The sequence below is a fragment of the Astatotilapia calliptera genome, chromosome 16 (genome assembly GCF_900246225.1).
Source record: "Astatotilapia calliptera chromosome 16, fAstCal1.2, whole genome shotgun sequence".
Taxonomy (NCBI): domain Eukaryota; kingdom Metazoa; phylum Chordata; class Actinopteri; order Cichliformes; family Cichlidae; genus Astatotilapia; species Astatotilapia calliptera.
The window spans coordinates 18,990,271-19,103,720 of record NC_039317.1 but is presented as its reverse complement, the minus strand read 5'-3'; the positions used below and the strand labels follow the sequence as shown (position 1 = coordinate 19,103,720).

The 113,450-nt window shown below is 39.6% G+C and overlaps 2 protein-coding genes and 1 long non-coding RNA gene across 6 annotated transcripts; all 3 read right to left on the bottom strand.

Annotated features, from left to right (window-relative positions):
- Positions 1 to 682: 682 nt before the first annotated feature.
- On the bottom strand, positions 683 to 19,804 carry atf2 (activating transcription factor 2). The gene is made up of 12 exons (XM_026144465.1): positions 19,725 to 19,804; positions 19,001 to 19,073; positions 17,564 to 17,660; positions 17,360 to 17,478; positions 17,143 to 17,268; positions 16,588 to 16,766; positions 14,571 to 14,685; positions 12,687 to 12,779; positions 9,655 to 9,885; positions 8,837 to 9,043; positions 6,537 to 6,642; positions 683 to 2,672 (listed from the first exon to the last, which is right to left on the bottom strand). The coding sequence occupies exons 2-12, from the start codon at positions 19,046 to 19,048 to the stop codon at positions 2,449 to 2,451; spliced, it is 1,545 nt and encodes a 514-aa protein (XP_026000250.1). The 5' UTR covers positions 19,049 to 19,073; positions 19,725 to 19,804; the 3' UTR covers positions 683 to 2,448.
- Positions 19,805 to 20,724: 920 nt separating this feature from the next.
- On the bottom strand, positions 20,725 to 23,296 carry atp5mc3a (ATP synthase membrane subunit c locus 3a). 3 transcript variants are annotated; one of them, XM_026144466.1, is made up of 5 exons: positions 23,211 to 23,296; positions 22,914 to 23,010; positions 22,074 to 22,148; positions 21,402 to 21,592; positions 20,725 to 21,298 (listed from the first exon to the last, which is right to left on the bottom strand). In XM_026144466.1, exons 2-5 carry the CDS (start codon positions 22,950 to 22,952, stop codon positions 21,184 to 21,186), a joined length of 420 nt encoding a protein of 139 aa, XP_026000251.1. In that variant the 5' UTR covers positions 22,953 to 23,010; positions 23,211 to 23,296; the 3' UTR covers positions 20,725 to 21,183. The 3 variants fall into 3 exon arrangements, with proteins under 3 accessions (XP_026000251.1, XP_026000253.1, XP_026000252.1); XM_026144468.1 differs by lacking the exon at positions 23,211 to 23,296 and adding an exon at positions 23,123 to 23,198; XM_026144467.1 differs by lacking the exon at positions 23,211 to 23,296 and adding an exon at positions 23,099 to 23,188.
- Positions 23,297 to 50,756: 27,460 nt separating this feature from the next.
- On the bottom strand, positions 50,757 to 105,734 carry LOC113008310 (uncharacterized). 2 transcript variants are annotated; one of them, XR_003270006.1, is made up of 4 exons: positions 105,499 to 105,734; positions 97,172 to 97,328; positions 95,030 to 95,152; positions 50,757 to 50,825 (listed from the first exon to the last, which is right to left on the bottom strand). It is a non-coding gene; the product is annotated as an uncharacterized LOC113008310 (long non-coding RNA). The 2 variants fall into 2 exon arrangements; XR_003270007.1 differs by lacking the exon at positions 97,172 to 97,328.
- Positions 105,735 to 113,450: the final 7,716 nt, after the last annotated feature.

Sequence of the window (113,450 nt, the reverse complement as noted above, 5' to 3'; positions counted from 1 at the left end):
GGCAAAATATATCCCAAAAAATAAAGAAAAATCACATTTGAATGGAAGGAGGAGGAGGACTTGCTGTGGAAGTGCTGCAAGTGAAGGATGTTGAAGCTGGACTCTAATCCTGCTTCCTGGAGGTTTTATGGCTCAGCACTGATGATGTCAATAAATTCTGCTCAAAGATACTGATTCTTGTGAAAGTACTATCAGCTAAACTCCACACAATAGGGGTGTTAGTGTTCCTAATGAACTGTCATTACTGTGAAAGGGAGATTTTGAAGTTGGGTACAGTTTTCACAGTCATGATTCTGTAAAGTTTAGTGGTTGCGAAGTTCTTTCATTTACTCATAGAGTAAAACATCTGCTAACCTGACCTGAACAAGAACATTAGATTTTAAAAAACACAAGAAACTACAGGGGTGGTGGTAAAATGTTTGAGCATGTATTGTTTAGTCACATATATATATATTTTTTTGCACGGACTCTGGATCACAAATACACCTGCAGATCTTCCACAAGGTGGCAGTCTACACCACAGTAAATGTTCGAGCTTATCACAGCTCTACACTGTGGTTTCATATCTGGGTTTGTCACATACCAAATTACAGATTCGTATAAGAAGCATATTAACGGAGTTTAATCCCACCTGTGCTTAATTCATGTGACATTAATCAGGCAAATTAATCAGAAGCAGAGATCGACTTTAAAGAGATATTAAAAGGTTTATTACAACAACTTATCAATTCAAATTTTATACAGAACTTTCACGTTACAAGTACACTTTCAACACAGTATCACACCCCCTTTTTTTTTTTTTTAGCAATTAAGCCAAAAAGTAAAACAAGTAACCAAAGTTTTCACAACTCAAGTTGTAATAACTCGTTTAATTATATTTATCTGAGACATTATCAAATAAACAGTTAAATTCTCGCAGAGAATTATTATCTCATGCAGATAGCACATAACAGTAAAATCATACTTTAGGAAAACAATGAGTTAGCTTCTTGTAAAACTACACAGTAGTAAGCCAGTACAGACTAAGAGAAAAAGGCAAACTGACTTCATGGTGTAATTTGACTTCTTACAATTATTTGAATGAAATGCTCACAATTCTTACAGACTTGTAGTAGTTTAATATACATGATGTGATTCCAGTTCACATCTCAATGCTTTCGTTTTACATGACGACCTATTGGAAGAAAAAATGCATATCCTAATAAGACTGTTAAGGTCAGTTTTTAAACTGCTTACAAAGTTAATTTAATCAAAAGGGCTCAGCTACTGAATCCGGACAATCCTATAAAAACAAAGTACATAATACCAAGAAAGATCACGTACAACGTATCGTTGATGTTATTTACAATGTTTTCTAAAAATGTCACCTAGAATTGCAACCATGAAAACAGCCTAATGTCATTACGTGCTCCGCATTAGACGCTAAAGCCATTAAGAGTCACTTATAAAGCAGAGACAGTATACAAAGCAGGAGATCTCCTCTACTGAGACCCTTAAAATCGGAAATTACGGCAATCAACTCAAACTAATCTGCATTAAAAATGTACTCAAGTCATTTATACAAAAACATTAATGGCACTGAATGAAGTCAACATCACCATGATTGAGTAATGGAAAATAAGGTACTGCAATCCTACAATCACTGCTTCAGGAACAATCAGACTACAGGTGGAATGTTAATGAAATAACACACGTTTCCTAATCGGCTCACCTCCAGAAGACTACCCTACAGGCAGAGGCGAGCTCACACATTCAAATTGCACAACTACAGCTGACCTCACTCACAGAAAATCAGTCAAAGTTCAAATCTGATTCAGACATTTACGTTTGTGTGATGCGACAGTACTTTAATCTACTTCTAAAGGAAAACAAAAACAGAGCTGCCTGTACTTAATGTACGGACTGTCTTTAAAGTAAACCCGTCATATCTCTCAAATATGTGCAAAATGGAACAAAGTAAAGTTACTTTTAAATAAAAAGTGTCAGTTCTACTTCATTGTAAAGATAGTGCTTACAAAACGTCGTGAAGACGAAACAAGAAAACAAACTGCAAAATGAGCCACGGCACGCTTTGGTACGGTCGCTAACGATTCGCTGATCAACCGCTGAAGCTGATAGCCTTTAAATTAAAAAGAAAAAAACCCATAAGATTAATAAATAAGTCACACAAATACAAAAAAAACTCCAAACACTTAAGAACCACGTGTTTTACATCTTACACCTAAAGTGCCTATTCTTTTGTCTTCATCGGTTCCAGAGAAAACATTGCATTTTTAAAAGCATTGCCTATAAATTACAAAATGGACAAAACATAAAAGAAATCAGGAATAAATTAAAAACAGTACGGTCCGAACTGAAGCTCAGAGAGAATCCCTTTGCTCTGCTCGTCAGAGAGACTGTAGAGGCGACGGCACTCCGGCGGTGACGCTCGGGCACAGTTTGGGACGATCAACTCCCTGAAGGCTGAGACTGGTTGGCGCCCCTCCGCGTTTGGCTCTCCTCTGTGCTCTGATTTGACGCGGTGGCGGCAGCGCCGGACGGGGCGGAGACGGCCGGGGTCGTGGAGGAGGAGCTGACCCCGTTGGAGGTGCTGACGGAGCTGTGCTGAATGGCCTCGCTCTGGGGGCTGCTCGGGACGGACATCTCCTCGCAGCTCTCATCTTTGTCGGTAACTGCAACGACGTCAGAAAAAAAAAACTGAAATAAAGGGGGTTTGAGGAGCAGCCGTTTTTATTTTACCGGATACTCTTCAGAAGGCTTGGGCTAGCTGTGTCACACAGGCCTAATCAGATGTAAAACAGCTATTTGCATGTAGCGTATGCAAACTGTTTCATTAATCCCCATAATGCTACTTCTGCACCCCTTCCTTTAATTAAAGCTCCAATGTCAATTTAAACCCACATCATAAGGGTACATTACATTCTGGGGCATGTGGCTGTGTTTCCCATCCCTAACTGCATTCTCATTTGTTTTTTGTTACCTTGCCAACTACTGCAGCGACAGATGATTACAGCACCTGATTTTAATGATGCTCACACTGGAGAGTAGGCAAGACTTGGAGTCGAAATGCCACCAGCTGTTAGGCAGTTGCATTGAATTAATTGGATCCTGATGGAAAAAAAAGACTCCACTCTCATGCTCTGTTTCATAAAGGAATAAGGAGCACAATGATAATTAATATTGCTAATGATATGAAGTCACTTGTGATGGCACTTTGTAATTAATGGCTGGGTTTCGTACTCGGGAACGTAAAATAGAAATTCCGTAGCAGGAAGACGCAATTAAAGAGCGATACAAATGTCTCCACATTAGAGGTTTCATCTGCCTTCTTGGCTGGACTTTGACCGCGTGATTTAGTGCGAGCGAATGTCAAAGAGCCATAAACTCCCTCGCTGCTTTACTGCGCAGAAGGTCAGCCTCGGAATAAATCAGCTTGGTGGTTTTTGTTTCATGTTCAAGTGAGCATTATTGCTCCTAACAACGGCAAGTGCTGGCTGCCCGATATTTCATAATGCTCTAAAATTCTGGTTCCCTGGACCGACAGGAGCTTCTTTCCGCTCTCTTGGTTCCTGAAGTGGGGTTCACTGTAGACAGATGGACAGCTTAGTGTGCCAAGTGAAAGCATGGCCTGGCTTGTTTGTGGGGCAGTCTGGGTAATTTCCTCCCACCTGCCATGTCTACGCTTGGGCAGGACGATGAAGGGTATTACAGGTTCTGGAGGGCCAGTGTGGCCTTATGGGGTATGTAACACTGAGAAAACGGAGCGCTTTACATGACTCACTCACAATTAAATAACGTGCTTTACTAATTAGCAAAATAGTTTATTTCAGTGATTCTCAACTGGGGTGCTCAAGCCCCAGGGGGTAATTCTGTTGGTGTCGGGGAATAAATGGAGGACTGTGGAGTAATCTGAAATAAACACAAATTAAAAGAAAATTACCCCTTTGTTAATGCTGCAGTTTTAAGTGTGAGAATGGCAGTTAGCAAGCGAGGAGAGATGTTCGCTATTAGTCGTGGATGGATGGACCGAAATATCTCAGCAGCACTTAGTAAACAGTTCAGTTTTAATACAAAAGCAGCTGCGAGAGAGAGCTAAAACCATCACAGGTTAAAGTTAGTAAATGTGACTGTCAAACACATGAAAAAGGACACAAAAATAACAAAAATAAAACTTCTTCAATTCAGGTTAGTTTACTTCTGTTTGTGTGTTTCAGCTCATCCATTTAGTTAAAACTACCACAGGAGGAAATAAAGTAACGGCTCTAGTCAGTCAAATATTGAAGAAAATTTGTTCAAATGAACATATCTAGGTCTTTAGCAGTGTATCATTAAGTATCACTATGTGATATATAGAGACTAACCACTTTATTAGGTACAACTTGGTAGTATAGCGCTGGACCCCAGTTTGTCTTCAGAGCTGCCTTGATGATTCAAGGCATAGATGCAATAAGGTGCTGGAAGAAATTTTGTGCTATACTGACATGACTGTACTCATCACATACAGTTATGAGTGCACTGACTTTATTGTCAAACAGCATGTCATTTTCAAGAACCCATTTTCAGATGATCTCAGCTTTGAGACATGGTTCACGGTAGAAGCAGTAATCAGAAGTTGTGTACCCTCTAATCATAAAGAGACAGACATAATCAGTGACCATGCTTGGGTAGGTTGTAGTGTTTAAACAATCCTCACTTGGTGCTAAGGGGCCCAGTGCGCCAAGAAAACATCCCTTACACCATTACACCAACAACCTAAACCTTTGATACAAGGCAGTATGGATCTATGCTGTCATCTTGTCTACACCATGTTCTGACCCTACCATCACAATTTATGAATGAATGGAGACTCATCAGACCAGCCAACATTTTTCCAGTCTTCTATTTTTCAATTTTAGTGAGCTGACAGGAGTGGTCTTCTGCTTCAAGGTTCAAAGTCATCAGAGATGCTCTTCTGCATAATTTAGTTATAAGATATGCAGAAGAGCTTTAGCTTTGGCATCAACGAAGGATTTTTGCCAGAGAACTGCCGCTCACTTCAGATTATTCTCTGTAAACCCTAGAGGTGGTTGTGTGTGAAAATCCCAGTAAGATTGGCAGTTTCTAAAATACTCAAACCAGCCTGTCAGCAAAGTAAATCCCCTTTCTCCCACATTCTGATACTCAGTTTGAACTTGAGCAGGTCATCTTGACCATGTCCACATGCATCGAGTTGCTGCTGTGTGATTGGCTGAAGAGACTGTTGCGCTAACAAGCTAATACAGTGGCTGTTGAGTGTAATTTTGTGTTGATGCTTTGTCCCACAACTAATGAAAAACTAGTTTAAATGAACACAAGGGTGTTATTTTTTTAAGGTGGATATCATAAACTATTGGGAATCTTTGTATTCTGCCATTCAATCAGAGTTCACCTTACTTCCTTTCACTCTCATAATAGTTGCCATTCCTTCTAGGATTTCTGAAACTCAAACACACCTGTTAGCATGAACCAAATTAATAAACTGTGGTATTAGAATAAAGTTCTATTTTTCCATAAAGTGTAACAAACGTGTTTGCTGACACCCTCAGCAACCATGTGAGAAAGATGACCCACTTTATCTGTGGATTCTGCTAAAAATGTCTGCACCAAATGAGACTTGGCTATGACAGCCCACTCTAGCCTGGAAACCATCAGTCCCATAATGCACATGACATGCGTCTGTGGGATGGTTAGCAATAAGAGATGCATAATGAACAGTGGAGCTTGGTGGCCACCCCACAATGAGAATGGTCTGCAGCACTGTCAAGCTTGCTGCTTTAATAGACTCATTTCAGTGGCAATCATTGTCAATACAAGTCAGCAGAGGTGTTCAGAGCAGTGGAGAAGTGACTTGGAGCCCATTTGCTCTGGCTGCATGCTGGCTCATCTGTGAAGGAAGGTGAGTTATGACCAAAAAATCAGACCGACAGAGCCCCGGTCTGGGGAAACAAAGAAAAATAGGTGATATGTTTCTAAATGAGACTTTGTGATGATGCTGTACAGTCTGGGTTGACAACAGCAATTTGAATAAATAAATAGGCTACAAATGGCACACTCTTCTTGCTTATTCAAATATCCACTAAAACGATTATTGTAAGCTAAAGATGTTCAAACAACAAATAAATGAATGCTTACATAAAAAGCATCCTTATCATCCTTTATAATTCAGTTCCTGGCACCTTTTTTTTCTCCTGAACATCCGTCAAGACGCACTCAGCAGACATTTAACTTCATCTAACAAATGTTTATGTTGGTATCAAATGAGGAGGAAGTGCGAATACCACCTGTGGCCTCTTCACGGGAATGGGACAACAACGCCAGTGAGAATTTGTCTCATACACCAGCACCCATAAATATCCAAACTTTTGCAAAGTTTGTCAAAAACTAACAGAAGAAAGGAAGCCAATATGTCAACGGCTCTTTTTTGTTTGGCCACACGTCCTTCTAGTGGTTAGCCGGAGCTCATTTTTAGACACGTTTCTCCAGAAGCCTCGGGCTGAGAATAATGGAGCATTACTCACTGTGATAGCCAGATTTCTTCTGCATGACGGTTACAGGGCAATCTTTATGAGCCAGAAGAAGCTGCTTCAGCCGAGCCACTTCGTTCCTCAGGTCGGTGACTTCAGTCTTGAGGAGTGAGGAGACACACAAGAGCGATCAGTGAAATGGCCACTGGAGCAAACAGCATGCCAGATATATAAACGACAGGTGCACACAGATCAAATCCTACGAAATGATTTTCCAAACTAGATAAAAGGTTAGCTGGTAATTGTGTAAATGCAAATATTATGATTATTATTTTTATTCCTGTTGTAAGCAATGAGCTAAATTGGGTAAATATGAGTTCCAGGTTTAGCAAAGCTACACAATATGCTACAGTGGGAATGTTACTGCAAAAAAATGAACCCCAAAATCTGCATATATACACTATAATAAATTCACATATGTATGAAGACACACCAAAAGCAACTTGAATGTGGCTGTGTGCCCTCTCTATATGAAAAACTCTATCGCTAATGAATTATTACTGGAAATGCAGAGTTGAATTTTAAAGACCTCGCCCACACGACCAGTCAAACTTCTAAAGACTCAGATGAGAACCGGTGAACACAGGGGGAAGGTAACAATACAACAAATGAATTCAGAATCAAGTATGCACTTTTTCATTTATGTATTTCCTGCACAATAATTATGAGCCTTCACTGGCTAGCGACCAGCGCATTTGTCAGAGGTGAGCTGTTCGGATTGTCAGAGCAACTTTGTAGATGTTGCTGAGATTTACGCTCTCGCGTCGTTACAGCTCCCGAGGGAGGTGAGGGTTTCTGCATGTCGTAAAAGAGAGCCACATTACGTTGAAGGTGACTTTAACTGGATTTAGAGCGGCCAGGGGCCCACAGAACACCCAATGGCAGATTTAAGCTCGGGCTCTTCTCCTTTAAAGGACTATGGGTGGCTTAATCTATTAGTCTAAAAGCAGCCAATTTATTTGATTCCATCTGTTTAGTCTAGCTGGTTTTGGCAGGGTTGAGCTATTGTAAGACAGATTTAAACACAGCTGGAAGGAGCGTATGTATCACATCCAGCCAACACTGTATTCAGTGTGCTTCCACCATGACCGATTTCATTTACAGGCAATAGAAAACAGGCACTATTTTCAAACATGCCCACTAGTTCACGACAGAGACAAACATGTGCCAAACATTCCAGCTCCAGTAACGCCAAACTGCGTCATTTTATGACATTGTATTTTAAACGGTTACTAAAATGGACTTTTGAGAGTGAAAAACTTATCTGGAACTTTGTGATTTAATCGAAATCGAGCAAATGGGCCTTCGGTGATGCTGGAAGCTCTGTGAGCTGCCTGGTCTGACACCTCATTAAAAAGCCAGTTAAGGATGATGTTAAAATAATTGTGCATCATTAGAGGCAGTTTTGCTGATCAGCTGGGCCATGTCAGCATGGGTTTAAAAAAAAGAAAGCAGCACCGCTGATTAATGCCCTCGTATGAAGCGTCCTTTCTTCTCAGCCACATGTTGTTCCGTTTTTTTTTGCAGTTAACAGATAAAACTCTTTGATTTCATAACCTTATTCACTCACCTATCCTTTCCTTTTCATCTGCCTTTATTTAAATAAAATCCTAAGTAGCGCCGCCTGACAAGTGCTGATAACTTCTTTTTGAACCAGACGATATTAACAACGTGAACCCATTTATTTTGCGCTGCTGTGTATTCCCTCCTCCACCCTGCACATCTTACTCTGCTTTCATAGAAAAATAAGACAGTGAGCAAATAAACACCACATCTCATTTAATTGTCTGGAACACCGATGTGCCGCACCCCCGGCTCACACTTATCAACAGAGACAGCAGATACATGAACTGTTTCGAACTTGTCAGCATCAGATCCTAATTGCTTCCAGCGAAATGAAGGTTCAAAAAGACACCTTTCCCTAGGAGATTTTTGAGGCCATTCAGTAAACTGCTGAGACAGAAGCGAAGACACGCTTGTGTGCGGCTGACATCTGGAGGATACATCTTTATTGACAGGGACACATCGATGTAAAGGGCTCACACACCGCTGCTGTCACACGGCAGCTCTTCTTAATCGGCTTTAATGACTTCATCACCGCAGAAGGGAAAAGTCTGTGTACGGACGCATACGCTAACATCGTACAATGACAAACAGACACCACAGAGTACGAACACGTACATACACAAAATGACACACTAATAGATCTGAGCGCACAACAAAGAGAGACAAAAGAGTGGTTTGTTTTGGGTCTTTTTTACATGCAGCAGATGAAAGAAATACGTAAAAAGCACCTGTAGGCGTGCGTTCATGGAGGTGAGGTCCTCAGCCTTCTTCTCGAGAGACTGGACCCACACCTTCCTCTTCTGCCTACAGCGAGAAGCTGCGGCCCTGTTCCGCTCCAGGAATTTACGCCTCTTTTCGTCGGGGTCTTCGCTCGTTGTTCTGCGCCGCCGACCCCCTGTGCTTGGTGGGTTTGGTGCAGGGGGCACCGGGGAAGCCTGTACAACAACAACAACAACAATACTAATAATGGAAAGTATAATTGGAAGTGGTCCTGCTACTGAGTGACCACTTTGCCATCACTCTTTGCCATTAAACACAACAGGAAAGGGAGATTATTCGTTTATATTCTGCCCAACTCTGTTTGAACAGCTGATTGTTGTGTCTGGTGGACACACTACACAATGACTTTTATAATGTTTATTTAGCACTAATTAGAAATGTCAATACAAACAGCTAATATTTGCATTGATATTTATGATGTATAATTGTATTGATATTTTATCTGCAAACAGCTAATATCAGTCGATATAATGGCCCTGCTGATGTACTGGCTTAAATTAAAAATAAATTGTTTATACAGGTAATCGCACACAATATTAAGATTTACCCTCACTCTCACTGTACCTGTTACCTGTATGAACTTCTGCAACATTTTAAAACCAAAGGACACGGCAGCCGTGATTAAATACTTTAATAAGCAACAAAAATGGATGATCTCTTTGCATTAGTCTACATTCAAATATAGCTGAAGATTTAAGACACACAAGAGTAGCTTCTTATATGAAATATTAATAAAACAATAAACTGTGAAGATATAAGTACTTACAGGTGTCTCTGTCGTGGAGGTGGCTGGCTGCTGCAGAGAATGTGGAGAAGGTGCCTCGGTTGTGGGCAGGTGAGGAGCCGGAGTAAGGATTGCGGTCGGGGCTGGAGTTGGGGTTGGAGTCGGGACAGGAGAAGCAGGGGCAGCGGTGTGTGTTACAGCGCTGCTTTGGATTTCACCACCATCTCCATTGGTTACCTGAGGAAGCTGCTGGCTTAATGTGGCTTTCAATTTCTGGAAACAGAATTTGGCAAAGCAGGTTAATAAAAACAAGTACCGGTTAGTACAAGAAGGAAAACATTATGTAAAAAGCAAGTGATGTAAAAAAGGAGGCCATATGGTCTGCTAAAGTGCACATTAAAAGGTGTGGCCATTAAAAAGTTGTATTTCTGAAAAATTCACTGTCTATCACAGTGTGATGTACAACAGAGCACAAAAACTACGGATTGTATACTTTTACTTTTACTGGGGAAAATGAAAGGTTACTCATGTGGACCAAAATTTTTATTCTACAACATATCAATAAACAAACTAAAATCTCTCATTTACAAAAGCATCCTGATATTTTGTCTTTGTAGACTTACAGGGTAGGTTCTCGTTCTTAAATGTGGCTGTATGCTAAGATGTTTTATAGTACAGGGTTATAGTTGGACACTTGGACCCTAGTCTCAGTTCTTATGTAATCTGGAACAAGTTTCCTTTCTTCTCAGCTTGCAGCTGTAATAATCTATACTATAACTAACCAGTCTGTCTGTCTGCACTGCTCACAAACCCCCCTCCACAGTCCCGCTGCACTATGCTGCCTCCACCGTGCGTCACTGTAGAGGCGTTGTTAGTCAGGTGACGGTGGCTTTAGAAATTTCCCTGATCTATACTTCACAATTTCAGGTCTACAGACAGTTTCTATGATTTCATGGCTTGGACATGAGCTGTGATACATTTCAAAGATCAACTTCAGGAAACAGGACTGGATCATGAAAAAAGATCTGAATACTTTCTAAGAACACTGCAGTAAGCTAATACAACACATAAAAACATTGAAATGTTATTTATCTTAAAAATAGCCATATTTGAACTAGTGGAATACTGTGTCAAGTTACAGCACAGACCTCAACTTGCTAAGCATGTGGTCAGGAAACATTTGGGCTTAGTGTCAATTGATGATATGAAGTAGCTACAATATTTCTATTGCTTGCTGTAAAGGTAGCTAACACATAAGCCAAGGTCTACAGCAGTATCAATGAATTTACTGGACCAGTGATTTCATGTTGGACCCATACATTGAGTGTATGTACAAACTGTATGAGTAGTAAAATAGGTAAAACAATGTAGTAAATAAGTAGTAATTAATATGGAATAATATAGTGAAACAGGGTATTAAAATGAATAACGTAAAGAAGAAAATTACTGTGAAAGGGTTTCAGAATGTTTATGACATCTTTAGAGCTATGCTTAAAATGTACTTGCATCCTAAGCTTTTCATTTCCCGCATTCTTAATTTTATTTTGCACATGTTGAAACGTGATCTGGATAAAACTATTAATAAAGGAGTCTTTTAACACTACCTCTAACCATGTTACACACAAACAATCCCTGCAATTCACAGGTCAATTCCTCTAGCATCAAAGACGCAAACAAACAAGGTGAAAGTGAATGAGCCTTTGGAAGCAATAACAGAGTGAGAGGGAATGCATTTACATGAGAAAACAGAGGACCACATTATTCTAGCAACTACCTTTGCCAGACCAATCTATCTACCAAATTAGTTTATCGTGTAATACCCTTCCAGAAGCTCTTCTGGCAGAAACAAGATATTATTCTCTTGGAATGGCCCACAGAAAGAGGGAAAAGCCAGTCAGATTCATATTTCATTTCTGCCATGGAAACCTCATCAGTGTAATAACCCTCCATCTCATGGGTGTTATTCAACCATCTGCTACTATATTACTTATCTTTATTTTGCAACTAATTAACAGCATAATCTTCTAAATTCAGCAAGTTAATTATCATTATTGTGGTCTTTGCAGCATCATCAGTCCTTGTAAAGTGCCGTCTCCGCGCCCCCCGAGAGCTAGGTGGGGGCGGGGAGCAGGCAGGTTGAGCTGGGGGTCTGTTTTCTTGACGCAGGCTCATTAGGTGTTTGCTGATGAGCTGAGTGCGGTGGGAGGCGCCGCGAGTAAGAGGGGGGATGCAGGTCAGGCAGGATTCTGCTGAACAAAAGGTTCCATGCAGGGTGAGGCCGACTTAATGTGCCTCGCTGAGCGTGTGCCAGGATGCCCCCAGCTGGCTCTCGCAGGTAGCCCCCCTCTGGTTGGCCCTTGTGACGGCGTGCTGAGCTCAACGCTGTCTCTGCGTTTGTCATCTCCATACCCCATGATCCCCGACAACTCCCTGCCCCTCCCTTTACTCCTTCCTCTTCCTCCTTCTCACGAGTCAGGATCAATCCTACCCTCCCAACACACACAAACACACACACCTCCTCTCTGCAGTTTAGCTGCTAATTTCCAAAGGCGGAGCATGCTGCGAACACTTACAGGTTCTGTGATCCGTGCTTCATCACATTGCCACTGATTTCCCACATAACACTTTGTATCTCTGCCCTTCAACTATCACTGTTAAAACAGGACAACAACGACCATGTTCTCCCTACAGAGAGATATCTGAAGCATTTTTGGTTTTTTGTAGATGGATTATGTTAAATTAGCGGGGCAGGCACAAGTGTTTTTATTCTGTTCCTGATTAATTTGAAAATTATTTTCTCAAATAATTGATTAATCATTTATTTATGTAACAAAATACTGAGTAAATCAGCCAATGGACACACTGCACATGGAATAATAAATCATCTGCACCATTTTTTTGATACCACAAACCCAGTTCTGCTCATCACTTATGAAGAAAGCAACCTTATTGTCTTATTGTTACTCATTAGACTCTCTCATTACCTTGGCTGTTATCACCTCTCTCAAATGGGGAATAACAGCTTCGGTGTGGAAACAACATTTGATGTAAATTAAAGAAGAGATAATAAATACCAGCTTTGCTTCTGACTGGGCCGGCTGAGGCTGTGGCGAGGGAGGTCCTGGGATTCCAGGGACGTTAGGCACTACGGTGACAGGTCTGACAAGCTGACAGCAGACACACAGACACAAATCAGCACAGAGAAAATTAGTCTTCGGCAGTAAAAAGGCACCCAGTGCTCCCCCCACAACGTAAACATACACACACATACACACACAGCCATGGCAGGCTCTCAGAGTTTCCTCATATCTCAGCCTCATTAGGTTGGATGGCCTGTTATTTTGTGGAGGCAGCGCCACATGGAGATGCAGTGTGCACGCTAATGAACCTCTGCCTGCCTGCGTGAGAGCATATGGACAGGGAAGCTGAAGAGAGGATGGAGAGACATGAGTCAGAAGGCCAGACTTGGGCCTCCTCTCGCAGCCGCTGACAATGAGACAGAGGGAGATGGGAAGAGCTGGGGGGAGGGGGTTTGATCGAGTGAAAGGGAGGCCCACTGGTGGCTCATGTTCTCCATCTACTTTTGCCCTCCTTTACTTGTCAAAGGCTTTCCATATCCCCACAGACCAGGAAGACAGAGGTTTTCCCTGCTGTGCCTCTATCAGGAGATAATCGACTGCTGCTCAGTGTTCCACATAGATAATCAGGACTACAGTGAACAATAAGACAGGCAACCACATGGGAGAGTTCAAGAAATACCAACAAGGCCTTCATTTACAACATATTTCTAGATGACACGCAGCCGCGCTGTTCGCAAAATAAACGAGTGGCATCATCTATGGCTTCCACTTTAAATTACGGGCGCTGATTTTGATTGTACAAGAAAAAACAGGAGTAAAACGTGCTGGACAGAAGCCCGCTGCACCTCATCCAAATCCTGTGTCTCTGCCACAAGTGAACTCTAAAGTCCATTATTTCAGTCAGCCTCTCCAGCTTTACACTGACTGCCAAATCTGAGGTGCCAACTTTGTAAACAGTCCCTCTGTCCAACTACAGCAAAAAAACCCCAAACAAACAAAAACAACAAACAAAAAAGAGGTTAATTTAATGTATCGCAATAGCTCAATATCAATGTCATCCGAGAGGGATTTGAATTGTAATCACTCGCGTTGCTGTCCATTAATGTTTGAAAGCAACAGTGGAATTCCTGTGTTTTCACGTTAAATGGAAAACAACATTTCATATGTAAACTGGTGATCAGTCGAGCATGAAATCAATCGACTCATTTGGTGAAAACAAATGCTTTCGTTCATTAGTTAATTCCTTCTTTTCCATGGAAACAGCAGTTGGCGACTGACAACCGGGCACATTACATCTGCCGCAGAAGCTCAAAAGCTGCACAACAGCTACTAAATAAACTTCACAACAAGATTATTTCAGTAATAAATAGCTCTGACTCCTCTATTTGTCCTGTAAATAATGGGTGCTGCGTGTTGATCCGTTTAATCAAATAAACACCAAAATATTCAGCTTCTACACAAAAGTGTTTTCACACATGAACTCCAGAAAATGTCAGGATAAACACCGTTTAAAAATTACTTTTTTAAATACAGCATACGGCATAAGATAATTTCCTTCAGCTGCATTCTCACTCCTTGAAATACTCTGTGTGGTTTCGGTGGGGGAGCTGCCTAACTGGAGCATGCAGGTAACAGGTACTAGACGACTACCTGCTAGCTGTGAATTCACAGAAATATTACCTGTGCTTCTCACATCAACACAAGACTTTGTATCACAGAGCTGGCAGGTTAAGGGTAAAGACTGGCTAACATTCACATTCACAAAAGCACTTCTGCCAGACGATATCAGGAAAAGTTCTGCCCCGTGCATGTGTGAAAGTAGCATAAAAGCACAATGAAACACAATGCTGACAGAATATTACTGGGCATAAAACTTACAGGAATTGTAGTTGGAATATGTACACTTGAGCTTGTAATAGATGCAGGTATAGCAACTGGCATGGTCTGGCCATTAGGCAGCTGTAAGAGCACAGGGAAGGTACCAGACACTGGGCTGAAAGAGGAAAGAGGAAATCACAGTGAGGCAAACAGTAAGCTTTGTGATTAACACAAAATGGAATATGTCACAAAATTAAAGACAGGAGCGACTACAAATATACGACATGATGTCATATTCAGGCAAACTGATGGAAATTAAGGTGTAATCAAGACAAAAAACAAACAAACAAACAGAAAAAGCACCCGTAAGAAAAAGAGTCAAACAATATCTTCAAAAGATCCAGTGTTACTGCTATATTATGACCTAATAAATGACATCAGTATTGCCCAGATATTGACTTCTGGTAACAAGTTGATTTCACTGTCAAGAAAACACACAGGGCTTCACTAAATCATCTGTGTCAGGATTTCAAATATTAAAGAATATCTACTATTAAAGGGAAAGGCCTCTTGAAGCCTTACTGTGAGTACGACAAGCATTTAGCACCTGATTCACTGACCGTCTATGCCAGCGAAAAAATCCTGTTTTAGCATTAAGTTTGTGACTGAAAGGTGTTTCCCTTTTAGAGAGAGAAATCTGAGAGGAGAGTATTTCAATGAATTATATAAACATGACTTATTGTGGTTTGTGGCATACACTATTTAACCCTGAAATAAGCATGCCCTTTTCAGTGCCTGACATAGCAAGGATAGTTGTGTATAGGAGAGTTAATTTAGGATAAATTGGCTTGGGGTGGGTCACTCAAAGCTTTGGGTGCAGGTGTCAAAGTTTTGGCTTTCTCCTGCACATCTTCACTGAGAGCTTAAGGTTCAGTGTCAAAGGCTGTGACTGAGACTCTGACTTTATTTATCTCCAAAGTTGGGAAATTACCTTGTTATAGCTCTCAAAGACTCAATAAAGTTCAATAAAATGAAGCTCGGAAAGTTTAGAATTTCCACAAAAAAGGGATCTCAGTTAAAAAGGAAATACAAAAAAAGTGATGAGCTCACAAAATTAAAGATGACACAATAAAGAGCTCAAATCTAAAATGAATGCAAATGAATCAGACTTCATCCTTGTATCAGAACATATTAAATCTCCTTCAGCCATCTTTCTTTTATCTGACTTTTTAAGCAGTTTCTGGAAAGAAACTCATAAAGTGCAAAGCCCACAACCTACAGCTCCTACTGTGTGCCTGTGACTCCCACTGCTCTTGGTACATCACACTGGTCATTATTAAAATGAAATAGCTGCATCTGTGTTCAAAGATGAACAACATGAACACTGTTAGCAGATCGCCTGCAGAACTTTCCATGCTAATTTGCCCTGCTTAGGAAATCATGTGCACAATAATGAAAGTAATGAAGGTGCTGCTATGTCAATTTCATCTGCTGGATGAAAAGCTGCAGTGTGGGTTTTTATAAACTGATTAACTAAAAAAAAATTAGTCTTTCAAGAGACAAAAGAGGTTGCATGGACTAACATGTGGGACATCGGCAGGAAGAAAACCATTCCACTCAGTATAATTGTGAGTGCAGTTAGCATTTTGCGACCGACTGAATGAAGTTTTCTTCGGTTAGCCTTGTGAAAAATAAATAAATAAATAATTCTAACTAGGTTTTGATTTTGGCTCTCTGCCAAAGACAATAATCAGAGGATACTGGAGGAAAATAAAGCACAAGACTTGCTGTGACGGTGATGATTATGTGAAAACCCCGTTCATGTTTTTTTCTCTAAGTCTCAGATTTTTCATCGATATTTGTATATTTGAGCAACACTGATTTTGTTCTTCAAAGACGGAACTTAGAGCCAAAAGAAAATGTTCCTGCAGAATGCAAATAAATCCCAAAACAAATAAGCACATGCCTCATGAAATATGAGCTCACCATGGCAAAACTGCACAAAAATGATTTGGAAAAGGAAACGATGATTTAATAGAACTAGGATCTTAAGAAACGGACACATTTGGTTACTTACACTATAGGCCTATTAGTAGATGGGACTTGGGTAATAACAGAGCTAGATGTTGGCGATGGGAGAGCTTGCTGTATTACAACATTAGCGTCTGAGGTTGCTAGGAGTACATTGGGAACTTGGAGGGATGCAGGATGGACTATAGTGGATGTTGGCAGTGAGGCTGGCTGCAAAGATAAATCCTGCAAACATCATAGAAGATCTTAGCTGAATGAAGTGTTTAACTGACACCAGATTACTTGAATGTTTCCTATAATAAGATGCTGTTACTCTTTCCTCAACATCAGGAATAAATAATATGAGCAATCAAGTAAAAGGTATTTGTCTGAATCCAACTAATATTTGTGTAGTACTGCTAATCTTTTCAGTTTTAGTGTATTAACAACAGAATAAGACAAGTTAAGAGTTCAAAATTAAATTATATTAAGCAGAAAGTCCCAATGCTTCACAAAGCGGATTTGCAAATTTCTGATCGCAGGAGTAGAGAACGCCCTTCATTAGAGCGTTTTAAATGCTCTATGGTTAGAAAAAATGCCAGAGGCAGCTTAAAGTGCCTACCTTGTCATCATTTGTAGTAGACTCAGGATGAGGCAGAGGGCTATCTCGATGTGTCTCTATCACTGTGGGCTCCTCAATTTTGTTGCGGATGATAGGTGTCGCAAGAGGTGACAAATCCAGGGGTAGCTGTGGAACAACAACAAGCCAAAAATGATCACAAGAATGAACACAGACAAGGCTCAGATGATCTGCTTACACATTTAACAGCGAGAACCACCTTTTTAATTTCATCTTCAGTGGCTTTTTTGAAGTCATGGTCAAAAGGACTGGCGAGTTCATTGAAGAGCCCGACCTCCTCGCAGTTCTTCAGGAAGCGAGTAGGCGTTGGGGTTTGGTCTGCAAGGGAGGAAACTCTTGAGCACAGAGATGGAAATGTAAAGCATCCATCACCTCTGAATATTCCATCTAACAGAGCACTCACCTGCAATGATAACAGTGTCATTCCGAGCAGGGCCAAACTTCAGGGTCATCTCATGTTTGTGTTTGTGGACAGCCAAGTGGTCTTCATTTGTGAATCTCTATGCAAGGTTTCAAAAAATACAGCAAGTGTGACTGAAAGAAGTCTCACTTAAACCTTAAAATTTTAATTCTGACCAATAATTTAGTCTTCTACGTCATGGCTGGATTCTAGCTTGACAGCTTTACGGCCTCTAATGTGTGGCTGTCGAAACTCATTATAAGCTTTAACTGCGAAAGCTGTTATATAATTGTGCCCAACCCGTTTATTTTTATGAGTATTGACTAAACAACAGAAACAAATCCTGCTGACCAAAACCACGAGCAACTGAGCAGCAACAAAGCAACTCTAATGTTACTATGAAAGCAGACCTGACTAAGTAAAAGGGACTCTAACAAACACTGGACATTGGACTTCATAAGGTTAATAGCACGATCTACGTATGTACTTATCAGAAAACTCACTGAGTACAGCAAATACACATCTAACACCTGTGATACACTAGACATGCCCTCAGAACTGTGAAAAGGATCTCAGGACTCTGAAGACCCATTTATATACATTAAGTCAAATTAAGCATCTCCAGATATTAGATGAGCAGTAAGTAAATAAATTAAGAAGCTTATTTTGATCTATTTAGTCACGTTAATTTTGCTTTGATGAGCCAAAATACTTTATTTTTCTAATGAGTATTTGTTTGTTTCCTATGCAGACAAGAGGGAATAATTACAAAGTAAAACTAAATTTGAAAAATGCAGATTATCATTGCTTATTGGTCAAATTGTCATTTAAATCACTGGCAATGGTATTTGCATACATTTCACAAGTGGAGCATCTTTTTTTAGATGACAGGTTGTGAGTCTTTTAGGAAAATTTCAATACTTTTTGAATTCAGTTCATCTGAATTTTATGTATTTTAGCACAAAAATGAAATAGTTAAGTGTAAATTTTGACCAAAACCTACACTTTAGTGGGTTTTAGATCATATAATACATAGAGTATGTCAAAATTACTTAAAAAAAATCACAACAAAAAACAGAGCACCTGATTACCAGCTAGGCATTGTGATTAAGTTCCTTAGAGCCCCAAATCAATGTATATGAGTAGGTGTTGGGAAGTGTACCCTATTGTTAATGTTTCCAGTATTGCTATGATGGGATAGGTTTTAAACTTAGTTATTTAAAACCATTTTTGCTTTAGTTTATAATGTGCTCATATGGCACTTTAAAAAAAAAATGTTTGGGTCTATATACTACGTCAATGAAAAAGTGACCAGTTTGCAATGTATATATCTATGTATATCAATGTATATATATATTTTTGGGGGGATGTGGAAATGTGGATCCAGTCATGTTCATCTGTACCGTGAGATTTATGAAACACCTGTGATCAAACACTTACCTGTCCACACCCAGGAGCAGTACATAGGAAAGGTTTATCATCACTCATATTAAGGAATTCCTGTTACCTCGCCCTGAAATAACAATAAATAAATAAAAGATATATATATATATATGTAAATAAATATCACACCTGCAGATATGCAATGATGTATAGTTCAAGAGCTGACGGTATACAAATGGGGCTATAGCAAATAATAATTAGTGAGAATAAATGTAGCTCATAAATGTGTAAATACAGGGTGGTTGGAGGATGCAGTGGTTATAAAGCAGAGCTGGAAATTTGGACAAAGCCTATGGATGCAGGGCGGCTGCTTTGGTTGTTTACACTCGTTGTCATCATAAAGAGGATTATCGCTTCACTTGTTTTGGCACAACAAGCGACTGAGCCACGCATCCAGGGCTACCATCATCTGACAGCTTCTGTGCTGTAAATATAGCAGCTCATTTTTAACAGACATCACACACATGAACATCTCACTATTACGTTACTACATATGTAGCGCTCATCTCTTCCAGTCGCTTCCACGGAATAGCCTGAGCCCTGCGTTAACATACTAGCGTCGCCATATTAGGAGCTAAATATCACTGTAAACAAAGGAGATGTCAGCGTTTGTTTCGAGGCTGTCTCGTCGTAACGGAGCACGAGTACCTCACGGTCCCAGTAATTATGTCTTTTACCGCAGCTTTTTACCCATTCGCTATCAGTTTATGTGGTCACTTACCCCCTCAGCCACAACCCTCGATTTCCAAAATCCCACGGTCGTACTAAAGCATCGCGAGAACAGCTATGACTCTTCCGTAAACGTCACATTCGGACCGACGAGCCACATACACTTTGCTCTTGTTGTCATTGACCTTCAAGTAGTTTTGGAAAAGAATTAGGAGCAGACATGTTTTAAGGCATATAAAATATCCTTGCTAACAAAAGTCATATTTCTGATGTTTCTCCTTCCAGAAAATTACTGATTTAGTTTTCAGTGTTTTCTGGAGGCTCCAACTTAATCCCTTTTATTATTTTTTATACATAAAACAATCTCTAATCATTTTGTTATTTTCATTACTATTATTTTTAATGTTGTAACCTTCCAAGATTTTTTTTAAGCGTTAAAAAAGTAACAGATCCGATATGTTATCTGACCAGAATCCTTTTGTCACTGCTGATGCTCAAGACTTTCAAGGTTTTAAACATGATTTCAGGCAATCTGTGAAAGGCTCCGGTCCCCCATGACCTGTTTTGGATGTGTGAGAAAAAGGGTGGATATAAACCATAAACCATCCCTAGTTAACTGCACTAGTTTACAATATACACTCCATTTTGAACTTATATATATATATATATATATATACACACACACACACACAATATAGATCACCATTTTATATTGTTATACATTTGGATCTATGCTGATCATTTTTTGTCATGACAAGTGACAAATATTACCTTATCATAGTAAAGGATTGTACAGCAACAGTTTGTGTGAGCCAAATCTTAAACTGAGATATTTAAAGATCACCCTTAACAATGAATGTTAAGCATTTCTGCTTGATAAGTGACTTAATGATTATCAACTCTGGCATTTTTTAAGACTGATTTTACCTCTTCAAATTTAAGCTCAGCCAGTGAAAGCAGCCAACAATAAAGGTGTAATGACTACAATCTGTCAGCTTTTGAAACCGGGGGCTTTCATCACAAGTCAAAAAATTCAAAACCCATTACTTAGCTCAATTAAAATCAGCTAGATTTATTCAGTGGCATTTACAAAAGCAAGCACTCACTTGCTGTCTGAATACAATATTACTTAAGTGCAGCTGAACCAAAAAGTCATTAAGGTGGACCCCAAAAAGCTTGCATGTTATAGTCTATGAAAACAAGGCTGAGTAATGGCAAGTCTAAGCACCTGCTTCACAGAAAAGATGACATTCATGAAGGCCAAGTGCTTTCTGTTGTGTTAGCATTTATAATCCAGACATAAAAGTTACTGCCATTGTTAAATAGTCAAACACATGTATTTTAATCACGTAATTTCTTACATTTGTACAATACATGTCTTGGCTTTTTTGACAGTGTCTAAAAGACTTGAAAATGTACATTTCCCATGACACCAACACGGAACAATTTTGGTAGCCACAATAAAATATGTAGTCACATCTGTAATGAAAATTTTGTCTGACAGCAGAGTTTTACATAGCGAACAGGATAAGGAAAGCCACCATCAAACAGAACAGTCCCATGGCTTCAGACAGGGCGAATCCCAGGATAGCGTATGAAAACAGCTGCTGCTTCAGAGATGGGTTCCTGCAAAGAAAGGAAGAAAATAAGATATCAGCACATTTACAGAACACACAAGGAATCAATTAGCGTTATAGTGAAGAATAAAGACACTAAAATTAAAACAAACCTAGCATAGCCAATGATGAGACTACCAAACACTGTCCCAATTCCAGCACCAGATCCAGCTACTCCGACTGTGGCAGCACCAGCACCAATGAACTTGGCAGCAGTGTCAATGTCCCTGCTGATAGCGCTTGTCTGGAAGCCTCTCAGTGTAGCCTGGCTCAGGGGGCTCTGAGGCAGCAGAGCAACACTGCTCTGTAACAAGAGAAGAGGCACTGTAAACACTGTCCTTTCGCTGCCCGCCTCAATGTAAACATCAGCTGACATTTAAAACAGTGTGGCAACAGATGACAGGAGTAATATAGGAGGCACAGTCTGAAATTTAGGGAAATTTTAAGCAGTTCTGTCACACCATTAATCAAAAAAAATTGCCATTTTACTGGCAAGTTTTAAACGTAAAGATAAACTACAGAGCAGAAATCCACACATAAAGGTTGAACTATTTATTGCATGTGTGTTTTAACTTGTATTTTATTTCTTTTAAAACTTTGATCTGTTGCTTTCAGACACTGCAGACTTGCATAGCTGGTCTTTATCTTTTATGGTAAGCACACGGAGTTTACGTATTATGAAATGTGCTATACAAAATTGACAGTGGTAATTTAGGTAATAATTTCCAACACTGCACTGTTAAGAAGGGCTGTAGAAGTTGCAGAAAGCCTGCATTTCTTCTTACCTCTGATTTGACATCAGGCCTGGACAGCACAGAGGCAGACAGAGGTCGGTAAAGAACCCGGGAACCAGCACGGACCTGCAACAACAACACCAAAAACACGAATAATGAGTCCAGATAAACAATTTACATGAATGTATGCTCAGTATCATACAACACATGTGCTTTAACAGTGGCAACTATTCCCCATTTGTGGATATGTTTGAAGGTGGATGACTCCTTGAATGTCACAGTGTAATTCATTGCAATGTGTGACCTGTGGCGCTTAGTGATGACTGCAAGTAGTATTAAAAGTTTACTGTTGAGCAATGATGTTGGCATATTACAATAAAAATCCAGTGCAAGTTAGCTAACACCCATTTGTGTTGTCATTCAAACTGGTTAGCCTCCAAAACCAGTATCATGACCTTGGATAAAGACACTCCAGGATATATGTACGTGCAAGCTGGCAGCCCAAACGGAAAATGTAACCATTTCTGTATTGTTTGCAAAGTGCGAGGTCTTGTGCACTCTGCGCCTTGTTCTGCTAATAGAAGGCCTAAATGACCTTAGCTAGCGGCCATAATGGGAGCTACGTGCTAAAGGCTAACGCAGGATTATAGATGCATTATTATTAACAATTTTAAAAATCGCATGCGTAAATTTCATGAACATTGCACCCATTCTGCTGCCATTAAAAAGGAATGTGAATTACTGGTTTAGCATTAGCCGGCTAAGCTCCCGGCCTAGTCTGATACCCTTGCAGGAAAGCTGCAGTCAAGTTCAACCAGAGGCCCACCGGCTTTATTTGCGACATTAAGAGAAGTCCGACTCAAAGAAACACACAGACGAAGAGAAACTCACCACAGCCGGCGTGGAGACGAACTTAGCGCAGGCGTACATTTTCTAGTTTAGGTAGTTTTAACCGGTTCGGTCAAATCTGGTTGAATCCCGGGTTTCTCTATGGAGGGAAGATCGGAGAGAATTAAGGTCAAACGGGTGTAAAAATGCCCAGTAGAGAAAATAACAGCATTCATAAGTGCATTCACATCCGTTCTGTATGTTATCCTCACTTGCCCACTGCAATGCGAAGCTTAAAGAGAGGATGAAAAGGGATTTATAAAGATACGTTTCTCATTCAAACTGCCATTACACACTTACCGACTGCAGAGGTCGAACCACAGTGGAAGAGTGCGCATGCGCGATGGGGTGTTCGTAAGATGCCCGGATGGTGACTGGGCAGGTCGTTTCAATTAAACTTTATTGAAAATCAGCCGGGAAGAAACTTTATCAATAAATGTTTTAAGTACGTTTTTTTAAATTTTAATGTGAGAAAAAAAGTTCAGATGGACATTTAAAAATGTTTTATACTATTGGAAATGGCCAGTTCTACTACATTCAATGTTAAGAAATCAGGTTTTTTTTAAAGTTAAAAAAAAAAACCCATTTATCTGCTTTTCCAATTCTTTCTTATCACCAATCACTGAGTCTGAAGCATTACTTGATACTTTTCTATATTTTTTAAACAGGTTTAGAAGAAGGATGTATTTCATTACTGAACAAAATCATGTAACTAATTAACTCAAATAATTAAGTGGCAATGCTAAGTTTTTGAGTAGGGATACTTAACATCAATTTATCCACTCTTAAATATTTATGTGTACCCACACACATCCTCAGTCCTGCTGTGAAAATGAGTGATTTTTTTTTAAGTGCAGATACATGATTAGTTTCTCTTTCTCTCGTGTAATATATTTGAATTTAACACGGCCAACACTGTGAGACCATTTTTCAGGTAGAGGTAGAATTCAACCCCACATTTCAGCATTAGTTTTTCTCTCATAACAAAACCTGCCCGCTGCTGTCCACCTCTATCACCTGTTGTGGTGTGAATTTAACACTCTGTCCAGGGGGACTGATGACTAGGGCCTATCTATGCTCCTCACAGGCTGATGTTGGAGCTGCAGGCTACCAGCACCAGGCAGATTTGTAATCGTGATGAATGACTCCACAGCAGCTGGTCTGTGATGGAAAGGTAATGAGCATGGGGAGCATGCCTTTGCTGCAAGCTGGCTTAAAGGAAGGAAAGTCCCACTGGCTCCTCAGATATGATCTTTTCAGTTTTACAATGAACATGAAACCACAGATTTCTGACCTCATAACCATTGAGTGGGATCAGTCAGTAGATCATATATGTACCAGAAACACAGAGGAAGACAGTGATAGATTTTATGCATTGAGAAACACATAACAGCTGCATGCTACTCCATTCTATTGTATTGTGTTGACTCTGTTGTGGTATAATTCGTTTTATTCTGTTATGTACTATTCCCTTCAGATCTACAATTGTACTGCTGTTTATTCTAACCCATTCAGTTTTATTTTGTTCTGTTCTATACTGTTGTATGCACTTCTTTTTAATGATATTCTGTTCTTAAATGTTCCATTCTGTTCTATTTTATATCTTTATATCTTTGTATTTGATCAGAATCTGTGACCTATGTTTATTTGAACTTTACATTGCAGAAGTGAAAGGTGTTTGGAAGCTTGCATTACAGACCAGAGCCAAGCATCTATGTCGCCACAGTGGATCTGCCACACCTCACTCTATCCCCAGCATCATCCACCTGTCACACCAATCTCCTTCTGCATGTCCTCCTTCATTACATCTCTAAACCTTCTCTGTGGTCTTCCTCTTGTTCTCCTGCCTAGCAGCTTCATCTTCAACACCCTTTGTACAAAGTATCCACTATCCCTCCTCTGCACATCATTTCCCCCTCTCCTCTCTAACTTTGTCTCGTAACTGCTCAACCTGAGCTTTTCCTCTGATATACTAATTTCTAATTTTTTTCCATGTTGGTCAATCCCAATGTAAATGCTAATATCTTTAACTTTAACACCTCCAACTTGCCCTCCTGTCTTTTTCTCATTGCCGCTGTCTCCAACCTGCACACTGATTGGCAATATCTCAAATTACAAACTTGTTATCTTGTTATTGAACCATTGTATGGTGAGTACAGCCTGAAACATGTACAGATTTTCTAACGAAGAACAAGGTCATTCTCATTGAGGTCCAGCAGAGGGAGCAATAGGGTCTGATGTGATCAGAGCCTTTGTTGCTGGGGTCATGGTAACAGCACAAAAGAGGAGAGACACCAACCCATTCCACAGTGACACTGTTATAAATTTCCTAGTGAATTAGTCATTAATTGTGACATAGCAACACTCCTGTGGGTAAAATACTTTTTATATATTTTTCTGATTCTATGTCTGGTTTGGACTAGAGCTCTTGCACAAAAGACAAATAGGTAAATGGCCTGCATTTGTATAGCGCTTTTCTAGTCCATAGGACCCCAAAGCGCTTTACACTACATTCAGTCATTCACCCATTCACACACACATTCACACACTGGCGATGGCAAGCTACATTGTACCCACAGCTGCCCTGCATGAATAGAGAGCTTTCTTGGCAAAATTACCATCTGACAGATTCAATTTACCCCGTTGCAACTGAATTGTGTTAATGCACAATGTAGAATGACAGAACACACTTTATGTCCAAGTGCTGCGCAGCAACTTATAGGTCAGAGCTAACCGTATGATAAAACACGAAGATTTACAATATATTAATTGCAAGACGGCACACATCAAAGTGGCCGTTAACTACCTGAGGTCAATGTCATACTGTCTAATTAACCGGGCAGCGGCTGTGTGGTCCTACATGGCTGTGGAGGGTGGAGAGAGCAGCCGATCCCACCCCCCCCCCCCCGACACCCTTTACCCACCTTTTACTTCCTCCCATTCAGAGGCACGCACGCACTCGCTGTCTGAGTTCTTGCATAGAACACTCTGAGACATTCCATTTGCATGCCCGCCCCATCAAGCTGGATGCACTCAGACTGGTAATAAAAGGCATTGACCCCCTTAACCTTTATGAATTACAATTTGTGCCTGCAGCACGTCCTGTCAGAGGCCTCAGAAAAGCAGGCACCTCAGCCGGGGTGTGTGCGTGTTGTTTTGCAGTTGTTAAGGAGAGGGGAAAAGGTTTTTACAGCTCCTCGTCGGAGCTTCTGACAAGCAGGGAGGAGGCGGTCTGACAGCAGAAGCAAGGTAGGGAGGGACTGCAGCGCTGCTGATGGCTCCATGCTAATCTCTATCGCTGGATCCTGCACTAAACTACTGAGGCTCCTTTCTTTGTCAAGAACAGGGAAACACAGCCTGCAGGGCTACAGTTCACTTGTGTTCTGCTCCTGGTGTTTTTACTCATATGTAAACCTTTTAAAATCTGTCTGTGGAGAGAAAAAAAGCAGTAAATTGTAGGATGGGAACACTTGTTGAATGGTTTAGATCACATAAACACATGTTCAATCTAACAAAGAGTTTCTTAACTTATTACTTACTTGTCTGCTTTAAGCTTACAAATATATGCTTGTTTTAAACTGGAAGTGGGTTAAAACAAGCAATCTGCAGACCTTTAATGATGGAAAAAAGCAATAGTACATTTCTCAATGTTTTCGGTTTTTATGCTGAGACTGTGATTGTACCAATTAGCTATCTGAGAATAATTCATTCAGTATTTTTATTTGTTTGTGTAGCCAAAATGTAAATTAAAGGGAACCAAGTATATAGCCCTATGTGTTCATCAACACATCAGTCTGATAAGCCTGTTTTATTCTTTCTGTGCCAATTAATAGTTAGCAGCAAGGTTCTCGAGTACTGAACAGGGCAGGTTTTAATGAAATCAAATACAGCATGAAATGAGGAGCTGGGGGGCTTGGTGGGTTGCAAAGTGGGTGACAGATGCAGCCGTGTTTTTATGCTCACCGTACACCCCTGTCACATGGCGCAACTGTGCATGTGCAGTTATGCACCTCTCAATTTTTCTAACCTGTATTGGCTTATGGTGATCTGCTTTTTATGAATGCACCTGGCCAGTACTTATAAAGGTTGGATGCTGTCTATCCTTGTGCTTCACGTTTTATTGCTAGCTGTGGAAACTGTTCTCTGTATGCTGTTGCTAAATGGTCATCTCTGTACATCCATAGACTTTCCCACTGGTTGACTTTTATCTACAAATCTCTCCTTGGGCTGGTTCCTTCTTATCTCTGTGTGTTTATATGTGTAAAAGCCGCAACCAACATAGCCTACGCTCTAGGGATGGGAATCAAGAACCGGTTCCTAGTAGTCCAATTCCTTGGAATCATTAGTCTGCCTACCTATTGATCCTGCTAATCATTTCTTGCACTTGCAGTATTATCAGCTGATTACAGTTTGTGTGTCAGAGGAGGAAAATAGTGATGGAGTCTAGAGCGTGGATATGGACATTTATTTTATTGCACAAAAGGACGAGAAGAATGGAAGTGGAAAACTGCATCAAGGACAGAAACAACTGCATTATGGGTGCTAACGAAACTTCGGTTCTTTACAAGCATCTGCCAAGACAGCATGCTAACGCTAAGCTAGCCAAGAACCAAGAGTAAAAGCTGAGTGAATCCAGCAGCCAGATCCTTAACTTCAACAGGTGACAAGCAGATGAGCAGTCAGGCTGCAGCCTTCCTTTCTACCTGTTCACATTTCTAAAGTAGAATTACTATGGAAATTGCTTTTTTGTGCTGGGGTTCATCTTTGCTTTGTGTGGTCAACTTTGTTTTCTACTAAGAGAAAGATCTTAGCTAAGTGTGTCCCCATTAGGGATTTGTGTTGGTTTGGGGTTCTAGCCTCAAGTTTATATTGTTAAATGGTGACTATGATTATGACTGTGTTTCAGAACATTTTACAGAGTAACATTAAAGTAATGTAACGAGTAGTATAACAAATTACTTTTTCATTGCTTTGCTTTTAAGAAAAGGGTTCTGTGTAACAATGACTTTTTGAATAACGACCACAATACTCCAACAAAACAAAGAAGGGAAATACCTCAACAAATATGCAGAAACATTTCACCTCCAACGTGCATTTAATTTGCATGAATGCTGCTTAGCAATGGTGGTGACTCTCAAAACAAAGCCAATGATGACCCAATAACAATAGATAAGAGAATCGACAAGTGATATTGTATCCCATCCCTACTGCACTCTCACAACATCATACAAATGCTTGTCCCGAGAATCAGAACAGAACAAACAAGAGTTGATATAGCAACAAAACAATTTAGGCACATAAACCAATCATTTTTGCTAAAATATTATTCGAATTCAAAGAAATATAAACACAAAGTCCTTAAAGAAATAAGTGCCTATAACTTCAGTTTTTTTCTAGTACTAACACAAAATTAGGTAGCTCTGGTGCTTGTAGTTTTGCTTCACAAATGAAAAAAATCCTGAGTGAAAGAAACTATTCTGGCTAAATGTATTCATGCAGTTTGGTCTATAATTATCAAACCACTTTCACATTTTCGAATGCTAAGAGCCAATATGTAGCAGGAAAAGTGGTCTCAGTTTATTAATCATTATATGTTCACGAGAAAAAATTTCCAAGCCCAGCAAAGCTAAAAAATGTGACTGCTCCATTTCTCGTGGGTGGCACACTTGGTAATTACTGCACTGATGATCATACGCTATCATAACACTTGCAGTTTTAGTCCCTAAGCAAACTGGAGAACAGGTGTGAAATCAGGTGGCGACTGAATCCAGGTCACAGCTCTGCAGAGCCGCAGGTTGTGAAAAATTTTAGCAGTTCTTTAACTCGTGTGGAAAGATTCTGAGAATCATATTCAGCGAGAGTACAGACAGCCTTCAAGCAGCGGCTCCAATAATCCAGAGCTGGAGTATGCAGGCAGTTTCCTGATACAGCTGAAAATCATCCCACAGAAATGAAGCAAGCATTCTTTATCTCGAAAAGATTTAAAGGACATTCACAGAAATCAATTTTTCTGCGAATCCATAATAACACTCATGTTTGCGCTGCTGCTGAGCAGAGCAGTTGGACGTGGTCTGGGAAATGCTGAAGGCTGCAGTATCATTAGTCTTCATCCTGACTTTTTAGCTAAGTCTGTAACACCCCTGCATCCACTGCATGCCCTGTTCTTACGAGCATTCCAGTGAACAGGGTGATTTTATTAAATTATTCCTTAGCAGAAGTACTCTATTGGCCAATATTGGCTGGATTTTAAATAAAGTTTAAAAACTGACATTTTGTTTTTCACAAAACACCAGCTTGAACCGAGCTTTAATCCCCTTTCCTCTCTCTGTTTAACATCAGGAAATTCAGTCAGCGACTGCGTGAACAGGAGCGTGGCTGACAGGGGCAGCCGTGCGATGATTGGTTTACGGATCTCTGCTTTCTGTAGTGACTTCAAGGTCACTAAGATTTACAATCAAATGGCTTATGACACTTTAGTAAAAACCAGCCAAAGCTGATGACAGGAAAAGAAACGAAGGCGATGGCGTTGGAGGAATCTGCTTGACCTCACAGTGTGGTCCATGACTGGATGTGCTGCCGTCTGTTTTTATTACAACAACCAACACAGATATGCACGTGAGCAGACAGAAGGTTGTTAAGGATGGCATATGGAGAATGAATTTGATAGACAGACACTATATGGTGCACACTGTATAGTAGATTATAAGAAAGGTGTATTTCAAGCTCGAGGAAAACTGCAGCTTCAGTCTACTACACAAAAGAGCAATTAAATATGATTTAAAGGCCAATCTGTAATGACAGTGTGCTGCCCCCTATTGAGATATTACTGCCCTACTACTTATAGTTTTAGACGGTGATTTAGTGTAGTGTTCTGTCTAGCTCGGTTTATTTCAGTCATCACTCTGAAATTTAATGGCTGGGTGTTGATTTAAAGTGCATTTAACTGCTAAATGTGTCTTTACCTGAGTGTGGCGATGCTTTGACAAAGCTTTGTACTCCTCATGAACAAAACAAGTCTCTATTTTAAAATAATGATGGGTTTATGATATGCAACTGACAAGCAGCCCTTTAACTAATGTGAATATTACCTCCAAATGACTAAACAATAAGTGGATGGGAGTTTTGTTTCAATCATCAGCAAAATTAGTGGATATGAGACTTATAATATGTTCGGCATAAACTGAAATTCCAGGCGTGTTTACTTAGCACTGACACGGAACGCTGTTGATTTTTATGGGAGGCATATGGCTGCTTTTTATTGTGCTCAATTAAATTGCTTTAAACTAGGATCAACTTTTTGGTGCGGCAATTCATTCGACAACGTCTCCTTACTTAGAGGTATTTACCGTGCGGCTGCTGCAAACGCCGCCCGCACAGTGCTCACATACTGTGGTGTCAAGTATGAGGCTGTCACAGCAATATTTACTGAAAGAGCCCTTCCTGCTTTTAATGGCCTGACCTACATCCCAGTTCAGAGAGCTAATAAAGGGCAGTCTGGTGTAGGTCCTGGTGCTGCACAATGTCACTCACAGATGCCCAACTCAGCAAGATCCGGAATGCTCAATTAGTTGCTTTTATAGGCCTCATTAATATGCATTAACTCTTTTTCCAGTGTACGTGCACAGCCAAACAGTTGCTCCTGGCCACATATTAACTAGGTAACAGATTTTTAAAACCCTTTTGAAAACATGTTACATTGTTGCACTATGAAAAGATATTATGGAGATCTAAAAAAAAAAGGAGGGGGGTTAGCCTAAACATGACTAAGTAAAATATCCTAATACATTGGTGGAAGCGCATTTATGAATTTTAGCTATTTTATTATAATTCACTAGTTCTCGGCTCTTCCTAATTTTCCAATACTAGATCTGACTCTTACCATAAACACTGATAATATACAACAGCTATTTAAAGACTAGTTGAAAACAATACAAAACACTACACAGCAGCTATAAGGAGCTTGATCTTTACATTTACATAGAATCCCAGCTCAGAGCCCCAGACAACAGATAGCTCATCACAGAACCCCACACAATCTGGTACCACTCCTCCCACACAATAAACCGATGTGGCACACAGCAAGCTGAATCAATCATGGCACTTTATTATCCTGTCACTAGTCTGCTTCCTGCAAGTGTGTTTACCCTGTCCATGGCCCTGTGATTGTGGCTGTTCAGTGTACATTAAGACAGACATAATTGAGATTGTGGGCGGCCGAAAGTACGGGGCTCAACCTGTTGTCGTTAATCTGTCATTTTGTCGAGAGTCACAGCAGCGGTGACCTATAGAAGGCTCCGTCTTGGAGGCACTGCTGATGGTGCTTTGTTGTTCATGGCAGAGGGCCTCACCTATTTTAACTTTATTGGTTTGCCACCAACGGAGAGCCCAAAGAAAGTGTGATCTATTGCCCAACCTCTGGCTTCAATTTCTCTGCTCTCGTCCTATCCATGCTCAGTACTTTATGTTCGCAGTAACTCTCTTAAAACTCATCACCTCTACATTACATAAAGGTATTCATGATTTGAGTTATTAAGGGTCAGACCTGTTTGATGAAAAATAAGTTGAAAAACGCAAAGGAGGAACAGTCACGGCCCATGTAATGAAAGCTTAATGCTGCTCTGTAATAGACTAAATTATTATAGGCAATCAATTTGAATTAATTGGTAACCCTTCAGATAGCTGCAGCCTCCCTTTAAATTCGATTACTGATGGTTCTGGTGAAATTTTGCCTTCACTTTGTATAAATTAGAGCTCTGGAAAAGCATTTACAATATAACAAGATATAAATGAATGCAATCGTACCGTTGGAAAAGGTACTTTTTACAATCGCACACCATATTAGAAATAATAGCTGAATCTTGCCTCAGCGGACTGTTATTAATTACCTGGCAAATAGAACCTGTCTGTTTTCAACCTGAGCTATAGCGGCGGCGAGAGATCACCAAAGAAAATTAAACAGCAATCAAACTACATTTCTTTCATCATAATTCTGATTGTCAGGATCACCTTCCCCGAGATGGCTCATAGCATAAAAAATCCTAGTTTTTATTAAGTGGCTCAATTTGCTGCCGTTCATATTTCATATTTATGCTGCATTACAACAGTGTCATACGTGTATCCTCCGTTCTTGTTATTTCTGGTATGCAGTGTGATTTAATAGATAAGGAAAGAGGGGAATGTTGCCATGAAACTGGATCTAATTGATAGTTTGAGATGATGTAGCATATAAACAGCAGTATCTGGCTTCTTCTGAGCAAAACAGCACAATATTTTTACGCCACACCTACACAGAAACAGCAGCTGCAACACGGAGCCCCTGGAATGGTTTTTTTTTTAAATCACATCATGCATTGCTCTTAACCAACCATGATTTTTTTTTACACTGCAAAAATTCACAAAGCAATTGGTTAAAACCTCAGAGAGGATGTAAGTATCTGGCTTGGTGTCTTCACAATGTTGCTTCCTTTATAGCGGGGGGTTATATCAGCCTGGAGACCCATAAGTTATGAAATGTCAGGATCCTATGCATTCTAATTGAGTGTGGAACAGTTAATGGCTGTGGAAATTCAGCCGCTTGACGTCTTATTCCCCTGTGCGCCGTTTCGCAGCCGAGCCCATGAGCCTCAATTAAATGACAAAATGGGCCCATTCTTGAAAATAACAACAATAAAAACACAAGCCTATAAGGCAATAATATCAGGTCTCACCTTGAATCAACAATGGCCACAGCTTGCAAATGGCTAAGAGCTGAAAGAGGAGGTCTTTACGAGATCATTTTAGCAGGAATATGGCGCTTGAGAGGTCTTTATTTATTAGTTAATCTACTGCTGATTATTTTCTGGATAAATCAATTAACTGTCTGGCGAATAAAATTTCAGACCATGGTACAAAAAGCCTAAAATCAGCATCTTTACATGTTCCTGTTGCATCTCAATAACAGTCCTCAAGCTGGAAATACTGAATGATGGAATGATTGGCCTTTCTTGATTATTAGATCAGTTACAGATCAAACAGACAGCTGATTCAGTGCACTACCACAATACTGTGCACCTAAACTACAAGAATAAAAAAATGATCTTAAACTTCAGGCTGACGTACAGCAGGTAAAACTCAGCCTGTCCTCGGTACCCACAGGATTTCTTTTTTTTATAAGTTTTTCCTCTAAGTCAGGCCTACTTTTTCCACCAAACTAGATCATGTCCCAAAACGTACCCCTCCCCAAAACTAAGCTACATACTGTATGTGCTACTGAATAAAACAAAACAAAAAATCTGAATCAATACTGCCTAAACCTTTTCCCATTTTCAGCAGATGTCTGCAATCTATAAATACACATGGAGCATGTCCTATTAAATCCCGTGATATGGTGAGGGTCTAAATATTGACCCAGTCCTGATTGGAGTCGATTTTTTTCACGCCCTTGCTTATTGTTTTTATAACTCTTTGACTTTAACCCCTTTACTGCTTCGCTGATTTCATGCAACAAACAATAGCTTTTCAATAATTCAATTTATAGCTCGCCATAAATAGAATTCAAAGGACAGTGCTGTTGCAAATGAACACAGACGATGCTCTTGGCTCCGGCAACACCCTGCGTGCCAGAGGAAGGAGAATATTTATTTTACGGTTCCCTCACATTCCCATTAAAACCAGGAAGCTACATTTCCAAGCATGTGGTGTAAATGTAATATACAGAGTTGAAAGAGACAGATGGTAGAGGGGAAATCTCACATGGCAACACCTTGCAATGGTACCAGTGCAGCTAGTGCCAATGAAGAAATCCTCCCCAAACCATCCAAGGCCAGATTAGATCCATTAATACATGTTCATGTGCATCTATCATGTTCCTGCTCACATACATGTCCGTGTGGGCTGTCTGATCCTGGCTGAATCATTAATGTAAATGCCAAAACAGTGAGAGGTGATGTCTGGGAAAGGATCTAAGACACAAGCACAGAAATGAATTACCATCCTATTTATTTATCCAGGCCTTTCTGTCAATCACAGCAATAATCAGAACTAACTCATTCAGATTTTGAGAAAATGGAGGATGCATTCCGTCCAATTTTCAATTTGGAAGTGGCAACTATGGCCATGATGAATGTCTGAATAGTCCATCTTCTTCCTCTCATTTCTCCTAACCTTTCCTGACAGCTTAGATATTGCCTACCTGGTAATTTGCTCTACAATAATTGTTACTGTGAGATTTTCCCCCAGCTTTTAACAAGGATTCTTAACACCCTCTGTAGGTGACAAAATGCAATTACAAACACAAGTGCCCCATCGTGACTGGTCATCAGCAGCTGCCACCTCCATTCTCCAGTCCCAACTGGTTCCATTAATGAAGGAGAAAAAAACCCCCCAAAAGACATGCAGGCAGAGTCGGCAAACATTTGCTGGGAATAAAACTTTAATTAAAAGATATGAAGCTGCTTTATTGATTAACAACATCAGTGATTAAAATGAGCGCCTGACATTTTTTTCCACCCTGGCTACTTTGTTTCCTCTCAGAGATCATTTATTGTTGCACGGTCCTCTTTATTGATAAGTGTGTTTGATGAATGCAGATGCGGCAGTTAGGAGAGCGGGCTCGCTGATGGAGCGATCATATTGTGCGAAACACCAGGCTCAGGCAAGAACAGCTGTTGCAGCTCCATCCACTGGGACGCCATGTTTCACCACCACCCCGAGTGCACATGCAGGCATGCTGCTGTAAAGCTGCAACCAAACGCATTCACAGCGCCCTAACAACTCTATGAATTTTATGACACATCACCAGCACTCTCTCGTCTCTGTCCGGCACTAAAGCCTTAATTATTGGACTAATTGCTACGGCTATATTCATCTCTCTCTGTAATCCTTTGGTGATTACATTTTGTGTTCAATACAGGCTTATCCTTTAATTAAAAGGATTATTAACCTTTAAAATGGAGACATGTGGGATTAAACCCTCAAACGCTGGTGTCAAAAGCTTTTTCTGTTTCTATTTTTTAAAGTGAGCCGAGAATGGGATGCATCATATCAATCATAATCAGGAGACTACAGGGCTGATCAGATGTCTCATGGCTCCACTACATGTTAGCCTTTTCAAGGAACTGACTTACAACAGCTATAAGCCATCATCTATATCTTCTTCCAATTAAAGTCCACAAAATGCTGACACATTACACCTGGTGGGTGAGCAATCAGTGTGAATAGATGGATAATGATAGAGATCTGACCACAGAGGATCTAATCGTGGTGAGAACAAGGCGAAAGGGTGAACGAGTCAATGGTAAAAAACTCATTAGAATACAGACAGTGAGATATTTGCCTCGGTAAGCTTCAGAGTCCTGAGCAAGCAAGAGTTCAAAGTTCAAAGTCAGCCTAAGTGGAGCCTGATTGAAAATCATTGGAAATCTTGGACAAATACGAGTACGCCTCAGACAGTGAAAGTGGTGCATCGGTTTGGTCGGGTTTGGATGACACCTCATTGATCAACACACAGCCCTCTTCATGAACACCTGCGTGAGAAACTGTAAGGAGGAACACATGCTCTGATTAGTGCATGAATACATAAATATAAAAGATGCTCTGTTGATAATGTCGGTGTCACGGCTGCTGCTTTGGTCACCCGATACGGCATCATTTTGTCTCATCGATACCCGCCTACATCAATAATGCGGCTGAACTATTTGGCACCAACGAGGCAAACGTGAACCACGACACTGAACCCCTCCTCGGCTGAGTCAAGCAGTTAGAATCAAGTGCTGTTTGCCCATGCCAAAGCCACGCTGCATTATCCAGAGCAAGTCTTCATTTGAATGTCCTAATTAGTTAATTAGTTGGTGGTTAAGGATGATATGAGCATCTCATCAATCTCTCTATCTCTAAAAATAAACACCCTGGGACGGCAGTGGTGAGTCATTAGAATGCTGATGACTGTGGGAAGTGTCTGTGAGGAGGAGAGGTCTGCTTGTGACACTCCATATTTCCACAAACCACCCGGCAACATAAAGAAGACTGAGGAGCTATTGCTGTGAGCATTGTATGGATGGCAAGTCAAGCATGACTTAATGAGTTTAGAGAAACTCTGAGGAGCTCAATTACGGTTTTTTCATGCGTAACTTTTGGGATCCATTTACTTGTTTATCATCGATGAAGGGAAATGAAAATTAGGCATGAGAAGAGAAAAAAGATTAAAACAAGTTTATTTTAAGAAAGCACCTGTTATGCCTTCAACTTCAGCTAGAAAGCAGCTTTTTTCGAAGTGACTGTTTCCGCCCTTTGTTTTCATAAAGTCCTTTTGAACAATTACTTTTGGCAAAGTAACAGCAGCCGTATGAAAAGAGAGTTAAGTTTGTTCTTCATTTCTGCAGCAGCATATATGAAAAAAAGAGGGTAGGGGAGGAGGAAAGAATAGGTTAAAAATAGTTAGCATATGGCAGCGTATGATTGAGTTTCCAGGGCTGTGAAAATTCACTCTAATTATTCAACAGTATCCCTCTGTCATCCTTCCCTATATGCACCCCTTTGCATGGAAGTACAAGTGACTTCAACTAATATACATAATTCTGCTACTTAATTGGCACAGATCGGGTGAAAGTGGGCTAGGAAAAATCCTTAGAGACTAATAGGGGCACATATCATTGGCTCCATCAGAACAGTAGTCCCATAGGTGATAGAAGTCAGCAAATATTTCATGAGCTGCAATATCAAAGTACCTCACCTCTGGAGTCCTGCGCGCTATCCTGCAACGAACACCTCTGAAACAGTTGTGCTGTCAGGTGTATTTATAGCAGGCGGCCCGATGACTGATGCTAATGCCATAGAAATTATGCAGTGCTCTGTTGCTGTCATAACAATATGTTACGCTTAAACAGTAAGGTTAACTAAACTAGTCATTTAAGTTATAAGTGGGCCACTGGCGTATGTTTGCATACACAGATATGGATTATGCCAAGTGCTGCGCTGACTCCAGCTGCTTTTCATAGACATTATGCTGGATTTAGCCTCATGTTGACTTAAATAATTTTGTGATGGATGGAAAAAAAATTGAGGATTACATTAAACTGTCGCTGGGAAAAAGTTAAAGGTTGCTCCTGTGCATAAAGTGGACAAGACCCATACAAAGGCGCATACAAAGAAGCAGACAGACAGCAATAATGAAGAGGCTCACTAGAAGGAGTGCAAAGAAATGTAAAATGTACTTAAAGATACAACATCAAAAACAAAGGCATTAAAATCCTAATGCAAGAAAATCTATGTACCATGATCATCCTATAGCTGGGCTGCTGCTGTGCAATAAAACAGCATGTGTTAAAAATGCCATAATGCATAATTTGCTGTAACAAGCTCACAACCCTGAATACGGTTAAATAACAGCCTCTCGTTTCACTGCATGTAACGAGCTTAACAGAGGAAACCTAAAATCACAAACACTTAAAACAGAGTGTTGCGATTGGCGAGGGCAGCCATTCGCAGGAGTCATTAGCACTCATAATTAGCTCTATAAGGTTTCTTAATAGATAGGGAATACGAGGATATTTTCCAGGAATGGGTGCACCCAAGGGTGTCAGCACTGTTCACTCAAGATGCTTCTGTATGTAATTACGGAATGAAAATGCCACAACAACATAAATTACACAAATTCGAGGTTTCAAAACAGCCCCGATGAACAGCCCAATAGTTCACTGCACAGTTCAGGTCATACATGACAACATACAAGGACAACTGTTGATTAAGAGCTTGATATTCACATCCCGTTAGGTGGTTCCATTATTTATATGGCATCCTGTGGTTATGCAGTCTTTAAGACTGTGACGGTATTTTTCATATAAGCAAAATTATGTCACAGCACTAACAGGACGTTTAGCATATTTTAGGATTTATCTGCCATCAGCTGTATAGAATATAACTCGAAATGTTATCTAGTACTTTTATCAATGTGTAGGATTATATTGTTTTTGACTTTTTCATAGTGTTTTCAGGTCTACAAGGTATAAGAGCAGTGGAGTTTCTCTGATAATTCAGAGAAAGATGTTTTAAGAATATTATCTTTGATTTGATTGAGAGGAAGAATTAAATTTTTTTAATTATCTCCAGTTTAGCTTTGTGTGCGTGTGCCTTAAAAGTGAAAACAGCCTCAGTAAATCTGTACATGAGCATAGAGTAGAAGTGCCTGCACAGAGTAAAGTGGACTCTAATTGAATAAATCATACTTAGGTTGTTGATGTCTTCAATTTTATGGCCCAGTGTTTTATAATGTTAATGTAGGTCAACAATACCAAGTAATACTTGCAATAACCTGTAGAAGTAAAAGCAAGCTGCAAACCTGAAATACCAAAATTCCTGTCCCTTGCCTTCACACTCTGCATATTCATGTGGAGACGTGTTTATAGAGATTAGTATTTGCCCAAAATACCTGAATAAATTTGTAATTTTATGAGGAATTTATTTCCATTATACTTCATGTTTACATGAATTTGTCAGGATGCAGTAACAGAAAAAAAATATTTCAGGTGGACTCTTCACCTACCAGATCTGCAGCATGGGAACATACACATTTTCAGGGGTCTGTTTAAAGCCACACTCTCAGGTAATTGTAATCAGTGCAATGAAACATGAACATACATGAGTGTTATTAATCTCCCAACACCTAAAATTAACAAAGACTGCCAAAAGACACTAAATGCTAAATGGTACAATAGCTCCATAACAAAAGGCTCACTATATCAAAACAAATTGTAGCCACTAAAGGAATCAATTTCTGACATTTCACCTCTATCTATAAAGAGTTCACTGACCCTGGCTCTTAAATTTACTGCTCTGTGCAGCCTCTATCAAAATGTTTGTCAGCAACGCGTTTTGCTGAAAGTTTTAGTGCAACACATTGCAAATCATGACATGTATGGATTTAATGGGCCCTTGAGCCATCCTTATATATGTCACGTTGTTCACACAGGATAAATATCTTAGCTCTCGGTCGGTGTAATAACAAAGGAGAAGATTTGCGGATGAGACCCCCATTGCTAATCTTAGATCTTTCCGAGTCTTTCTGAATGAATCGTGAAAGCTTGTGGATGTTAGTGGAGGCTTGTTAGCTGATTCTTGGAGTCATGCAAACAGATGCTTCTAAAAGAGTAACACACACTTGATTATGCAAGATGGTAAAGCTTTAAAATGTGAAAGGTTTGAGATTTAGTTCAGTGCATTGTTTGTGTTAAAAAGAATGTCAGTGGTGTGGTAGGACGCTAGCAAATAGAAAAACATCAGCTATAATCTCAGCTCTGTCTTTTCCACAAACTAACACAACCCACATGCGAGGTTTCTTTTGAGAATCACAGAGAAGTGAACTGCTCAAGCTGAGGATTCCCTCTAAAGCAGCAGAGATGACTTTTTCTATCGCGGTGAGAGGCTGTTCTGTTAGCCCAGGGAGAGGGATCATGAGTACAATATTGACTTTAAATTACAGCAATAGCTGCTGCTCATGCTGTCTCAGGACCACGCTGCGGATCAAACACAAAGATCAGGCCAGGATTAGGAGAAAGCCACTGACAAGCGCAGAGCCGCCTCTCTGCTGCCGCAGCGCACACGCTCACACGGCACCGCTCAAATCTCACACTAAGCTCTCACTCTCACCCTGCAACGTGTAACACGCAGACCTCGCTGTCATCTCATTTACATTTCAAAGCCAAAATTGATTGCAAACAAAATTATCTAAACACGAGGGGTGAGGGTGGCCGGTTGTGTGCCTTTGTCAGCACAGATCTATTCTGAGGACTAGAGGATGGCAGCATTTCCTCCCCGACTCTCACGACTGCTTACAGGATACAAACGTGTTCTTGCAATGCCTTCTAACTGGGCTTTTATTTTCCTTTTCCTGGCAGTTAAACACAAATAACAGCATGGATGATGTGCTGGGATCCATTGTCTGTGCTCAGGGAGGAGTGCAGGATATGACTAGTGTGATAAATGATCACACCTTGTGCCTGGCATGACAAAGGAACTGCAGCACAATCTGCATGTGCTCCATCCTTTTGCTATCATTAGGTGTAATTGGGACTCATGGCGAGGCATGTTCTTTTTTCTGCTGTGGAAGTATCAGGAATGGAGCTGCTACTCCTCTAATAGGTACAGAAAAAAGCTACAGAAGGGAGACACGTCCAGGCCACTGCTACAGCAGTAACACTGTGTCCTGATATCACACTTCTGGCCTAAATGGAAGCTCAGCGAGATCTGTGCATGTGTCAAATCCCCTTAACTCTAATGTCAAACCAAGTCTATTGTCATGTCAGACTACCCTTTTTGATGTTGACCTTCAAGGGTGTGCACACAGGGGCCGTTATTGGCATCTGTCTGAGGAAGCCAGAACATGTTCCCTCACTATAAAAACAGTACTGATTACAGTGCTGCTCATTAGCTATAATGGGGATACATGTGGAATTTACAGCATTGTGTAACAAGGTTAAAACAACCTCATGAATTCTAGTATTCACGCAACATTTTTTTCCCCCCCTGCAGTACTATTATTCATCATTAAGACAAGTATATCCAACTACACAGCTGAATATATATATAGTAGCAGGGACTAAAGTGGAATAGTAAATGTGGAGGGATAAGTGTGTGTGCATGTTGCCCCTGTTTGTCAATGAAATATTCAAAGACCCCCTATGCGCTCTTTAAATGCAGTTAGAGTACTTTCTGGCAGCAACAGAAACACAAAGTCTTTGTTTCATGACCTCAGTCTGTGTATCCTTTCCCCTCCTTTGAATCAAAGCCCCCACACCATCTTTAGCATTTAGAATTAATTGCACAGTTATCCTCAAATTAATTCCTAACTGTTTTACAACACACAGAGAGAAAAGGGCAAACCAATTATTATTCTGTTTTCACCTTACAGAGGGGGATATTATGCAAATCATCTTCTCTACATGAGAAGGAAAAGGGGCTTTATTTTCCTCAGCAGATGCTACCTAGACAGTCTAGCGTTCTGTGGGGGACAGGAAGTGGGGATGCTGTGAAGATCTGATCGCTCCACCTGGCTTCCTACTGACTCCATATCCAAGCAATAATAGAAAACACACTGATTAATTATTTATTTCAAGATATTGTTTTTTTTTCTGTATCTCATGCTCGACAACTAAGGTTAAAAGGAATGTTCCAAGTGCTGTCTGGAAGTATTTTACAACTTCTGTGCTTAAGAGGTAGAGGTGTTTCTTGATGGAAGACAAAGTCCCTTGGCTAGGCAGCCTTGCAAAAGGTTTTATTTGCTACTTTCCCAGGAAGTGAATACATACTAAGACAGAGCAGCGAGCCTGTGAGCCAGACGTCAAGATGTGGCTGACAGGATAGCCACGAGAAATGCTGGGTTTCAGAGAGGACAGGCGGCATCTCGCCTCCCTGGGCTGCTCTGCACTTCTGACCACAGCGAGTGTTTATTAATCTGAGACCTTGAGACCTCCGAGAAGTTGCTAAATAAAAACTAAAACAGAGACATGCAGCAAATCCAACTTCTTAACAGTCAAGAGCCATAATGCTTTGTGAGCTGATTTAAAACCATCTTCTTCTTCCAAGGTGGTACAAACAAAAGCTTTAATGAGCTGTAATGATGAGCTAAGGTCAAAGCACTTATCATCTTTACAAATCAGGAGAAGATGTGCGCATGGAAATAAGCTCCCATGAGTATCCATCATCACCTCAAAAAACTGCATGCAGTGGCACAGCTCCAGGTGCTCGAGCAAATTGGGCTTCCAATGTGGAATGGCTCAAACGTCGGCTCAATATTCATTACTCTCTCTGACTGTGATCTGCTGCAGTTCTGCGAGCGGGTGTGGGTAATTGTGTACCTCATTGTGCACGTGTTTGGACCAAACTTAATCATGATGTCAGGCTGTTAATAAAAGGTTATTAAAGGAACAAAGATCCAGGTTTTACATATGTTAGGCAGGGGAGGTCTCGGGAACTCCTGTCTCAGAGGTAAACATGGGCCCTCATGACAAATGATGCTCATGCTGAGATCAGATAGTTAACAAGAGATCCCCTTATTAACCAGGTCTGCATAGATAATTGGCACTTGAGCCTCACATTTTGAATCTGGCCTGAGTGGTGTCATTTATCAAGAACCTGAGCATGCTGTCAAGGCTCCATAATAAGCTGCAGTAACTGATGAATCAAGATTAAGCACTAGATTGAGAATGAAGGAGGAGAAAATGGGCTTCAGCCATGTTGCAGGGGGCTTTAGTCTAATATTCATAACATTAAAGTGGTGATATTCCTCACAGAGAGGGATTAATGCAGTTTGGAAATCTGGAGTGGAAAACAGCTTCAGCCCGACTGCAGCATAAAGAGTATCAGCACTGTGCATGGATCTGCAGTACCGATAAAGAATCCTCATATATTGTCATACAATAATGTCGCTATATTTTCTCTAGAAATTTCTTTTTTATGAGAAAATGTGTTGTCACATCAGGTTCCATGAAGATTTCCTGCTCTGCAAATTATTTTCTTTATACATATTTTACTATATAAATATAGTATGTTGGAGTTATATCTAAATTGTGCATTAATTATCCACCAATGTATTCCACAATTATCAATTCAAAGTGAAGCCATTGCTTGACTCTGCATCCCCGTGTCTGGAGCTGCTATGCTACTCTGTTACATGCGCTGCACACAAGCGATGACAGTATCTTAAACAAAGGCAGCTCTGTTGGAGAAACCATGTGATGAAACCATTTCTATTAACCCAGATTAACCCAAGCACCTTTTTCTGGATTATATTCTTGAGAAAATAACAATAACAATAATATATCAAGTACTCATGTTACTCATGTTTCACAACATATCTGGGGGTGCTATGCTGCTATTAACCAAAAAACAAATTTTTAAAATTGTTTAATATATATAATATTTATGACCCAAATGAGACGGTACTAGATCTAGCTGTTGCCTTAGTTTAAATAAATACTAAGTATCTCATTTTGAGCGAACCGTATTCGTCACACAATATCATTTTCATCAGCTAAACAACACAGGAGCTCGTTATGGCTATTACACCTGCACAAGTATATGAAGCATAATCATAGCATAACAATCTAGCCCTTCCCTATCATACCTTTTTAATGTGGTTATGACTGTGTGTCTGAGTGCACGTGTGTCTTACTGTTTATCTCACTGGTATATAAGTGCAGATAATTACAGATGATGGGCTGGTGATCAGCTGCAGGTATGGGAGCCACCTCAGGCCTTGCCCAGCCTTGCACCTCCACCACTCCCCTGTTCTGTCGGGCATGTTTGGCAGCGTCTTCTTTCCCTAAGTCTCCAGCTGTCCAGTGGGGTGCGCCAAGTCACAGCAGGAGTGCCTGCCTCTCCATCTATGGCCCATCTCTTTCTAGAAGTGTGAGGTGTGTGTATGTGTGTGTGTGTTTTTTTAGGGGGGGTGGAGGGGGTCCTTGCTGTACTCGCATTACTCACTAGCAGACGGAGCATGCTGCCAGCACCCAGCATGTCCGCCCACACGCCCCTGCCCTGCCGGTTAGACCTCACGGTTGGAGGAGATGATGGAGAGAATCTGGGATCCTGGAGGGGGGTGGTGGATCCAAAGGAATCTGAGAGACAGAGAAAGACAGACAGAAGCCCAGAAGCTTACCTTCATCCCACAGGCCGATCCTCGGACAGCCCGACCTTAAATGGTAGTCTGAATCTCTCCTTGTTGGGTTTCTTTGCGAGGGAGCAAAAGGGGTGTGAAATGACAGCTGACTTACTTGGTTCTGTATGATCACTTTCACGTATTTCTGTGCTACTGAGTCTACAGGCATCTTTCTTAGCACAAAAACTGTAAGATGGTATTCATGCTGAGAATGCATTTCTAATGAATTATTATTAGGAATACCATTAACACAGTGTAATCTTTTCATAGTTATTTATGGAGAAGATTTACCAAACGAGCAAAGTTTGAGAAGCACCACGTTCTGCTACATGTCTTGTCTGAGCGAGCCCTAACTTACAAAGCAAAGAGGACCACATTTTACATCCACGTTTTCAGTTAGACAGCAAGTCGCGTGTTAAGAAACCTGACTGATGTTAAACTGTAGCAGAATATTTGTAACAACTGGCTGGAAACAATTAAAAAAAAGTGTTTCGCATTATATTAATCATTAGCCCTGGGCAAAATTTTCAACAATAAATCCTCATCCAAATATAAATAAGTAGAACTCATTATAACCAGCTGGTATTACTTTCATGTGCCCACAGGGGGCTCTAGTGTACCACAGATTTTACTGCTCAGAATCTGTTAAGTGCAGCTCAGAGACCAAGGCAGTGATTGTGTTAAGGGTAGACCTTTTGAACTGCTACGCTATACAATCGATACAAGCATTAACCAAGCTTATGCACAAACCAGAATATTAGCATGCTGTAACAGTGCAAATTAAATCCAAAATGGGGTAAACAATAGTTAAAACAGAAAAAAAATAATCATAATGTAATATCATGCAATGTCAAAGAGGTGCAAAAAACTGAAATTTCTGAGTAGATACATACCTTTCCCCCGATCTTTTATATATAAATATATATATAGCTGTGTGTGTGCATGTGTGCGTGCATGTGTGTGCGTATGAAATTCCAAGGAGGTGAACAGTACTTGATGAGCTAGCTCTGGAGACCTCTGAATTTTAATGATGTTGGAGATGATATTGTGTGTCCTTCAGCTTGTTATACTGACACAAGCACTCCATAAATCATCATACCTAGCTATCGTAAAATCAATACCAAACTGCTACCTCAGCGCTAACCCGTAATAAGTTTTTCAGCCATCTAACAGCTTAAACTTTGCTGTAATGCCGTTCGACCTATAGGTTAAGATCAGAGCATGCTTAATTTGTTTTGTAATAGAGACTTTCTAATCCTTAATGAAGCGCCTATTAGGGAGGCTTTTGTTGGCACATTGGTGATCAGTTGGTGGAACAGCCACTGCAATTAAGTTTGAATCTTTGTCCTGGAGCAAAAAAAAAAAAAAAAGAAAAGAAAAGAAAAAAAGGAAAATAAAAAAGTGGGTGGAAAAAAAAGGAAAGCTTGAGCGGTCAATAAATGTTAATCCAGTCAGAACTCGTCTGTGCCTTTGAACAGGACTCACGCTGGGTTTTTTTCACATGCACTTGTTTCATCCTTTCCTAAGAGAGGCCATCCCTTAAGGATACTGCCACTGATCCTGAGACCAGACTACCACTCACTAATAAGAGCCCATGTGTAAGCAATATTGTCCACATTAAACACATTATTAGTGAGCTTTGTGTAAGACATAAGCCATAAATACATTCACTGAAATAAACCCAAGACCATAGTTCTTTATGGGAAAGGAGGACTAATGGGGCTGTCATTAGGTTAACAATAATAAAGTTAAAATAAATGTTTTATGGCACAACTTAGGAATTCATTGCTACTTTTATTTTTGCCTTGCACTGAAATTATCGTCACATGTTTCATCCAAAAGCCAAACAAAATGCAAATAAGTGGAGAAATCACAAAATGACAAGCCTCATGTAGCCTTCAGGGGTTGTTTTTCTTTTTTTTCAGAATGATAGCTATAACTGGGGCGGCATTTCTGAGACACACAACATATGTAAAAACCTTTGCACAAGAGAGAAGCCATTGCCACAATTTCTGAAGCGTAAACAGCTTATGAAAGTCAAATGGATATGTGGCATAATCTGACACGGTGAGTCGCCGCTTCAAAAACATCCCTAACAAACCACGAATCCAGACAACAGCGACCATGGTTGCATGTTTTTAAATGCTCCACAGGTGATCGAGTTATAATATCAGCCACCTGAAAGTCAACAAAATTAGCCAGGTATGTAACTAATGAAAGAGGATTAGAAACCCCAAAAAACAAAAAAACTAAATATATTTTTCACGACTGAACTTTCTCTTCATTCTCCAGTGGATATCGTATTTAAAGGCTAACAAGGGTCACCGTACGAAAATCTCAAGTCAGAAAGAAAAGTGACCTGACACCAATATCAGCTCATGACTCGTGTTTTGGGGTTTTGTTTTTTTTTTGTTTTTTTTACTTTTGGCAAGGGGAACACCAGCATGCCTGTGGTTTTTTAGGAACACTGAATTTGGCTGTGATTTACACACAGTAAGAGGTGGTAACCAATTGTTAGAGGGCTTTCTGGCTGACCCTGAAACATCTGTGTTCAGGGTCTGTTGCTTGTTACACAACAGATAAGACAGCAGTTAAAAGTATTTTCCTTAAATGGCAGCAAGAAATAATATGATTTTTAATGTCATTTTCAGTGAAGCTGACACATGTTAACATTATTTTAAAAAATAGAGAAAAAGTCTTTATGAAAAGCTCTACATACACACATATACTGAAGCGACTACATCATGCTGTCTGCTGTCTTGTCAAAAATAATTTTTCAAAGATTAATAATTGCTGGTAAATCTTTATGCCTGAAGGTGAATTTCCCCGTTCTTTGACGCTAACACTTTTTCTGATGCTAATGATATAAATCTCTCAGCCAGGACTGCCACAGTGAGTTTCCAGGCTTAAAGCACAGCTGTGTGTAACAAATGATTTTTGTTGTTTTGTATAGGGAATAGTGTACACTTATTTTCCAGTTTAAAATGATGGACTGATGTGATTGGACTATTTTTAGCCACTATCCTCAAACTCAGTTTAAGGATAAAAAAAAAACCAACTAAATATAAATCTGTAATTTATTTTAAAAAGGGTTCAGAGTTTTTTAATTAGCACTCTTTATAGGAAATTGTTATTAATAATATTTTTGTTTATTTCTTATATCTGTGGTTGTGCTTTCCCCGCTTTCTCCCCATTAATTCGCTTTTTTCAAACAGCTTATTTTTCCATAAGAGTTTACCATTTCAACCAAGATTAAATTAAAGATTTCCAATATTTGTGAAATTATTTCAATATAGTGGTTTACTGTGACAATGTGTTTAATTCAGCTTGCAAATGTGGATCTTAAAAAACATAGTTTATGTTTTAATTTGATGGCAGCTTTTCTTTTCTTTTCTTTTGAATTTTGATATTTACACACAATTTTTACCTTGAGGTAAATTTCCACTTTAAGAAAAGACAGTCGCTATATCCACTTATAGGGAAGGCGTAAATTAAAATTCAAGCACGTATGTAGCACTAAAATGCCCTCAAAATGTTTGTTTTTAAAAAAAAAATCAATAGTGAACAGCACACCATGCAGCTAGGTGCAGTTTATAATTCTGCAACATCCTCAGTTGCTCATGGAAATGGACCAAGCATCGTGAGCTTACGAAGATGTCGACATGGCGACTTTGCAGTCTTTTATTTGAATATTGGGGCAAATTGGAGTAGCCTGGTATCTTGCGTGTCTGTCAGCGGCCTCCCATGTGGCTCTGATGGGGCTGTTAGGGACTGGCAAGGCCAAAACAGGGCAGAGAGTGAGGGGGAGAGCAGGATTTACACTTAAGGCCAGAGCTGGGATCCGTCAGTGTGGGCGGATCGGGTCATCTTCAGCATGACCTGCCACCTCTGATGGAGCTCTGAAAAGTGCAATGTGACCCTGCTGCTGAGCAGCCATCTCTCACTGTCACAAGCCTGCGTCATCTGAAGAGAGAGCTTTTACTTTAATTTGGTAATGATCCTTTATTTTTTGGTGTGTGATTGTGTAACTTGTAAATCATGAGCTTTTGTACAATGTTGTGCAAGAAGTAAAACATGAGATCGCGATGATATCTCTAAGCTACAGCAAATGAAAACAAATATCTGTGCAAAAACCATATACAAGCAATGCCTTTTAATTAAATCCACACAGTAGCAGCCGTCGCTTCAGAAAACACAGATGTAGTTTTTCACAATTGTATGATCTGCCAAAAAGTCCAGCCTCGCCCTTTGTTGAGCATCACCAGAGGAAGAAACACGGATAATAAAGGTCTCTTTATGATGAGGCTCCTGCGTGCAGAGCCACAAAAAAAAACTTAAGAAAAAATATCTATCAAGAGGTGGGAATTACTTTGCCCTGTGCTGGGGTGGGAAAATGAAGCAGGCATTTCTGAGCTCGCTGGCAACATAACCTTCAGAAACATCCTATTTTTCATTAGAGTTGTGTCAGACAGCTATGCCTTTAATAACATTCATCCCCGTACCAAGGAGAGGATAACTCAAGCTTTAGGCACATAATGAATGGGAGAATGGGCCCTGGCGCTGTTAAGAACAGGAGGGCTTGCCAAACAGGCAGAGCTGCACTGCTGCACTCGTGGCAAGCCTTTCACAGCACGGCATCCTCCTGTATTAACGCCATGCAAATGAACAGTCAGATGCTTCCTGAGGTGGCTCTCTAATGTGGCCCTGTTAATTACTGTCATTAGAGCCGAGGTTAGAAGAAAGGACTAACAAGCCAACTTCCTCATGATCTGTGCATTTGAAAGTCATCTTCGGAGATAAAAATACGTCACAACCCTCTAGTAAGAAAATTGCAAATTGCTAAATTTGCTGACAGAGTGCGAAAAATTTCTGCTGACGCCGAGCAGCCTGCCGGTGATGGATGCATTCTTGACAGAGTCTTGGTGTTTAGACTTAAGAAATAATGAGTATCAATGTCCCAGCCGCGGAATATGCAAAGATGAAAGAGCGCTGTGTGGGTTTAATTAAGGGAAACAGAGGCAGGGTCTGCTTTCAAACAGAGTGACCCAACATGATCAGATTCTTATTGCTGTCATTTTGTGCTGAAATATGGCCAGGAAGGTACAGGCAGCGCTTTAAAAACTCCAACGTAATGTCATAGCAAGTCAGTCCAATACTATTAATGTAGTGCAAATGAAGCCCAGGGATATTTCAGTGCAGCACAACTTGGTTTCAGAAACACAGGTTAATGTGTTCAACATAACATCTGAATAAGGCGAGCGCCAGGCTCTCTGAATAAGGGCGGTTTTGTTTTAAGAACCGTTGAATTGGTTTTCACTGCATCATTACAACCGCAGGGGGTGTGGGCACTCATTGTTTCCACAGTCAAGTAAAGTATTTTGTTTTACAAATGCCTTCCAGCAATTCACACTCCCTACATCGGGTGGGAGGGAAAAAAATGTTTCTCATACTTCAGAGAGCAAACCAAAATATCCTCTATTATGTCTGTGATGCATCAAATCCCTGGTGTGGCCTTGAATTTAGTTTCTCCCCCCAAAACTGGAGGGTGACACGGTCAATATATTCAACACTCAAGGCCACTTCCAGGCTAATATAGAGGACTTTACTCTTCTCCTTCTTTGTTTTACTTTCTCGCTCTCATTCGCTCTTCTGTTTTTCAAACGTCTGCGCTGTTGAGGACAAATCAAAGGCTCTATTTTACTAATGTAACACTGAGCAGACTGTGAGGTGGATGTGGGGATAATGAGGGACTGCGGAGATGTGAAACAGGCAGGCTGAAATGGATAATTAGGACAGAAAGTTTCTGCAATGCCAATGACACTCTACAGGATATAGGATCATTAAGTTCTATATAAAATCACTGTACGGTGTATCTATATAAAATTGCTCGTCATAGTCATCCTTTTTATTACAACTTTTCATTTCATTGCAACCAGGCTCTGTTTAACTTAAGGTGCAGCCCTTACCTCTGTTTTAGAAAAATGTCAGAATGTAGGCACTTTAACTATCTTTATAACTACCTGTGAATATATTTAGCATAATTTCTGCTTTGACCTCCTGGACAAATACAAGGCTGCTTTTCATCCTTTTTTTTTTGGCACACCTGCCCGGTCTTAGTTATTTTGCAAAGCCATTAGTCTTGTTTTGAAATGTAAGTACAGGATGAAAGTTTTGCAGCGCTTGAATTTCAGGACATGCGGATGAAAAGGACATCCTCGCAGGTCCTGCAGTGCTCGTAATATGATATGAGGGTTTGGTGCAGGCAAACTGGATAATAAGCTGCAATAGCTTGTTAAAAGGTGTTTGAGGGAGATATCATATGTTGCTCTATTATGATTAGATTTCTCCTTGACAATATGAAAAGATCAAATCAATATCTACTGAAATTTTGATGATCCACAAGTCACTCCCACCTCCCCATTCCCCCCCAGTCCCTCCTTCCCCAGGCTCTATTGAGAGAACATGATCTGACATCACCACAGTAGCATCAGGCTTTTCTCTGCCACTGTGAAAATATGTAACTTCGATTAGCGCGATGCTTAACAAAATGACCCCCGTTTTGGGTTTGCTCCCAAATCTTGCTGTCTGGGTACTGATGACAGGACCAATTGTGTTCCTCTTTAAAGCAATTCAATTAGGAGTCATTAGTCCTCTGAGTGATTACCAGTGGCCTATCGATAGCAGGAAGGACACACTAATTAAAGGGCATTTAAATGTTTCTCGGTGTAGAGTAATGGGGAGAAACATAGCATTTAAAATGCAGTTTGTAGGAAAATATCCTTGCACAGCAAATGACCGACATAACATGTTCACTTTGCTCTCTGCAAATTCCCTTTATAGACACATATATGGTAATGGATCCCGTGGGAATACTAAAATGTGGTAATACAGCAGTCACCAAGAAGCTACTAGCCCTGCTGAAAAGCAGGTAAACATTCAGATGTGTGCTCATCCACTTTGGAAAAAAATTAAAATGACAGATAAATAGCAAACTGATGTAAAATGATGGCAGGTATTTATAGTGCATATGCCAAACTGAATATTCCTCTGCGAGGGAGGGGTGGATTATCTTTCATTTTTAATTGACTGTCAGTGCTGTGCATCTTTGAATTCATTGTATCAAAGATGGATAGGTACTTTCACTGCCTATCATGAAGTTAATTCCATTCTGAGATGAATTGGAGTGATAACGCTGAAGAAAGGTGACTTACTCGAAATCAGCTTCCCTTTTTCATAATACGCTGCTTTTATTCTTGTGGTTTTACAGGATGTGCTCTGAAAATCATCTGAAATTAAAACAGAGACAATCTGTGTATTAACAAGACGAATACAGAAATGTCTGCCTTTTAAATGCACTCTCAAAACTAGCTCATTGTACTCTGAGTGTCATTAAACAAATTAAGTGCTTCAGCATTGGCACAGGTCGCAGAATCATGCTTAATATACACATGCATTTCCATAGACTCATCAACTACAAAATAAGGACACTGCAGCTCCACAGTGTTGAGAGGACTGCTTTGTGTTAACATAGCGAGAAAGATATTGATTAAAGTATGATAAGAAAAAGCTCCAGTCCCAGGGCAGAGTCTCCACAGTTATGATTAAATAGGGTGCACAGAGATAGGACCTATATCTCACACACAAGCCAACCTTGTGCATCTATATACAGCATATGAGCTAATCCTAAAAATAGCTGTTTTCACATTAAAGAAAATAGCGTCTATTATAGCACCTTACTTTGGGTTCAACTTTGGGTCGTAACTTGTCTGTGGAATAAGACAACAACTGAAATGATGAAATCCAAACCCTTGAAAAGGTTTCTAAAAAGTTAGTATACTAACATACTACTCTGACATTTAAAATAACTGTTAATAAACTAGTGTTGTGTTACAGATTGTGAGCATCTGCATAATCATTAGCAACAGAGAGAAGAATTTCCAGGCATATTAAAGACTGCAGCAAAAGCATCACTCTGCTGTTCGGTTTCTGAAATGACCTCAATTCACAAAAATGTTTATGTTACCAAACTTTTCATTTAGTAGAGCTTGTATATGATCATTTATCTCAGACTGACATCTAATATTATATTACATATTTTGGAATGATATTTTCAGAGACCTATAAATGCCATCAGTACGATCTTCCTAAACGTTTGCATACATGCATATTTGTTGTGCTGAAATGGTTGAGGCTCAGCTTCATAATCAAAATATAATTATGTTCTACTATTATGTACAACACACCAATATACATCTAACACTGGTGTATAAAATCTTAAATTGAAGCAAAGAGTTTTAATAAATAAATATGAAAGTTTGGTTATTGTGATCTGATCAAGCCAACAAAGGTTGTGTCACCGCCTAAGAATAAACTCTTATAAGCTACTGCATGAGAACTGATACTGTATGTAAAACTCACACCAGTATGGTCCATCAAGTATCATCATACTGAATCTCCTGCAAAATCTTTTGCAGAGGATTAAAATATATTAAAATGTACCTGTAATTTGCACAAACTAATGACAGCAGGTGTGCTAAAAGAAACCGTTTGAAGTAAAAATGAAAAATAGCAACTAGAAACTCATGCTACCTGAAATACTTTGTTCAATCCTGGCAGGTTTGGGCTTTATATAGTGATGTGTATACTTTGCTACACAAGCCCTGATCTGTCATGCTGCTCAGTCCCTTTTATATTCTTCCCTGTTTTGGTGGGGATTACAGGAAAAACGGGGAAGAATTTAAGTGCTTTACTATGGATTTGGTCGACACTTTACATAATATCTCGAATCTGCAACCTGAATACAGCAAACAGTCTTCAACTACCAATGAGCAATGGAGAGAACAAGGTATAGTTTCCAGATTTCCTTTGTAATAACATAAAGCCTTGTTGTTATTTTGTGTAAAACATATTACTTATATCACTATAACATGAAAAAATGCATCCTAACTGCATTCCCTGGATTTAGCTACACAGCTGAAATAACTGTGAAAAATGTCCCCTTGGTCTGACTTTTATTCCTCACCTTATTCCCAATGTCATTCATTTGCCACTGAAGGTAACAAGCCTTTTCCACTCGGTGCTCTGTAACGGCAGACCTTTAATAGCCATTTCCCGGTGTGGCGAGGGGAGAGAGGGGGAACATGTTTATTTGTGTGTCTGCACATGCTTCTCCAGCGATTCTCTCTGCTCCACTCACCCAGCTGCTGGCTGGAGGAGTGATTCATGGGCCTGACAGATGCCTGGTGCAGCTGGATCTGTCCTTGATCATCCCAAAAGCCTGGACAGCACTGTCATTCACCATTGCCCAAATTATCTCTGTATTGACTGCAGAACCCTCTGTGACAGCACTGTAATGGCTAATTACCCAGGATGCTTTGGGTACTTTTAAACCCCAGAGTGTTCTCTTGCTGTCTTGCCATGCTGCTGCTAGCTTATCCTGTCGTTGTGAGGGCCACTGTTTTCTCTAACCCCACCTGAGCACCACAGCCCGAGGATCCCAATGCAAAATGCCAAGAGAAACGAAGAAATAATATCCTCTTTTCCCTAATATATGATATCAAAGTAACAGCAGTGTCAGTGAGAGACACGCACGCAGAGTTTCACAGAGGGAACAGAACATACAGTACTGTTTATGGTTTGTCTATTTCTCTATCCTTCTCTGCATGTCAGGGGAATTGCATTGTGAAACACACACAGTTAATTATCAAAATCTGTCTCAAGATGTTAGAAAAATTGCCTAGCTCTTCCTCAGCATGTAAATACCGAAAAAGATAAACATGAATAATTGCCAGAAGTTTTCATTACCAAGAAGTCGGCATACTAATCTACAATTCTAAACCCGCAATGTTACTTCAGACTTTGACTTGCACTTCAGGAGGAAGCTGACAGAGAGAAGTGAAAGGAAATGAATGGAGAGACAGAAAGAGAGAAGGAGAAGGTGAGGGAATAGAGGGTACAAAATCCCATCCTGACTGTTAGAGAAGATGATGAGGTCCCCTGAGAATGGACAGAGTAGAGAGGGAGCAGCTTTTCCTCACAAAGATTCTAGTAATTTGCCACATCCTGTCCGCACACCAGGCATGGAAGCCACTCTGTCCTTAATTACCAGGATAACAAACCCATCCCCTCCCTGCTCCTCATTGTCCTGTTCTCCTCACAGTACCCCCACTCCTTGGGCAACGCCATCACTTCCCAGGCTTCCTACGCTCTTCCTTCCAATCAGTATAAATGAATGGCCTTTGCTGCTGTTTGCCATGAGTGGATGGATGGACACCAAATAAAGTGACAAAAGCTGAAGGAACGACTGTCTGAGTTAGCAGCTCTGTGCTTGACTGGCAGACATTATAGTCACAGAAAGGCCTCACCGGGATAAAGGAGCAGTTTACAGGTAAATCATCCTAATAAACTGTCAATAATACTAAATCATTCCTTACATCATCACAGCAATATTTTTGCAACACTAAATCTATGCTCTCTTGCTTCAAGTGTCCAGAAATTATATTTAATAAACATTCAAATCTTTACTGTATGACACTGCAAACAGCGCAGCTTGTAAGGACATCACCGTCAGGAAACGACCAGCACATAGAGGCCGTGGCCTCTCCGTCTAGCCGTCGTCTGTCACCTCCAAGATGGCGCCGTGTCTGCTTCGGCTTTATTTGCATTGGCATTTTGCATACGTATGCGTTGCTGCATGAATCCTGCACTGTAAAAAAAAATCGTGATATAAAAGTATTTTACTGTCTATTTCACAGTTTTGTACTCTTCTTCTAGAATATCATTAAATTCACATATATAGACAGTGATTTTACATTTCAAATGTAAATTAACGTAAAATCACTGTAAATGTAATACAACATAATTTTCATGTTTTTTAAATGTATCTGTCTGTACATATGCTTATTTAGATTGTTAAAATACATTCACAAATGCATCATAATTTCACAAATATTTGTCCGTTATTTGAAAGATTGAACTTGAACTATTATTGTTATTCAGGGCAATCGTGGCTCAAGAGTTGGCAGTTCGCCTTGTAATCAGAAGGTTGCCGGTTTGAGCCCCGGCTTGGACACTCTCGGTCGTTGTGTCCTTGGGCAAGACACTTCACCTACCACCTACTGGTGACGGCCAAAGGGGAATTATAACATGGAATTGTAAAGCGCTTTGAGGGTCTCATAAAGCGCTATATGAATGCAATCCATTATTATTTAAGTTAACTGTGTATTTCTGTACATTTAAGTATTATTATTCATATTGCTGCATTCATTGACCTTTTTAATAGGTAATTTCATTGTTTAATCACATTAAATTGTTCCTAATTTAATGTTTAAAAGCACTTGAAAAAGGCAAAATCCCATGTAAGATTAGGGCAACAAACTGCATTGTCATTACTGAAAATAACCGTATTTTCATGGGAAAGTTGTTTTCTGTTATTTTCTGGTATTATTTTGTTGCCCCAGCTGCCGGAATATTACTGTTTGTTTAGGTTTTTTTTTTTACGGTGTGACTATGCAGCATCAAAACAAAGGGGGAGAACCAGGCGTGACACTACAGTCCTGCCTTGCTACATACAGATACATTCAGCTCAGAGGGAATGACAAGGCTGTATTAGTGCAGTGTTTGTACGCCTTTTCAGTGAACAGGCAGTGGGAGGGTCTGATATTCCTAGGGGTGAAGGGGTTAGAGGGGTGTGTGTGTCTGTGTTACCAGTCACCTGCTGCTAAATCCTATTAGCAAGGCCTGGGGGTTAAACCAACCATCACCATTAAAGGCCTGTCAGGGGAAAGCCCACAAATAATAGGGCTGATCGCTACAACTGACAAATAATTAGGTGCTTTGATAGAGGATAATCAATTAGAGATAATAGGAACAGGCTTGACATTCTGAGATGTACCAGAAAGAGGGAAATAGTAAGAAAGACAGCAAAAAAATGTTGATGAGAAATTAGATTTAAGGTTTTTATTAAAGACAATAAACCTTATTTTTAAAGAAGTACAGATCGAAATCTAAGAAAGAGTATTACATGGTCAATCAGTCAGCAATTATTTTCTAGACTAATTATTAATTTGATGTGTTCTTGAAAACAATAATAAATGGTCTGTAGCAGTATCCCGAAGCCCAAGGCACACTCATGTAACTGCCATGTTTGAACAGTCCCAGATATTAAATTTAGTGACCCATTAGACTGAGAAAAGAAGCAAATCCTCACAAACGAAAAGCTGCTGACATTTTTTACTTTGAAAGTTACTTACTGATTATCATAATAGTAGCAGATAATTTTTCTGTCACTTGGATAATCAACTAATTGTCACATTACTCACTCTAAAATGCTATTTTACTTAATTTTTTGCAAGATAATGATGTAAGCACCATAATACATACACCAAATCTTTACTACTGTTTGTGCCCAATGATCCGAAAAATAAACCCATTCCTTTCTTAACCTCTAGCTCTTCAAATATGTACATTCTAGATGCTAACAGGGGAAAATGGGCTGAGGTAAGATTTGGTTCAGCTAAAACCCAACTGGCTAAAATGTAGCTTTGCTTCTATCTTTCAGAAACTGCAACAGATTCTTGTACTTAGTTAAATAACACAGCTGTATTCAGACTGCATTTCTTTGAGCACAGAGCGAACGGTCTTCTTCACCAAGGACAACAGAGCGTGTGGTTCTAGGTCTCACCGCCTGTAGGTGAGGAGTACAAGTCAATATCCTAAAGCTGATATAGTTCAAGGATTAAAGCATCTGCCTAAATATTTCCACATGTTTGCTAACATAAGGGAAAAGGAGGTGAGAAAAAAACTGGCAAAGGTAGTGTTAAATGAGATGAGAAGTGACAGTTTACATTTCCAGCCACAATTAACACGTTGATGGCGTTTTTCGCCGGGCCCCTCACAGTGATAATGCCTGTTGTCAAATCTGTTTAGCACGCCAAATCTCCTGGAGCCTTCAGCTAGGCAGCAAGCTTTTGACAGATTGAAGGTTCAGAGATAGGCTATCATGACAGATGGAAGCTGGCATCGATGTTCAGCTCTCGCCAATCACAGGGGACCTGCCCCCCTTATTCTGCGGGGCGCAGCTCCGCAACCTTCCCCCCTCTGATGGGAGCAGGGGATGGCATTGTTAAGCAGTGCATCTGTGAGACTCAGTCTCCTCTGATGGAAGCATAAGGCAAAGAGCTCTCAAGCAAAAGACGGCCACTGCTGTAAGCGCATTTCAGATATGATGGGAGGCTAGCTCCAGGGAATTGTGGAAAAGAAAAACTTTGAAACATTTTGAGGAGCAGAAGAGGACCCAGGAGAGAAAAGAGCGACTGCAGCAAGCCTCAGCTATTCAGTAATGCCATCATTAAATTTGATTATTACCTAAATGCTGGCAAATGCTCTGCAGTCACACCACAGTGGAGTTTGACAGAAACATTTACTTGATCACTCTTTATATCTGATTAGTAGAATGACATTTTTCTCATGACCAACAGAATCACACCTGTTAAATACTCAATACTGAGAAGGGAAATCAATTTAGATAGCCTTGGCTTGTGTATAAAGTCCTCCTTAGAACTCATACTACAGTATGATTACCCTTAATGAGATCCATCTGAAACAGTGGCACAGGAGAAACTCATTAAACTGAGCTTGTTCTAATCAGACAGGCTTATATGGATTTTGCAGACATCAGAAATTGTTCTGAAAAAGAAAAATACACCAGGGCCTCTGAAACAGAAGAGGGGATCTGATAATTAAGTATCTGCCATGCGCTGATGATATCACGAGTGTTAATGATCACTTTAATGACAGTTCACGCAGCACCCAGTTGATTTACAATACACCTACTGCGAGGCACCACTGCGACAGCCACTGCAGCAAACAGACTCAAGTGAAAACAGTTTAGTATAGATTAAAACGACATAAGTTAGATCTAATAGGCGCTCTTAGGGAAAAGAATTAAATGCTTACTTGCACTAAAAAAATGTCCATAGGTAGACAAGTTTGAGATGCAGCGTTGTTGGTTTACTTGCTGGCAGGCAGCCCTCTAAGTTGTTTGGTCTCTCCCTCCCTGTTTAGGCGAACACATTGTTGATTCAGACCCATCATGTTGAGGCTTGAGGTCACCCTGTCTCAGGCTTGGCTAGTTAGCAGCAGCCCACCTGATGGCCCAGAGGAAATCACAGCAGCCGCACTCACAGGAGAGGGCCTGACAGCCAGGCCCCGCACCAGAGAGAGGGGTCCAGCTAAGGGGGTGGAGAGAGGTGGGTCAGTATGGGGGGAGGGAGAAAAAACAAGGAGAGGGTTCTGAAAAGGGGGGAGGTTGGGGGCTTCAAAGGCAGGGAGGGATGAGACATAGCTAAAGAGGGCGCAATAGTGATGGTCACGGCTGTATTAAGGCTGCTAAACGTACAGCATGAAAGAAAGGAAACAGGAGTTGATAAAGTGAGTGAGGCTACCTTACTGGGTGGTACACCGTAGAAGAAAAACAGAGCTGAGAAGAGAAGAAGACAGCTCTTGGGTTAAGTTGTATGAGAAGAAGAGGAAGGTCCAGTCTGTGTAAGAGAGTGATGGGGATCCTCATTCACAAAGATGGATGGCTCAAATTTGGGGGGGAGGGGGAGGGATTTCTTTCCAGCATTATATATGGATCTATACAGGGAGTTGGTCAAATGGTCTAGTTGTCTAGTTTTTCCAACATCTAACAGCAGTTTCTGTTCAAGCAGAAGCAAAACTGCACTGTGTAAATGAAGTGAGGCATCAGTGTAAGCTATCCTGGGGCAGTGATGCTGCTCTTGCAGAGAAAACGTTGGCTGTAAAATGCTGTGATGAACAGCAGACATTTCCAGTTCACAAGACTCCCAGTCTCTCCTGAGAGTCTGCTTCATCCCTATTATAGCCAATAATAGCCCATTGTAGTCAAATGCTCTTTCTCTTCACTGTGACTGAATGAGGACACATTATTTACCGAGAGGAGACAACGCTAATACACGGCTGCAGAAAACTGCTGACAGGAAGAGGGCAAAAATCATAGGTTTTCCCTCCTAGAGGACGTTGCACTTCTTTTATATTTATAGTTATGTTTAATAGCATCCCACAGTCTGTCAATACACCTCCAGACAACCTCCACAGTCGCTTTCTCATTGCCGGTTCAACTACAAGGTGTTGGATCTGAGGAGATCAATACTTTTTTTCCCTCCATTTCTACAATAGGAGTGCATTGACACTGATGAGGTCAATCAGTGACATATGAAAGTAAAGACATGTCTTCAAGGTGGTAAAACCTACATACCTTTTACGACCAGGTTAAAAAAAGAAAAGACAGGATTTTAAAGGTTAAAGATACAAAATACTTAGAAGGCCTATAATTTCAAATTCAATGATATACATATAGGAACATAACTTAAATGTGTGATTGCAGTTTGCACACATAATGAGCAGGGACAAATTAAAATGTAAAAAAAAAGAGAACTAATTAAATGAGTCCTTTAATACTCATTAAAAGATCATCTTAATTGATAAAACTCCTTTTTTGTCTGGAGCATGCCAGCAGGGCAATAACTGCAAAATGCAGATCAAATCTTCACTGTATTCATCACTCACTTTCTTTAGGTTTCCGTTTTGTGCTTATGTCTAAAGGCATCTGAGACAAATGCCTCACCATAAAGTCATACACCATTAATGCAGTCAGTGGTGCTGCAGCCTCAGAATCTTATTATCTTAGTTGGTTCAGCCTCATTAGCTGTTCTATGCATATTAATGGGTGGGAAATGGAAAACTATACCCCATTTAAGAACAAAACATGCTCAAAGTACTGGCTGCTTCTAGGTTATAGGACATAACTCACTCTGCAAATTGCTATCATCGGGCTCCTGGCAGAACCCTGCTGTTTTCTTTACCCAAAAGCCCCTTGTTCCCTCGCAGAGACAGAGTTTCATTAACCTGCACTGCATTCAGATGCCATTATGGCTCTAATTATGGCGCATGCTCTTATGAAGAACTGCCTGGGTTCTTGGAGACTTTTATGTCCAGCTGTCCTGTCACCAAGGCCAGGGTCATCTCCACTGCTGCCGAAGATACAGACAGAGACGATGTGCTAATCTCTGATGCATTGAAGCTGGCTTTGTAGACTTATGCAGGCTTATCTATCATGGTCACGACTGCATTAGACATAAGACCTTAAGTTTGTAGGCACTGAAGCACAAAGAAGAGCAAATTAAATTCTTCTCATCTACCTCCTCAGCTGTGTCCAGATTGCATCAGTCAAAAAAAAGAGGATCTCTTGAGGATAAAACTGGCACCTAGCAGTTCAGGGGTAAGTCTTTGTCTTATGTTTGCTCCCCATAATAAAAAGAAATTCTTGTTATATATTTTATCTATCTCCATTTAATTATTAGCAAAGCAACCAAACTGCAGCTTTTTGTCATTCTAGACTCAGCACATCTGCCAACACACCAATGGAGACCTTAGCTTGGGAAACAAATAAAACCTCTGTCCAGTGTCTCATTATCCATGAAACTATCTTCTTGGCTTCCTCGGTCTAATCAAAGAGAAAGGAAACACAGGAACAAGCTGAAAAATTCCAACATGAGGGAGCCTGAAATAGTTCCCTCAGCATTGAGCATTGCTCACTCACAGCAGATAGCAAAGGTAAGGAGATCCTTTGGCAGGTGCTTTGGGCTGTCAGAGCTGTAGATGAGCTCTGCTGCTGGATAACATCTTGCCAAATGCTCGAAGCTTGTCAGTTAACAGTCTGCCAGAAAAAAAAGGTGGACAGTTACTAACCTCTCAAAGAAAAGACAAAGGCCGAAGGTAAGTTTTGAACAATAAAAAGAAAGTTTAGACTTTCTTGAGAAAAATAATTAGCAGTATTTTACACTGATTAAATTCAAGATAAAATGGTTTGATGGTTTTAAAAGAAAAGATCCAAGGAGAGTTTTTAAAAGTTTTTCATCAATGTTTTTAACAATCTACAAGACATATGGAAGTTACAACCTTGTTTTGAAACACATTAAGACACTTTATAAAACATGATTGGCATATCTAACTGAAAATTTTATGAAGACAAAGTATAAAACATTGAAAAATATATGGTTATTTTGGATGTGACATCAAAAACTGATAAGAGTAGGTCTACATTCATCACCTATAATTTTAAAAGCATCCATAAGCATTCAAGAACTGACTCGATCGGCTGAAAGGATTTCAGCTGCTCAACATTTCAAGGCCTTATTGTGTTCGTCATTTTAATTCTAAGTATTTAAAAATAGTTGACATATCTGAACTGCTGGAAGGACAGTGGAGCAACCAGACTCTTTTATTATTGAGCCATGCTGATGTTAAGAGTGCAGAATGTGGTCTCGATTTGCTTAGCTGAACTAGCATCATCTGGAAAGGCACCAGAGTTGCTCCAAAACATGTAAATATCATTTGGCATTAAAGTTACCTTCACAGATTTATAAATTACTCATACCGTGTGCACTAACACTCCCCTACATTATCACGCATGCTGGATTTTGAACTGTGTGCTGATAGCAAGCCGGAAGGTCCCTCTCCTATTTTCAATTTTTGATTCGTCAGACCACAGGACAATTTGCACACCTCAGTCGATCTAAAATGAGCTCATATCCAGAGAAGGCATTTCTGGATCTTGTTTTAAAGTATATCTACAAAGTTTTAAAGTATATCTACAGAGGCGATGACAAGCTTTGTTTGCATTTACGCATTGCATAAATCGCTCAATCAAGACATGCTACATTTATTTTATTTCAAACAATGTTAGTATAAAAGGGTTCTCTGGAGACCTGTTAGTAACATAAGCCATAAGCCAATGATGCAGTTTGACAATCAAACACAAAGAAAATAAGCCCTAACACGTCAGTGATATGGAATTTAACAAGGAACATGAAGTCATACTTTTGCAAGTGCTGCTGTTCTTGATGAGAACCTATCGTGACCCAAAATGTATGCCACTTAATCACTATGATTTCATGACTAAAATAATGAATCTGACTTATTGATCTGTTTGTATCGAGCCTCATGGAGAAACTGATCTCAAGTGCTTGAGTGTTATATTTCGAGATTAACTGATAGATCTCTCCAGTAGCTCCAGCTTCTTAACTTCAATGATACTCTATTTAAGAGTGTCACTTTAAGAGCAAGGTTTTGTAAGAGGATATCTTTCTGTGGATTTGCATGACTAATAGACAATCAATCTGAATTAATGTGACTTTATGATTGAAAACACAGTTGAAGTCTATGCATTTGCAAAGTGCATCGCTAATTCCAATAAGCCCTTTTCCTATCTAAATAATTTTGCTTTAATTATAACAATGAGCCACAGTTAGATAAATAAATAACTTCACTGTCCTCCCTGGAATTGTGCTGATGCGGAGGCCTGCCTAGGCATTATAAACCTAATTAGCAGAAGATTACTATGCAGTGTGCAAGGCTGTGGTCCAGAAAGACATCATTAGGTCTTCTGATGGGGATATGCCTTCAGCACATTGATTGTTTTTCGCTCCAAGAACAATGCAGATTGCAGACTTTATAATTGGGCTTTCAGGTCACTTGTGACTTCACTTCTACTATGTGTGGCTGATGATCTCTATTCAAACAAAAGAAGCTGATAACAAAAACACATTCCCACCAAGCTCATGGAATTAGTAGAATGTCCATGGATTGTAAGGCACACCATAAAACTCAAAGAACAGCATAACTATTCAACAGAAACAGATGAAGTCAGATATTCTTAGCACAATGACACTGGTGCTGCTTGACTTAATTCAATCTTGAATGAAAAAAAAATGCATTTTTCAATCTATACCAATAATACTCAATATAAATATATTTTTATGTATTACCACTAGTTACCACATGATAGAATGTAAAGGTAACTTAGAGAAAAAAGGTGAATGTGAGCTGATCGTGTCAGCAGACCGAGAGGTCACTGGAGACAAAGAGATGATGTCCAAATCACTACCTCTCATTTAGTAAAGAGGGTGACTAAAGTTGACTAAAGAATTTTTGTACTCTCCAGCCCCCCTACTATTCAAAATTGAATAAGCGGAAGAGAATGGATGGATGGCGAATTGTTGAGATGTTTGTTTAAAAAGTTAATCCTCTGGAGGAATCCCGAAGTGTTTTGAGCTCACTAGTGGTCTAGGTCTGACCCAGATATTAAAACTCTTGCCGTTCCCAACTACCAAGAGCTTATGATTGGGTAGAATATAGACTGAGTGGCAAATGAAGAGATATGCTTCTAATCTAAGCTCTCTTTTTTAAACTCAGCTGTCAGCTGCAATGTGTAAATCACTGCCAATACTTCACTGCTGTCAAAGTTCATTTTACTTTTACTTCACAGGACCATGTGGTACTTGAAAACCTTCACTGCAACTGAGTCCCAGCTCAATGGAGGAAATTCACTATATTCTAAGAGACTATTATAGCTTCAAAACTGGTGTGGGTGATTTCAGTATGAAGTAAGCAAAACAAAATCTCCAAAAAATTGTTAAAGTCATTGAAATGGAAACCATATACTCTATGAATCCCAGAAGACAAAGCAAGGCAAGCAGAGGGATATATACTCAAATATGCAGTAAATAACTAAATAAATACATAGATAGTTGTTGAAAATTAAGTTTACCAAAATCCTTCCACAAGTATGTCTCAAAACTTAGCAGCAATCTTTGTACCACTTCTAGGCAGTTATTTTGACACCCCTATCTAAATGAATGGCAGCAAAACATAACTTTAATTACTGTAACATAAAGGTACATGCATAGAAACATTAGCCAAAATCCTTACAACATTTGCCCCAAATTTAAATCTAGAAAGCTGTTCCTCCACCAGATTGTGATTATGCTATACATGCCCTAATGTACTGAACACCATGATCAACAGTGAACAAATTTCATAGGACATCAATTTATGAATAAAGAAATACAGAGAATATATAATAGATAATATATGAATAAAAAAACAATAAAATAAAATGACACCAAAATTACTAAATACAAGTATGAAAATACCATGCAATCATAAATTTTTTGCAGTCTTTTCCAAGACTTCCTGTTCAATCTAATAGTCAATTTTTAAAAAGCTAACATCATTAGCCAGAATCACTCTTGTTCTCCACATAGACTATTTACTTACAAGCAACCAATGCTTGCTCATTGATTGCTTAATAGAATTCAGATTACAAGTAGAGTACAAACACTAGTACTCCAAATACACAATACTAAGTACATTCAAATGCAGTTTGACTGTAGTTTATTAAGGACATTTTGTTGTACACCAATCAGGCATAATATTATGACTTTATAATACTATTGTAAAGTTATAATACACTTTATAACACTATTATAATCAGGCATAATATTATGACCACTGACTGGTAAAGTGAGTAACACTGATATATTGTTTTTAATCATGGCACCTGTTAGTGGTTGGGCTATATCATGGATCAAGTGACCATTTTGTCCTCAAAGCTGTTGGGAGTAGGAAAAATGGGCAAGTGTAAGGATTTAAGCGAGTCTGATAAAACCCAGATTGTGATGGCTAGAGTGGAGACTGGACAATGTGGTTCGATCCAAGAAACGAGCTACTGTAGCTCAAATTGTCTAAAAAGTTCATGCTGGCTCGCAGTTTGTTGTGTATGGAGCTGTATGGGTGCAGACTAGTAAGGGTGTCCATGCTGACCCTGTCAACTGCCAAAAGTGCCAACAATGGGCATCTGAGCATCAGAACTGGACCACAGAGCAATAGAAGAAGGTGGCCTGTCTGATGAATCACATTTTCTTTTACATCACATGGATGGCTGGGTGTGTCGCTTACCTGAGGAACACCTGGTACCAGGATGAACTATGGAAAATTGGCAACCTGGGGGAGGCAGTGTGATACTTTGAGCACTGTTTTTCTGGGAAACCTTGGATCCTGCCATCCACATTGATGTTACTTTGATATGTATCACCTACCCAAGCATTCTTACAGACCATGTATGGTTTAAGGCATTAGGGAAACATTTTTTTTCCTGATGGCTGTGGCCTCTTTCAGCAGGATAATGTGCCCTGGTACAAAGCAAAATGGTTCAGAAATTGCTTGAGGAGCACAACAATGTTTGAGGTGTGACTTGGTTTCCCAATTTCCCAGGCCTTTATCCAACTTATATCTGTAAGACGTGCGCAACAAATAACTCTATCTATGGAGGCCCAACCTCGCAACTTAAAAGACCAACAAAAGCCATTGATAAGAAAAATTAGATGTTAGCAAAAGGAAATTCTTTTGCTAACATCTTGGTGCCAGATACAAAAGCACACATTCAGGGATCTGGTGGAGTCCATGCCTCGATGGGTAAGGACCAACGCAATATTAGGTAGCTGGTTATAGTGTTATGCCTGATCGGTGTAAGTATTGGTAAGAAAATTAGACTAGAAAGAAAAGCACTTACTCACATGCTTCTTTAAATATTATCAGTGAAACAAGAGCTGGCCCTGAGATTCAAGCTTGGTTTCAGGTTTAGAAATAGCCTCAGCCTCACCATAGGAATGATATTGTTACAGTCACGACTTCCCAGTCGCAACTCTCTAGATTTCTCCTTCATTAGTCACATAAGCACAGAGGTCCCCCAGAAGAACTATGTGATCCCCATGTGATGCCCTCTCCAGGTGCCGGTGATGCCAGACTTACATTTGTATATATTCATCCTGCTTTGATTTATGCACTTCCTTCCTGCTGTAGGTCAAAAAGGCAGTTTTAAAACCAAAAGTTTCAATGTCTGAGGCATCAAAATGAATGTCAGGATAACATAGTCATACTCAGATTTACACTTTAGGGTTTTAAGGTCATAAGAATGAAAAAATATAACTATAAATATTCTAATGCTCTCTTCTGCTTGAGTTGCGCTTTGTTTGCTTACTTTGCATTCCTCTATCTGTGTTCATAAGAGAGCATGTTTAATCAGCTTTGCTTGCTGCCCTCCTAGCTGGACTCACCCATCGTATGTCTGTCTCCTGCACCTCGTTCTCTCTGGCTGCCGTTTGTAACAGAACAGTACAGCCCCATTTGAGGTATGATAATCAGCTGATTAGCCAGCGAAGTCCTTCTCCCAGAGGCTCCTTTGTGTGCAAAATCCTCACACTCAATTGACATGTGGACATCATCAAGCTGATGAAATGCAATTGTAATGAACAAGTGAGGCAGAGCATCTGCAGTGGGACCCTGAACAAAAAGGACCCTTCCCTCCTGACATGCTAATGCTGAAAACTGCTCTCTGCCTGTACTTCCCGTGGGTCCCTCATGGAAATGTGAAGAGATGCATATTCAAACCAGTACCTTCTGAGGGGGATAGATTTACGAAGAGAGAGATGGGAGGAAAAAAAACTCAGTGTGGACTTGGCCAAATGCTAATTCTGAGACAGATTATATTGCATCACGCGCAGTAATGATCTGACAGTTCATTTGTGAGGAGAGTTCAGGATCTGAGGTTTAATGCTTGGGTGGACGCAGGTGCTGAGCCCCAGCTTCTCAAAGCTGTCAGAGGAAGGCAGGGGGCTGCTGTCAAATTATCCCAGTTAAAAAGGCTGAGGCGCCTGCAAATATGAAAGACATTTAAGAAATTAATGCATTCGTATTCAACACATATTGCAACAGTGTTTCATTAGAGGTGCTCTAGTCATATTAAAACTGACATCTGACCTTTCACATTTCTCTGAGGCACTCTGAAACATTCTTATTACATACATGCATAAGTCAAAGAGAAGGCAATTGTGATAACTAGCAATAATTAAACAAACTGACATCTTAGCACCATCATTTCCCTAATACTTCTCTTCTTTTTGCATTACGCTAAAGAATAATTATAAAAGCTGTATGTGTATTTAAGGGTGAAAACAGAAAGAATGGAGACGGTGTGCCTATCACACACACCATCATTTTCTCCTCATTGTTTTGTCTTATCAAGGAGATTTATTGTATTACCATTGCTTTTTTGTTACTGCATAATCTTGCCTTGATTATGATAAGCATGCATAATGGAGACAAATTCTATACAATTTCCCTGATCAACATTTTCTGCTTTCATGCATAAAACATTTATCATAAACAGACACAAGGAGGAAAGTCACGGGGGCTATCAAAGTCAGGATTTCATAAATTAAGTAAGAACATTTCTCAACATCATATTTCCAGCACACAGCAGCTTGCAAAGTTCCTCTGAGTAAATCAGACTTTTTCCAGTTTAAATCTTTTAGATATTTGCATGTTCAGTCTAGAACTGTGATATGAAATGCAAGTACAATTGGCAAAGGTCAAGTCAAGCTAACAGACTGATGATGCCATACATATTGTTCTATAAGGATAGATGTAGGTCATTACACTTATGGCCTCCAGCCGAGCCATTCCATGATGACAGGACCTCTGGGCTTGGACCTCAGAGACAGAGCAAATGGGCAGTCAGCAGGCCCCCTGCTTTCTGGGCCTTTTGGGTCGTTGAGGTGTCAAGGTAAGAGGGGGTCGTGGACCCTGAAATCCAGCCTCACACACTTCAACACCATTCCTAACCCGACGTAAGCACAACTAGACCCTAGGCTCTGAGGTGGACTCCCTCCCACCAGGTGTTCAGGATGGCATACATGTCTTCAGGGTATGGAGTGCTGCTGGCTGCCCGGGACTACACATGGTGCTGGGGGTCAAACATGGAGCCATGCTGGACCAGCTGTCGCTTTGCTGTTTGCCCCAGCTCTGAGCTAAGCCCGTTGGAGGGGGCCAGATGCGCAACTCAGTCACTCTTCTACAGCTCACTGCAAAATAGGTTTTGCTATCTGACCAGAGTGCTTTGGCATTATTTTGCCAAAATCATTGCAACAAATAATCAGACATATTTGTTATGATCATTGCCAACTTTGGTTCTCTGCATAACAGCACAGAGTGTGAACGCAGTTCCAGTATACCTCCAATAATTGACACGGTCACAGTTCTGTGTTCCCATTCAGCATACAAGGGCATCCATTAATTTGAAAAGGCTAAGCTACCATGCTCACACATGTACGCACCTAGATCACAGACTCCGCACTGCTTTGGAAGCAGCAGCACTCCATCTTCTGTCTAACTGCAGCTAAAAGCATGAAAGCAGCAGTGAGATTTCATTTGGCTAACTGACTGAAGGCACTGAGGGAGTAAAGCTCGCTGGAGAGATTTATACATCCAGTCTGACGCCTCCTGCTCCCTATAATAGAACAAAAGCTTGTTGTCTCTTCCAATTACAGATGTCAAAACGCTTATTTTGAGGGTTGTGATCTTTTCCCTTTTAATCTGCAAAGATAAAAGGTCTCAGCTTCATTAGCATGTGTTCTCTCCCCCTAGACTCAGATTCCCTGCAAGCAGCCAGCTCAGCCTAACAGACTATTACCCACTCTTGGGGCCATTAAGGTCTAACATTAATGATGTGTAATTAGCATATGATGACAAATAATAACAATGCACACCCATTCAATGTAATGGAGGGGGGGTAGGATAATAACATGGAATCCCACTGTTTCAAGCCTACATAAAGCTCACGATATCTATGTTTTATTGCCTACGCTGTTGTTCATAGGTATAATGGAGTGGTGTGTACTGCGTGTGCATAAATTATTCAAATTAATATGTTTATCGGGAAATATCACAATTACAATACATCAAAGTGCTTAATCTGCAAAAAGCCTGACCGTAGTTTAATTATACTCCGCGGCAAAAGAAGCAAATTTTGATCTAATTTTGAGAGCTTCAGCCTTGTTGTGTATGTGTGAAAAACAGAGATTTTTTTTTTTGCTAAACCTTTAAGTGCAATATGTACACAAACCTGTATAGCAGCCGAGTTAATGGGTCAAATAGGCAATTACTGAGTCTTTTTTTTAGCTCCTCCTACCTACTGTATATTCCTAATTTATCTATTAAAAATAATGACTGCAAGAACTCAAGTTAAACGGAGGGGTATTAGTAGACAAGTGATCAATTATACTGTAGAACAGAGGCAAAGCAATCAGAAGTGACAGACCGTCTTCAAACGGCTCTCCTCATCCATTAAACAGGCTGCCTGTTTGTGTCAGCTGTGGGTCTGGAAGAAAACCATACAATTAAAGAGACCCCGCATGTTTACCCACACACATTCATATGCAGCTCCAACATGGAGCATCTTGTATTGTGTTTTGCGTAATGCAGCACACGATGCATTTTTTATTTATTTTTTTAGTTTCCACATCTGTCACAAAACAACCCATCACCAATTATACTGAAGCACAAACACGGCCGCTTTTGAAATTTGTCGGTTACCTCCTGTAAAGAAGATGGTGGGGCATCTTGGAATCAAACTAATCAAAGCACCTCAAAAGTAGAAACTGAATGGATGTATTGACAAACGCAAAAGTGAGGTGCAGCCAAATTAAACAAGTGTGAGATGTTGCGAGACATCCTACTGTCTTTGTGCATTAAATGCGAATGGTGAAGTTTTAAAAATGGCCCTTTTATTTTGAAAAAAGCATCACCGAAAAGGCTTTCTATACAGCAAATGTTACTAGTGTTTCACTGGTCACTGATAACTGTAAAGCCAGGTAAAGATGAGCATTTGCAATATAATATCTACTGCAAGATTATGAAAAGTCTCACTGGAAAGGAAAAAATATTGAAATGGAGACCTGCATGAAGGAAAAGGATAAAAAGAAAAACACAGATTTCAGTTGTTTCAAATGGAATTTGCTGTCTGGGAACATACTTATTCTCTATTTTTCAAGCAAGCAAAGCAGGGCTATGCGAAGCCCTGTTTACAGCGCCCAGATCTCAAATTGACTTGCTAATGTTAACTTTTATTCCGTTGCCATGGGTTACCATGTCGTGTGATTTGACACCGAGCTACAGGCACTGCTGATTAGTAGCATCCAGTTCTGTCCATCTCTGTGCATCACTGAACCATCTGGTCATTTATTCACTAATAAGCCCCTAATGGCCCAAATATTCAGCAGCCTGTCATTGTGACATGGCAGAAAATGCCTACATCTTTCAACTTGCCTTGACATGCTGCTTGTTTCACATCAAAACTCGTCATTTACAGGAGAGAAACTCAGAGGGGTAAAAACTTGACCTAATCTGCAGTGTTAACACAGAGGCAAGGAGCTTTGTTATCTGCTAGACTGACTGAAAGGATGTTAATGCATTCATCCTTCTCCACCTCAAGATCTTCTTTTCTGCCACAGGGAGAAGGATATGAGCGCTGTCAATAGGAATTTGATTATGCGCACATTGATTCTACACTCAAAAAGGAAAGATTATGCGCAGCTCAGACCGTAAGATGCTGCGAGAGAATGTAACACGCGGCTCGCGGTTGTGCATTGTGTTCACGTCCGGCCTGTCATTTGTCGCCCAAAACATTGACTTTTTGCCATAAATATTTCCAGATGAACAAAGCCAGCTGGGATTGTAATTAGCGACATGCTACCATAAATTTAACCTTTCCCGGGACACTGGTGGCAACCAATTAACTAGCCATTGAATAAAAAATATCCTCAATTATCTGTCTCATTATGGCTATGTTGGCCTGCATGTGTAAAGAGCAAAGACAATGACCAACAAAAACAAGTTTCTGTTTTTTTAACGTTGACTTTATCTATTTACATTTAAGTAGTTAAAGTTAATGGGGAAAAAAATCAAATTCATTAGAGTTACAGCAAGAATAGCACAAATATGCAGTGATTGCTTTTGTGCGAGAAAACATGAAAGCACCGTAAAGTGTGATAAGCAAATAAGACACTTTAACACAAAATTCTAAATGAAATTCTAAAACAACCCTGTTCTCTATCATTGGTCTGATTGGAGTGTGAATGTGCTTCACGGTGACCGACTGGTTGCAGAACCTCTCTGTCAGCTTAACTAGCAGCCCAAGATGGTGTGAATGTATACTTAACTCCCTGTCACTTAGAAAGGCATGCACCCTGAGTCTCCATCAAGACGAGCTAAGTAAGATGGAAGACGAGCAGGCTTTGGCTGGAAAGGAGACGGGAAATGCCACCTTTGGTGAACTCGCCTGGGACCCAAATCTCTCAGACTTATTTGAATGTTGTGCTAAGGGTGAGAGGCTACAGAGCGTGTGTCTTTCACTTTCTATTGTAGAAATGTTAGGGTATGGCTGTTTGAGGGATTTACTTCATGCTGGAAGCACTCACAGGAAAATCCCTATTGTAGCTCATCTTTTCCCTGTTTAAATCTCCTACCATGCATTGGCATTGCAAACTACACCAGAAGGAGAGGAAATCAAATCATCTATGTCTTAAACCATCAGGCTTCATACAAAAATAAAGTTGAAACCATAGCCATCTGATAAAGGAAAGCAAGGGGAAAATGTTTTATGTATGCAGTACAGACTTGGACTAGAATGTGAAGCAGAGTATATGTTTTCAGTTCACTTTTTTTAAAAACCACTTATAATTAACCAAAGTATTTGAATACAAACAGTCCAGCCTGTCTGATGCCACTGCAGCTCTGTGGTCTAATTTATGTAAACTTGTTCCATTATATAGGCTGCTGAGAGCATCATTAAGGTTTGGCTTGGTTTTGGGAATCTTTTAAAAGCAAACCTACAATAAAGCACAGCCAGCTCATCTCATTTGCTCGGTGTGTTGGATGTGTATTCTAATGAATGGCTTACAACAATGTGACCTGCCAGTGCAAATAATTAACCTTAAGTGAAACCAATTACATACTTTTCTGCCATCGTGAAAGCCTCCAAAAGCAATCATGTATGGCTTTCCCCAGGAATGTTTTGCTGATAAAGAAACTAAGTAGAGGATTCGGGGCTATTCTGTAGCAACAAATGGACACTGAGAAGCCTCTTTATGCTCAGAGAGATATCTAAAGAGGAAGAAGATAAACAACAATTATACTGCTCTCCCTGTCAGCACAGCATGCCTTGGGTCAGTCCATTAGAGATCACTGTTTGGTGCACTCTTGTGCTGGAATAAGAAGTGCACCCGTTTGCGGCCAGGCTTTTGACTGGCAGTTGGGACCTGGAGACTGTGTGTGTTGTGAGCTGCCTGCGAATGCAGACGGGGGATATCCAGACATAAACTTCTGCTGTCAGCATGGGCAATCATGGCACTTCATTGTCCAGCAGCATCATTACAATATGGTTATCATCTGAGCTTGAGTCTGACACCTTCTCCAGGACCTCTCCAATCACCCCCATAGTAGGCTTCAGTACTAGGCAGTCAGGGCAAATCTCTGCTTTGTGCTTGTCTGCCTTAATAGACTGGATGTCACTTCTGCCTGTGGAATGTGCCCGGTCTTCAGCTGTCAGTCAGAGGCGCGGGTGTCAGGCCGGAGCGTGGCTGGAGCCGTCTGGATTAGAGGGTAGTTACCATAGCTGTCAGATTACTGACAGCCTGACACCCCCTCTCCCAACTTCCTTTTATTGTTTCTTTGTTTCTCTCAAACATCCTCCAGATGGGAGAATTACCAACCAGAAGAGAGAGGGAGAAGAGAGAGATAGGGAGCATGGGGGTGGGGTGTGGGGGTGTGGATACAAAAGCTGAGGCGGGTTTTAAAAGTTCTATGCCACGTTAGTTTTGTGATGAAGTAAAGCGTGCTTGGTAGATTCCCATAGAGAGAGAAGGAAGGAGAGAGAGGATGAAAGAGAGCATTACACCTATTCCCACCTCTCCTTGTTATCTTTGGTATTCATGTCAAGATAGGTGATTGTGTTGGTCATTAGTGCTCCTATACCCAACAGAGTGTCTTAGTTAGTACCTTTGAGGGAAGCTTCATCTTCACCGAATATTCACCTCTGTGACTGCACCTGCCTCATTCATCGGGAGATATGTTGGAAATGTTCTTTAATTTCTCTTCCTTTTTGAGACAAATGAACTGGCTCAATGTAGAGATGTAGACAGCCACGATAAAAATCACTTATAATACGATAACCTATAATGAATAATGGAATCCTTCATGGTTTCTGGAAGTATTTTAATGATTGAAGAAACTGTGGGTAGGCTACGGGTCAGCACCTGTCTTAAATTTTTTTTATTCCCTCTCATTTCACTGACCCTGAATGGGTGACACTGTCATTCTGCCTTTTCCAAATGAGCACTGGACTAACACCAGACTCCGTATTAGCAAGAGAGATGAAGACTACACCTCTCTATCTGGGGTCTGTTTAAACGAATAGCACAAAAGGGGGGATTTTTAAAAAAAATATGAAACATTTTACTCTACCGAGTTGTGAAAGAAAAGGCAAAGCATATAGAAAAACAAACTCCACTGTGAAATAACACACTCTAACCTGCTTGAACTTCCGACAGCCACAAGCGGTGAACTTCAGAAACAATTACATGGATGTAAAATGAAAAGAAATGAGGTCTTATGTTTGTAAAATACACTGATACACTGCTTCAGCCTCCGGCCGTCGGATTCTACCATAAAAATAACCAAAGGCAGATTACAGTTTGCCCTGACCTCCAATCTCCTCTAACAAGCCCGGCTACTAAAATCAGCTGTGCCGTCATGTACGGGTAAAGATAATGAGGGCGGCTGCCTGAGGAGAGACTGAATGCAAAACAATTATAGTTAGTTACAGGAGCACAGGTTAATATTCTCTCATGTCCCTCTTCTTACACATTCCCTTTTGTCTTACATCAATCTTAATGAAAGTTATGAGACCTGTCCTCAATGATAAGCAGCCACTCAGGCGTACTCTGTGTCAAGGCTCCCACATTATGCCTCCCTTTCAGCCTATGTTTTGCATAGCCTAAAGCATCTATTAAAATCCCCTTGTAAAATTCATAAAACAAAAATGTGGTGGGTCAAGTCTAGAGGGAGCCAAAGTAAGCTGCTTATTAGCAGGGAGTCGAAAACACAGATCCAATTACAGATCCTGAACAAGGAGCACTAAGAATCAGCATTGGGGAATAAGTATTTTCCTTTTCTCTCCCCTTCAATTGGCCTAGGTGCAGAGGAGAGAGAGAGAGGTATCAGAGAGCAAGATCCACGAATGGTAATTACAGTGGGAGTGTTTAGTGCATGAAGCCAGAGTTGGAGCCATTCAAGTACAAACTCATGTAAATCTTCACTTTGCTTCAAATAGTAAATTGGTCGGGTTTAAGAGGAATCCCAGATGGAGAGGAGGAGAGGGGCTGCGCCAAGAGGAGCCATGAGCTCCAGAGATATGTAAAGAATCTCTGTCTGGAATTTAAAGGGCTACAAATTAGACCTGACATTAGCCTTTTTCTTTTACAGAGCCAGCAGAATGTGAATGAAACAGAATAAATAACTATAAGACGGCTTTCCCCCCCTTCTTATAAGATGACATTAATCCTTTCATGTGCAATGACAGCTTACAGGGTTTGACCCTCTCCCCAGACAGCCATATAAAGCCAGGAGATTTCTTAACATCCCACCAAGAACAAGCTTCTGTTAATAAGAGATCCTGATAGAGGTCTCCACCCCACATTTTATACTCCAGTTTACACCAACCTACCCTGCTCAACGTGTTCAACAGATGGTTCTTATTAATAAAATCAACAATACTGTGATTTTTTAAAATTCCACTTAGCCTTTTAATTTGAATTTGAATTATTCTGTATCTGTAACAAGCAGACGGGACTTTTATATATTTTTTTCTTCCTGGGTAGTGAAGGCTGACGTGTCTCTCAAGCGTACAATAGCGTGAGCATTTGAGCCCTTTGAAAGAAAAAAGATCAAAGGCGGCAAGTCCTGCTGCTGCTGCTGGGTTTAAGCTGTAACCAGCACAGACCCTGCTCTCCACATCTCAAATAGCGCATAGTGGTGGGTGGCGAGCTGACTGATTGCCAGGAGTGTACTGTCAGCGTCACTCCCCTTCACAGAGGACCACGATGGGGGGACAGAGTGTGGGCAGTTGATGTGGACCCCCACACCACTAGCAGAGGTGTCCGGTGTCTCCTGTAATGACCTCAATAGCTAATGCGCTGCGCTCAGATTTCGACGGGGTAATTCATTTGCACAAATGGACAATCAATCACATTTTTGCACACAATAAATTCTGGCCCACGCTGAATGAATGCCGTATTTAGTTTTCGATACAATCCTGAAAAATAATTGGGTATTTTCAAAAAAAGAAATCAATAGGGCTACAGTGGAATTTCTATAAGTGATACTTAAAGAAGCAAGATGCCCTGCTGAGGCATATAATAGCCTCATTTGACAGTGAGATGGTTTAAAGGTGAGAGAAAAACATAATCTAAATTATTATCAACGGAAAAGGACGAGCTCAATCAACTTATAAAACTAACATTGCTAACAGCTTTAATTGTATTGCATTATTTATGGGTTACTATAGCCACAATACACTAAACCCAGGAATTGCACGAGGTAGCCGAGGTTAGGATGTCGTAAAGAAAATGATTATTATTATTTTTATATTTACAAGGCTCAGGGAAAAGTTGTCATGTTGTGGTTTTAGGTCTAGCTTGTGGCCTGTGTTGGCTTTCATCCCTGCCGTCTTCTCTATGTCCTTACTATGCTGTGAGTCTGTTCTGTGCTGTCTGATGTGATGCTATCTCACATTCTATTATATACAGACATCCATACAATATATTATATTACATCAGGATACACTGGAGTTATGTCTCCGGCTAAACTAAGTGCAAGGGTCTCACATCCTTAAATAAATGTTAACACAGTGATATGAGTTAACAGACACTCCTGTACAATTACCAGCCAGGGTTACACCGCTGACATTATCAGAAGGAAATCTACATTACAAATGGTACTCCTCTTGAAAACGGCAGCAAAGCGGCCACTTTATATTCCATCACCTTAGTTTTTTTTTCCTCCAGCCACCCCTTATCTCCCCGTTTTCCAATCAATTCCATCTGCTGCCAATGGACTGATACAAATACAATTTCTATTTACGCAACAGGATCAGACACAAAGCAAATAAAATCTGCAAGATATGCAGTCCAAAACAACATCTGGTTGTCGGAGTATGCAGATTAATTGGAAGTCTTTGTGTTGTGATTTCAGTTGAGTGCAGTTTGACTAACATCTTAACCTACTTAGTGCAATTAGTGCTTCATTAGAGAGGCTAACTAACTATTGCTTCTCTCCATAATGATGTGCAAGAGTGTAGACATAAAAGTACATAATCAATGGTTTCCAATTACTCCACAAGTGCAACCACTATTTCAAATAAACTGGATAATAATATAGAGCCATTACAAAGTCTAAGGTAGCAGAACCATTTAATTGCAGTGCAGTTCTTCTCAGCTCCAAGATTTTTTCACACTAATGAAGTGTCATACAAAAAAGGCTGTATTGATTTTTTCACCACACAGCCTCCACCACAAATATGTAATTATCCTTTTTATATCTGGCAGGGGATTAAGGTAATCTATAGTATCTAGCCTTTGCGCTTCCCTGACAGGGCTGTGTGTGGCTTTTACCCTTTTCAAAATATGCAGCTTTTTTGATGAATGAACTTTAGACAAAATGATGTTCTGTTCTATATTGTTTTGTCTAAAAACCTGTATTCTGAAGACATCATGCAGCATGTACAGCTGCCTGAGCTTTCAGTACACAATCATGGCATTTCAAGCCCTGTCATCCATAAGCCAGGCAGTTAGAGGTAACCATCAGCTAACGCACACATAGACAGATAGGCTCCACAATCAAACACAAACACACTAAAAGCAGAACGGGCTGCACACTATTACACACACACACACACACACGATTTCTTTGAAGATGTGTGTGAAGCTGTTAGTTCAATAGAATTCATCACAGCTGGTTAATAAGGTTAATTTAATCCAATAATGTGTCCATGAAAATCACTATTTCCTCTAGAGCATCACACAAAAAGCTCCCCACTGTTCACAGTGAACCACACAACGCATCCACACTTATCCTCGGGCTTCACACGATAACAACCCAGTCCATTTAACTTCAGGCTAGCAACTCTTCTCCTCTCTCTCCCTCTCTGTCTGTCTTTGCTGCATCTCCAAACCTGAGATGGACGAGCAACCTTAAGACTACCCCACGCTGGGCTGCCCTTCACGATAATAAAAAGCCATTACCTTGACCGCTGACACGAGGCCAAGTGTGAGGGTCAGAGTGATATTTATTGATGAAACTCTGAGCTCCCAATCTGCTGCACTCAGTGCGCATCATACAGCTGTCAGCACAGACAGGGATCAGGCAGCATGATGGCCCTCGACATGGCCCATCTATAATTTATGAACTACACAGAAAACAACCAGGAGACAACAGAGAAGCCCTGGCTGCCCAGGGATTACCCTCCAGCCCAGCTAAAGAGATCTGAACGAGAACCATCTAAGGGCCACTGTGGGCCACGCTGATATGGGGCAGCAGGTAAGCACAATAGCTGGTGTTCCATATTCAGAGAGGCCTCACCGGGATCCATCTCTCTGGAGGACAGTGTTGTGAATAATAGACAGTGTTTACAGTGGGGATGTAAAGTGAGTGCGCTGGTGCATCACACACCCCAGCACACTTCAGCTGAGCCCTGTAAATGAGCTAACAGAGGGGCAGAGGATGTAAAGTTTCACAGTTTATTCGACAAAAAGCTCTGGGATGGCCCAGTGCCACGGCAGAGCGTTCTCACTCCCGAGGCATAACATGTCGACGTTTTGTCACGTCCCGCGGCGTTCCTGGGGAACGCGAAAGGAGACCTTCGGCGTTCTTATGGTACGCGGCGGGTTATGGCTGAAATCCAGTTAATGACACTCCCGCGGTAATAGACGTTCCAGCCCTGTATTCCAGCCCTAAACCTAACCTTATCCCTAGCCCTAACCATAACCTTATTCCTGACCTTAACCAGGTCTTTAATGATGTTAAATAGCGTGTTTCTAAGCGATTTGAAGAAAAAGAGCGAACATGTGTAGATTCAGTCCAGACGGTTCTCATATGTCCTCTTTTTTCCGAGGTCGTCATTTAGGAACGTGGTGGGTAGCCGAAAACGTAATATGGTGACGATTTGTCACCTAGCGTAAAATGTTACGCTTTGGGAGTGAGAACGGGTTGGCCACGGACAGTCAAAGATGACCCTCACAAGGTGTTTAGTTCATTTTTCTCTTGATGATTATTATTTTGAATTATTATTATTATTGTCATTATTATTGCCGCTAATAAAACATAATCATAGATTAATATGCAGAGGGTTTTCTCCATGAATTGTTTCATAACTTTTTTCTTGATCATCAAACAGCAAAAGAAAGGAAAGCAAAGGGTGGAGAATGAAAGAAATATTGAGTTGCAACTGCTTTAAAAATTGATCAGTTTTTTTTTTTTAGTTGGAAGGTGGTATTCTGATATTAACAGGGGTATTTAGCAAATAAAAAAAATGTTAGTTAGTAATAAAACTGATGACAAAGTGGGAAAATTAAGCCTGAGCTAATTTAAACGATCTGTTAATTAAAAAAAACACAAACATTTTCTTTTTTACTTCTACAATAAAGTAAACACGGATTATAGTAGATGGATAGTATTTTTTTTTCTTCTTAGAAAGTTTTCCCGCTGGTTTATTTTGGTATTGTTATGCGTTTTTTCTTTCTCATTTTAAATCCCACTTGACAGTTCTTTGTTGAAAACTTTAATTGCAAATACACTCCTTGCCCATTTTTAACACCAGGGTATTCTGTCTCCATTCTTGAATTCCCACCCAGATCAAATGCAATCCTTCATCGGCCAATTTCACTGACACTTTCTTTTTATCTTCTGAATTCATCCTTACATGTGGCAGACAGACATATATTGTTTCTGATCAATAAATAACCATATAATTGAATACTGCTGCATCTCAAATGAAGCCCTCATTTACCAAGCTTCAGTAAACAGGCTAGATTCTTTGCCTATCTAACGCTGACATTTCAGAATTCAAACACATTCGGGGCAGTGTCAGTGCACAGTGCTTCTGTATCCCACTTAGGCTCTCTTTTCAATATGGAACTATCTCCACCCAATAAATTATTCTGGGCATCTCCAGAGTCATTACACATTTATTTTGATCTTGCATCATAATTCACAGCTTGGCGCACAATGCATTTTCTCAAAATGCATGGTAATTCCTTGGTGCAGAGCAAAGTTATGATTCATTTATACTGGAGTGACAGCATAATGCAGAGACGTCAAAATCCATTAAACTGTTCAATGTCTTGGGGTTTATTTTTAGATTCAATTGAGATTTAACTGATGGTGAAAAATACACAGTCAGGTGTGTTTACCTCACCTTTAGAGAGAATGTGTTATGGTTCCAATTAATTTGTTATTCCTGTCACTAAAGGCATTGTCTATGTCAAAACTGTCACAGCGCTTTGGGCTTTGTTTTCTGGAGAATGGCATTTAATTTCGCTGTATACTTTCATAACTATACTCATTTAAAAGGTGTGCATTTTATTTGGAGACACTTAAATTTGATTTGATTGCTCATCACAATGGCAGATTGCAAAATTGCTAGCTGTTACCTTGACCACTGAGCTATGATCATCCACAGTTTAAAAGACATTCAATTATCCTATGTGTGCCTCTAGAGATGAGTGCTGAGAGGAGGATCCTACAGTCTGAGTGGATGCTAAATTGCATGACTGTGGATATAATGCTAGCACTTAACATTGTTAGCTTTGTGAGCTTTGTTTCCAAAGTAAAACAGTGCATACGCCCATACTTTTCTGTGGCACTGCACACTGATATTTTTTAGTACAATGCATATTAATTCCCAATTAAGTCGGTATATCTGCAATAAAATACAATCAAATAAAAGCTTAGTTTAATTTTAACATTTAAGCGAATAAATGATTCACAATTTATTTTTGTACTATTTAAAAAATAGTAAATATATATAGTCAATTAAAACCGATATTTTGCTGTGTATCTGTGCACAGCTGCCCATGCAAATTCCACTGAACAGAGACTGTAAACTCCACATTTCTGCAGTACTTTATATCAAAGCCCAGAAGTGCACTGACTATAGCTAGCTGCTGTCTGATATGGGGAAAGGCAGGCAGGAGGGGATTTTTTTTTCTTCCTTCTACAAGGATTTTTTTGTGTGCAGTTATGGTCCATCATTATTAAATGTCTCTTGTTGGATGGGAGAGGCGCTTTATCAAAAACAGCCATTCATCAGGCGCTGTGCAAGACAGCTCACATCTGACCTCTGCGGCAATAATGCCGCATCAAGTAGGCCAACTACCTAGTTTAGCGGCAGAGCAGGGAGCAGGGGCCGGCTCCAAGATTAAGTGCGCTGTTTCAGGTTTTCATTCCCAGGGGTTCTGCTTGCTGATGTTGTATTGATTGCAAAAGTTTACCAGTAAGTATCACAAACAACAATAGCCAGGTCAACGATCGGTGATGCCTGAACTGCTATTCCCTGGCGGAGGACTACACGTTCAGGGCTAAAGCACTGCCATCATCATTGGCTGTGTGCAGGGTGCAGAGAAGGCTCTCTTGAGTTGGGGGAAGAGAAGTGCATTGGCTGTTCCTACTGACATTTAGGAAAGCGATATGTCAGTGTGAAATGAGCGTGCGTGAGATAATTATAAGCCTTTGCATTATAAAAGGCTGCATCGACAAACTGTCGGATTGGCCTTCCACAGAGGCACCTAGCCCTGTTAGGTACTCCTACATAGGTTACCACTTATCCCATTTAATGGTTTCGTAATTTATTTTAACATCAACTGGAAAGCCTTTCTATGCACAGATGTAGCAGATCCAAGCAAATGATTCAAAGTATCAGCCATTTCCAAACAGCTCTGTTCCTTTATTTACGATAGCATGTCCAAGAAAAGAACTGTTACCCCAAAACAGTATTTTTTAGAAGGAAACTGCACTGCTACAGTCATAACATAAGTGAAAGGACTGAGCAGTAAAGAAGACGATTCACCCTGAGGCCATCTCCAGCAGGCTGAATGATGGTGCATCCTTGGCCCTGCATGGGGGACAGCACACAACCCTCCATCACAGTGCCACCGGACCATTACCCAGGGACTGTAACGGCCAGCCGCTCCAACCGGGCCTCCTCCACTGCCCCATGAAGCTAATCATGTGATTTGATGCAATGACAGAGTAATGACACAGATTGGTGGTGTGTTCAGCTTCCCCTCTGCTGGAGGCAACAGAGGAGATGGTAAACACACGAGACTGCCTGAGCCACGACAAGAGATACCACGTTGCAGAGCAAGTTACAGAAGATATCCAAGTGCTCTCACAAGTGAAATCAAGATTAATGGTGCTGCTGAGGGATTCTTTTATGTCCTTCAGTAACTATATTTCACTTAATGAGGGACATTAGCTGTAATAAAACTACTCAGAAGTACAAGCCGTTAATTAATGCATCCACATTACCACTGAATGAAAATAACTGAGTTGTGGGACCCATTGGACCAAATATTAAAGGTGCAATCTGTGGAGTCATAATTTCCACTGCTCTGTGCCTATTCATCATTTCAGCCTTTAAGTAAGATGCCTGTACTAAAAATTCTAAACCAGTATTGTGAAACTTACTGCGCTGCAAATCATTCCTTATTAGACTCAGACTGGATTTAGGAAGGGTTTAAATTATCATATTGGTTTACCTTTTATTATTATGCATAGGTTGCTTTTAAGAGTGCATGAAGTTGAAAGTAAGTGAACAGCTAACGACCACTGCTGTTTGATTCCAGCTTCGTGCTACTGTTTCTGTTCCTGCACAAGGCATTCAAAAAATTACTTCCAGATCTTCGCTTAACTTAACAACACAGAAATACATCTCACTAACCTCCCTCTAAGAGCACCTTTATCTGGGCTATAATCCTGGCTGTAATGTGCCCTCGTTAGGAAAGCACTGCTGGCCCACACCAGTAGTAACACAGGGAAGGCCTCAGGCACCACTGGAATTAATTACAGACAAAAGCGATGGTGTTTGCAATTGTCATGCCAAATTTATCACTAGCCACTTAATGTGCCTCATCTGAACTGATCCACACTAGCTGAATTGCCCCAGGGCATCTATTCTTCATCTTCCAGGGGTGAGGTGGTGGTAGAGACCGTGTCTGTGTGTGTGTGTGTGTGCAGGGCAGTCTGCATCTGCTGGGGGCCTGCCTAAATCCTATGCTGGAGGCGGTGTGTGCTAACAATGCCCCCAGCAAATACAACATGTAGAAGTGTATAACAAATGTCAACACCCCCTAACCAGCCCCTCATTCTCTACCCACCCAGCTATGTCTCCAGAGGGAGGTTCAAAGCCAGTCTTGACATCTTTAATTCTGTAATTTTTGTGATGATAATCCTTGATGTGCTTGGATGTGCTGTCTGCAGTCATTTGCTCCCCACCAAAGTACATCTTTACACAGGCTTGTGGTGCACAAAAAAATACTGTCGATTAATAAAAGATTAAATCTGTGTGTGTTTTGTCAAAAAGTGGATGAAAAAAAAAACATTTTAGAGAAATAAGAAGACAACTAACAAATGTTTTCTGTTCAGCTTTCAGTCTATAAAATTTGATAAATTTCAACTGCGTTTGATGCAAAGTCATCACATCTTTTGTGTCAGTGCGTTGGTTTACTAAAAAACTCTTTACATTTGAGAAGCTGGAAGACATGATATTTTTGGTATTTTTACTTACTAATTACTAAATTATAAAAAGTAGATAAAGTTAAACATTTAATCTCTGTGTGGATGCTGAAAATTGTCACTGTAACTTAGGCTTATTAGAAAGTCAAACTGTTAAACTGTTAAGTTAAACCTCTGTCTCCTGTTCAGTGAAAAATTTTACAATGAATCCTGTGAAAATCTCAGCAGTAAACTACAGCGTTATTATTATTTTTTTTTTATCATTTAACTGCTTTCTTTAATCTTGTCATTTAGGTGGTTGCTTATATCAAAAGCACAAAGACTGTCCCAAAAGCGTACTTACACATAAGCCACCATTATCTTTCTGCTTGTGCAGCTGAAAACCTAATACCTTAGTTCAATAATAATGCAGAGGGGACAGCTCATTGGTAGCCCAGTGGTACAACAGAATAATGGCTCCAAAGGAGTGCTGCCTCTCTAAAACAAATGTGCAGGTGCTTCGGTTCAACTTGAAAAAATACACAAAAATATTGTATCCACAAGTGCATAATGCCTCATCAACACAAATCGGTTATCAATTAAAGCAAAAACCATCTCATTATATTAATGAATGGCCTCAGCTAGTAATAGCCTGTCTTATTGATGTTTGAACAAGGTAAGCACAAACCCCCTTACACAGCACCGGGATCCACAGCATCAGCAGCTGAGAGGAGATTTGCAAGGATGAAGAAAACAACAGGAAAAAAAAAAAAAAAAAAAAAAAAAAGAAACGCAAAGAGGAATTGAAGGGCACAACAGGGTGCTCTCAGAGGGACTGCATTTATTCCAGCAATTGTCATGCAAGCCTTGTTGTAAGTAATAATGTGGCCTTTAATGACGGAATGATGGACCTGCCAAACACTGCCTCTGCTATATACTGTCTGCATGTCCCCGCCGTCCGCTTCTCACATACCCATCTGGGACATATTAGCATATCCTCGTCAATTCACAGCCCGCTTTAACATAATCCATATTTGTTGGGTAAAGTCCAACAGCAAGCCTCCCATACAGCGGTCATAGGATGCTATGACACACTTCAGGAGCCCGGCCCACATAAAGCATGCTTGGGCAGCTAAGCAATTCAGAAATGCAAAATAGTAGGGCACACCATCCCCTGCCTTGTACCGAGAGGGACAAATCCCTTTTGGCCAGACATCTCCAGACTGTTACCTTGGTATTCCTCCACAACAGTACTTCTGATTTTTATTCTAAGTGTTCAGGAAAAAGGAGAAAAAGAACAAAAAGCAGCCTGCTGTCATGGCTGGCAGTGAGTGTGTAGAATACATTGGGTTGCTGAGGCATGTCAAAGTAAGTATGCTTCACCTATCAGAGAATAATGCCATATTTTGATACACATTTGCTTGGTAAATATTCTTATTTTTACTCTTTATAAAATGGATTTGACTGCAGAAAAGCACAGTTTAAAAAAACCTCCAAATAATCTGTAAAATAAATGTATTTAATTACATTTCTCTAGCAAGACCCTCAGCTTCTGCAATCGTGATATAGAACATTACTATATATAAGCATGCATATTAATGAATACATACCTGAGTGATAAATAATATAAGCAGTGTGAGACAAATGCAGTTGCAGTGCATTAGGTCACAGTAATGCCTATTATTTTTGGATCCATGGAGAAATAATTTACTTAGTGGCTCATCTCTTAGGAGCACAATAATCTTTATTGCTGAGAAGAAAAACACTTCTCAGAAGACCTGAAATTTATGTAAACACTGATTTTACTGAGTGAAGTCAGGAAATGGGTTTAAGCAAATGTAAACTTCAATTTTAATCAATACACCAGTCCAATCATGCTTTAAAATAAAATAAAAAGTAAAAGAGAAACTGAATAACATGTATTGTTTACTAATAATATATTCAACTGATGTAGTTCTTTGAAGTTCTCTGCAGTAAAGACATTCAGTAGTATTCCTTCACCCACTTGAAAGCAATACCTGTCATGAACCATCATCACAAAAGCCTTCTGAGATATAATCTCAGAGAACTTTTAACCCAAGAATTTCAAACCTTCCTGTCAAAGAGAAAGCAGAGATCTTGGGATCATGACACTCAGTCAGCAGCAGTCACACAGCTCTGGGCCGGGTGCTCAAGTGCTGGACTATGTAGCAGCCAGCAGAGCCAGAGACTGAGTTTCACAAGTCCAGAGGAATCCTCTTAATGTACTGCAACAAACATGAAAGCTATGTTCATATAATCCAGTAATATCCATTTGTAATTAAGGAATTGTCATTTTAGTAATTATTAAGCAAGGATTCAATTCAAGTCCAAACATCTAGGCTTGCGGTGTCCTTTTTTATACCAAAAGAAATCTACCACCACTGTTTGGAGGTAAACAGAGTGGAGCAAATTGTAAACATCACGAAAGCTATAAATATTTCAGCCGTGTCAGTTGTCAGACCCACCTAGTGTTCAGGCCCGAGACATCTAGTTATGGCTGAATTCAAACTGAGGTTGACTTATGATAATAAGATTCATTCACAGCACGATCTGCTGTATGTATACAGGATGCCCCCTTCATTTCATTAAGCTGAAACTTCCTCAACTTAGTGAAAGGAAGGATGCAGTTTCATTCTGTTTGTACAAGCATTTTTTAAAAGGGGATATCTGCTATGCATGGCTTCAGTGTGAAAAATTACATGAACCAAACAATATTCCCCTTAAATCAAAGACCATTTTTATTTGTGTTCCAGAGAGGTCAGCAAGGGTTCCTAAGATTCACTCGCACCCCCACTACGGCTGCGAGTGGGACGCTTCTCTAAGGGATGTCATGCTGCATGTCATCAGCCTGGTTAAATTGCACTGCCAGTGGGTAAGCAGCAGGGGTCACATGAGGCTCAGTGTGGACTGCAACATGTAACGCATGGCAGACCACAGTCTGAAGACTGGCCTGTAATGACTCCAAAACATCCCGATAAAGATTGAGGGGCAGCTGTTTTCATCTAAAGTATCTCGTCTCACACACACAAACACATGCACACTCACACACACAATGAAGGAAAGCACTGTAGTAAAACATTAAAAGGACTATAAGGTTTTGCTTGTTTGCCCTGAAGAAATCAATATATCAATACTGCATCAATAGAATCCATATATAATAGAGTAGTTGTTTAGGGGGTCGTCTGCAAGATAATTCTCATTTTAGGAATGATTATACAATCCAATATATCAAGCTAAAAGAAAAATGTTTGTTTCAGGGGTGAGCCCGAGCATTTGCCCTTGTAAACACAAAGCCCACATGTGACTGGGAGAGGCCTCAGTTGGGCAGACAGCAGAGGGAGTTAACAAAGCTAATTAGGAGAGGCTGACATGTTAAAGTGAGCTGCGGCTCGGGAGTCAGCTCTATCACATATGTTTCCTTTGTGGCGGGTGAAGTGGCTCCTTTGTTTGTGAATTGATGGCGTTTCGCTCTGCCGTCCCTTTGGGTAGAGGCACTGACCTGCGGAGGCCCCGACAGTGTGAAGAGGCTCTTTCTCTATCTCCCCAACGCCTCCTGCTCCAGCTGTCCCACTCCCTCCCCAAACCTAAACCTTCCCAGAACCGTGGACTCACAGAGAGATGGGCAACACCTGTAAAGGAGTGAATACCCCCTCTGCCCAGGCACCTCAAAGCAGCCTGCCCACCTGCTACTGAGCTCTCTGGGCCCTGGAGCTTAAACGCTCATTTTGTGCCTCTCAGCACGGGACTTATTGATATAAATAGCTGTGCACAAAGTGCACACTCTGTTTTCTCTTGGTCTGATGCAGTAGGTGTGTATGTGATTATACTCAATGGCAGCCTCTTTCAGGTGGGGATGAAATATGAGCAGTTTGGACACTTGGTAAATGACAATCTCTGTTAAATTCACTGAAAATGATTATTGTACAATTGACATGTATCGAAATGGACAGCATGATTTGGGCCCCCGTCTTAAACAAGGATTCAATATCTAATATGTAGACACAATATGCTCTGTAATAAACCTTACAGATACTGCAATAGATTTAATGATGACCTTACCATTTGTCTTTATAAAGCCTGTCCTTCCTCACTGGTGAATCATAAGGTTTGTCCTTGAACAACACACTTTATGGTTACAATGAAAAAAGCATTAAGTCTATATACTGCAAGTCTTCCATTTGTTATTCTGTGCTAATTGTAGTTTAACATACACCAGGCTATTTACTATGAAGTGTATGAGGGATGCTTGTGTGTGGATCAAACAGAAACAACAAAAGGGAACTAAACACACTGTATAGCATGTCAAAACCTGGCCATTAAAGTGTTAACTTGCCCTATAAGCCCACAAAGTTTGAAAAAAGTCAATCTCTTTCATTCACCTAAGCCAGCATGGCAACAGATTAATCCTCACCCATTAAGATGACAAGACAATTTGTGGAGTAGTTGAGTGTAAATAAATATGTTGAGGAGGAGATAATACATTAGGCTGCTGACCGGGCTATTCCATTACGGCAGCACATTTGTTTCCCTACACGGAGGAAGCCATTCAGCGGATAGCGTCTTTCCTTCATGAGGTGAAAGTGGAATCTTGCCTCTGAGAGGAAAATAAGGACATCAGGACTCCCCAACATTAACTTTCATCACAAAAGTCATCTCATCCACCAGCGATAGAGGCTCTCTCAGGCTTGCTCATAAAAAGGAAAAGATATAATACACAGCCTTCAGTTTAAGAGGTAACAATAGTTTTGTCTCCATTAGATGCGATAAAACAACAGCAGTGAGAAGTGCATCTGGTGCCTCCCCATTTCAGAGACATGCCTGTAAAACACTACCTGCCACTGATGCTCCAGCATCACAAAACAATGCTAGAAACTTTTTTAGTTGTTTTATATGCATGTTTAGATTTACAGGCTTCTTTACGATTCCAGGTGGTAGTTCTGCTGGAAGACAAGAGGCAGTACAAGCCAAGTGGCTGCATTGATTTCGCAGTAATTGATCTGATGGTTCCTTGTGATAATTGACAATTATCCCTGATTACCAGACAGGGGCTTAAAATCAGTCTAAGAAAATGACCGGCATTATGGGATGTTGTACAATGGCTGAACAAAGATAAATCAATACACCTCAGAAACTGCTTACAAAACAAGACAAAAGAGAGTTACAATGGACCCCATGCTGCAATCCCTCATGATATACTACTACATATACACAGTGCTACACATAAAGTAATAAAAAAATAAAGGGAGACTAAAATTAACACAATAGTTGTGTAAGTGCATAAAAAAAGCTGTTAATAACTGTCCACACGCACACATGCGAACGTGCATCTGTCTACACGTTTACATGTGTATGCGTGCGTGCGTGCGTGCGTGCGTGCTTGCATACATGTGTGTGTCCATAAAAAGCATGCATCAGTGTGTAGCTACATGTCTATATTTCTCTGTTACTATGTGTCTGACCTCGGTTGATTGGTCCTCTTGATTCAACCAGACAGATGCAACTCATTGCAGCTTAATAAATATAGGGGCCCAAGGGATCTGCGCTAAACAGTTCTATTAAGTTGGAAACATGTCAGCCAATATAAAAGCAGCCTGACCCCGGGAAAGGTCAACAGTGACACGCATGTTTACTCAGGAAAACAACCCGAGGCTGGAAGGTCTTGTTTTATCGGATGTCTTCAAAAGAGAGAGAGAAAGCGAGCACGTCTGGCTGGCCAATTGTTAGTTTTACGTGATTTTGGATCTTTGAACCCACAGAGGAAAGGGCTGTGTTGTCACTGAGCTGTCCTGTACACACATAAGGCAACATGCATGCAGCATAGATAGATAGATAGATAGATAGATAGATAGATAGATAGATAGATAGATAGATAGATAGATAGATAGATAGATAGATAGATAGATAGATAGATAGATAGATAGATAGATAGATAGATAGATAGATAGATAGATAGATAGAACAATAAATCCTGCCACTCAAGAAAAGCAGAGGTGAGAGACCCACTTCCTGTCTCAAATAATCTGCCTCCACAATGTTTAATCAGCACATCAAAACATTGAGGGAGAGGAATTTCCGTGCTTGGTGAGCATATTAGGGATGCAGTCGCAGCGTTAACTAGCATTGATGAACTGTTTGCTTATGCAGTAATAATTAACTTCCATTACATTACTTTGTGTGATTACTTTCTTAATTGCCTGAATTATGCATCAATTTAATATCTAATAACCAGTCTTAGACATTAGACACCGTTCAGACACATTGCTTATAGTTTCCCAGCTTTAATTAAACACACTAGAATAAATGAAACCGTGTAGGATGGATGTCTTGCAGTGATTTCCTGGGTGCTTAAATATGCTATTTATTATAAAAGCATATACAATTCACTTTCTCCTCAGGAAAGCAAACCACAAGATGCCAATTATAGAATGAAAGTTGCTTTGCCATGGCTTTTTGAGGATCTAGACTAATAAATTTGTTGAGTGGGACTCATTGTGTATTATGCAAATACAACACTGTGCCAATTTTTAAGTTTCAAATCTGCAGAGCAAAAACATGTCCCCAAAGATGATTTTAATTATATAGCAGAATGGTCTCCTGTTTTGCATTGTTATTGTCCCACAGTAAGGAACCAGTTAACTGGAACAATAAATGAGAGTGTACACTGATATTCAAATTATTTTTTATATCATTTAAATGCAACATATCTCACACATACTCTTTGCATGAAATATGGCCATGTGCTTACTGGCTGAAGCTACAAATAGATGACCTAATCAGGAATATAAAAACACTATAAAGGTATTACAGACAGAGAGCAGCATAGGAAAGCTATTTTCCACAGAAAAGCCTTTCACTCGCCTTGTCTCTTCCAATGCAGCAGAAAAATAAACATTTTAGAATTAGGTCATCTTTCTCAATTGAACCTTCATGTTATCAGATCTAAATTTGATTTACAGGTACTGCATGTCATATGAGCTAAATCTAATTAAAAAGCCAGCCCATGGAAGCACCACGTCATTCAGTGAATTGATATTAACTTTTAGTCCCCTTGCATCATCATTTTAGCCTCACTAGAAAAGTGACATATCCACTTAAAAAGAAAAATGAATCCAATTTTCCTCATCAGCAGTAGTTTGGTAAACATTCATATAACAGTAAAAGCCACACTAGCCGCATCTTTCTTTTAAAACCCTTTAAAATTATAAGACTTAAAAACCACACTTTACATGAATTATTGTAAATTATATGATGGTAAATCAACGCAAAAGTCACTAGGTGGTAAGAAAAAAAAATCACCTATGGCTAAACTAGAAATCTATTTAGCTGATCTGAACTGATGCAAATCCTTGTGACTGGTGTTAGGTCTGGCAGCATCGTTAGTCTGCCTTTTAAATGATTTCCAGAGCTGGTGAGCTGCTGGCAATGCAAGGTTAGACAGAAAATGATGGCAGCACGCGGATGCTTCACAGACCTCATGATAGTTTCCGTCTGTCATTATTTACGTCTGACTAGTCGCGTCATGTCAGCTACCTAGAGAGACACTTTTAATGTGAACCCCCCTTCGTTCTCCTATTGCTCTTCACAAGCAGTGTAGTATACCATTATTTCTTTGCTTCAGTACCTTTAGGTGAAGCTCGCCCTCCCATCAGCCAGAATCAAAGACAGATCCCCTGCTTGATATTGTACATGCCCGTGTTTTTACAGAGCTGGCGCAGAAGCTACACAGCTACCACAGTGAGGAAGGCAATTCTGTATCTCATTTGACTAATTAAATAAAACAGGGGAAAAACACGGGGTGATATGGAGTTTGGGGATTTAAAGCTTGGATGTGGAAAGATTTTGGTGGGCACATCACATCTGCAGCAACAGTTCCATAATAAATATCTAAAATGATTTATAGCTACCTTTATGCAGTACTGCTGCATAATCTACAGTTATTAGCTAACATAGTATCTTCTCCTGAGCAGCAGAGTGCATCATAGGATGCTATGAGCCGTTGAGACTAATCAATTAATGAAACACTGAAAGCAAAGGCAAAAGTATTATCCTATGAGGTCTCTTTCACGACATACAAATATTATCTCAAAACAGTTACCCTCAAGCTCGATACAATGGCCATTTATCACAGCAGTAGCCATGAATCAAGTCACGCAGTAAAATCGATCATTGATTCACCTTATTCCCTTGTTTTTCCATCTGAGCCACATAATGATCATTAAACTGACCACAGCATGTCCAAAAAATGGATTTATAATACTCTGAGCACAGCTTGAAACATCACAAGAGTGGTATCCTGAGGAAAAGTTGACACAGATACAGAATAGAAAAAATAATATTAATTTGCAGTTTCTTATGGCTACGCAACTTCTTCCTGCAACTTTACGTGCGGCACACTTGTGCTGTGGAACTATCTACTATAGGACCAAGACCTCTTGGCCAGAGTCCATCTCTACGCTTTGTGCACGTGATCCCAGCCTAGATGAGCATGCTTTAATGGGGCTGCTTAGCCCCATCATGACCCAATGAGTGCCGGCTGTGGAGTGGATGTGCTTGGTGTATGTGTGTGTGTTCCCAGCAGGGAGACAGTGCCTTATGAAGGTCAAAACTGCAGTAGTCTGGGGCTCTCTAAGTGAACCCTGGAGAGGATAACAAGCCACATCTAACACTTTCTCTTTGTGCTCTCACAGCCACTGATTCACCTGAGAATAGTAGAAGCTAAAAGATAACACACAGAAAAGCAAAATTCTCGGGACTCGGGATGCTAAGAAAAACATTTTCAATTACTACGCAGAATTATTGTCTCAACCCAGGAATAAAACGTATCAGTCTTGACCCAAAATGAGAAAAGCTGTGTTTTGCAAAACAATTCCTGTGTAGACTGTATATAAAAATTAAATAAATAACAAATACCGTTCGCCTCAAGGGAATTTCAGTTTAACCACAACGTGTGACAGTATTGCCCTGTGTTATGGCCACCTAATGGACAATGTAGCATTAATTCAGCTTCAGATGAACAGGCAGGACAGCAGAATCAAAAATGAGGAGGGGGGCCCTAGGTGTATGAATTATGCATATTACATTACCATAACACTACAATACACCGTGCGACAAAACAATGCGGTGAAAATTGGGCTTCGACTGAGATATTGAGCAATTTCCTACATGGTTCTTGCCTACCTTCGAAGTGGAATTGTATTAAGCTTCCTCAATAACAGCAAAACCCATATGAGATTTGTATGTTCACATCTAGGCCAGTGAACAAAACACTCTGTAAACAAGTCAGGGATAATTGAAAAGAAAGTCTCCTGACTGCTTTCCCTGGGACCTATCATTCAGGTAGATGGGAATTTGGTTAAATGGCAGGAGAGAAATTACTTCTTTCATTGATTTTCCTTTAGACTTCAAAGACAGATAAATGAAATGGAGCAATTTATTTTATCAGGCCCTGAAATGGTATTCAAGAAAAACATGTCAGAAACTATTATTTGCAATCATGTTGCTCTTATTAATCCTGAGGAAAAATGGATAAATGAAAACGCACAAAGGGATTTACTGGGCTACAACACGTTTTCAGTCTGTATTAGGCCGTAAACAGTGTTGAGAAACACGTGCAGTCACGCAGAGTAAATGAAGGGAAATTTTTTTTTAACAAAGTTCTTACATAAACATCACAGGAGAATTGGTTTCTGAGATCATTGTAAGTGGAAAAAATTATTTAAGTGGAATGCCACTGAGATTAAGATTTTTTGTTTGGAAGACATCCCACTACACACCCAACGCTAAGCATTTTAAACCATGTTTAAGTTTTTTATCAATGTCATTTAATTACAGTGTAGTCCTTAAAAACAAACAAACAAAAAAAACTACAAGTCCGATAATATAACGCTGAGCCTCCATCACTGATTTGTAGATGAACCCTGTAAAGGAGACAGCCTTAAGCTGTACCACACACTTGCAGTGTGCTGTGTAAAACAGTATGTGGTATTGGTAACTGCTTCTGTTCAAGCCTTGTAATCATTACCTGGCATCTTATTGCCTCTGTGGCTTTTAAAGCTCTTGTCTCACGCCCAGAAAACAGGGAGTTATAGCTGATCTTTTATTAAAACTTTAGGAGAGCGTCCCTCTCTGGAGGGGGGCGGAGGAGGAGTGGGACAAATTAGTGTTGACAGTAGACACTTAAAGCAGGAAAATCACGGGCCCACTGGGAGGCAGGAGCCACATGGGGCTCCCCGCCTGTGTAAAGAACACTCCAGATTTCACTTGAGATGCAGTCGCCTTTTAACAGGGCAGGGGGAATGTCAACAGACTCTCTTGAATGAACCAATAAAGCCACTAAAAGCAGAGGATTAACCAGCTGATATCAGGGACAGCGGTTTGTTTTGAATGCCGCTCCTTCTCTGTGGAGCATGGCCTGAAACACGCTGGGCGGAACATTTCCTTTGCCAAGCATGCGATTACACTGCCAAAATTGTGTAGTTAATTATGCTAATACTTGATTGTGGTCACGCCAGATTTAACCACGTAATTTTACTGACATTACCGCTGCTTATTCGGAGCATAAAAATATAACTTTGCATTCATTTTTACGTGACACAAACTAAATTTCTTCTTTTTTCTTGACCTTAATTTTTGATACAAAAAGCACTCATTTCCAGATCAAATCCTTTGCATTATAGACACTCTATTGTTGCTTTTACTGCCCATTCATCAGAAAGCACGGCTTCTGGTAAGTGTGGCTACACAACATGAAACAGTAATTACAAGACATCAGGGGCTTTCAATCTCCTCTTAATTTCCCAACAGCTGTGACGAAAAGCCCTTAGTCCAATTAATGTGTCAAAATATCACCAAACAATGTCATGACCCTCTCACAACCCCCTAAGCATCAAATAAAGAAAAAAAAAACACGAGTTAAATTTGATTTGTTCGAACTACAGTGACAGCGTTTTCATTTTTGTAAAACGAGTCAAGGTTGCTGCTGCTTTTGGTGACGTGTAACAGCTGCAGGTCACTAAGGCAGGTATGGGAGGGTTTAGACACATTTAATTTCAAAATATCTTGGCGAGTAAAATGTTTTAATGTTAGGGCCTGTTCAGGCTAAGAGAGTAACAGGTTGGGCCTTTGTGAAATTTGTTTAGACAAAACTTCATTTGCAGTTAAACTGTTTATTTAATTAAAATGTAAAAGCAAAAGTTGTTACCTAATATTGTGTCTTCTTTTTAAGTAAATGTAATTATTTAAATGATTTGTGATATTATTATTATAGATTTTTCAAATTAAATTAATTCACTCTGAATTAATTCACAGTTTCTAAACTACAGAAGTCTGTAATGCACAAGTACTTGTCAACACACAATCTTGTGTCTGTTCTTCTATGCGTTATGTGGCAATGTTTGCATGTTGATTACTATCTAATGAAAAAAATGTTGAGGAAATGTTTTTTTACTCTGCAGATGATGTAAAGTATCAAAGTATCAGTGCCTGTTAAGGTCTCGAAGGTCACAATGGCCCAACATAAAGTGCCTTTTTTTTTGTCAACGTAAAATCTACAATTCGAGTTATGGAAAAATGTTGGCTAAATTACGATTAGTATTTCTGAGCACTGATACTGGAGACTTTCTTCCTAATGTCAAGCCAGGCACAGTAAGATGAATTTAGGCATTTGCAATGTGCAACTGATTTATTATGGAGAAGGTGAGGGTAAAACATTGAGGGATTTCCCTTTAATCAGATCTCTTAGGAGTCTATGTACTAGACCAATACCCCAATGAGTTTGCTTTTAAAAAGCTCCGAATAGATTGGTTGCATGCTGCCACAGTCTTAGCCTCAATCAGAGGGAGTTGAGGAGGATTTTGTTAAATCTAAGAGCCTTTTACATCTCTGGAAAGTTCATTTCTCTTCATCTATTAACTCTGAATAAAAACCTACCATCATTTATGCATTTGTCCATTTAGGAATCCTCAAGCTCGTGAGCTGCAGATCTGAGGCCAAATTTTGAGCTTACGGATGACCAATCAAAGAGTTGCATGCCTCAGAGCTGAACCACAAATGGATCCTTCACAGCATTGTAAATCAGGACCTCAAAGAGTATTATTTAGCCTCAAGCAAAGAGTGGTGGTTTATCAGATGGTGCCTGAGTCTAGGATAAAAACCTCCCCATAAATCTGGGTACCTTTTATGTGCTCATGGAGACTGGCTGGCTCATTCTGAGTTTAAAGCTTTCAAGAATGCAGAGGTAAGCATGGCATTCATGTCAAAGAGTAAACATTGTATTACGAGGTCCTGAGGGCAAGTTTACGAGATGTTCAAACATAATCTAATCGTCTTAATGTATTTTTAATGACACCTGTATCCCAGTGTAGCTTTGCTGTAACAAACAAAAAAGAAACCACAAATCAGTGACAAATCCTAACACTTAAAGGGTGAATTCAAGGTGAATCTTCAGTCTGGCTAAAACCTTTGCATTCATGATTTAGTGTATGGAGTCAATATACAGGTTCAATAAGCACTGTCAGTAGGTGCTACACTATATCCAACTCTGTGCTAGATGTAAGTTATCACGATTGCGGCGCCCCGGAAGGTAATTTTCAGAACATTTTATTTCGTTATCTGATTTATTGAAGCTCAGACATGGCATTGCCAAGCCCCAGATGATAAATCAAACGTGCAGCGGCTGCCTCTGATAACTCAATAAGCACCTGGACTCCTCCTAACATGTCACACCTGCACTTCTACATATACCAGTTTCATTCTTGAGCCTCACTGGGGGGGCTTAATACACCTGCCTAGTGCATTTCAGCAGTCTAGCAGCTGGGAGAGAAACATCATGCATGCTTAATTAGGAGGATTGAGGAACCATGGGAGGAGGCAATTTTTTTATGCATCTTATATATACTCTTAACAATTTGAAGTGCAATGGGGAGCATTTTGCTGGAATGACACTCACCCTCCCTTGTTGAGAAAAGAGGCACTGCAAATCAATAGAAAGTTGTTTTCATGGATCGTCTTTATCCTGGGATGAATGATTTCTATCTTGATTGGAGTGGTATCATCCAAGATGACAATGCTCCTATACACAGGACATAGGGGGTTACCAAATGATTTAAGAACAATGAGAATAAAATTTTGGGGCTGTTGTGATCTCTGTCCAACTGATCACCTGTAGAGGACCAGCGTGTTAGGCATTGCACCTCACCACATAATGGAATAACAGTTGGACTATTCATGTTTCTTCCCACAAGCAAAGCTCAAACGACTTGTAGCATCAATGCTATGGCACAAGGAAAGTGCTCTGGTAACACATTTGCCTACAAACTTAAAACAATGTTTTTTCCTTATTTTTTGTCCTTTTGTATGTAGTATTCCTCTCTCAATCGCCACCTTTTCCACTATTATTTTAAACAACCATGAAGGATTTAAAGCATATTCATATTTTGTGTATTCAATTTTATTCACACTGCAGAGTATTAAAAAGACTTAATTTAATGAGCACATTTGAGCATATTTAAAAAGAGAATACCAAGGGGAGACTTTGTTGATCGATACTATTGCATATTTTCTGGCCAATCAATTTGGTGCCTGCTTAGGAGCCATTACCAAGAGTAATGAATAGGGGGTATTTATTAAATTTCATGGAGACTTTTCCAATGTCATATATGGGGAAAAGCCTGCTCAATGGATAGATTGTTCACTCTTTGAGTGTCAACAAGCCAAAATTGACTTTCAAATCCTCCAGCTGAATAATAGGAACTATAAGAATTGTTTTTATTTCCTGTAGTTTATATAGTGCTGTTTTTGAAGCACTTATTCCAATAAAATTTAAGAATTCACAGCCATATTTGTGCTGATCTGCACAGAGTTGATAAGTTAGAAAAGGTGAAAATAGAGGAGATTCAGTATACAAAGGTTGTTTATCTGTTCTGAATTCAAGATACGAACATATCCTTGAGCTGAGATTTTATGCCCTGTGGAATATCACTTGCTGTAGTTGTGTCTGTGGCAACATGCACAGAGGTAGTAATATCTAAGAAGCCATTTCAGACAGGTGAAATTTCCAAATGAATTTTTAGTGTTTTACAAGGACAATCTTCTGCTTTAAGAGTACTGCTGTTGCAGAATGACTCTCATCAACACTTCACAAGCTATGTGTTTATCGCAGACTTACAATCATACACCCAAATCTGATGTGGGCTCCAGCATTGCTACAAATGCTACAAACCCTATAAGGGACTGAGGAGGGAAGATGCAGTATGATAACTCAGAATGTCCTGCTGTAATTATGGTATTCATGAAAAGATGAAAGTGAGTGCAGACTAAATCTCTAGCTGCAGGCAAAATCAACAGCTTGGCATTACTCCGTGACCCCTGCCTATCTTGAGGATACAGCAAACATACCAAAACTTTGCAGCTTTTTTTCATCAGTCAAGAGTGAGGGAATGAAGTGCATCGATTGCTTGTGATTATTAACTAGACTGAGATAAGCCCTCTCCTTATTATGCAGATTACTGAGGCTCCCCGCTCCAGCATATTGTACAGATGCAAGGGAGCAGCTGCTCTTACAGATGGTGGGTACACGGATCTATCATTATGCCTCCATTGTCTCCACTTCAATTGTTTGGGGGACAACAGAACTGCATCAAAGAGGAATCCGACTGCAATGAATTAAGAAAGAGAAACAAAAACCATCAAGTAAATTTATACACCCGAGGCCGTGGAATGGAGAGGAGCGTAAAGCTGAAGCTATTTCATATATACAACCATGGAGTCACCCAGTCATGTATACTGTACCCAAATCTGTTGGATGCAGCACTGTGCACCAAACATATGTTGTTTTTAGCAACAAACAGACATTCATTTAGGAGTCAGATATTAATTCAAATATGAAAAAAAAACTACAGCTAAGCAAATAAAAAAATCATTGAACTTAAATGTTCAGAAATTGAAACAAAAAATATGTAAACCCCCTCTTTGGAGTAATTTCAAGTAACTACTCAAATAAAAAAAAAAATAAAAAAAAATCAGATTATGCACTTTCATTTAGCACACAAGCAATAACTGATCCCAGTTATTTTTAGATCTATGAACTCACCCCACAAAGGCCACCGCAGTGAAGGGAGAATATGCAGACAACATCAGTTTTGCCCTTAAGGGGAACCTCTGGTTGTCCATTTGACTCTCCACACCTCCTGCTGTGTGCTGCTCAGATCAGGACACTGGTACCTCCTCTGATCCAACATGACATTACACTGGAGGGAATTACATGCTCAGATTATACAGGAGAAGGTCACACCGAGTTGTAGATGATGACAGCAGTCACACTATTTTGCAGTTAGCGACGGGTAATATTACTTTAAACATTAATGCAGTGACATTAACCCTGGCACAAAACAGGGTTCCAAATCTTGTCAAGGAGGCTGGTAATTTAAGGTTGGATAAAAATGTCCCTGACATATAAAGAATTTACACCCTTAAGCGTAAGTAATTACAACCTTTTCCCTTACACATCCAGCAACCACAATGGGTGACAAAGATAAAGCGTAGGATAATGCAGGCTCATAGTGAATGTCCAACACAACAGGAGCATATGAATGAAAAGCTATTTCAAACTAAGAAGTACAATAGGTATACTAAAATCAATAGATTGAACTAATCATGGTGCTTTTGATTTTTGAATATGGATTGGTTGAAGAAGAAGGTAACTGAATAACTGATATATTAAAGCGATAAATGTTGTACTGAATAGTCCACTCTTTCAACTAGAGTATAACATAGCATTATGCATAATTTTCTGCCAGTACATTATCTATTTTTTAAACTGAAGTTTATGGGAGTTTCTACAAAATTTTAAAATTCCATGCATAACAAATGCATAAAAATATAAGTAAAAATAAATAAATAACACAGAAAGTGATTTCATTGTAAAGCAGTACATTGAAACTGATTTTAACAGATTGCTATTTATTTTCACTGTAGCAGACTTACAAGAGAAAACAATAAAATCCATATGATTACTGTATTTCTTCTTTGTTGGTTGTCATTTAATTCCAATATTAAGCTTTGATCTTTGATCTTTATTGGTTTTGATTCCATAATTCTCATAACAGCTGCTATTGAATACAAAGACAGGCTTAAACTATAAGCACAAAATTCCCGCTACCATCCATATATTACAGTAATATGCAGTTTAATTCCCATAAGATAGAGATAACGTACTCCTCCTTATGGGAATTAATTATTTGCTTCAGATAGAAAATCAATTCCTTAGCAGAATATATTAAATTTTCAATATCCCAGAGAAGCTGCTCTCAGTATCATTTAATAAATTCCACCTTAGCAACTTACTGCCTGTTTATTCAATATTAAAGCAGAATTCATCCTTCTAACAGTAAAATTCATGCAAATATAATATGTGTGTGAGTAAAAACACAGTGTATAGCAAAATATGCAGATATATCCCAGGAGGTCAAAAAGCTAACATTAATTCCTTAACTTGAATCTGCTATATTCCAATAAATAACAGTTTTCCTTTCTTGGGTCATGTGTCATGGGTGGATTGAGCTCCTGTCAGAGCACAAAGCTCCCCACACAAGTCCACGCTGCCTCGTCTGTTGTTAGGACCCGGTCCACATGGGGCCAAATTTGATTGGAAAGCCCAGAGGGAGGAGTTCCACCAGTCACAGGGGCATTGTTAGCGCCTCCAAAATGGCCAGAGAAGAATGACTGATTATGCAACCACAGCCAGGGTTACTAATAGGAATTCTATTTGAATTTCTAACATAACAGATGTTTGCTGGGCACCTCCATGGAGTGTGCATACACAGTTATGCTAATTCACCAGTGTTTCCCTTCAAGTTAGCTCAGAGTCATTAGAGCACACAGCTAGCTTGGATCCTTCTGTCAAAATAATAATTGGCCATTATTGATATTAATTAACATTTTTGCTCTCTATGTCCTTTTTGACCCACTATCTGTTAGTAAATCCAGTTACCGAGCCCTATTAGGGCAACAAAATCCACGGGACTCTATAGTCGGTGTGAGTTATTTATCAGAAACAGAACATAAAGCCAATTAGGAATGGGTGCAGACAGTTGTCTTCATTCTCCACTGACTACTTCTTGATCTCCATTATAAACTGCTAATAGAGCAGATACTGGTTAACAAAAGGGGGGAGAAGGGTAGGTTACCATTTCTCACTCCCACCCCAATGACAGGTGAAAAGCACCAATTACAGTATTTTTGCTTGATGAGGCTACGCCATCAGCTGTTTTCTTTCCTTTTTTTTCCTGTAGTTGAGGGGCACATGGTGCACCTTTCTCTGTTCTGCTGGTCAGCAGGGTTAATTGGCCCAAAACTTGAATATTACTGCAGGCCATTAAAGTGTTGATGGTTTGTCCTCCAAAAGTCATAGCTTTTGGTCTCTGTGCTATTATGACACAACGAGCAGGAGAAACGCTTTATAGGCTCAGATCAAGAAATCCTAATAGGTGTATATTGACTGGTTTATTTTCCACAAAGGGGTTGGTGGCTGCAAGAAAATATATCAAAAAGGCTATCAACAATGGTTGGGTCTTTTGTGTGGAATCAATAGTGAGCCATAGACGAGCTGAGTTTTCACAGTTCTCTCTCGTCATTTAAAAAGACTGTAGACTACATGATGGAAGGACTCACACGACTTTTTTAACATAGTATTCACACTAGACAGCAGGTTATTGTTACTCTAACGTGATGCTTGGGAACTATTCGTTTAGTATTGTACAACAAAAGAACTTAGTAGCATGAAAGATCATTAGTTGGTGTTGATGCAGGTAGTGTAACATAACCTATGTGAATTAAAACTAATGTTCCTGCTCCCTGAATCCAGATGCTGCCATAGTAGCTGCAGGTTTATGACAAGAGGTATTGCGGTCCCTTAAATGAGCAGTATTTAATAGCCTGGATTCAAGTGTAAAGGCTTTCTCCCTAGTGCATTACTCCGAGAACCTAATTACAAGTTTCATCATCAATCATGAGCATTATTTATTCAGTGAAATGAATTTCTAATTAATAACTGATGAGCATTATGGCCTCAAAGACTGTAAAGTAATTAATTATAGTTGGCAACAGGGAATGTCCCTGTAAAGGACTATCTGGTGCACAGTCACAGCACAGCAGTGCCAACAGGCTAATGTCCACAAAGAAGATGCACTGATTTTTTTTTCTATCCCTTATTGAGATACTTACAGTCATGAATGTTGTCTCAGGCTGTCATACAATTGGTAATCTAATAAAAAAAGTGACATTAAAATTTTGTTGCCTCCCTTCTATCATCCTCATAGATGGTTTTAGCTTCCATTTGCTTTAACTGTTAAGAAAATACAGAAGATTTTTGTTTCACAGAGTCAAAAGTAAATGGACAAAATAATAAAGATTAAATTTAAACACTGATGTAAATCTTTTGCCATCAGTGGCTGCCTGACGTTGGGAACCCATGAAATCTTCTTGTTGGGGGCCCTTTGCTAGGCCTTTACTTTTTGTGGATTTTTGTGGATCTTTCTTCAGTTTTGTATTCAGTAAAAAAACAAAAAAACAAACTCGTGCTCAGATTGGCCATTGAAGAACATTCCCCTTCTTTCCATAAATAACCTCTAGGGTTGCTTTGCTGTGTGTGGTTTTTTAGGGTTTTTTGGGGGGCTATCCCATCTGTCAAAGGGCTAACACAGCGAGACAGAGAACCATTTGCATTCACACCTACTGGCTGTTTAGAGTCACCAATTAACCTGATCACACTAACTGCATGTTTCTGGACCGTGTGGGATGCTGGAGTACCCAGAGAGAACCCACACAGACACGGGGAGAACATGCAAACGCCACACTGAAGGGCCTTGGCCAGATGGTGGATTCAAACCCAAGATCTTCTTGCTAGAGGCTATAGTGCTGACCACTGTGCTGCTAACATATCCAAATACTGTTTTTTACATTTTTTTTTCTAAAAATAACATTAAAAACCAAAACAAAAAGCAGTTTGGGGGGGGCAGGGGTGTTACAAATCATTTCTGCACTTGTGCATCCAACCTTTCAAAAGACAATGCACAATTGGGCTAGGCATTCAAATATTGACTAAATATTTTGTCAATTTTTTTAATCTCTTATCTTTGCCTCTTATTACTTTTCATCATGTTTGAAATATTAGTATTCTCTTCTTCTTTCTTTTTTTTACACAATTGTTTTAGGGTAAATTTTACCAAGAACTAACTGCATTTTGTGATTACCAGACCAAATCTAAATTGAAATACCAACCAGTCTATGAAGTGTACAAATTTAAAAACATCCATAACAATAAGAATGACAGAGCAGATAGAGATAATATACATAATACTGTTTCTATTGTATGTATTTACTATTAATATTAGCTCATAACAATGAAAATTAATATTCCCACTTTGTCATAAACTGATAGCTAATCAGCTGTTATTTGCTCAAAAGGTTTTGAAGTTTTTATGACTGTTTTAAAGAAAGGTCACAGTTGAGGAGATAACATTCACAAGAAAAAGAAGACACAACCGCTTTTGAAAAGAGAAACATGATTACATAAAAGCATGTTTGTGGAATACTATGGGTCGTGAGAAAAGATTCAGCACTGATTCCATTAGCTTGACCTCCTTCAAGAGGGTTTTACAAAGTGGATCACCTAGTGCCAAATGACCACACTCACTTCAGACAGAAATATATAAATAATTGCAGTACACGGTTTAACTTGTTCAAGCAAATGCAAGTCTCTCTTTTGAGGTGAATTATGTGCATATAATAAACCCTGTGTACTGGTACACAGCAAAATCTCCAGTGTTAAATTAACACTGGAGAGTGTCTATATGGGTCCACACCTCTGAGTGTTAAATACAACAGTGCTGATTTTCTAATATTTCTAACATTTTGAGTTATTTTCCAGTGTTAGAAAATCAGCACTGCTCAGTGTTAGCCATTGTTAATCTTCAAAACTGACTAGGTTACTTTTAAACATATAACACTGTCAAAAGTGTTAATTTAACACTCAACAGTGTTGTATTTAACACTCAGAGGTGTGGACCCATATAGACACTCTCCAGTGTTAATTTAACACTGGAGATTTTGCTGTGTAGTTATTACATATTAATGACTCTTCTGTTGATACCATTAATGACTATTATTATATTTCTCACTGCCACAAACATAACACTGGACATTTTTTTTCCATCACTGCAATTTTGCCTAATTTATACACAGAATTACATCCTCGCATCACTGTAATCATGTTGTCCTGAACTAATCCTTTTCAAAGCTCATTTCAGCTGTAGTATATTTGGAATAACCACAGGTCAAACATAAGATTGGTTAAAATGAAAGATGATTGTGCATCTTCCTCCAGACATTACAATAAAATATAGACATTATGAAAAAGGCACAGACTGTCAAAATGATGATAAAGAACCATGAGAGGCTGTAATTCTGTCATTTAGAAAATGGAAATCACCGATGCAGCTCTTTAATTTATCTGTTGTTTCAATTCAGCACAAATTTTTGCACATTTGTGGCAGGTTTGTTTTTTTTACATATATTTATCTCACACAACTCCTACCTGCAAAAAACAGAGATGGATTAAGTCATGCATGGCTGTTTAAGCTATTCAGAGTAAATGTAATGAATGTTCATGGCTAATGCTGAACTGCAGCACCTTTAATATGCAGCACTGCATCCTTGCAGGTTAAAAGATGCTACAAGATAATGTTCATGCCTGCACATAGAACTACAAAACATGACATCAAAATATAAACACAACAATGGATGCCACTTAAATAGACTTTAGCAATGGAGACATTTATAAATTTGACACCATCACATGAATTCAATAATACTCTCTAACCATAATTTTCATAGTTTTAAAGGCAGATAAGATCTTCCTTGTGTATGATAACAGTGTACACATTTGTAATTTAGATATTTTTACACAGGTCATTATGTAGTAACTAAACATTATGCTATAGTTAGTCTGGTCATACATTTGTACTTAATTTTTAAATAATTTTAGCAGAGCACGAATTATGATATCAATAAAATATTAAACACTTTGTCTTAGTGCATCACACATAGGACCTCTGTACAAGCAGAGAACATTAAAAAGTAGGTGGAGTATTTGTAAGGCGTGTACATGAGGATTACTTACACAGGGGTGAGAATTGGATCAAACATCACCCTACTATAAAACAGGCCTAAGACTTCTGTAAGCATACTGCTAATGTGTCAACCGTGCAGTCAGTGACATTTAAACTAAATTTAACGTGTCACAATGTCCTTTTATATCCTTTTATAGGGTGTTAATTGTTTTTCAACACACGACAACAGAGCAGACTGGAAGATATAATTAAGGCACAAAGTTTTCATGCAGATGTTTGTTTAAAAATGTGGGTGCTTTGCTCAAGCATGATCTCATAAGATGATAAAACAGGAACACATCTGCTGCTGTTCAAGCGGATGTTCCAATCACTCTATTAAATCTAACTTTGGAGTATTGGATACTTTTTGCCTTTTAAATTTGACTTCAATTTTAAGTCATTGGGCATTGTTTCTACTTAAAAACAATAGATGAAAGTGAATGAATTATCTCACTTTCATATTTTCAGTTTAGCTTGTTTCAAACTGTCACCCAAGGGACAAAGTATCTGAACTGAATTAAACTGGGAACCAAGTGAAACACATAAAATGAGTGCACAAGTAAAACAGTAAAAACAGAAAACGTCTTCTTTATTTCACCCCTATTTTTTTGTTTTCGTGGTGAATTAAAAAGCAGAGATAAAACTAACAGAAAAATGTATTTAGCAGGCTCGATTATATTTAATCTGCTGTGCACAGTGGTGCTGTGCAGCTTGATAAAATTATCAAACAAAAAAAACTAATACCATGCAACGTTTTAGCAATCATTTGATAGTGAGGAGACATAATGAAGTAGCTGTACTCTGCAAATATAGAACTTTATGCCAAATGTTTAGGCTACTGAACCCATTATACAGTTAATCTACATTAAAAACTGCTAAATATGGATAGCTCCTATCCATAGCTCCTTTATTAGCACACTTTTTTAGTACCAGATTGGACCCTCTTTTACCTTCACTGCATTAATTCTTCGTGGCAAAGATTCAGTAAGGTGCTGGAAACACTGTACACTGTGGTGATAATGGATGGACGCGGTCAGCAACGAAAAGTATGCTGTGAATTTGAAATAATGTTCAGTTAATGATCGAGGCACAATGGATCAATGCTTTCATGTTGTTTATTACCAAATTCTGACCCAATAATCCAAATGTTGCAAAATAATGACTAAAATCAAGTAAAGTTCAGCTGTTCTAGGACTTTCTGGAGGTTTATTTAGTTGAATCTCATAGCAAAAGCCATGATCTGCAAAGAGCTTAGAAATCATTGACAGGATATCATTGTTGAAAGTCAGCAGTCAGATGAAGGGTACAAAAGACTATCTAAGTCATCAAAATGTACCAGGAAGCCCAATGAAGATAATCAACAACAATAATAATAATAAAACAATCATATTATTAAAAATTTAGCAAAAACATGGTTATTTAAGGTACGTTTGGCACCAACACAACTCTGCACAACACCAAAAGAAGACCATACCTATGGAGAAGCATGCTGATGGCAACTTTGGGGTTGTTTTTCTTAAGCTTTAGTCAAGGTGGAGGGGATTATGAACAGCTCCAAATACCAGTCAACTCTGAGACAAAAAGACATCTGATAGAAAGCTGAACACTATATATAAATTGAAGATAAATTTGTCTTTTCAGAACAACAATGATGACAAAAAATGGCTTCAGTAGAAGAAGATTAAAGTTTTGCAAGGGCCCAGTCAGAGCCCAGACTTTTCAAAAAATGTGAATGGTGCCCCAAAGAGGGCTGTACAAAATCCTCACAATCTGACAAATTTGGAGTGATTTTACACAAAATAGTGTGCAAATATTGCCAGGCAAAGATGTGCAATGGAGATGAACTCCTACCCAATGAGACTAAATGCTGAATTACATTTTTTTAATTCATTTTTCTGCCCTAAAGATATCTCCTTTTTTATTATTTTCAATTGTTATGGATCACATTAAAGATGGTAAGCTATAAAATTATACTTACTATTTAAAGAAAAAATCACAAAAACCTGGCTCTTGTCCTCCAAATAAACAATTGACTTTATTGTTATTAATGAGACACATTCCTATATAAATGGCCAAAAAACATAGTAATACCTCTAGCAATAACTTTTAATTACTTAAAATGCCTAATTTTATATTCGTCCAAGACTTAAGCACTGACTTTAGAAGCAGAGTTTTTACCATAGTTGCTATAAAGTGTACAAAATCCCCCACAGAGAGTACAACATACAAGACTTATTTTAAAAGCACTAACCTGTCAGTCTTTGAAGAGCTGCTCCAAAGGTTAGCTCATTTCGCTCCTTATGCTATTGTTAGCAAAGTAGTGATAGGAATTTTAAAACAGAGCTACATTTTTTCCCGACTAGAAATTTTTTTCAAATGCTATGTCTTTCAGCATTCTGTAATGTTGACGTAACATAAATCCCTAACAGCTAAAAACTTGTTGCTAATGCTAACACTATTGACTTTCACCTCGAAAGTCGTGCTCTGATTGGGTGTACGGGCCACCGAGCTGAAATCCAGTTTTCCTATTGGCTGAGACTAAGCGTTTTTGTCTCCTAAGTGCTGTAGACAAATAAAGCTAAACTGAATGTTGAGCTTGCTCTACATTGATCATGCAGCAATTTAAGTTTGCGTTGAGTATTGTTGTCAATATATAAGTCTACATTTCTTACACATTGTTCTTAAAAAACAGAACCTTTGTATTTTCTGTAGCATAAGCTTAGTACTATGAAAGACAAATTGGGATACCAAGTACCTTCCTCAGTGAACAGTGAGTTGTCTGTCATGTGTGAGATAACTGCATTAAAGGGGTTTTTTTCCTATTGGATTACACATGATTGGTAATTCAATTAAGTAATTGTTTAAGAATCTAAAAGTTCAGGCGGGTCAGTTCATTATAGGGCACATTATTTCACTCTCACAGCACTGCCAGCTCAACACTGGAAACAGATACACTATGTTATCCTTCAGTATGAGTGAGACATAACAGAGACAGGACTGCACATCCTATAACTGTCCTTCTCTGTGGTTCCACAAGACACCCACTCACACAAACACACACACACATGCACTGAAAGCCGTCTTTCCATCTGGTAAAGTGGGCTTTTGTGATTGATTTGTGGATTTGCTCCCTCTTTTTTTCTCTCCATTTAAGTGAAATAATGTATGGAAGCAATCTGGCGACAGACATTTTGGAAAATCTATTTGAAATCATTTCAGTTGAAGCCAAGGCAGTTTGTCTTCTTAGGGGATATGAAAAATGTTATTTGTTACAGTCTGGTACATTTTTGGAAAATCGCCGCTATTAATTTGAAATTCATTTATTCATGTTAAACTTGCAAGTTTTATAAAATGGATACAGTTGTTGATAATAATTCTTGTTTAATTTCACAATTTCACGTTTCCCAACACGCATAACTTTTACCCAATACTACTTGGTCACTTAAATACTACATGTTATCTTCAAATTACATTTTGCTATTATATTCTAGTATCAAATACACAATTTTCAAATGGAGGCCTTATAACAGATTGTATTGTTCTCTTCCAAGATGGTTGCTGGCATCCACCAGTAACCTTTAAAAACAACATGTCTAATTTCACTGCATTGACAGTAGGTAAAGAATTAAACTGACATTACTCCTCCACTGAATCTATATAAATCAACAGTTAAATAATGTCAGTTCTTCCATGTTCTCTGGAATCAATCACAGTAAAGAAATTAGACTCTTTCTTTTGAAAAATGTTGGGAAAGAACAAATCAAAACATTCTATTTAAGGCCTCTGACATCAAGATTCAGTTAAACAACAATTATAACTAAACAATTTGAGGTAATGTTAGTTTCCATTAACATTAAATTAGGTTACTGAATTGGCAAACACCTTCCTATTAACATTACCCATTTTACCCCAATAACTAAAGAAATTAGCACTTGCAGGTCAAAACCTTTATTCAAGAGACGCAAAAATAACATTGATACAGTGACTGTCAAAAATTACAGCACTGATCATACTGTGACATCTTGGTTCAAAACAGCACACTTAGAAATATTCAACGTTCCTTACTTCAACTGAATGAAACTGAAAATACCATTTCACACGACCCATATGGGATATTTAGACTGTATAACTGTTCACGCTACATCTCTTCACTAGTAAAAGAAAGAAAAAATACAAAGAGAAATTTAAAAATGCTGCCAAACAGACAAACGGAACTTGTACAGAGCAAAAGGAAAAACAAACAACAAAAAAAACGGCTTGTCCTCATGGCAGTTGCAGAGTATATAAAAATGAACCCTGCGATCCGTTCCTGGAATTGAGCTTCAAAAATGCAGCAGAACAAGTGTGAGATTTAAATGTCCTCTCACCTAGAGCTGGTCACCTCACATGCATAACAGTGAGCTTCGTTGCAGGAGCAGTTTTGTCTTAGTTGTGAGCTTTTCTTGAGAGCTGAGTTGCATCCAACTCCATTACCACCCTTTGAATCACCTCAAAAGTGTAGCAGAGTTGTGATGGGTAACTCATGTTGAAGGAATAAAAAAAGTCCAAACAGCATGGCTACTGCAAAGGTCACGTTATCCAGATCTTGAAGAACAACATCAGAAAAGTCATTGCCTGGCGCATCTCTGGAGACAGATGTTCATTGTGGTTTTCTCAATCTGTGCAGTGGCCTCAGTCAAGTCCTGGTTAAACACAAAACATTTCTTTAAGATTCCTTTTTAAACTCATCTCTTTTGAATCTACCAGTTCTAATGTTAGAGTAATTTAAACCAATGCAAGCAACATAGTAAATAGCTATAGCCAAAGAGTGGCCTGCCATGCTGCCATTCATGGTCTAACAGAGTTTCTAAGAGAGGGTGAAAAACATAATAATTTCAAATGCTTTACATTAGTTTTTGTTAGAAAGACACCGGCCCATCAGAAATCCAGGTTATGTCACTCAGAAGATGTTAGAATTTAGACTTTCAGCCCCACAATTTGGTTAGCTGTTGGTCTTTTTTTTTTTTTTCAAACAAAAGCTAATGTAAATATTGGGGGGATTTTTCTTTGTTCACTAGAATGACAAATTTAAAGTTTTTTCACACTGATGTGACCCCTAATACAGGGGTGGGGCCTCAAGGGCCGGCGGCTGAGTTCACTACCAGGCCTCATGTGAACTTCAAATTATTAAAGAGGACTACTGGTCCTAACCAGTCCAATGAGGATCAAGTGGATAACTAAATGCATTTTTAAATGTTGCAAAGCCACAATCTACTCATAAAACACTCACCATGAACTCCTGCACCAAGATGTTGCAATTGTCTTTCACACAGATGCGGAGCACTTTGATGAGGGACTCCGAGCATTAATGTCATCCTAAAGTATTATAACAAAGAAAACAGAGATTTGTGAACTTTTCAGTAGCACAGAAGAAAATGATCCCAGACAAAAACTCTTGACTTTTTAAACCAGTCAACATGCAACACCAGCATCTACAAAGCAATATCAAAAGTTCCTGTTTGACATCAACTTTATGGATATATCGTTTCCAGAACATTTATTTTTTAAAAAAGATAAATTTTTCTCAGTGGGCCAGTAAATGCATGACGAAAATTATGGCATCCTTTTAGTGGAATCAGTACTCACAGGTAATAGTTGACGGTTTCAATGGATGTAGCATAAAAATCTTTTACTGACCTAATGCAATACATATACACTTTGTAGTTAAAGAATTTTAAAGTTCTTACTGTCATAATGGCAGCTACATCCATTAGCTTTGTGCCCTGTTCCCCCGATCACTTTGCAAACACTTTCAGTAGACTGTCAGAGAGAAACTCAGCTCCGTCAGAAACCTTGACTGTATGCATGGTTGGGATGCACTGGAATGCTGCATTTCATCTGAAATGACATAAAATTATTTTGAAATAACAGCAGGCACTGTGCTTGGTTAATCAGTAATGTTTTGTTGAATAAAAACTGTGTTTCCAGATCTTATGGGATTAAAAAAATCCAAAGATGTTTGTTTCTGATTTGCAACCCAACAACCCACAAGTTACAACCTCATTTCAGTTCAAGTGTGCATTAATGCGAGTCCAGTAATCACCTTTCTGGCAATACATACAGGTATAAGTTAAACCTATGGCAGATTTTGGATTTCTCAGTTGTATTAATAGGGTGAGTATGCATGTACCTAATAATTATAAAAAACCTATTATAATTAAGTTACAGAAACGAAAATAGAATATACTTTCTTACCATAACACCTTGAACCCACAATCCATCAGCTGACTCCTGGTGAAATGCAGAATAGAGGTCGTCTCTCAATGTGCAGCAAAAAAAACAAAAACAAAAGGACAGCAGGTGAGGGCAGGAGGGGTAGGGATGTAAGCTAGCATAATGCCGCTGATGATATTAGCTAAAGCTGTTCAATGTCCAAAATCTCACTAACACCACGGTGCAGTAAATACACAATGTAACTGAAGAGTCAGTTGGCAAATCTATTCACACAGAAAACCAAATTATGTTATGAGTGCCTCGTAATTAGGTTTAATGTGATATTACGGCTCTTGTGCCAAAGACAAATTCAAATGAAAAAGCGCCAATTCTTTGACAACAGATAAAACAGCAAATAAGCTAACGGCTCTTTTTTAGCATGTTACATGGCGACACTCTAGACGTTTAACTACATTTGGCTGAAATATGGTAAAAATTAATTCAAAAAATCAAGACATACCAAAAACGTAGAGTTGGCTGCTCGACTTGACTGAGATGGATGCCTTTTTTAAACCACGATCCAAAGCCCGCGAGATGAAATCACGCGTGGTTTCACGAGATTTAACGTTGCTATCTTATTAACTTACTTCACCTGAACATGATATGAACAATTTAATACACCCTTTCTGCATATCATGTAGTTTTTACACTATATAGTGACATTTAACTTTAAAACATGAGGCAATTGTGTTAAATACATGCAAGATGCTTACATAAATCCAAGAGATGGCCAGTCCCTTTTTTTCAGTGTAGGAGCAAAGTATAATTGTCTGCAGTCTAGTAAAACACAGTATAACTGCCATCACACTTGACTGAGCTTATAGCCAGCTAGTCCCATGGCCTCTAGAAGATAGAGCAGTTAATGTTCCCTTTTATTTTAGAGGATATGTCACTTGTATCGCAGATTTATACCATGATACAGCAATTTTGTCCAAACAGATGGATAATGGTGTCACCAGCAAAAAGCCCTGTTTTTATTGAGTTTAGAGCATATTGTTTAGATAGGGGACTGTGTTGAACGGCTCCGCCAGCCCTTTCTCTCTTTATCTCTCTAATCTTGCCAGTATTAGATTTGATCATTTTTGTTTGAAGGAGGAAAATGTGGCTGTAATGGCTTCCTAATAGCAAACACAGGGGAAACAAATCCAGGGACCCTGTTCTGTAGTGCTTCCATAAGCACCACTGATTTATAGAGGTCTTTATGACAGAAAGGAAAATGATCTGCTGCAGGTATAAATCAGGTGAGGAGTAGGAAATTGAACTTAGATATCATCTTGTCAGATGCTTAATGCTCTTCCTCCTGTCACATTCGATAGGACCAATTTGGAGAATCCTGCAGAGGTAAAAAGAAGACAATTAACAATGACAGTGTGGTAATAGATGAAGCTATAAAATGAACCTGCTGCCTGCAGGATGCTTTGTATGATTTCCACATGAGATAGTGAAGGGCTATGTTGTCGTAGCTCTCCATTTCTTCTCCTCTCTCTTCTCTTTTTGGTTGTCTTTCCATCAAAATATGTTCTAAATGCATTACATACTAAACTATGTAATTTTTTGTGTGATTTGATTGTGCTCTATAGTTGCTGAAATGTTACCCAGCACACGACAGGATTTGTAAATTCAGGATAACCTTGTTTCTATGTTATTGATTCCTGTGGCATGTTGGATCCTTACACTGCGTTAAATGAATCAATATATATACACATTTATACATACGTGTGTCCTCATGCACAAAATCATGCATGCATGGGAACATTAAAACCACTAAGTCTAAAATCAAAATAATCTACAGCACTATAATACAGAAGATTCTGATACTATCCACTTCACTTGCATGCACTCTTTCCAAAAGTTTACTTCTATATTATTCTTCCAGTATAGCATATATGTAGGAAAGTGGATTGTTTGCTGTAATAACTGTCAAACTGCATCAGTGCTCGAACAGATGCCATCGTTCAAGTGGTATAATGAGTTCAAGATAGGACAGAGAATGACAATGCTCTCTGATCCCTGAATGTCACTCTGGTATAAACCACAACACAGCGGTTTATTGCTGGCATCATGCATTCAGCAGCATGCAATGATATGACAGATAGAATGTGGGGGGAAAAAACGGAAGCCCATCCATCTGGGTGTGAAAGTTTAATCTGACTTGAATTATTAATAAAAGAAAAACGAAAACCCTAATTTCTTGAAAGCTGATGACCTTTCGTGGTAAGCTTTATCAAGTGGCAATTCAAGCCCAAGCACCTGAAGAGCTTTACAGTAATAACCAGAGAGCCACTCTTTAGGAACCATCACCCCTCGCAGCTCATCAAGCCAAGCGCTTGTATAATCTAATTTGATTTTAATGCTTCTCTGAAGGAGATTGTGCTCTGTGTAATGATGCTGTTGTCAAGAGCCACTGGTAATGTCTAATATCACAACCAAGTTAACTACTTCTGTGACACTCATTGCAGCATTTTTTTCTTCCACATTGTCTCCAGTGCACAATGGCATGTGCTGCATATTTATGACTTTGTTGTTCTTCCTGTTGCTTTCTACTTCATGACTGACAGAAACATGGTAAATGCTTAAAACTCCCGTCCTTATTACCTTTGCCTGATATGGTACTTTTTTCGTATTCAGTACAGTAGATAGAGCATAACGATGAAGGTCTTAGCTGAGATGAGGAGAATTTTGAAGTGCTCACACTCGGGGGCAGCAAATGGAAAAGTGACAAGCCTGGTGCACTTGTCTATTTTACTTATTCTGTGCCTCTGTTTCATATTCTGCCTCGCACCGTGGGGTTATTTTCCTCCAGGGTTCAGGAGGGCACGCTCTTTCATTTCTTCAGAAAATTGTTTCGCAGGATTTCAATCTTTGGCTGCTAGATATGACAAAACACAATATCAAGAACACTTATGTTTCTTATCTGCCATTTTTTCTGGGTATAAATAAAAGATCAGTATAAATTTAAGTCAAGTGGCCTCGAATGCACATGTGAGAGATGAGTATGAAAAGAACTATGAACCTTGGGACAGCACCATGTACATTTTCATCTCTTGCTCAAAATTACCTTGGCACTGGGGCTTTGTGTGTCATTTGTCATCCTTGAAAATCAATTAAGTGTTTCCATGATAGCAATCCAGATGTAATCTTTTGACTGGCTGGACAATCAAGCAGAACCCCGAAAAAAAAAACAAAAAACAAAACAAAAACTAAAAATGTGCCTTTGGATTTTGCATTATGTAAACAGTATTTCTTTGAAATACTCTTTGTTCATATAATAGATTTTGAGATGGTGGTCAATTAGGTGCGGACAATGATAACTACAGTATAAATCAGATAGCTGAAGGGCTATCCCAAGTATTGATTGTACTTAAATAGGCCTTCAATTTGGCACCCGATAAAAATCATCACACCACGCAAATGCTAGTACCAGCGTAACTGCAACCCCTCTAAAGGCATGTTAAACAGTTGAGACCACAATTTTACTCTTCTCCCTGCGATCATTCATCTGTTTGTGAAAGTCTTCATGCATCAAAAACAACGAAAGAAAAACAAAAAACTGAAAGCTGTTACGAAGATTTGATAACCCCACACACAATTTCACTGGCTGATATAATACAAACTGTCATGAAATGATTCAGTGCTTTGGAATTAAAAAGTGTATATATATATATATACACATACACACACACGTAATTTTCAAACCACACAGCATCGAGATCTTTCATGAAATATTACTTGTGATGATTCTCACACACACACACACACACACACACACACACACACACACACACACACACACACACACACACACACACACACACACACACACACACAGACTTTGTATACTGAACAACCTCCCAGTGGTGTGAAAACATCCAAACATCGTCCTATTGATGTCCCATTTTTTTTCCCCCGTTTGGCTCTTGTCAGAGGTCAACCTCAAACAGTATGCGGTGG

Excerpts from the sequence above, each read along its gene's own strand:
- atf2 (XM_026144465.1), bottom strand. The coding sequence starts at position 19,048 with ATGAGTGATGATAAACCTTTCCTATGTACTGCTCCTGGGTGTGGACAG. Across the intron at positions 17,479-17,563 it reads TGACACTGTTATCATTGCAG|ACCAAACCCCAACGCCTACT; the intron begins GTGAGTGCTCTG and ends CCTCCCTTGCAG. Across the intron at positions 16,767-17,142 it reads CTACTACAAATGATGACAAG|GATTTATCTTTGCAGCCAGC; the intron begins GTAGGCACTTTA and ends TGATGTTTGCAG.
- atp5mc3a (XM_026144466.1), bottom strand. The coding sequence starts at position 22,952 with ATGTACGCCTGCGCTAAGTTCGTCTCCACGCCGGCTGTG. Across the intron at positions 22,149-22,913 it reads TCGTCTCCACGCCGGCTGTG|GTCCGTGCTGGTTCCCGGGT; the intron begins GTGAGTTTCTCT and ends TTGTTGTTGCAG. Across the intron at positions 21,299-21,401 it reads CTCATCATTGGCTATGCTAG|GAACCCATCTCTGAAGCAGC; the intron begins GTTTGTTTTAAT and ends CTTTCTTTGCAG.